We start from the raw sequence: 144,179 nt of genomic DNA, 5'->3' as shown, positions 1-144,179 counted from the left end.
ACAAAATAGAATCTCAGGCACTCCCAAATAATCAATGCAAAGTTCCTTATTGTAAAATCTTACAATGTCCTTTATTTGTGTACAATATTCTGAAGTCTTGACGTTTTTTAGCCAATATGTGTTTCATCGTATGGTGTAAGTACACCAGCAGACTTCATCAGGGATAAAATGATGGTTACGTAGGCTTTAAGTAACCCCATATTAAGTAGATGTAAACTGTCACCCATGTCACACTGACAATATCACCAAAAGTGTGTGAAATCAAAAAAACTGATTAGAATAAGGTCCAAAAACTTGTGTATACAGTAGTGAAGGAAAAACAATAAATTCAAATCTGTGTTTGTTAATGAGATGGCAATAGGCAAGAGATGTTTTTTGTTAAAAAAAAGTATACTAGAGCTACTATTTACTGTGACCACGAAGAGTTTCGATTCAATAGATATCTGTACCAATGTAAGAAAAGTAACCCTATGTTTTTTAAATCTTTTTTAAATCTATCTAGAATCAGTCCTGAAGAAGGTAGACATAAAGAATACCGAAACGCCGCGTCGACTTGTGATTCTTAGTTTTAATTTGTTTTTATGAAATGTATAATCATGTCTTCTAAAAGTTTGTATACTGTATTATGATTAACTTTGTTTTGAAATGCAATAAATGTATAACAGAGGTTTACGAAACTCATGGTGTGGGAAACATCTTTTTAAAAAAAATGTAAATCACTTTAAATTGTTTTATTTGTGTCATTCTCGTAGAGTCTTATGCTTATGTTTGAATTAAATATATAGTTTTAAATATGCCGTTCACTAAAGACTTGGGAACTGTAGATATACAGGAATGTTAACACATAGATTCTGCCCCCCCAGTCAAAGTACGCTTTTAGAGATTGGATTTCAAATCTTGTAACTTTACCTTTCCCGCCGAAATAACGGCATGCTGGTACTTGAGTAAAATACTCAACTTGTGTGTTTCTTGGTGTGGGGACGCTCTTGTCCTTTTTCAGATTAACCATCAACAAAGCCTCCAAAGTACAGTTAAAGGTTAAAAAAAGTAAGGGAAAGTAGAAAACAAAAGAAAGATATTGGCTACCACCGTGTCGGAAGTGAGCTAATACTGTATGGGCTCACCTAGTATCATATCAGCAGTGAATACATTTGACTCCAAAGTCTCTAGGATACGAAAGTCGGACTCTGAAAATATATAATTAATCCGAATAGCTCACCGTACTGTTAATTCTTACTACATTCACCCAAGTTCAATATGTTAGCCACAATTTTAGTGACAAACCCATTATGTATTGGGTGTAACTGCAGTGACAAAAAAGTTTTCCTTTCTGTGTTTTTTAGTGTAAAAATGTAATCAATCACAGCAAATATACAGTGAACCAAAGGAAATCTTATTTCAAAACTAAAGCAACACGTAAATAAATACAATTAATTTATTTTCATTTATAGCAGCAACATTAGATATAATTCTTGACACATTTCTTGATATAATTAAAAAACATATGGTAAACACAAATCAATACAGAATAAAAATCCAACACATGAGTTCTTTACTCCAATAGAACAGTTTTTACAATAATTCATCCCAAAATGCAAGCTATTAAACCTGCTGTATCACATATGAAAACGTATTCCTTTGTGCTTTGAAAAAACTATACCTTAAAAACAGGTGATTTTGTCCCTATGTCCTTGGGTGTATCTGCTCCTGTCCCACATGTACCACATTTCAACGAAAACCCAAGTGTGGCTTATTTCTCTTAAGTACAGGACTTATGTGAAAGGAGCAATACAAAATTATTTAAGACCTGTGTATGCATCGGCGTGCTACGATGCCACCCTCTTAGTGCGGAATTGTAACCGCGATAGCTAGTCAACATCATGCTATTTTCTACAAATACAGGTAACTTTTCTGATTGACATAAGTCAAGTATGCGCTACTATGCAGCAGTCACCGTAGGAGCATTCCTATTAGAATATCGAACTCCGACACATAGTGTGAGTATCATATACTAACCAAAGTAAATCTCCATCCTAATGTTATTTTTAGAAAATATAGCAGCAAACATCAAATTTCAGGTAGACATGCAGTAATTGCAACAGGACTCCTAACGAGAACCACAGCTTAGTTCATTGTACCGGGCAAGCTTAACATGTGTTACCATTTGAGAGTGCTCCAATGACACAGCATGCAACACCACGAGTCCCATATCGGTGTTCCAACGCCACCAATGCATCTCTTGTTTAGCATCCTCTGGCAGATAAATCATGTTGCTGTTTGAGAGAACCTTGCATAGATAAGCTGTTTTCAATCACTGAAGTACCCCGTAAGGGAGAGAACAAGGGAAAATTGCCTGAATTGAAGCTGAGAAATGTCCTACAATCCTTGCTACTTGCTGGACGGATGAGGGACCTCTCACCAGGACCTTGTGCAGTTCCTTCCTTATGGTATGGTTCTTTGAAATGGGTAGTGAAAGAGTTGCCCTTACTGAGTTGACCTCAGCTGCAAAATGTTACGGTCTGCATCGGACTCATCTGTGACTTCCGAAAATTGATCAGAAAACCCAGTAGGAGTTCAATTGTTATATCCAGTTGGTGAGAAAGAAAGGTTCAATCATGTGACATCAGCAGTATATTGTCCAAATAGACAAATATTAAAAATCCCTTGACCCTCAATAATTCTGCAACACAGTTCGTGATCTTGGTGAAACACCAAGTGGCAGAAGACAGGCTGAATGGCAGAGCTGTTAAGTCAGATGTTCATCTATGACATTGAAATTGTAGGATTCTGCAAAGGGGCTCCAAAAAAGGTATGGTCAAGTAGGAATCCTTCAGTTCAAGCCACACCATCCAGTCGCTCTGCTGCAAGATATCTCTGAAGAAGCAAATTCCCTCTACCTTGAAATATCAGTACTTTAACCAGGAATTGAACTACTTTAGGTTTATGACTACTCTGGTTTTAGAAGCATGTTGTCCAAAGGGATTTGTTAAGTCTTGTTCGGAGTCCGTGATAATTCCAATCTTTAAAAAAGGGGATCGAGAAAATCCGGCTTGTTACCGACCCATTTCCTTTTTAGATTCCCTGGTGAAAATAGCAGGAAGGATTGTCCTTAATAGGCTTCAAACATGGGCTGAAGATAATAATATTTTAAGTCTGGTTCAATATGGTTTTAGACAGGGGCTGGGGAAAAACAAGCAGGTTTTAAATCTCTGTATTTTAATGGGCAAGTATACTCAAGCTAAGGCTGGGAAATTTTACGCGGCATTTGTCGATCTTACTGCCTCATTCGATTGTGTCATTTATAGTAGATTGTGGAAAATCCTCGAGGACTTAAAAATTGATCCGGTATTGGTGCAATTTCTGAGACAATTATATGCGGGGGCCACTGCTAAGATGAGGTACGGATTAAAGGGCGAATGTACGGCCCCATTCCACGTGGAGAAGGGTGTGAGACAAGGCTGCGTCCTGGCGCCGTTCCTTTTCACCCTGTATACTAATGCCCTCGAAGAGGAATTGGTGAACCAGGGCGAAAGATCCACCACAGATTAACAACAAGCTGATAGTTTCCCTTCTCTATGCGGATGACGCAGTATTAATGGCTAGAACTCAGCTGGGCTTACAGAGAGCCCTTGCCGTATATGTTAGTTTCATGGATAATCAGGGCCTAAAACTCAATGTAAAAAAAACTTTTGTAATGTCTTGCAGGAAGGGGGTAACATTAAATGTAGAAGTATATCAGTAGGGAACTGCAGGATAGATTCAACTAAAAAGTTTTCTTACTTGGGGGTCCTATTTGAGGATACTGGATCCTGGGGACCCGCGGTTAAGAGTAGGAGTCTCCTTTTTAGGAGGTCTACTGCCCCAGTGGTTAATTTTTCCAAAACAATGGGCAAAAGGCCACCGGGGATTCTTCTTAAAATGTATTGAGCCAAATGCTTGAGTATTGCAACGTATGGGGTTGGAGTATTGGATTTTTATGATGTTTCCCCAATTCAGTTAGTAGAAAATGCTTTCTTAAGGTTTATTTTAGCAGTACCACAGAGCACCTCAGTTTTTAATTGTCACAGCGAATTGGGGATTCCCTATATTTCAGATGTTATTAAAATGCAACCTACCTTACTGTGGCATCGAGTCTGGACCTCTATCAGTACATGGTTGAAGAGAGATATTATCAAGGACTCCATGAAATTGGATCATGCAAATAAGATTTCCTGGCTGAATTATGTTAAAACATTTTTTATGGATTTGGGCAGACCCGATTTTTATATTTCTCCAGAAACCTTGAGTTCTATCTCAAGGAAGGAGTTTAAATTATTATGCATAACACATTTAGAGTCCTTAAGAGCTATGTTAGAACTGAATAAATGTACGGTGATCCAGCATCAATTGACTATGGTCACCCAACGTATTCAAACTTATCTGAATGGTGCAAGGGAGGGTACGATAGATTTGTCCTCACAAGGTTTAGGTTCGACAGTTTTCATCGTCTGGTTACTTTTCCAGTCGTAAATAATTGGTCCAGAGATCTTTGTCATTGCCCATGCAACAACATATCATTTCAATCAACAATCAATGTGATTTTATTTTGTAAATTCTATTTAAATGAAATAGCAAGATGGACCCTGCCATTTTTGAAGCAGGGGGCTGGAGGCAATGTCGTCCAGCATTCTTATATTTACAACTATTGGAAAATGTTTATTGCGTAGGTATTATGACTGGATTTTTTTAAAGTATAGTGAGGAAAAGAAAAGCATTACTAGATAGAACTTACACTGAAAAGTGCTCTGTCGGTTTAGTGGAATTTGTATAGTGAATTTTACTTTTATTGTTTGAATTGTTTTTATTGTCTGCTTTTATGATTTTAAAAGATGTCTAAAATCGAATGAAGTATTCTGACTGACTACCATGTGATCCTTCTCCTTTTTAGTCTATGACAAGTAAATTGCGGAGAAAAACATTTGAATATGGTGTAGTCTCTTGAATGGCCCGTTTCAGAAGTAGCTGGGAAGCATCTTGAAAATGTGTGTGTTTCTGAGTAGGAGAAAACGGTATCAGTCTTTGACGTCAATATTGCTGTGGAGAATCAAAACAATTGCAGGTGAAATCCTTGCACTGTCTGCTGGCCCCAAGCATCTTTTGTCAGACCATACCAGTACTACATAAACCATTTCACAAGTCTCCCCAAAGATTCTTGAAAAAGTGAAAGAATTCTCACTTAAACATCCTTGGTTTAAGTCTCCTTTGCTGGTCTCTTTGTAGGTCCCTCTTGAGAAACAGCCTCAGCTGCTCCTGCCTCAGGAAGGGAAGAAACTGCCAAAACAACTCAGGTCATCCCAGCTATTTCTCTTCTTGTTGCTTGTGCCTCACGCGGGAACCTGATGAAGGAAATGGATGGCTGAACTTCCTCTACTCCATCCAGCCCTCTCATAAAGGCTTTCGCGGGACCCTGATGAAGGAAATGGCTGGCTGAACTTCCTCTACTGCATCCAGCCCTCAAATAAAGGCTTTTGTGGTAGGCCTTCTTAATTGAAAACTGTGCCTTATCTAATGCCGTGAAAGTGCTTACAAATGTTCCTAATTCTTTCCTGAAGGGGTCCGCAAAGAGGGACTGTGAGAAGTTGGCCTGATATATGATGTCTCCAATTCTGGAACCACCTTGTATCAGTCCAAATATCCCCTTATGGTGTCTGGTTGTAAGTCAACCTTATAGACAAGTTATCTTAAGGGTAGCATAGACTAAGCAGCCTTAAAGGCTTAACTCAAGAGGTCGTGTTAAGCGAGCTGTTTTACCAATCACAATCCTGTAATATCAAATGAAAGGACACCACACAAGTATATATTATAAAAATATATGCATTTATTACTCACAACAATCCCCAGTACTCTTAAAGGGGCACAAGCGTTAAATCAAAAGCACAGTATAACATACAAAGTTGCACAATTTATGGATGAGGGCGAGGGGCCACTCAGACCATATACTAAACAAGTGGTATAAGAGATACCAATCGAACAGTGGTTAGGCCTAGGGCCTAGGGAATCGCTGGGAGCAGTCGGGACAAGCAATGCTGAAGTCGGGAAAAGCCCGCGGGATTCGGGTGCAGCGCTGAAAGCGCACGCATGCACCAATGTTAGTCAATGGTGCGTAAAAGTTACACAAATAGAGTTTAAGGACACTTCCGCTGAACCTAGAGGGACAAAACTTAAGACACAGACCCTAGAGGTGTGTACCAGTGTGGGAACACCGGCGTTGCAATGTTACCTCACCCACAGGAAGCGGGTGCACAGGGTCGAAGTAGTGTCGGGTTTCGTCACGCTGGTTCTTGGTGCTTGAAGCTGAAGAGGCTGCAGGCGCTGGGAAGGAGAAGTGTCCGGTGGGATCCAAGAGTGGATCGAAGTCAAAAAGTACCTGAAAGCAGAGGGGACAGAGTCTGGGTCACTCAGCAGTGACCAGGGTGGAACCAGGACGGAACCAGGCAATGTCGGGCGCAATCAGGTGGTTGTCGAGGAGCTTCTCTCCGCTGTCACGTGGGCTCTGGGGCATCTGCGATGTCCAGGAGCAGGTCACGATCTGTCCCACGTAGGCTCTCGCCGTCGGCGCTGTCGGCTTCAAGATTGGAGCAAACAACACTTGGCAAAAGCAATCCACGCGAAACCGGGAGATTGCTTCTCACTCGGACCAGGAGGGTCAGAGTGGGGGCTCCTTTTCAGGGGAGCTGGTGCAAATCTGGAGCAACCAGAATCGCAAGTCGTTTTTCAAGTTTCGTGGCACAGGGGCCACAAGCCGGCTGGCAAGTGACCGGGCCAACGCGTTGAGACAAAAGAAGCAGAAGGGCCCCACGTAGCACTCACTCGTCAAGTGTGGAGGGCTGAACTTCGGTGCAAGAGTGGCTCAGGGTTGGGGCTTCTCAAACCCCGGTGTACAGCTTCGAGGGTCACTCGTGGGCTGCACGGTCAGCGTCTCGTGGTCTTTCCAAGATGGCGTGCACCCTTGCTTCCGGTCGCCTCCACGGGTCTCAGCTCTGCAGGGACTGTGGATCGGGCTGTTAGAAGGCAGGCAAGCTTGATCTCGTCGATCTCTGTCGCTCGAGTTCCAGCGGGAACTGCAACAAAGCAGACGTCGAGGGCTGGATGGTGCCTGTTTGCACAGGGTGGTCACTCCTTGACCACAAGGGAGATTCTTCAGTCTTCTACATTGAGTAGGATGTCGAAGGGTCCAGAGTTTCGTTTCTTATGTTTCATCAGGAAACAGCTTAGGGATTTGTTCCCGACGGCTGCAGACAGGCTCAGCTCATGCTAGAGCTCCATCTCACATTAAACCACGCACTCTGCCTCCAGGATTGATGAGGCCTTCCAGAGGAGTGGCTCACAGGTTTATATGTGTCCAGATATAGGTTTAGATATAGGTATACTATATCTAAGCAAGGGGTGATTACACCACCTTACCCCAGCTGAGTGATCAGCCAGTTGTGTCAATTTAAGAACCAGCCAGGGGTGGCAAACGATATGCTGCAGTCCCTGGTAGGCCTTGGTGGCACCTATGCCCTGGGCACCTATAGTGCATGGTACAGGGGCTGACAAGGAGTCCATTTCCAATTGTGGTATGTACCTAGGGTACATGGAATCCATTTTACAGAGAGAGCAGATAGCCTGGGGCCCTGATTAGCAGGGAACCAGGCCAACTAAGTCAAAAGCCAGCTAAACACAAGGCAAACAATCTCGGGTAACCATAGTCAGGTAGCCACCTTCCTACATAACCCCCCCCCAAACGAAAGGAGATAAGGCTATCCTTGGCCAGGTAAGCCTATATTGCCTGAGTGGCCATATAAGGAAGTACCTGCACTAGCATGGGTTCCCCCTGTCTCATGGTCCACTAAGCAGTCCCTCACCCTGGGGGTATTAGAGGGTCTCCATCATAGGGAATCACTACCTTGGGTCTGTTTATGCAAAGTTAAAGGCTGGTTTGGATATGGAGTATTGAAGTGAGGCTCCACTAATTCAGGGCTCAGCTTCCTCCAATTATCTTCCACCATGTGTGCCTCTCTTTCTTTAACTGAGTTGCACTGTGCTCTCAGGGTCAACCTCTGGCTACCTAAAGATGGAGGCTGGGTCCCTCTGTTTGGCTTGCTGGAGGGACAGTTCAGGTTTGGGCCCTTTGGGTCCCAGGTTTGGCTGTGCCCAACAGAATCCATCTGTGGGAGGTCCCTAACTACTTTTAAGGGGGCTCCCTCAGGAGTTTTTAAAGTTTTTACCTTACTAGGGCTACTAGTTTTGGTGCCCCTAATCTGTTGATGGGGGTGCTTTATTTGACAGGGGGCCCTCTGGGTCTCACTGTCCTTCTTGTCCTCTGCAGTCCTGGGCTGACTAAGGCAAGGTAGAGAGGGGCAGGTTACCTGCTACAGACTGGGTCCCACCTGAGAAGGGTCCACTGACATCAGAGGCTCTGTAAGGTTAGGCCTAACCACCTCTGGGGCAGTTCCTTCATCAGGGGTAAGATCAGTTCCCTGAGGAGGCTGATCCTGTCCTAATGTCTGGTGAGGGGAAGATTTCTCTTCCTCCTCCATGCTCTCAGTTTGTGTGGAGTTATCCATCATGTCAGGCTTCACAACACACATATCAGTTTGAGTTTGGGCTGTGGCCATCACAGCCCCACCAACCTTTTCAGGAGGGGACTCAGTTTGGGTTTCTGCTGTTATCACAACAGCTTTGCTATTCTGTTCAGGAAGAGCTTCTGCTGAAGATGGGGCAGAGAGTTGCTCAGCCCTACCAACCTTTTCAGGAAGGACATCTTGAATTGGGGCTGTAGGCATTACAGCCCCACTAACCTTTCCATTGGAATTTACCATTCTAGAATGGGTTCCCTGTTCAACCTCAGCCCAGGCTGAGATTTCCAAATCATTACCAAGTAGACAGTCCACAGGCAAGTTTGATGACACTGCCACTCTCTTTGGGCCAGTGTCACCTCCCCAGCTGAGACTTACTACTGCCATGGGATGATTTGTTTGGATTCCATCAATGTTTGTTACCTGGTATGTGGCACCTGGTAAAAGTTGCTTAGAGGGGACTATGCAGTCAGCCACCATGGTGATGCTAGCTCCTGTGTCTCTAAAAGCTTCAACTTTCAAACCATTGATGATGGGTTCTTGTCTATATTTGCTCAAAGTATTTGGGCAGTCAGAGAAGTTGGCAAACCGCCATTTAGCCAACCCTCCAGAGCCTTAGTAGCACAATCTACAAAATCAGTCCAGTCCTGTGTCTGTGTCTTCTGGGTGTCTCTAAACCTTAACCTGTATTGTTCAGTGGTTAAGCCAAACCCATCTACCAGAACACTCTTCAGGACTTTGTAATTGTTTGCATCCTCATGTCTAACAGTGAGGAGCTTATCTCTCCCTTTCTCTGAAAAGGAGTACCATAAGATTGCTGCCCACTGTTCCTCAGGAACCTGCTGTACCATGCAGGCTCTCTCAAGAGCAGTTATCCACTTGTGGATGTCATCCCCTTCCTTGTAGGGGGGCACAATCTTTGTCAGGTTTCTACTATCATAGGACCTGGGTTTCTCTTTAGGAATATTGCTGCCACCAGTGGCATCTAAGCCACACATTTTCTGTTCTCTTGCCAAGGCAAGTCTAGCTTGAGCCAGGGCTACCTCCTCCCTCTCTATCTGGAGTTTGACAGCCCTCCTTCTTGCCTTGTAGTGTAGTTCCTATTATCCCAATAGGCTCTGCGCATTGGAATAATACCTTCAATAGTATAGACCTAGGGCCGAGGTTAACTAGGTCTTCTACTGACGATATTAGACTTAAAGTTTTGGGTTTGCCAGCTAGCTCAGAGTTCACTAGAAACTTTCTCGAATAGGCAAGGAGGAGTTTAACCTCCCTGGATAGACAAGAAGGGATTTAGTTTCTGACAACCATAGAACATGACAACTTTGCTCTCCCCTAATCAAGAGTGTATCTCTAGAGTCGTGTGAAAACAAAAGACAACTTATTTTACTCAGTCAGTTCAGTGCATTCTTAGTTTCACCAGATTGTAGAGAAAAGGAAGAGACGGGCGTGTTCAATAAAAGATGTTATTTATTGATCAGTCTCTTTTCTCGTACAAGAGAAATGAATCGATATGATTGCAATACTTATGGTTAAGTAAAGTGCATACAGTAAAAGCAGAATTATAAAATAATACTGTAAAAGCATTGATATGGTTTCTAAGCCATAAGATATTTAAAATGGATAAAATAGATACATACATATATACATTTGACTAATCGTACTCAACTGGTGCTTCTAACCACGCCTACCCCGGTGTACCTGACCTAAGCCTAATACGTGGGCGGGAGTAGATAAGTAGCAGTTTAAGTTAAGTTTGTTTTGCCAAGTGACTGACTCAAGAATTCTCTGCAAGGGGTTATTCAGTTCTGTACCTGAGATCTAGAATGGTTGAGGGCTGGTATCTCTCGTCTTTGGTCTTGATATTCCAGCTGCCTGCAAGGGCTGCTTGGAAGCGCCGGAGCTGGATTTCTCGGCAGGAGAAAGGCAGCGTCTCCTTCTCAGCGCGTCAGGAAGGCGGGGCAGCGCCAGTGGGCTTCGCTCTGTGCTGGGCTCGTCGGCAAGTCTCGCTGCTCCGATCTCGTCACCACCGCGTGTGTTTGCTTAAGGCAATGTCGGTAATATTTATACCTGTAAGGTGCCGAGATTGACGTAAGGATGGACATATATACGTCAATAAGGATGTCATACGAACTGGTCGTTAGCACATTCTTTTACTGAAGTTCTCGGTGAAATCAAAACAATGGCTGTCGGGATTTTCCCAGGTTGTCATAGGTTTGATTTGTTTTGAGAACTCCGTATGCCTTATCAGGGGCTGGAGGAATAGTGCTTGCCTAATTAGATGGCATGCGTTATGACCTAATCAGATAACACGTTTCTGTGCCGTGGTGTGGCTTAATCAGATAACGGTTTTTGCACCGTGGGATGGCTGCTAGTCAATTATTAACCAAACCAGGGTCAGGAATAGGGGGATCGATACAGACCCTATAGGAATACATCACAGCCTCATGCTCTTTTTTCTGAGAGGGAGTCATTCCTCTCTGAGATTCTCTTGAGGCACTAGAAATATGAGAGTCCCCTGCTGGAGATCTCACTCTTCTGTTGCCTGGGAGAATGTTATAGGATCTGGGGAGGTGCTGGCCCTCTCCATTCCCAAGTAGGTTTAAGTTGGCCTGGCTAAGCCTGGCAACTATAACCTGGTTACCCCTCTGATCCTGATCCTCTAGGTCCTCTACATCTGAGTCCCCCTCCTCCTCTACTTCTTCATCTGGAGTGGTATCAGTTACAGGGGGGTTCACTCCATCTCCTGACTCTAAGGGAACTGCATTCACCTTTTCTAAGTCATCCTGTTCTAGAATGGCTATCAGGGAAGGACTGGTGGGACTTCTGCCCCTTTTTAACCCTCTTGATATGCACAAGGCAACCAAGTCTTTGTGGGTTAGTTTGTCATAACTGGGAGTTGCCTGGGTAAGGTCAACTGTCACAGGAGCAGAGCCTGAGGCCTTTCCTGTGTCAGACATGACTCTAGTGTGGTGTAAGTGATGCACCTACCTACACTAAGGGGGTCATTAGGATGGCGGACGGAAGTGCCTCCGCAGCACCGGAGTATGCGGAACATGCCTATTCTCCGTCCGCCCGTCGCGGACACTCCGTCCGCCAGATCAGGATAGCAAATAGAGGTCAAAATCCGTCCGCTGCGGTAGATGACGGTCCGCCGCACAACCTCACCCAACCACGCAGCGGACGTAACCAATCCAGATACGCCGCCGTACGGACTGAGGTCTACGCCCGTCCACCAAATCAAGATAGCGGAAAATACACATAAAAGCGCCGCGGAAAAACAACCTGCCTGAACACAGCGGATTCACCACAGCGACCATACCCACCACGAGCCGCTCGCCGACATGGACCCTGCACTACACGCATACCCGATACTCTACGCGATCCACCACGTCCTAGTCTTGGCCCACCATCGAGGACGACGCAGGTAGGCTACAAACATTTCGCTGCCTGGTGAGGAGTACCTGCAAGGGACGTGACGTAGAGAGGGGGGAGTGACATGTAGCGGAAACGACTGATACGTGTGGAGGGCACCACCTGCAAGGCTCGTCACCCAGGTAGGGGGGAGTGGCATGTAGCGGAAACGACTGATTCTTGTGGAGGGCACCACCTGCAAGGGTCGTCACCCAGGTAGGGGGGAGTCACATGTACCGGAAACCACTGAGTCGTGTGGACCGCAGCACCTGCAAGAGTCGTGACCTAGGTAGGGGGGAGAGACATTTATCCGAACACACTGCCTTGAAGGAAAAACAAATACACACCAGCATCACACACGCAAGAATGACTCCGACAACCCACGACACATGAATGACAACTTTATTTACACATAATCGGGGTAACATCACAGTGTAGGCTCGAGCATGGGCAGTGTGGACACCAGAGCAGGTACATCAGAGGCAGTACATCACAGGGCATACAGCAGCATGAGAAAATCAACAGGGCAGTGTGGACACCAGAGCAGGTCCATCAGAGGCAGCACATGAGAGGGGCTAAGTGCACCAACAGTCCTTGGCAAGGCACAGGGCCATCAGAGGCAGCACATGAGAGGGGCTAAGTGCACCAACAGTCCTTGGCAAGGCACAGGGCCATCAGAGGCAGCACATGAGAGGGGCTAAGTGCACCAACAGTCCTTGGCAAGGCACAGGGCCATCAGAGGCAGCACATGAGAGGGGCTAAGTGCACCAACAGTCCTTGGCAAGGCACAGGGCCATCAGAGGCAGCACATGAGAGGGGCTAAGTGCACCAACAGTCCTTGGCAAGGCACAGGGCCATCAGAGGCAGCACATGAGAGGGGCTAAGTGCACCAACAGTCCTTGGCAAGGCACAGGTCCATCAGAGGCAGTACATCACAGGGCATACAGCAGTATGAGAACACCAACAGGGCAGTGTGGACACCAGAGCAGGTACATCAGAGGCAGTACATCACAGGGCATACAGCAGTATGAGAACACCAACAGGGCAGTGTGGACACCAGAGCAGGTACATCAGAGGCAGTACATCACAGGGCATACAGCAGTATGAGAACAGCAACAGGGCAGTGTGGACACCAGAGCAGGTACATCAGAGGCAGTACATCACAGGGCATACAGCAGTATGAGAACAGCAACAGGGCAGTGTGGACACCAGAGCAGGTACATCACAGGGCATACAGCAGTATGAGAACAGCAACAGGGCAGTGTGGACACCAGAGCAGGTATATCAGAGGCAGTACATCACAGGGCATACAGCAGCATGAGAACACCAACAGGGCAGTGTGGACACCGGAGCAGGTACATCACAGGGCATACAGCAGTATCTGAGGCACCACAAGTACGAATCACCAACAACCCGTAACAAGGTCCACAGCAGTGGAAGACTGTGTACAATGGACAATTCACACACCATGTCCAATTACATGTGAGTGAAGACAACAGCACCTTACATCACACTATCAGGTGGATTGCGTGAAGTTCCCGGATCGGACAGACTGGCAGCACCAGAAACCGTAGTGTGACACACAGCCACAGATGTAGTGACTGACACGTGAGCCACAGACCCAGACAGACTGCCAGCACCTGAAACAGGAGTGTGAGACACATCCACAGCCCGAGTGACCGACACATGGGCCACAGACCCAGACAGACTGCCAGCACCTGAAACAGGAGTGTGAGACACATCCACAGCCCGAGTGACCGACACATGGGCCACAGACCCAGACACACTGCCAGCACCTGAAACAGGAGTGTGAGACACAGCCACAGCCCGAGTGACCGACACATGCGCCACAGACCCAGACACACTGCCAGCACCTGAAACAGGAGTGTGAGACACAGCCACAGCCCGAGTGACCGACACATGCGCCACAGACCCAGACACACTGCCAGCACCTGAAACAGGAGTGTGAGACACAGCCACAGCCCGAGTGACCGACACATGCGCCACACACCCAGACACACTGCCAGCACCTGATACAGGATGAGGCACAACTGATACAGTGCCACTACATGATGCATGACAGCAAACAACAGACACAGTGCCACTACCTGACACATGCGAGTCAACTGCAGCGGCGCCACTGGGACCACTGAAATGATGAGCCACAGGGCTGTATGGGCCAGGAGGCAGGGTGGCTCTGGGAGCGGGGGATAGTTGCAATTGGCCGACATCGGGTTGGGCATGTGTCAATGGTGTGTGTTTCCGTTTCTTGGTGACATGTGACTGCACCCTGGACAGGACAGGACTGGCAAGTGGGCCTGACTGGGTAGAAATATCACCCACCATGGGAGGTGCATCTGCTGGCGGGGAAATGCTCTCTGGGGACGTGCTTGAGCCAGCTTGTCGTTTGCTGTGTGGCTGCCTTCTGGCCTCTGCAACATGTGGCATGGGGGATGCTACTACAGGGTCAACCTCCATCCGCTCCTGACGGGCCCTGATGGGAGTGGAGGTAAGGGGTGACTCCACTGCGGAGACATCTGTATTCCGTTTCCCAGAAAACAGCAACCGCAGTGCATCAAGGGGTGATGTATGCCTGTCCTTGACAGCACCACTGTCCATGGGAGATGCCTTTGCCCTTGGATGTCCTATTTCCGTAGGAGGAATGATGTCTGTGGATCTTCCCTGTTCCCTGGATGGTGCCCTGTCCCAGGCAGCAGACTTGTCTTTGGTGTACACATCCCCAGGACACACCTTCTCCCTGTGTGTGTCCCTGCCCCTGGGAGTGTCCGTGCTCTTCTTAGGTGCGTATGTCTTGTGACTGTCCTTGTCTCTGCCCTTGGGAGTGTCTCCTTCCTTCCTAGTCTCCCTGCCCTTGGGAGTGTCTCCTTCCTTCCTAGTCTCCCTGCCCTTGAGAGTGGCTCCTTCCTTCCCAGTCTCCCTGCCCTTGGGAGTGGCTCCTTCCTTCCTAGTCTCCCTGCCCTTGGGAGTGGCTCCTTCCTTCCTAGTCTCCCTGCCCTTGGGAGTGGCTCCTTCCTTCCTAGTCTCCCTGCCCTTGGGAGTGGCTCCTTCCTTCCCAGTCTCCCTGCCCTTGGGAGTGGCTCCTTCCTTCCTAGTCTCCCTGCCCCTGGGAGTGTCCCTGCTCTCATGAGGTGCCTTCCTCTTCTCACTGTCCATGTCCAAGGTAGTGTCAATGGAACTGGGAGTAAGGTTTGCCTTGGGAGTACCTTGTGTGTGGGATGCCTGTGCAGCATGTGTAGCCATTGAACCCAAACCCTCTATTGGATCACATGTCTGTACTCCACTGTCTCTGTGAACAGATTTAGCTGACCTAGGGGATGGTGTCTGAGCCCTCCGAGACTTGACGTGCTGGCTGACGCTGCTTCTAGTGCAATGACCTGTGTTCGAGTCCTGGTCAGACAATTGACTCCCCCCTGAGACATCCAGTGTTGTAGATGGTGGAACAGAAGTTGCACCCAGTCCCTGCGACTGTACAATGGCAGACGACACACTGTTCCCCAATGACTGCACTGTCCTGTGTAGAGCAGCCAGATCGCCATGCATACCTTCCATGAAAGCTACCACCTGCCCCAACTTCCTATCGTGGTCTTGGAAAGCATTAATCATATTGGTCTGCCCCACACACAGCTGTCGCAGCAGATCAACAGCCTCAGCACAAAGAGCATTTTGGCTCACGGAGGCCGGGGCAGCGGTTCCGGCACCGAACGCTACTCTGCTCCCCCTACTCCTGCGTGCACGAACAGTACATGGTGCAGTTGGCGGCAGGGTGGGCCCTGTGTGCTGTGTCCCGACCAAAGGTGTTGATTGCCCACTCCCAGTCTGTGACAACAGTGCTGACTCACCAACACTGCCCGACGTCTGATCCGGATGCATTGGCTTCAAACATCTCCTCGGTCTGTGGCTGAGTGTCCTCTGCCAAAGCTGAATTCACAGAAAAGAGGTGTAAGTCACGGCCACACTCACGTACAGTACTGGTACGGAATCCCTATTGCCATTGCTGACGATGTACTTCGATCCCCCAACCTGCACACGGGCCACCCCTACCAGTCATCCTCACACGAAATAAGTGGCGTTGTCCGTGCGACATGTACAGCATGCGGACAGGGCATGAGCAACTACATCTGCACACCAGTCTTGCCATGGGGTGACGGAGCACTACAGCATGTGCATCAACACTCAACTGCTTAGCGAGTGCCGTCTCAACATGCCGCACCGGAAAGTGACTTTTAACTGCGCCAATGTCACCAACATGGCATTGCAACGAGACGCACGATTCACGGAAGTCACTAATGTGTCTGGCCAACATAACATGCATTGCACTCACAAGCAACATTCACTGACAGTATGCTTACCGCCACGTTGCTGGTCATCCACACGCAACCGCTCGGACAGGGCAGGATGCGTCACAGCTATGATACGGTGCATGAGAGGGGTCATTGAGCGTCGGGCCAGTCGTGCCGTTCTTGGAATCATCCCTAGTGTCACTTCCGCTACCTTCCTGCTCAGCCTGGAAATGTCGTCCCAGCGTTTGTGGCAGTGTGTATGTCGTCTATTGGACACCCCCACTGCTCGTACATCACGTGCAATGCTCCTCCACACGTCCTTGCGAAGGTGCAGCTTGACCTACCATGATGGGAGACAAAAGGGTGCAAGTTAGTGGACAGTTGGCCAGTCACACAGATTGGGGCAACACGTTACTCTCAGCAGCCATGCACATTGCGAATCATGTGTTGGTCCCACATCACACCGCCAAGATCCCAGAGCCCAGGTGTCATGGTACACCTCATGCACACCAACTTGTCCCCCACTGCACTTACCACCTGTCCGGGTGCGCCGTACAGGCGTCCGTAGTTGCGGAGCACACCGTCCACGAGGACATCCAGCTCCGCGGCGGTGAAGGGACGAGACCGGATCTCTTTGACTCTCGATATGGCAAGGTCACGGAGTAGGGCACTAGAGCGGCAGTCGGTGGTCAGCTCCGCAGCAGCAGCTGGAGGTGATGCTAACAGGCAGCAGTCGGTGGTCAGCTCTGCAGCAGCAGTTGGAGGTGATGGTCACAGGCAGCAGTCGGTGGTCATCGTGGAATGTGTGGTATTGCACATGACACATTTATAGGGCCCTGTGGCCATGTCAGTGGCATACGGCGACAGCCATTGGTCAGCCCTAGAAGCGTGTTTGGAAATGGGCCAATGACTGGCCCTAGTGTTGCGCTGCACAGCATACGGTACATTCTATTGGGCACACGCCGCCCTTGTTCGCACCTCCCATTTCTGCACGTGCACAGACCGTCACGCTCACACACCGGCAAGTGCATGTGCAAGGTTCCGGGACGGATGGTCGATTTGCAACAATGTTGTATCACTGGCGCCAACATGGCGGGGCACGTGTTCGGCGGGGGACGTGCAGGCCAACACATCCATTAGCTGATGTCAATGCACATGGCAGGTCATGCCCCCCCTTACAGTGACATTGCATCATCCAGCCTTCACCGGCCGGCCGGCCGGCCCTGCCCTGCCCAGGACCGCCGTGCCGGCCATGCCAACCACCGCCGTTGCACGGCCCTTCCACTACCGGCGTTCCCTGGCGGGCCGTGCAACGGCGGTGGTTGGCATGGCCGGCACGGCGGTCCTGGGCAGGGCCTGGCACGGCGGTAGTGGAAGGGCCGTGCAACGGCGGTGGTTGGCATGGCCGGCACGGCGGTCCTGGGCAGGGCCTGGCACGGCGGTAGTGGAAGGGCGTGCAACGGCGGTGGTTGGCATGGCCGGCACGGCGGTCCTGGGCAGGGCCTGGCACGGCGGTAGTGGAAGGGCCGTGCAACGGCGGTGGTTGGCATGGCCGGCACGGCGATCCTGGGCAGGGCAGGGCCGGCCGGCCGGTGAAGGCTGGATGATGCAATGTCACTGTAAGGGGGGATGACCTGCCATGTGCATTGACATCAGCTAATGGATGTGTTGGCCTGCACGTCCCCCGCCGAACACGTGCCCCGCCATGTTGGCGCCAGTGATACAACATTATTGCAAATCGACCATCCGTCCCGGAACCTTGCACATGCACTTGCCGGTGTGTGAGCGTGACGGTCTGTGCACGTGCAGACAATGTGAATGTCGAAGGCGGGCCGCGTATGCCCAGACGTAAACAGCGGAAGCAGTGCACCGCCATGGCGGGGTCAATGTTTGAATCTTCGCTGATGATGCACCTTGTACCATTGTCTGCAGCTGCCTGCTGACGGTTGTGTGCGTGATTGCATGGCTACACATGTCATGCTCTATCCCATGTGTGTCCATACCATGGCCATCGGTGAGCCACAAGTGTCCATCACGTCTGCATGTCCACATCGGGTAGTACCCTACACAAGTTTGTCGTACCTCACATCTACACAGTAGATCCCGTATGTATGGGCACCTGTGAATCAGTTGTCAGTGAGTGGTATGTGTCAGATGATGACTATGGTGGGGGTTCTGTTGTGTACTGTACATGTGTGTTGCCTATTGTGTCCCCATGCATGTGATATCCGTATGGCCACCATTATTGGTGTTGCCATTGGTGCATCATGAAATGGGGGGGGGGTGTTTATTTTAGTATGTGTGCATGTACTTGCATGTGTGCATGTGATGTTGGGCCTACACATGTGGGTCATGTCACATGTCTGGTTGGCAGTAATGTTGAGGTGAGACACTGTGCATTGCACATGTTGCTAAACATCATGTTGCTAGTGGATGCACATTGTTGCTACGTCAATCCATGTTGTCCTGACAATCAGAGAAGTCACACATATGACAATCATACACTGGATACTACATGTTGGTAGAGGGCGTTGACATGTGAGTGAGTTGCACACACATGCGTTGTATGTGAATTGACTTCCATTCCATCTACTCCCACACAGGAGGGCTCCAAATGTCTATCGCCCATACACTGTGCTGGAGGATATGGTGGACGAGGAGGTGATCCGGAAATTCAGGCTGGATCGCCGTCGATTGTTGGACCTTGTGACCCTATTGTCTCCTCACCTGCTGCCGCGAAGAACCTATCCAGGTTCCATGACACCCACGCAAAAGGTGATGTCGGCACTCCATTTCTTTGCAACAGGCACATTCCAGTACACAGTTGGACATGCCGGGGGAATGTCACAGGCCATGTTCAGCACGGTACTCCGGGATGTACTGACAGCCATGATGCTGTACAAGCATGACTATATACATTTCCCTCAGGCGGCGGAGTTGGCAGCGGTCAAAGCTGACTTCTATGCACTGGGTCGTATACCACACGTTGTGGGTTCCATTGATGGCACGCATATCGCTATCATTGCACCACGGGCACGTGAGCAGGTGTATAGGAATCGGAAACACTTCCATTCCCTCAACGTGCAGGTGGTGTGCCAGGCCGACAACATCATCTCACATGTGTGTGCAAGATTCCCTGGCTCTGCACATGACGCCCACATCATGCGGAGCAGCATTGTCCCCCAACTGATGGCTAATCTGCGTCCGGCACAAGCGTGGCTTGTTGGTGAGTATGCTGTGGTGACAGGAGTGATATCTGTGTGGCATGGTGTGCCCCACAATGCAGGTTGTGATGTTTCTCTCTCTCTCTCTTCCACCAACACAGGCGACTCGGCTTACCCAAACAGGCCTTGGCCGCTCAGTCCCATACGCAATCCCACTACAGCTGGAGAAATGAGATACAATGATGCCCATGGTAGGACACGTCGAGTGGTAGAACGAACATTTGGCCTGCTCAAGTCTAGGTTTCGGTGCCTGGATAAGACTGGAGGGGCCCTGCCTTACTCACCAGGCAAAGTATGCAAGATCGTGATAGCGTGCTGCATGCTCCACAGCCTGGCTGTGCGCAATAACATTGAACTGCTCTTGGACCCTGATGAACTGCAAGTTCCTCGCCCTCCCGACCCACCCATGTCAACTGATGAGGATAGTGGTGAGGAGGAAGGTGTGGACCAGAGGCGCCAGATCATTGATCGCTACTTCCCTTGATTGTGAGTGTGCTCCTCTTGTGCTGCTTGGGTATGCCCTGTGAATGTGTGCTGGTGTTGTGGCATTGTGGTGTGCTTCATCTCTGTGTTCTGCAATGTGATGCATGCATGTGTGTGTGTGTTAATTTTTGGTCAATGCACGTCTCCATGATGTGTGTCGTCTCATCCATTACTGTTGTGATGCGTGTGGGTTGTTCAATGTTGCACTGCAGTGTGTTCTGATGAGTGTGATCATGTTTCCTGACGTGTCTTTGCGGTTTCTATTTTCCCTAGGTCACTCCCGCAGCGCCATGATTCTGTACCAGTTGGATACCTGTACCTAGTAACATCTGTTTCTGATGCATTCATGTGAATAAACATGGAGGCAACACATGATTGAGTGAGTAAGTGGCATTTATTTACAAATTGTGCATGGGTGTAGGTGCATATTTACAAATGAGTGAAGGGGTGGGGGAGTGAGAGTAGAAGGTTATGGCAGATGAAATGTCCGTGCTGACACCACATAGGGTGGTGTCTGCCTAGTGCAGCAGGCCTGTGGCAGGTGGGACCGGATAGTTGGCAGGGTGAATGGCATGCTCAGGTACTGTTATAGTCATTTTCGGTTCCTCTTGGAGCGTGTGCCAGCTGCTTCCACACTGCTCTCGCCCACTTCCAGCCTCGGACGGCCCCTCCGTCTTTGTGACGGTACGGAGTCAGCTGGGTGCGCTGGCGCATCAGGTACCACATCCGCCGCAGGTGGCGGTGGCGGTGGCGGTGGTGGTGGCGGTGGCGGTGGCGTTGTTTGTGGAGTTGTGGGGAGGGTGGTGTTGGCGGATGTACATGGCATCCGCATGTTGGTTGTCATGGTAACAATGTCCACTAGTTGGCCAAGCCGCCTCTCAATGGCCCCCAACATAGCAGTGTTGTCAACAAAGTCCTGGTGGGCCCGGTCTGCCTGTGCCTGACCACGTTGATAGCTTTCCTCCACCCTGGCCAGTGCTTCCAATGACTGTTGCACAGCATTGTGTGTGTTGGTGTCCTCATGTCGTCTTTGGCCTATGCTCCTGCCTGCCGGATCTGGCCTTGCATCTCTGCCTTGCCTCACACTCTCCCTGCATGGCTGGGATGGCGCTGGCACGGCGTTGGCCGGTGGGTTGGGCAGGGTGGCAGGGGCAGAAGTGGTGGTAGTAGTGGTGGTGGTGGAGGTGGTGCTGGTGGTGGCTGTGCAGGTCACAGTGGCCGGTGTTGTGACAATGGCAGAGGCCGTAGTCGTTGGTGCAGGTGTGACCTGGGAGCCAGATGGCCCTGGCTGCCTGCTTGTGCCGGGATCATCCTCTGCCCCGGAGGTGGCTGCCCAATCGTCCCCTGAGACTTCTGTGTGTGGCGAGTCTGGAGGGCGGGTGTTGGTTCCAGCTGTCAGATTAGGATGACCTGCAAAACGATAATGTGAGGATGAGTAATGTGGACTTGACAGGTTGTTTTCATTTTGTTGCCGATTCTGTCTGCACTGGTACTCACCCCACCCACCACCACCACCGCCATCCCTATGGACATGGGGGCCTGTTGGGAGTTGTAGTTCCGTCCCCTCACACCCACCACCACCACCGCCATCCCTATGGACATGGGGGCCTGTTGGGAGTTGTAGTTCCGTCCCCTCACACCCACCACCCACCACCACCACCGCCATCCCTATGGACATGGGGGCCTGTTGGGAGTTGTAGTTCCGTCCCCTCACACCCACCACCCACCACCACCACCGCCATCCCTATGGACATGGGGGCCTGTTGGGAGTTGTAGTTCCGTTCCCTCACACCCACCACCCACCACCACCACCGCCATCCCTATGGACATGGGGGCCTGTTGGGAGTTGTAGTTCCGTCCCCTCACACCCACCACCCACCACCACCACCGCCATCCCTATGGACATGGGGGCCTGTTGGGAGTTGTAGTTCCGTCCCCTCACACCCACCACCCACCACCACCACCGCCATCCCTATGAACATGGGGGCCTGTTGGAGTGATTTCGACGTTGGTGAGTATGTGGACTGCATGCATGGGTTGGGGTCTGGGAGATGTGTCTTCACAGTTGTGTGAGGCACACCATGTAGTTGTGCTCGTGGTGCTTGGTTTGTACTTACCAGCCTCTTCTCCCTCAGCAAGTCCATCAAGGGTCTCAGGGTGTTTGATGGTCATCACCTTGTCCTCCCACTCGGTGTAGGGTAAGGGCTCCGGGGGGGTTCCACCGCCTGTGTGATTTGCCCGGAGATAGTTCTTGGCTCAAATGGATTTCACTCGGGTCTTGAGATCATGCCACCGCCTCTGTATATCCTGCTTCGTCCTCGGGACGCTCCCGGAGGCATTCACCCTGGTGACTATCTGGTCCCACATGCTGTTTTTCCTGGCTATGCTGGTCTGCTGCACTAGGGCCCCGAATAAGTGGGGTTCGACACGGATTATCTCATCTACCATAACCTTTAACTCGGTGTCAGTGAATTTTGGTTTTTTTTTTGGTGCCATGGTGTGTGGTGCTCGGGGTGTGGGTTTGCGTGAATGGGGAGGTGCAGGTGTGTGGTGTGTAGGAATGGTGTGGTGGGTCTTTGTGTGGTGGGTGTGTTTGGGTGTGGGTTATGTGAATGATATATGTCTTTGCTGTCAGTTAAGTCGTGTATCCTGCTAGCAGCTATGCAGTGATGCAGAGGATTTGTGGAGTGGGTGGGAGTTATTTTATGGTGTGTGTCTTGGCCGTGTCTGAATGGTTATTGGCAGTCAGGTGCTAGGTGGGTGTGTTGCCAGGTGTGCATTGTGTGGTGCTTGGGGGTGGATCATTGTGTGTTGTGATTGGTTTGGATGTTTTCGGTGGGTGGTCGTTCATTTTCGTGTGTTTGGTGATAACTTCCGTCGCAATGTATGGCATTGGTTTGACAGTAGGGATGTTGTTTGTGTTGGCGTTCCGCTGTGGAGCACGGATTCTCGGTGCATTGGTACCGCTGCGGACGTGGATGGCGGTGACTACCGGGGTACTTGCGGAGTTATCCTAATTGCGGACACGGACACTGCGCAGGTATCGCGGGGGAAGTGGATGTATTCGCGGTCATGTGCGTACGCGGCGGTCGGTGTTCTTTCTGTTCCGTCCGCCTGCCGCGGACTCAGGTGTACTCCGACCGCCGCGGACGGGGATTGGTGTGCTCCGTACGCCGCGATCGGCGTTTTTAGCATATTTTATCCTAATTGCTGTTGCGGATTTTCCGCGGACAGGTCCGGAGTATCTTGCCACCTTCCGCGGCGGACGGTACACGTTTCCGTCCGCGATCCTAATCGACCCCTAAGTGTTTCCCTACTGTACCTTGCTAGTGAGTTGTAGTCAGGGTGTGCTAATCCCTTTAATCTACAACTACTAAGTTCAGTAGAACTTAAATATGCTAAGCTTTTGATTTATATGTACCTAAGGTACTTGATGTGATCTTTCAATTTGATAAAAAGATTGCAATGGTAAAACAAACAGCAAGCTCACCAATATGAGAAGTTGGCCTGATATATGATGTCTCCAATTCTGGAACCACCTTGTATCAGTCCAAATATCCCCTTATGGTGTCTGGTTGTAAGTCAACCTTATAGACAAGTTATCTTAAGGGTAGCATAGACTAAGCAGCCTTAAAGGCTTAACTCAAGAGGTCGTGTTAAGCGAGCTGTTTTACCAATCACAATCCTGTAATATCAAATGAAAGGACACCACACAAGTATATATTATAAAAATATATGTATTTATTACTCACAATAATCCCCAGTACTCTTTATGAATAAAGGGGCACAAGCGTTAAATCAAAAGCACAGTATAACATACAAAGTTGCACAATTTATGGATGAGGGCGAGGGGCCACTCAGACCATATACTAAACAAGTGGTATAAGAGATACCAATCGAACAGTGGTTAGGCCTAGGGCCTAGGGAATCGCTGGGAGCAGTCGGGACAAGCAATGCTGAAGTCGGGAAAAGCCAGCGGGATTCGGGTGCAGCGCTGAAAGCGCACGCATGCACCAATGTTAGTCAATGGTGCGTAAAAGTTACACAAATAGAGTTTAAGGACACTTCCGCTGAACCTAGAGGGACAAAACTTAAGACACAGACCCTAGAGGTGTGTACCAGTGTGGGAACACCGGCGTTGCAATGTTACCTCACCCACAGGAAGCGGGTGCACAGGGTCGAAGTAGTGTCGGGTTTCGTCACGCTGGTTCTTGGTGCTTGAAGCTGAAGAGGCTGCAGGCACTGGGAAGGAGAAGTGTCCGGTGGGATCCAAGAGTGGATCGAAGTCGAAAAGTACCTGAAAGCAGAGGGGACAGAGTCTGGGTCACTCAGCAGTGACCAGGGTGGAACCAGGACGGAACCAGGTGATGTTGGGCGCAATCAGGTGGTTGTTGAGGAGCTTCTCTCCGCTGTCACGTGGGCTCTGGGGCATCTGCGACGTCCAGGAGCAGGTCACAATCTGTCCCACGTAGGCTCTCGCCGTCGGCGCTGTCGGCTTCAAGATTGGAGCAAACAACACTTGGCAAAAGCAATCCACACGAAACCGGGAGATTGCTTCTCACTCGGACCAGGAGGGTCAGAGTGGGGGCTCCTTTTCAGGGGAGCTGGTGCAAATCTGGAGCAACCAGAATCGCAAGTCGTTTTTCAAGTTTCGTCGGCACAGGGACCACAAGCCGGCTGGCAAGTGACCGGGCCAACGCGTTGAGCCAAAAGAAGCAGAAGGGCCCCACGTAGCACTCGTCGAGTGTGGAGGGCTGAACTTCGGTGCAAGAGTGGCTCAGGGTTGGGGCTTCTCAAACCCCGGTGTACAGCTTCGAGGGTCACTCGTGGGCTGCACGGTCAGCGTCTCGTGGTCTTTCCAAGATGGCGTGCCCCACGCTTCCGGTCGCCTCCAGGGGTCTCAGCTCTGCAGGGACTGTGGATCGGGCTGTTAGAAGGCAGGCAAGCTTAATCTCGTTGATCTCTGTTGCTCGAGTTCCGGCGGGAACTGCAACAAAGCAGACGTCGAGGGCTGGATGGTGCCTGTTTGCACAGGGTGGTCACTCCTTGACCACAAGGGAGCTTCTTCAGTCTTCTACGTTGAGTAGGATGTCGAAGGGTCCAGAGTTTCGTTTCTTATGTTTCATCAGGATAATCTGAAGTGCATTGGCACTGCTCCCACTCTTATTCGAATCTGGGGGGCTGGGTTACCTGCTAGGTCCCCTCCTATGGGTGGGACCCAGGAAGGGGGTGGATACACCCCTTTCCTTTGATCCAGGCCGCGCTGGGACTGGGGCTGGTGTGCCCCAGAACCGGTTTGACCGGATTATGCAAGGGGCAGCCTTGTGCTCCCCATGCAGTGTCTGGTTTCTTTCAAATCTCCCTGCTACAATCCACTATCTCCTGTCTGGGGGGGTGTGACACCTCCCTGCGACAGGAAACCCTTTGTCCAGGCCCCTTTGGCTGAGTTTCGGTCAGCTTCAGGGGGTCAGACTTGTGTCTGTGGCAGAAGCATCCATTTTGTGGATCTGAGGCCCTTTTAGAAATTAACCGCATTTAAGTAAAGTAACATGTCTTACCCCTCTAGAGGGGTGGAATGCTATCCCCGTCGCCAGAACTGGCGAGGGGATAGTATTCCAAATCGTATGACACCTTACACGACATGTTTTGATAAAGCCAAACCAAAGTTGCTATATAACCGCGAGGATTATAATGCACTTAAGAGTATATGGTATGGCTTTATCCTGAAACAGCTTAGGGATTTGTTCCCGACGGCTGCAGACAGGCTCAGCTCATGCTAGAGCTCCATCTCACATTAAACCACACACTCTGCCTCCAGGATTGATGAGGCCTTCCAGAGGAGTGGCTCACAGGTTTATATGTGTCCAGATATAGGTTTAGATATAGGTATACTATATCTAAGCAAGGGTTGATTACACCACCTTACCCCAGCTGAGTGATCAGCCAGTTGTGTCAATTTAAGAACCAGCCAGGGGTGGCAAAAGATATGCTGCAGTCCCTGGTAGGCCTTGGTGGCACCTATGCCCTGGTGTTATGGTCCGATTCGCGCCTCACTGAGAAGCTGCCGGGGCATGAAACTACATTGCCCAGAATGCTTAGCTGCAGGAGGCGGGGTATTTAGGCAACCACTTCCTTGGCCCGGTGTCGGATATCTTGAATCTAGACCCGGATGTATCTTGTTCGACCTGGTTTCTGCGTAAGTGTTTGGCCAGTCCGTTGTCCGTGTTGCACATTGTTGTACCCTGGAGGAGTTGCAGAGGCTCTCGGAGCGCTACAGAGCAGGCGGTGAGGTAACCGCTACTCCGTGGAGCTATTGACTTTGCTTGCAGTCAGGCGCATCATTCCCGTTCCCTCTGTTGGCGAGCCTCTTTCTTCGGCTCTTGCGGAGGGGTATTATTGCTTAACGGTGCGCGAGGGGAGTCTTCCGTTTCCGTTGGCGAGCCTTATTTCTTCGGCTCATGCGGAAACGGAGTTGTCACCTCACGATTCCCTTACCATTTCCGTTGGCAAGCCTTCTTTCCACGGCTATTGCGGAAGTGGTTCCTTGTTTGTTATTCGTCCGTCTTCACTGAACCAAACCCTCTGTTGGCGAGCCTTCTTTCCTCGGCTATTGCAGAGGGTTTGCATCGTATGTGTCCATAGGGGAATTAGTCTTGGTGAGGTCAACCAGGCGCCGCAATCATCCTTTCGGAGGTTTTTGGCAAGAGTCTCCAGACAAAAAGGTACTCGTTTTCTTGTCTTTCTTTGGGTGACGTAACCCCCATCTTTAAGTTTGACTTCTGTTAAGGCACTGTTCCTAGAACCCCACTTTTGTGACTTGAAGGGAAAGGAAGAAGGGTAGGTGTGTTACGAGTCTCGACTTACTTATGATAGATGGTAGGGTCCCATGCACATGTGTACTTACCTTTTGAATCATATTGTGTGTTTCAGAGGGGAAGATTCCGTTAGGATACCAAGGCCAGCTATCAGTAGAAGAGAGGTATCTCCTGAGTATAGCAGCCATTCCTTCTATTATCAAGGTAGGGAGAGTATAAATCGACCTTATCTGATAGAGCAGATTATACGTACAAAAACATTTCCAACCTCTTATTCTTTGTCTTCCAGCTCTCCCTCCCCGCTGTCCCCTTCCTTCCCTTCCCGTTTATTCCCTCAGCCTTCATCTGATCCTTCCTTAGCCCAAGGCTGTTATAGCAAGCTGGGTTTGGATAGATCTGAAGGGGGCCTTTATATCTACACGCTGATCCTGAGGAAGAAGAAGTTAACAGAATATCCGACCCACGGTTACACGTCCTCCCGTTCAGTGTGTAGATATGGCCTCTCTTGATGATGTGTTGGCTGCGTTGATAACAGTACAGGCGGAGCTGCTATCCTATAGACAGGAAACCACTGAGTTACGCAATCGGTTAGACACCATACAGAGAAATCCCTTTAATGCGGGGGCTTCTGGTTCTAACCCTCCCAGTCCAGTGGTAATCGAAATACCGGCCAGTGTCCCACTTGCCAACCCAGAACGGTTTAAGGGGGATGCCGGTACAGTACAAGTGTTTCTGACACAAGTTATGATGCATTTCACGTGCAAGCCGCACTCTTATCCCACGAATCAGTCCAAGGTAGCGTTTGTGATATCATACCTAGTGGGGGATGCGGCTCAATGGGCGGTTCCTCTGATTCAACGGGATGATCCCTTGATACATGACTGGGAGGCTTTCAGGGAAGAGTTCGTCAAGGTGTTTGATAGACGGGCTGACACCTATACGGCAGACAAGGAGTTATTGGAACTCCGACAGGGAAATCAGGACATTTTGACATACCTGAATTCCTTTCGGAGGTTGGTTACGGAGACCAAGTGGCCCGAGGCAAAGAAGGCATCTCTGTTTCATCAGGGGCTAACCGAGGAAATGAAAGATGTTATTGCTCAAATTGATCCCCAGCCTGCGTCCTGTGAAGATTTAATAAATCTGGTGTTACGCTTGGATCACAGACTCAAGAATAGAAAGGGGGATTCCAAGGCCAAGTCCAGAACCATACCAGTATCTGGCCCTACTAGAGCATCGGACAGCCCTCTCGCTCCCAACGTAGAACCGATGGAGATAGGTGCAGTACGTGCCGCTCTTACACCCGTTGAAAAAGAACAGAGACGCAAACAGGGTCTTTGCCTGTATTGCGGGAAAAAAGGGCATTTCGTTAGGGAATGTCCTGTAAAACCCAAGTTCTCCAAGTTCCGTTTTGGCAAAGGGGTATCCGCTGCATTGGAAAAACCGGCGGAAAACTGACGGACTCTAGGGTGAATGAAGGGGTTCCTTGGAGTCGCGTTTGTATCCCTTCCATGGTTAACAACGTAGTGGGGGCACATCATTTGTTCATTAACATCATACTGTTGATCAGCATGGTAGAAGTCCCTACTTGTGCTATGGTAGACTCCGGGGCCACTGGCATATTCATGGATAAGGCGGAGGCGGAGAGGATTGGGATTTCTCTTATTGCTGCCGAGAGTTGTGATGCGGTATATGCAGTCGACGGTAGAAAATTGGACTTAGGTCCCGTTTGTTATCGAACAGCTGAAACGGAAATGAGATATGGGAGGCATTGTGAAAAGGTCACTTTCGGCATCATAAAAGCCCCCCAGTATGGTATAATCATAGGCTTACCCTGGTTAAAGAGGCATAACCCTGAGATCGATTGGGGTAAAGACACTGTATGCATGAATTCGGATTTTTGTAGGGAACACTGTTTTAGTGATACTCAGAGTCCCTCTTTTTCCCTTGCTAATGGTAATTGTGTGGCCACTGCGGCTGAAAAAGAGGTGGTATTACCAGAAGTCTATAGCGAGTATCATGAGGTATTTGACGAGGTGCTGGCGGAAGAACTACCCCCCCATAGACAGTACGATTGTCAGATCGATCTAGTGCCTGGGGCGGTGGTGCCATCAGGACGCCTGTACGCCTTGACCGAACCCGAAAACATCCATCTAAGACAATACCTGGACAAACTGTTGGAATTGGGGTTCATACGTCCTTCCAAATCACCTGCTGCATCTCCTCTTTTCTTCATTCCAAAAGCGAACGGGGAATTGAGGGCGTGTGTGGATTTTAGGGCCCTCAATAAGATAACAGTCAAGAATCGATACCCGCTGCCCCTGATTAATGTGTTGTTGGAACAAGTACAGAAAGCAAAGATATTCACTAAATTGGACCTAAAAGGGGCGTACCATTTAGTGAGGATGAGGTCGGGAGATGAATGGAAGACGGCATTTAAGACCAGGTATGGGCTATTCGAATACCTGGTCATGCCGTTTGGGCTATGTAACGCCCCTGCGGCGTTCCAGTTTTTTCTCAACGATGTGCTGCGGGAGATTCTCGACCGGTACGTCATAGTATACATAGATGACATTCTTATCTATTCGGAAACAGAGGCAATGCATGAAATACACGTTAAAGCTGTCTTGACAATTCTGCGTCAACATAGATTGTATTGCAAACTGTCCAAATGCGACTTTCACGTGTCTACCGTAGAGTTTCTGGGGGTTATGCTGAGCCCTCAGGGTCAAGAAATGTCTGAGAGGAAGGTACAGGCGGTGCGTGATTGGCCAGTGCCGAGGAACATTATGGATGTCCAGTGCTTCTTGGGCTTCGCTAACTTTTACCGCCGCTTCATAGACAGGTTCTCTGGAGTGGTGGCACCCCTTACCAGGTTATTGCGCAAGGATCAAGGATTCGTGTGGGATGAGGAAGCTCAAGAGGCCTTCGTAAAATTGAAACAAGCGTTCGTGTCCGCACCAGTGTTAATGCACCCTGACCCTTTATTGCCGTTTATCGTTGAGGCAGACGCTTCCGAGGTGGCAATAGGGGCTGTTCTGTCCCAACGGAACGAACAGACAAGGCTCTTGCATCCTGTGGCATACATGTCCCGGAAACTTAATGGGGCGGAACGTAACTACTGTATTGCTGAGAAATAGCTTTTTGCTATCAAGATCGCCTTCACCGAATGGCGTCACTTTCTGATGGGTGCCAAACATAAAGTGACGGTCTATTCCGACCACAAGAACTTGCAATTTATGTCTGCTGCACGACATTTGTCCCCGAGGCAACTTCGGTGGATGCTATTCTTTTCAGAATTTAACTTTACCATCACCTTTCGTCCAGGAGTGGATAATCGAAAGGCGGATGCACTCACATGCCAGTCATCCTCGAAAACCCCCATAAAAGGAATAGACACCTCCATTGTGAATCCTTCTAGAGTGATAGGGGCCATCCAACCTGATGCCTTTCTGCAGGGGATACGCCGGGGCTTCGAGTCGGAGCACTGGAAGAGATGGTTGCAGGTACATCCGGAATGGCAAGTAAGGGACGGATTCCCTGTCAAACAAGGACGGCTGTTGATCCCTACAGAACCACTACGAAAACAGATGTATTCGTGGTGTCATACCTCACCTAGTGCTGGACACATGGGGGTGGAGAAAACAGTCGAACTGATCACTCGCAAATGTTGGTGGCCGTCTGTAGGGGCAGATGTAAAAAGATGGATTTCGTTATGTACCGTTTGTGCCACCGTAAAGGCAGATCATAGGCGTCCCGCTGGTCTTCTTTGTCTCATGCCTACCCCCTCAGTGCCGTGGGAACGCATCTCTTTAGATTTTGTGGTGGGTTTGCCCAGAGATCAGGGATGTACAGCAGTGTTAGTGGTCATTGACTTCCTGACTAAGATGGGCCACTTCATCCGCCTGCCCTCAGGTCCCCTCATGAGGTCAGCTGGCGCAGTTGCTGATGGTTCATATAGTGCGTTTGCACGGTTTGCCTGCAGTCATAGTCTCGGACCGTGGCTCTCAATTCACCGCCAGGTTTTGGAAGTCTTGGTGTTCCTCACTGCATATCGAGACAGCTCTGTCCACAAGCTTCCACCCACAAACTGATGGACAGACCGAGCGGCTCAACCAAACTTTGAAGCAGTATTTGCGGTGCTTTGTATCCCAAGGGAAAGACAACTGGGTGGAATTTCTGTGGTTGGCTGAGGTGGCATACAACAACGCCACGCATTCGGCCATCAAGGTATCCCCTTTTTACTGCACGTACGGCCGTCATCCGAGGTTTCTACCTTTCTTGCAGCCGGTTAGGGAAGATTTGGTACCTGAGGCAGCTAGGAGGATTGCAAAATTAAAGAACATACTGGTGAGAGTCAGGGATGATCTGAAAGCGACCAAGGTGGCGTATAAAGCCTCGGCGGATAAACTACGTCGTCCAGGCCCGCTGTACCAGGTGGGGGACAGAGTATGGCTGTCGACCAGAAATTTCCGATTCAAGAGATACAGCGTGTTCAATCCTAGATACATTGGACCTTTTCCTATAGTGCAATGCATTAGTTCGGTGGCTATGAAACTGAAACTGCCTCAACATCTCCGAATTCATCCTGTGTTCCACGTGTCTTTGCTGAAGCCTGCAGCTGTTGTCGTACGTTGGCTGCCTCCGCCATTGGCTGTTCCAGATGGGGTGGAGTACGAAGTGAGTGGTATCCTGGACTCAAGGTGGCGTGGAAGGGGTTTGAGTTATCTGGTGGCTTGGAAAGGATACGGGCCCGAGGAGAACTCTTGGGAGCCGGCATCCGGAGTGCATGCTCCCCGTCTGTTGAGCGACTTTCATAAGCTGCATCCATTGCGTCCTGGTCCAGTTCGGCGCTCTAGGTGAAGGGGGATGCACTGTTATGGTCCGATTCGCGCCTCACTGAGAAGCTGCCGGGGCATGAAACTACATTGCCCAGAATGCTTAGCGGCAGGAGGCGGGGTATTTAGGCAACCACTTCCTTGGCCCGGTGTCGGATATCCTGAATCTAGACCCGGATGTATCTTGTTCGACCTGGTTTCTGCGTAAGTGTTTGGCCAGTCCGTTGTCCGTGTTCCACATTGTTGTACCCTGGAGGAGTTGCAGAGGCTCTCGGAGCGCTACAGAGCAGGCGGTGAGGTAACCGCTACTCCGTGGAGCTATTGACTTTGCTTGCAGTCAGGCGCATCATTCCCGTTCCCTCCGTTGGCGAGCCTCTTTCTTCGGCTCTTGCGGAGGGGTATTATTGCTTAACGGTGCGCGAGGGGAGTCTTCCGTTTCCGTTGGCGAGCCTTATTTCTTCGGCTCATGCGGAAACGGAGTTGTCACCTCACGATTCCCTTACCATTTCTGTTGGCGAGCCTTCTTTCCACGGCTATTGCGGAAGTGGTTCCTTGTTTGTTATTCGTCCGTCTTCACTGAACCAAACCCTCTGTTGGTGAGCCTTCTTTCCTCGGCTATTGCAGAGGGTTTGCATCGTCTGTGTCCATAGGGGAATTAGTCTTGGTGAGGTCAACCAGGCGCCCGCAATCATCCTTGCTGAGGTTTTTGGCAAGAGTCTCCAGACAAAAAGGTACTCGTTTTCTTGTCTTTCTTTGGGTGACGTAACCCCCATCTTTAAGTTTGACTTCTGTTAAGGCACTGTTCCTAGAACCCCACTTTTGTGACTTGAAGGGAAAGGAAGAAGGGTAGGTGTGTTACGAGTCTCGACTTACTTATGATAGATGGTAGGGTCCCATGCACATGTGTACTTACCTTTTGAATCATATTGTGTGTTTCAGAGGGGAAGATTCCGTTAGGATACCAAGGCCAGCTATCACTAGAAGAGAGGTATCTCCTGAGTATAGCAGCCATTCCTTCTATTATCAAGGTAGGGAGAGTATAAATCGACCTTATCTGATAGAGCAGATTATACGTACAAAAACGTTTCCAACCTCTTATTCTTTGTCTTCCAGCTCTCCCTCCCCGCTGTCCCCTTCCTTCCCTTCCCGTTTATTCCCTCAGCCCTCATCTGATCCTTCCTTAGCCCAAGGCTGTTATAGCAAGCTGGGTTTGGATAGATCTGAAGGGGGCCTTTATATCTACACGCTGATCCTGAGGAAGAAGAAGTTAACACCTGGGCACCTATAGTGCATGGTACAGGGGCTGACAAGGAGTCCATTTCCAATTGTGGTATGTACCTAGGGTACATGGAATCCATTTTACAGAGAGAGCAGATAGCCTGGGGCCCTGATTAGCAGGGAACCAGACCAACTAAGTCAAAAACCAGCTAAACACAAGTCAAAAAATCTGGGGTAACCATAGTCAGGTAGCCACCTTCCTACAGGGACCCCTCTGCAACAGGTCCACCCTCTGAGGGCATAACATCACCAAGTTTGGGATCAACCCTGCATTGCCAAGCAGGCATATAACCCACTGCACGTCAGTGTTTATTGCCAGATCTTCGTCTTTTACTACGATTGCTAAATCCAAGATTTCAAGGGCTTTGTGGAGCCGGGATTGAACATGTAGGATCGCTGTAGGGCAAGAGGCCCAATCTGCTCACCTGCGATGGACCAATTCTTCCAGGGCAGTATTTCCAAGAGGGCATGCTTGGCCGCCTGTTCGGAGGGCTCACCCCGTCATCTGACCCTTCTTCCAAAGGTTGTTTATATTGCCTTGCCACTAATGGGAGCATCGTAAGGCTGTCTGCCAGAATCAACGTCAGATCCCAAACAGTCAAAGTCCTGGGAATTTATTTCCCGTTCATCTGAATAATCGTCAGCTTGGGGCTCAAACTGGGACCCTTCATTCTTCCAGGAGCTGATTTCCTCTTGGTGTAATTCTCTTGACAATCAGCGAATAAAGCATGCAACTTCCACATGCAGTGAATGCTTGGAATTCTTTGAGGCCTTGGAATGACCAGAGGCCCATGCGCCTTCATTATCGACCTCACCCACAGGGGACACTGAACCCAGATCTTCCTGCTTAAGTATAATTAGTGGGAGAGAACGAATAGCCCTTAAATGATCCCTAATAAATGTGGCTTTAAAATGGTAGAGATAAGTTTGTGGCCTGAAGCTTGAAATGAAACATCAGTAGCTTCAGAAAAGTGATTTTTCACAAAATAAATGTGCTACTCCTCTACAATCCCACTTTGTAAAATGCTTTTACCTGCTCTGGTACATATGTTTGCACTCGCTCGCACCAATGGTCCTTAGGATAAATAATATCACTCCCAGTGTGAGGCGACCCCTAAAACATCTTGAGCGCAGGCACACAGAAGTTCTTATCTTCGGAGGCAAGCAGGAGATCTGGTCGATGGAGTGGTGGCCTTCTGCTCTTGGAGCCTGCCCCACGCCCTCTCAGTCTGCCCGCAACCTGGGTGTAATTTTTGACACCATGCTCTCCTTCGACAAACAAGTCAGCAGGACGGTTTCAACCTGTTGTGGGATCCTAAGATGCTTGAGAAAGATCGTACACTACCTTTCCTCTGAGGCTCGAAAACAGGTCACGGTGGCCCTCATATCCTCTAGGTTAGACTACTGCAATGCACTATATTTAGGAATTAACAAAAGACTGGTCCAACGCCTTCAAATAGTGCAGAATGCAGCAGCCAGGTTTGTTGTCGACGCCCCTAGGCTATCATCAGGTTCCTCTATTAGGAAAAATCTGCATTGGCTCCCCATGCAGGCCAGGATAAAGTTTAAGGTCCTATGTCTCACCCATGGCGCTGTGCATGGGTCCGGTGCTGAAGACATTAGATCCCTTGTGTCCCTCTATGCTCCCGGTAGGGCACTGCGCTCGGCCAATAAAAACCTTCTTTCTGTTCCTCGAGTCTCCAAAGCCAGATGGGGCGGGAGGGCTTTTTTCTCCCTCGCCCCGAAAATGTGGACCACACTTCCCTCTTTCAAACAGCCATACCATCTCTATGCGCCTTGATGCCCATGGGCTAAGTTGCGCTATATAAATCGTCCCTCACTCACTCACTGTGACGGGGCAGGTAATACGCCCCCGGGACAATCAGAGAACACGAACTGGTGGACACATGCCCCCCTGTTACCCACTTCTGTCCCTTCTCTGCAGCAGCCCGATTGGCCCGAAGAGGAAGAAGACGGACACCGGTGGGGCACCGAGGAACACGGACTGTATCCCTTTAAGGGGGAGGAGCCCCAAACCCACGTGACGTCCCGATCCCCGTCAAGGAGAGGAGGAACCCAGGAAGCGACGGACGGCGTTTCCGAGGAGGAGCGAGAGAGGCGTGTGACCAGAGCGAGGAGGACAAGCGAAGACGCGGAGAAACTGGAGACAGCAGAAACCGACGAGAAAGAACCGGAGAAGCCAGGAGGCCACCGACATCACGATCCGCCCTGCCACGCTCCCACGGGAGGGGCGTGGCTCCAACAGGTACGAGGCAAAGTAGCGGGCTGGGTGGGACGGCGTGCCCGACCTGTTGAGAAAATCTGTATATAGTGTAAAGAGCCGTGTATATAGATCCCTGATACCCCTCCCTCCTCACGAGCACTGTTTATGCACTACGATTGAGGGCGACTGGCACTTATACACTTGGTTTCTTTCTCCTCACTCCCGGCCCTGTATCTGTCCCTGTGAAACCAGTCCCTAACCCGATCCTATTCTCTGCTTCCTTTCCGGTTGCGGTGCCGGGAGGGAATGTGTCCACCCAACCAACGGAATCCTGGAGCCATTAAGGAAGCCCCTAACAGACCCGGCAGCGCAGCTCGTGAGCGGATAACAAGCAGGAAGTAAAGATCCTATATAAAAATAAAGCCCTCTTTACGATCTTTATTGAAAGTCTCTGACTCAGTCACTTCAGCGCCGCCATCCCGGTACAAGTGGTGTCAGAAGTGGGATCCATACCACCTCAGCCCATCTGTGAGAGTGAGATGGACGCCCTCATACAGCACATGATCAAAGGACAGGAAAAGCTAGAATGGGCAGTAGAACGCCAACTATCCTCAGAACAGGCTGACCGGGACCTGTTTAAGAATACTTTCACTGCTCATCTCGAAAGCATGAAGAATGTGCCGCCTCCCACTGTAGTGACTCAGATAGACGGTAGGAGCCATACTCCCCACCCCACGGAGATAGCGCTCCAAAAGTATATTACCGGCGAGGATCCTGACGCTTTCATGCTAAACTTCGAAAGGGATGCCAGGGCTCTGGGCTGGCCGGAAGAGAAGTGGCCCTTCTTTCTAGCACCCCTCCTAACAGGAGAGGCACAATCGGCCTACCAGGCTGCGAACCCCTTGGGGAACACCCCCTATACAGTGATAAAAGAAGTCATACTGGATCACCTGGGACTGGATCAAGAGGCCTACCGAGTCCGTTTCAGGAAGGAAAGGGGGACCCCAGGAGAAAACCCTAAAACCCTCTTTTTCCGCTTAAAGATGGCTGCAGATAAGTGGCTGAGACCTGAGACCTGTACAAAGGAGGAAATACTCAATAAAGTCTATTTGGAACAATTTATGGAAGCCCTCCCATATGCCTCTCAGAGATGGCTTCGACAACATGCTGGACTTGATATTGAACAGGCCATTGAAATGGCTGTTCACTATGCTCGCGCCCAACCCAAGTCCACTGGTTGGGAACCGGACAAACCTACCAAACACCTACTGGCCCCAAAAACGGACAAGAAACCCAAGTTTGTGCTGGAACCGAAGAGACCTAACCCAGCGGGAATGGTATCCCCCCTCTCAAGAGGTCCTCAATGTTTCAACTGTGGTGAGTGGGGCCACATTGCCCGACTGTGCCCCCGAAGACGACCCCCTGAAGAGCCGATGGAAGTGGGCTACCTTCCTAGGACTGTGTTGTATACCGCCGAACTGGGGACCTCATTTTACGTGAGTATGAGGATGAATGGCCAAACAGTAAGATCCCTCCTAGACTCAGGGTGTAGGCAGTCTGTGGTACAAGAAAGGTTTGTGCGGCCCTGTCAGTATCTCCAGGACACCATTGTTTACATCCGATGTGTCCATGGGGACGTGAAACCCTATCCCGTAGCCTTGATTACTTTGACCCATAGAGATAAGGGCTCCTGTAGCGTTAGACTTGGAGTAGTGGATTCCCTCCCCCGAAGACATGATACTAGGGGTGGACAACCCAGAGTTCCTCTCTCTCTTTCGGAAGACCCTGAACCAGTCCGCACAAAAAGGGGGTGGTCCGTTCCCCGCGCTCCTAACCCCAGAACCATGGGTCCTTGACCGCAGCTTTAAGTTTGCCCAGGGGGAGGACAGAACCCTGTATAATGCCTGGGAAAGCGCTCATTCCTCTCAGGGAACAGCACAACCCGTTTTTCCCAGGTTCATCATCAAAAAGGACCTACTGTATCGCATATCCCAGGAGGGGAGCGAGCCACAGTTACTAGTGCCCTTGTCTTTTCGTGAACAAGTGTTGTTCTTTGCTCACGCACATCTCACTGCAGACCATGCAGGGAAAGAAAAGACTACGGAAAGCATACTACGGCATTTCTTTTGACCCGGAATATATAAAGATGTCCGGAACTTATTGTGCCAAATGTGAAATATGTCAGAGAAGGAATACCCCCCGGCCTCCCGCAGCCCCTCTACATCCCCTACCTATCATTGGGGTACCGTTTGAAAGGGTCGGCATGGACCTAATCGGACCGCTGCCGCGAACAACCAAAGGACACCTCTACGCTCTCGTTATTGTGAACTATGCCACTCGATTTATTGAGGCTTTCCCGCTAAGGACCCCCAATACTTCCAACATCGCAGAGAAGTTCGCAGAGCTGTTTGCGCGAGTAGGGTTCCCCAAAGAGGTGTTAACCGACCAAGGCACCCCGTTTACATCCCGATTGATGCGGGAGGTGTGCAAGACCTTGGATATACGCCACATAAAAACATCGGTGTACCATCCCCAGACGGACGGTCTGGTCGAACGTTACAACCAGACACTCAAGACCACGCTGAAGAAAATGTTGACGTCTGAAGGACCGGACTGGGACCGGTTGTTGCCGCTGGCACTATATGTGCTCCGAGCGCAAAAACAGAGCAGCCTCCGATGCTCAGCGTTTGAACTGTTGTACGGTCGCCTTCCCCGCTCCTTGTTGGAAATAACAAAGGACTCGTGGGAGGCCGAGGAGGAACAGGAGCAGAGATCCATGCTGGAGTATACGCTACAACTGAAGTCCAAACTCAGCAAACTCAGAAACCTCGCTTATACTAACCTGGAACGCAAACAACTCCAGCAGAAAAGGAATTATGACAAAGGAAAGAAGCTGAGACGCCTTCATGTGGGGAACTGGGCATTGGTCCTATTACCGTCCATCGCCAGCAAAAACAAAACCGAATGGCAAGGACCCTATCGGATAATCGAATCTATAGGAAACACTACCTACAGATTACAGCTCTCCCCAGCCAAGACTCAGTGTTACCACATAAACCTCCTGAAGGAGTGGCTGGGACCAGCCCCCAGAGGAACCCATCTGGCCATTCCTACCGTGTCCACCGACAACTCTACCTTGGCCCACCTCGTAGTGAACGGGGAATTGTCAAACACGAAAGAAACTGAACTACGGACCATACTCCAACCCTTTTCGGATATCTTCTCGGACCTACCAGGGAAGACCGACCTAGTGGAACATCGGATTGAAACACCCCCGGGAAAAATCATAAAGCAAAGGCCATATAGAATTCCCGCCGCCAGACGGGAAGTAGTGAGGAAAGAAGTCAGGGATATGTTATCCCTAGAAGTGATCAGGCCCGCGAAGAGCGAATGGTCCTCCCCGATCGTGATGATTCCCAAACCGGACGGGTCAAAGCGTTTTTGCATGGACTTCCGGGCACTAAACGCTATCTCCACATTCGACGATTATCCGATTCCCAGAGTCGATGAGCTGATAGAAAAGATAGGAGACGCAGTATACATAACGACCCAGGACCTCACGAAGGGGTATTGGCAGGTACCCCTCCGTGAGGGAGACCGGAAGAAAACAGCCTTTGTGACCGATGAAGGACTGTATGAGTTTACTGTGTTGCCCTTCGGTCTCCACGGGGCCCCGGCCACGTTCCAGCACCTTATGAACACCGTACTACAGCCATTTCCTGAATTTAGTTCGGCCTACTTGGACGACATTGTAATCTACAGTCGCACATGGAATGAACATCTGGGCCACCTACAGGTCATCCTCACAGCTCTACAACGGGCCGGACTACATATCAATTCAAAAAAATCACGTGCAGCATTTACCAGTGTCAACTACTTAGGATACGTCCTGGGAGAGGGTACCATCGCCCCCCAAAGCGAGAAGATAAAAGCCATTGAGAGGATCCCGTTTCCCCCTACTAAAAGAGACCTGTGAGCCTTCTTAGGATTGATCGGCTACTATCGGCGTTTCATTCCCAGATTTGCTGAGGTAGCCGCTCCACTGACAGACCTCCTACAAAAAGACCGAAAGCCTAGGGAACTGTCACTCCCCTCGCAGGAAGCCACACAAGCGTTTGGACACCTGAAGCGGGCTATGACTACGGCCCCTGTCCTAGTCTCGCCGGACTTCAATAAATCCTTTGTCTTAGCCACAGATGCGTCCAACGTGGTGTGGTAAATAAATAAATAATACCTCTCTTTTTGAATGCATAAATGAATAACAGATAGCTCAATAAATAAGAGTCAAGATTCGAGGTAGTAGGAGTTTTGCAGGTTTAATACAGCATAAAGGACAGGAACAGGACAACCTGCACAGGAATAGGATGGCAAGCCCTGGCAGCGCTGCCGGGGTCAGGATCGGAATCGGCGGAAGGAAGGAAGGAAGGAAGGATAACTTTTTAATAACAGTACATGAGCATATATACATAACGCAAACACATAGCATTACATCGCAATAGGCGTGGCAGTGGGTGGAGCAATAGGCGTGACGCGTAGCAGTCGCGAAAGATAAGGGTGAAAAGAGGTGTAACAGGGCGTATACATAGACATGTGATGCAAACGTAACAGAATATGTCATGAATGGGGTGGAAACCATGGAGGGGGCTACCTAAGGAGCCGGGACCTCTAACCTGATGGTGCGCGCAAACTGGCAATGACGTGTTACTAGGAGAAGCTGGGGGCTATGAACTCTGTGCTAGGAGCAGAGACTGAAGTCTGGAGAGTCAGGGCGACATGTACCTAAGCAGTATCTAGTATCTGATGTTTAGAGAACATGTTGATATAAACTAGAAGTCAGGAGGGGAAAAGCTAACAGACTCTAAGACTGGAGCATGCATTATTCTACATGTAGTGCGTGATGAAGAATATTAAATGATCATTAAATGCAGTATTTCTCTTACATGGAGACGTAAAAGCTAGACTATGACGGTAACTATTGATGCGATTCAGTAGCTTAGGAATGCAGAGAAGGAGGGCTGTACTGATAACTCGAATCATAACATACTCTTGGCAGACTCAGAGGCAGAGCCAGGCTGAACCGGGCACTGCGAGGCAGGAAGTAAGTGAAGGGTCGAGGATACAGGCGGGGGCTGTATCGCTCCTCAGCGAGGCTTCAGGGGACAGGAGCTGAATCTGGTGTCCAGGCCCTTTTGAGGCCTAGAAACGGAGATTTTACAATGGAATAACGTGCACACTGAGAAACGTGGCAACGTAGCTTTACATAGGCCTGATATTCGTAGTATTCACGAGAACTGGAAACTGACATACTAAAGGTGGACACAACTATAATTGCGTCTTTAATCGAACATGGGGAATAACATATGCATATTAATCATGCACAGATAACATATGATGGATGACACGTAGGGACACAGAACATAGCAAAATTTACTTTTCCACATTCCCTCCTTGTCACTACGTTTCCATCAGGAAACATCAATATTCATGATACCATCTATCATTTCATACAGTATCATTTGCTCGTCTCGAATTTTCTTGGAACGGGTTTTAGAACGGGGCTTGGGACTAGGAATACAAGAGGTAGCACAAATGCCGCAAATCGCAGGGCCACATTGTATACAGAGGCAGCAGCTAAATATGATCGCTACTGCAATACCTAGAAAGGACAAGACTTTCCATCCCGAGGCGGAAATTATATTCCAGAACCAACCGGACCATGTCCAGGTGCCTGGATTTTGGTGTAACAGATGGGCAATTTTATGAAGTCTGGTTATAGCTGAATAAACAGACGGCGCGTTATTTGGAATGAAAATGCAGCAACTAGATCCGATGACTCTACAGGCCCCGCCCCTATCGGCCAATATGACGTCAAGGACGAGACGATTCTGGAGCACGACAATTCTCATAAAGGATTGTTCTTCGGTTAAATTACTTAGAGCAGAAGTAGTCTCAATTACTACTGCTTCAAGGGTTCTGGTTAACCTACGTATCAGTTTACTATTCACAACTGTACCTAAATAAGGGAAGACACCTTTATTGATATCTATATATTGTTCTAGAGCAGTTTCAGTATAATCGACAATCGGGAGGTTTCTCTTGTGTCTTGTATGTACTAGGTGGGAATTCCTATGGTAGTCGGGTGGGGCTAGAAAAACAGGTGGCAGTAGGAAGGCAATGTAACAGGTTCCCTCCCAATCGAGGGGCAGACGAACATATGCGGTCTGACCACAAATAAAATAAGAATGACGTGAAGCTTTGAAAATAGATTTCCCACTGTCACTATACTTGACAATAGTAGTACAATCACTATGTCCTACGTGTGTAGAACCATTATTTCGGACACATAATTCGCCTTTGACTGGTAGTACTGAAATTGCAGGTAAGTCTGGAGTAGTATCAGACTGAACATTCAGAACCATGAAATTCGAAGAATAATTACCTAAATTATACACTTCATTTTCTAGATCTAACCCGGTTCTGTGGGGGAGACCTTGCTTGTCTGGAAAACACGTACTGTTAAGAAAAGACATATCTGTTGAGGATGACGTTAACGTGGACCATGCTCCACACGAACCATTATGTGAAAAAGGATAAGGAAAGAGTGGCAGAACTCCCTTCGGTGTCTGAAAAGGGGGGAGTCGACCACACACCCAACAATTAGTGGCATTGCTGGTCTGGTGTGAATAATGTAACATGCGGATGAAAGAATTATTTCGCATAGCGAGGCGGTAAGAGAGTTCATGAGGAGGCAGATCACTAAACGTGTGTTCTACTGTAACATTAGCAGACTTATTTACATGAGAAACTGGAAAATACAGGTAAAATGCATAACTGGTGCAGGAAATCATAATGCTGAGAAATAATATGAAACATAGAAAAACGATACATCGGATTGAGTTTTGACTAACTCTCTCACTATGGGGGTCTATTTTATACATGTCAGAAACAGTCTAACCGTTTCACCTAGGGGAGGACTTAGACAATCAAACTGGCTGACTTATTTTACTAGACCGGAGTTTCAACTTATACTCCTGCTGTGGAGTTTTCTCTAACGGGGAGGGTGCAGTATCATTGTTCTTTGCGGGACAGTCCTTAAGAATAGTACTTTGGTAATCCTTCAAATCCTGGGAAATGTTCTTTGAGACCGGTTTCAGTCCATAAAACTTCTTTATATGTGAAAGATGCACCCAGCCTTTGCGTCCCTCCAACTTCACGGCTGTACGTGTGGCGAGGAGGACCTGTCGGGGCTCCTTCCAGCGAGGCTCTAGCGGACTTGAGCGGTCAAAATTTCGCACCAGGACCATGGATCCTGGAACGATTTCATGCGGTGCCACCTCGGTATTGTCTGGAAATGCGGCGGCAACCTGTGAACGACAAGAGTTGAGGGCAGACATCAAGGAAGCTAGGTAATCTGTCAGCATATTACTTGAAACATCGGTAATACTTCGGGGTCTGGGTGTACCCCACATGTTAGGGGGGCGGCCGAAAACGACCTCATACGGGGACAGACCTGATCTGGAATGTGCGACCATGCGCATATAGAACAAAGCGACTGGCAGAGCTACTAGCCAGTCCACACCTTTCTCTTTACATACTTTGGCGATGCGAATTTTCAGGGTCTGGTTATGTCTCTCTACGAGACCTGCTGCTTCAGGGTGGCGTACACAATGGAACTTCCACTGGTACCCTAACAAAAGGGAAACATGCTTCATTAACTCTGAGGAGAATGGCTGGCCGTTATCAGAATATACGACCCTAGGGAGTCCATAACGGGGGAAGAACTCACGAACCAACTGCTTGGCAGTGGTCGCGGCTGTGTAATCTGGGACTGGATATGCTTCTGTCCACCTGGACAAAGCGCATACAACTACAAGGACATACTTGAAACCTCGACATCGCTCCATCTGAATATAATCCATCTGGAGGACTTCAAAAGGGTGGTCAGGAGGTTGGAATCCACCTTGTTCCACCGGGACACTTTTACCTGGATTAAACTGACAACATATCATACAGGTACGGACTTTCTGCTTGGCTGCAGCTCGTAAATGCTTGTTGAACCAAATGTTCTGGATACTGTCTAACATAGCTTTTTCTCCTAAATGTGCTGGACTATGTGCGGTATTGATAATGACTTGAACCATAGAGTCGGGGAGAAACCAAGTGGCTTTTCCTTTCGTTAACCATCCTTGATCTGTCTGGACCCCTCCTTGTTCGGACCATTTCTTGATTTCTTCGGGAGTAGCATGTAACTGGATATCTATGACATCTTGAGTAGGGTCCTTAACTGTCATACATGTAGTCGGATCTGGAGTGTGTGTCATGTTAACTGGAATGTCTGGAGTCTGTGCTGTAAGCTTGGCTGTGCGATCTGCTAGATCGTTACCCTGGGAAATAATGTCAGTAACTTTCGTGTGTGCCTTGCATTTCATGATAGCAATGGATGTCGGTAAATGTATTGCATCTAACAGAGCTTGAATAAGGAGACCATGCTGAATCTTGGTTCCATGAGAAGTCATGAAACCTCTCTCCTGCCAGAGCACTCCAAAGTCGTGTACGACTCCAAATGCGTAGCGTGAATCTGTGTAAACATTAACTTTCCGGTTCTTAGCGTGTATGCAGGCTTGTGTCAGAGCAACTAGCTCTGCTGCTTGAGCGGACAGGGTGTCAATACGGTGTGTCTTAATAACTTCGGTGTCGGTAGTCACTGCATACGCGGCGACTAGTTCTCCTGTACTTGTTCTCATACATGAACCATCCACATAAAGTGTCAGGTCGAGATCTGGTAATGGAATATCTGTCAGATCTTGTCTTGGCTTTGTCGTAATATTAACTACTTCCACACAGTCGTGTGTGTCCGGACTTAAAGTAACTGATGGTAACAGTGTAGCAGGGTTCAGGATGTTGCAGCGTCTGATTTCTATGTGTGGCTGGAACAGTGTCAATTCATAACCTGTTAAACGTGCAATTGTCAAGTGCTGAGTCTGTGTTCGGTTTAAAAGAACTTCCACGGAGTGTGGAACTTGTACTGTCAGGGAGTGTCCTAATACTATGGAATCACTTTGTCTGATAGCTAGTGCTGTGGCTGCAACTGACTTGAGGCACGCAGGGAGAGCCTGGGCTACAGGATCTAATGTGCTCGAAAAATAAGCACAAGGCTTGTATTGTCCTGCTTGATCTTGTGTGAGAACAGATAATGCTGTACCTTCGCGTTCTGTGACGAAAAGTGTAAAAGGCTTACTGTAGCTTGGTGTGGCTAGAACTGGAGCTTGACATAGGGCTTTCTTTAACTCATTGAAACTGAGTGTATGTTCAGATGTCCAAGGGAGGACAGTCGATACGGCTGCCTCCTGTGTCGTTAACTGTATCAGTGGCTTGGCTAGAAATGCATACTGAGGAATCCATTGTCGGCAGTAAGAAGTGAGGCCGATAAAAGCACGTACCTCCTTCTGGGTCTTGGGCTGAGGAAGACTCGCTATTAACTGGATACGGTCTGGTGTCAACTGCCTACCCCTCTTGGACAGTAAGTGTCCTAAGTATACCACTTGCTGGACACAGAATTGAAGCTTCGAAGGGGACACCTTGTGCCCCATCTCGGCTAGGAAATACAGAACTGTGAGGGATGCTCGCTCGCAAGCACGTTCAGAACGGGCTGTGACCAGTAGATCATCGACATACTGGAGCAGGGCAGTGTCAGTTGGCATGTGAATGTTGTCTAGTTGTCTCTTCAGTGCTTGACTGTAAATACTAGGACTTTCTGTGAAACCTTGAGGAGCTCGTGTGAACATATAGCTCCTTCCATTTAAACAAAATCCGAAAAGGAACTGGCTGTCTGGATGAATGGGGACACTAAAAAATGCATTCTTGAGGTCTATGACTGTAAAAAATGAGGCTTCTGAATCAATGGCTGTCAATAGGGAAGAGATATCTGGGACAACTGGGTACTGGGGAATAATACATTTATTAAGCTCTCGTAGGTCAATCACTAATCGATATACTGGGGGTGCATTTGGATCAGTACGTTTCATGACTGGAATGATCGGAGAATTGCATACATTGGAGTCAGTTTCTACAACCACTCCTTGAGCGATGAGCTCGTCAATAATTTTGGATAAGGCTGCTACAGCCTCCGGTGGCAATCTATACTGTCTGATTCGTGGTAACACTACACCTGGCTTGAGAGTCACACGATGGGGTGTGATTTGCATATAACCAACATCAGTTGGACCTTGCGCCCATAGATGCTGCGGAACATTGGACAATCTGGGATCAAAATCTCGTAATACATAGTGACCCTTAAAGTCACGCAGGAACAATCGTATTCCCTCTGGGGAACAGCATATAACTGCACCTAACTCTTTCAGTGTTTTAATACCTAATAGATTCTCTGGACATGACTTAGTAAGTAACAGATCAGTAGTACGGGACAATGGACCTACTTCTAGAGTAACTGGCTTTGATATTTCATTTACAATGGGTTTTCCTGAAAATCCAAGGGAAACATTTCTTGAGCCTGAGAGCGGAGCCCCTGGAACTTCGGCGTGGCTAATTGTGGTCCTACTTGCCCCTGTATCAATCAAAAACTTTCTGTCTTTCCCTAATACTTGACTGTGAACATAGGGACCTTCTTGATCTACAGGTATCTCGATGAGAGGCAAGCCTACCTCCCTCTCTAGGCTGTTTCATGAATATGGCTGATACTCTGGATACTCAGACTGTGCATACTGGTACATCTGCTGTGTAACGTGCTGTGTTGCAGCGATGGGCTGCGGTGCTGTAACTGTCTGTGGTGCATTCTGTGGCTGAGGAGTCTGTGAAACTTGTTCTTGTCTAGGCGGACGTGGTCTTTCTTTAGTCTTACCAGTAGCTATGTTGTGTTTCAGAACTGCACACTCGTTTATAAAATGACCTGGCTGTTTACAATAATTGCAGTTCCCTTTAACGGGAGCTGCAGGATGACTGGCTTGATTCGGACCCCTCTTCTGACTGTCTTGAGGAACAGATTGTGCAACTAGTACTTTCATTTTCGTGTCTTTCATACGTTTTCTCTCGTGTTCTTGCTCTTCTCTGATTCTATTCTGGTGGTATTGGAGCATCTGTAACATCTGGGACGGGGTATTAGCTTGCCAGGTACTTTCGACTTTCAAAACTCGATTCTTAATTTGTGGACTTGAATTCTCGACTAATTTAGTAACAAAGAGGTGAGGGTATGACTCACTACTTGTCTTGAGGCCACTGTTGATGCTAAAACATTTCTCAAATCTAGAATAAAAATCACTAATGTCTTCGTCTTGTTTCTGTTTACAGGCTGAGATTGCATCCCAGTCTTCCTTTTTCGTTGTTAACAATCTGGGTAAAACTTGAATCAATAATTCAGGTAATTCTTTACATTTCGCTCCAAGACCGGTACCTGGTACTCGTGCCTTATCTTCAGCTTCTAGAACTGCCCAATCGATCTTTTTCTCTCCCACCTCCCATTCTTTTTCCTTGAGCTTTTCATACACCCCTGCGGGCAGCAGAACCTTTAACATTTTAATTATATCTGGATACGTGTATTCCCCCATACGGAGCATGTCTTTTAATTCTCGATGGAACCCTGCTGGATCTTTATCGTGACAGGGGATTAATTTTTTCATCTCTAAGAGTTCCATCTTTGTGATCGGGGTGTAAACAAACACTCGTTCTAGTTCGCCACCCGTTCCTCTAACTGGGTGGACTTCTCGTAACGGATTCTGTCTTTCCATGTAAAATGGTTTACTTTCTGGGGGTGAGACATGAACAAAATGCGGGTTCAAAAACGTTCTATATTTGTGACGCTGTTCTAGAATGACACTAATTAAATCGGTACCTAAACCTTTCCATCTATACTGGAGTAACTCGTTCAGGATATCATGTAACGGGCCTGGATCAGAGTGCTGACCCTCATACGATGTAATGAGGTGCTGAATCATATACATACCCGCCAGTCGTTGTTCGGCTGGGGGCATTTTCAGAAACATTTGTGCCACTATTTCGTCTGGAAAAGTGGTAGAATCAGTAGTCCATCGGACTGCTGATCGGGCTAGTTCTTGTTCATGCATAGTACTTAACTCACTGTAACCGATTCGTGATTTCAGAATGTGATCGGTAGCTTGAAACACTTGTTCTAGAGAACCTTGTTCTGGTGCTGGATGATGGAAAGTTGACTTGTGTTCTAGGCGTAAATGGCGATCTGGAAATCTAGATTTTCCTACATACGCTATTCTGGCGGAATTCTCGTCGTCTACCTCTTCAGTATCAGAGTTACTTTCTTTCTCGCTTACTTGTGCTGCTTTACGCTGTTCGTGTAACTTTATTATTTCTTTACGGATTTTCTTGTACATACTTTCCATAGCACTGATGGTCCTGTGCTTACCCTCGGCTATATTATCACTCCACTTTGTCAGGGTTCTCATTTCGGCTTGATCTTTGGACGGGTAATCTTGTTCTCTTATTAAACAATTAATCAAAAACTTTAGTATCATGAGCTGGATCTCGGCTTTCCTTTGAGACATGACTTCGCCAATGCTTTCTGGATCATCCCCTGTACGGATGAAACGATATATTCTGTCTAGATCTTCTTTCATATTCGGTAGGGTGACTAGATACTCGGCCACCTTTCTTACACGTAATGAATATAAAACCATATTATCCTCGCCTGGGACTGGATCATAGCCGCATTCATTAAGGGCTTTTCTTATTTCTGCTACAGACTGATGTCTGGGCGTACGCTGTGACGCTTGTGCATGTAATTCGGCTGACGTTAAACGCTTATGTGGCGGCGGGGTCTGAGGAGGACCTCCTCCTGCGGCCCCTAAACTAGAATCGTCGACTGATCCTCTTCGTACTAGTGTGGCAGGAAATTGAAATGGGGGCTGAACTGGTGTGGCGGGCTGGACCGGGGGGACCGTAACAGGTACTGCAAGGGGTACCCTGGTGTCTGGAGAAACGGGGAGTGCCTGATTTACAGGGACTGGCGGAGCGCGAACAGGATTTGCATATTCCGGGACTGTGTCGTCCAAATAGGACGAAATGAAAATATCAGCTGCGGTCTGTTTGTGACGTAGCTTGGTCGGAACTAATGGTGGCGGAAAGTTACTGGATGCCTCCGGGGTCGCTTTTGGCAGGCCCTCGGCAAGAAGAGGATACATACCCTTAATAAGAGCATGCCTCTGTCTGTCTGACTGTTCGGTTTTAACTCGTTCACCAATCTCGATTAATTCCCTTTCTTGGGCTCGTTCCAAGGATTCTCTACTTAATTCTGACTTTCTGATTTCTTTTTCGGTTCTTTTATGAGATTCTTTGCGCCATAACTCGATGGCATCTTTCTGTGACTGTCTGGCTTTCTTTTTCCATAATGCTTCTTCTACTCTCATGATGCACTCGGCATCCCATGTGCCTGACACAGGCCATCTATACTTTTCCTCTAACTGTTTGGTATACTCGACCCATAAATCTAGATACAATATGGCGCTTATGCCATGCTTCTGATACATAAAATGACCTGGACTGTCCCTAGGCGGGACAGGAACTGCTGCTTCTAGCAGACCTTTTCTAGTTCTCAACTGACGCAGTTTTGAAAAGAGCGGCATGACTGAACTATAATCTGGACACAATACGATACACAATAAACACGATAACTACTTCACACTCATTCCACGACATCAAGATACATGAAGAACATTCAGAATAACAGTTCGAACAGAATACTACCTGGAATACGGAAAACAGAATACATGAATTTTCTCGAGAACAGAACTGACTAGAACAGAAACTAGATGCACTGCTGAAACAGTACGAAACTTACCGGTCTCATACAGAGACACGTCAGGACCCGTATCCACCGGAGTGGACACTTCGTTTGTGGGCTTGTGTACCACCAACCCACGGACCAGAGTCAATTAAATTGACCCTGTCTAGATACTACCCCAGTAATGGTACTCACCGGGCAGCAAGAACGGAAGGCCTCAGACTGGACGGGACTGCTTGGACGTCGGACGGACGAACTTCGGACTTCTGTTACGGGTGGGCCTCCGGATACCTCGGACCTTGGACTCTCGGCTTGGGCTCTGGTCGGGACTCGCCGCGTTCCTCCACCGTCTCGTCTGGATGCTGGACCGCCTCCTCCGTCTCCTCCGTGGGCCTGAGGGATACTTGAAGCAGAAATATCTGCTGGTGCGCAGAAGAGTTCCGTCACGACTGCAGAGGGTCAGGGGGTCGGCGTGGCTTCACCGACGCGTGGGGAAAGGGCAAGTCCCTATTCGGGCGCCATTATGTGGTAAATAAATAAATAATACCTCTCTTTTTGAATGCATAAATGAATAACAGATAGCTCAATAAATAAGAGTCAAGATTCGAGGTAGTAGGAGTTTTGCAGGTTTAATACAGCATAAAGGACAGGAACAGGACAACCTGCACAGGAATAGGATGGCAAGCCCTGGCAGCGCTGCCGGGGTCAGGATCGGAATCGGCGGAAGGAAGGAAGGAAGGAAGGATAACTTTTTAATAACAGTACATGAGCATATATACATAACGCAAACACATAGCATTACATCGCAATAGGCGTGGCAGTGGGTGGAGCAATAGGCGTGACGCGTAGCAGTCGCGAAAGATAAGGGTGAAAAGAGGTGTAACAGGGCGTATACATAGACATGTGATGCAAACGTAACAGAATATGTCATGAATGGGGTGGAAACCATGGAGGGGGCTACCTAAGGAGCCGGGACCTCTAACCTGATGGTGCGCGCAAACTGGCAATGACGTGTTACTAGGAGAAGCTGGGGGCTATGAACTCTGTGCTAGGAGCAGAGACTGAAGTCTGGAGAGTCAGGGCGACATGTACCTAAGCAGTATCTAGTATCTGATGTTTAGAGAACATGTTGATATAAACTAGAAGTCAGGAGGGGAAAAGCTAACAGACTCTAAGACTGGAGCATGCATTATTCTACATGTAGTGCGTGATGAAGAATATTAAATGATCATTAAATGCAGTATTTCTCTTACATGGAGACGTAAAAGCTAGACTATGACGGTAACTATTGATGCGATTCAGTAGCTTAGGAATGCAGAGAAGGAGGGCTGTACTGATAACTCGAATCATAACATACTCTTGGCAGACTCAGAGGCAGAGCCAGGCTGAACCGGGCACTGCGAGGCAGGAAGTAAGTGAAGGGTCGAGGATACAGGCGGGGGCTGTATCGCTCCTCAGCGAGGCTTCAGGGGACAGGAGCTGAATCTGGTGTCCAGGCCCTTTTGAGGACTAGAAACGGAGATTTTACAATGGAATAACGTGCACACTGAGAAACGTGGCAACGTAGCTTTACATAGGCCTGATATTCGTAGTATTCACGAGAACTGGAAACTGACATACTAAAGGTGGACACAACTATAATTGCGTCTTTAATCGAACATGGGGAATAACATATGCATATTAATCATGCACAGATAACATATGATGGATGACACGTAGGGACACAGAACATAGCAAAATTTACTTTTCCACAGTGGGAATAGGGGCGGTGCTCTCCCAAGTAGGGGTAGACGGGTTGCAACATCCAGTCTTGTATGTAAGCCGGAAACTATATCCCCGTGAGTGCAGGTATTCCACCATTGAGCGGGAATGTCTAGCTGTGAAATGGGCGATAGATAAGCTACAGTACTACTTGGAGGGCCGGCTGTTCATCCTACATACAGACCACGCCCCGTTACAATGGATGAGCCGAAACCGAGCCCACAATCCCAGGGTACTCCGTTAGTTCCTGTCCCTTCAGCCCTACTCCTTCACAGTGACTCACAAAAAGGGGTCAGAGAACGGGAATGCAGACTGTTTGTCCAGAGTCTTCCCTCTCCCCGAACGGGAGAATCCAGGGGGGATGGTATGTGACGGGGCAGGTAAAACGCCCCCGGGACAATCAGAGAACACGAACTGGTGGACACATGCCCCCCTGTTACCCACTTCTGTCCCTTCTCTGCAGCAGCCCGATTGGCCCGAAGAGGAAGAAGACGGACACCGGTGGGGCACCGAGGAACACGGACTGTATCCCTTTAAGGGGGAGGAGCCCCAAACCCACATGACGTCCCGATCCCCGTCAAGGAGAGGAGGAACCCAGGAAGCGACGGACGGCGTTTCCGAGGAGGAGCGAGAGTGGTGTGTGACCGGTACGAGGAGGACGAGCGAAGACGCGGAGAAACTGGAGACAGCAGAAACCGACGAGGAAGAACCGGAGAAGCCAGGAGGCCACCGACATCATGATCCGCCCTGCCACGCTCCCACGGGAGGGGCGTGGCTCCAACAGGTACGGGGCAAAGTAGCGGGCTGGGTGGGACGGCGTGCCCGACCTGTTGAGAAAATCTGTATATAGTGTAAAGAGCCGTGTATATAGATCCCTGATACCCCTCCCTCCTCACGAGCACTGTTTACGCACTACGACTGAGGGCGACTGGCACTTATACACTTGGTTTCTTTCTCCTCACTCCCGGCCCTGTATCTGTCCCTGTGAAACCAGTCTCTAACCCAATCCTATTCTCTGCTTCCTTTCCGGTTGCGGTGCCTGGAGGGAGAGTGTCCACCCGACCGACGGAATCCTGGAGCCATTAAGGAAGCCCCTAACAGACCCGGCAGCGTTTGCTCGTGAGCTGATAACAAGCAGGAAGCGAAGATCCTATATAAAAATAAAGCCCTCTTTACGATCTTTATTGAAAGTCTCTGACTCAGTCACTTCAGCGCCAGCCTCCTCGGTACACTCACTCACCCCTTTTTATTAGGATTACTTTCAAAAACCTTTGGGGAAGGATGGGGTAGACCCACTTATTCCAGGCTGTGGATGTGCAGACTGAAAAGGCTTGGAAGTGTCCCGGGCCACTGGCTCTTTCTAGCTGCAGGGCTATTAAAAGAATTGTATAAGCCTTCTTGGGGCAGCCTTTGGTGCAGCAACCAGTAGATCGAGCTATTCAAAAAGTAACACCTCTCGTCCCATGTGGTGTCAAAAAATTGAGCTTTGCCGCATCTTGACAGGATGCATAATATGTGAACGGGCAAGAAGTCTGACAGCGTCAAGAGTGAGCTGCTGCCCTTCATGCCAACTGCGCCTCAACAACTTAGTAAAGGCTAAACAGCTCAGTGAGGTGAATTTACTTGAAACACTGTGGAATTGTAAGATCTGACCGTGTGTAAGGAAACCAACAAGGGCTGAGCAAATTAAAGAAAAGAAGGCCTAATCTTTGCCTCTGGTTCTGGCATAGGATTCCAACCCATTCACTTGCAATTGCATTTTGGGTTGCCACCTGGCCGGTTTTCTACCTGCATGACTAGTATTTTAATGTCCCAGCTGGTATAAAAACTAGAAAAATCACCGAAAGCCGGTTCCCCCTCCCCCCTTTGACGGAAAGTACATACTTCAAATAACAAATATAAGAAGACAGCACTGTAGAACATTGTTGGGATTCCTTCTTGTTGTTCTCTTGCGCGCATTGCTGTTCCTTGCATGGAACACAGAATGCGTAGTCTCTGCAGTTGCTGCCGGGGAAGTGGAGTCACTGGAAGTAAATAAAGAAGCTGAAACTACTTACCTGCTGTGGTCTTCTTTACAGTGGCGACGAGGTGTCTAGCCGCCTATCTTCCCCATCGTACGTTGAGGGTCGTGATTCTGATCACACCGATGATTCCCAAGTCTTCTTCCAGCGACCAGCCTTCAAGTCTCCATGAGGCTCCTCATCTCTCCGCTGAACTTCGTGTTTCTTCCGACTTCCTGTGGTTAGGCTACATATTTCTGTTGTCACTTTTGTGGACGAGGAGGGTAGTCACATTTGAAGGGGTGTGACCGTTGGCGCGTGCAATCGGCGCGCGTCGCATTAGTAACGGTCGCGCGCAGCTGCGCGTGTAATCTTCTGTCTTATTATGACAACTGTTGCCCTTGCAACCAGCTTCAGTTCTCCTTTGTGGTGACTACTGGCTCGCATTACCGGCGCGCGTCACCTATTGAAGGGAAACAGTGTGATAGTCTTGACGTCACTGCTACCTAGTGTTTTTTTTTATTCATTAAATGTCCTGTGTATATAAGGAATTGTAAATGACATTGGGAAGATTGAAGCACACGTTTTTGTCATTGAAGCACACGTTTTGACACCTATTGAACAAAGGAAATTTAAGTTGATGAAAAGGAATAAGTGAAGCACGGAATTGTTAATGACTTTGAGAAGACTGAAATCACATGTTTTGGAGCATTTAATGGTGCATGGAAGTTATTACAGTGGCAGATACGTATTTAATATAGGGAAATAACTTAAAAAAATAAATAAAAGTGGTTCCGTGAATTGAGTCAGACATTTTTTTTTTCCTTCTCGTTCTAGTCATTTAATCCTTTTGATAGTATTTGTGGGACAGCAACTCACCCACGCACAGTCAACAAATGGATCACGTAATTGCACCACCTCCCTTTTTACAGTCACCCGGTACTCCTCCTGTTATGTGGAAACAATGGAAGGAGACATTTTAAGCCTACATTGAAGCAATTGATAGAGACGCTTTCACCTTGAAAAAGAAAAAAGCTTTGCTGGTTTATAATTTGGGTGCGGAGGGGAGGAATATCCTAAAAACTTTACCCCTCGAACTCGTGAGAACATGCATTAGTGGTTGTGATGATGGTGATTCCCAAATTGTTGATGACTATGCCTCGCTGGTTAAAACCTTGGACAAGAGATTTAATCCCAAACTAAACATGGTATTGGAACGTCATAAATTCTTGCAACGTGCACAAATTCCTGGTGAATCCATTGATGATTTTGTTGCTGCACTTAGACTATTAGCAGTCACTTGCAATTATAGGGAATTTAAAGATGAAATAATTTGTGACCAGCTAATTAAACGCACATGCAATAAGAAGATCCAAGAAAAACTATTAGCTTCTGAAGATCCTGATTTGGAGACTGCTCTCATTTTGGCGAGAAGCATTGAACATGCTCAGCTTTGCAAGAAAGAGATAAGTGTGTCCAGGTCGTCATCATCCACAGCTTCCAGCGAAATTAAGTTAGTCAGTACCAAAACCACCACCAAACCCATCAAGGCAACCAGTGTGAATGCGTCTCGTACTTCTCCATCTGCTGCTAGTTTGCCCAAAACAAAATGTAAGGGACATGATCTTGCTTGTTATCGTTGCGGGAGAAGATCCCATTTGGGCAATTTTAAATTTTGTTTCACCGTAAATCAAACTTGCTTCAAGTGTGGGAAGAAAGGACACTTGTCACACATGTGTAAGGCTGCAGTACATCATAAGAGACCACCGCAATCTGTTAAAATGATTGAAGAGGACTGTGTTAACTACTGTGAAGATGATGAGTCTTATGAGTTACTAATGTTGTCCTCTTCCTCCATTCAATCTGATGGTGTGGTAGAAATTGCTTCTATTGGTGATGTTTATCGTATGAAATCACCTGCATGTGACATTACTTTGAATGGGAAAGACATAAAGTTTCTTGCTGACTCTGGTTCTGCCATTACCTTCATTAATACCAAAGATTTTGAAAGCTTAGGTGACATTCCTGTTGATCAGTCCAACATCAAGATCTTTGCTTACGGTGGAAAAAGGGTTGAAGTTCTTGGCAAATTCAGGGGCTGTCTGGGATTTAAAGGTGATGTGACACATGGGACTGAATTTATTGTCAGGGATGGTGCAAACTTGTTGGGTTGGCAGGAACAGGGTGAACTCGGAATCATTTTGGATGCAAATCACCCAGATATGGTTCTATCTACACATGAGGCGAAGGAATATTATACTAATTCTCCTGCTACTACTCCTGTGCACTCGGTTACTGCTGAGTCATCACCTAGTAGTGATTGGATTCTTAACTATCCTGAGATTTTTAGTGATAAGTTAGGCAAGCTTAAGGGTTTTCAGCACAGCATCATTCTCAAGGAGGGCATCGTAGCTGTTGCCCACAAGGTGCGCAAAGTACCACTTAGTATGCGGGGTGAGCTTAGACAAGAACTTGACCGGTTGTGTGCGATGGGCGTAATTGAGCCCATTGAAGGGTCTGAAGGTTCAATCACTCTTAGCTCCAGCATCTTAGTGACTTCACTGTGAATGCTGGCCTTCACCTTATCTGACAGTCGGTAGGTCTTAGACTTCACAGGTGGGCTGTCTCCTGTGTCCACATCATGGGTACACAGGTGGGTCCTTCCCGGGATAAGGGAGAACAGCGAGGAATATTGCTCCAGGACTTGGTGGCAGTCCCTCCACTGTTCAGGAGTTAGAGATGGTGAGAGAATCACTCCCTCCACAGACCCATCCTTTTCTTGAGACGAAAATAGATCAGGGAGAGGCTCACTTTCCTCTTCCTCTGCTCCATCAGTCACCATCATCAAGATGACCTCGGGCCTCTCATGGTGGGGTTTGAGGCGGTTGGCATGGAGCACCCGATGGGGCTGCCTGGAGGTCTTAAGGTCCACTAAATAAGTGGCCTTGCCCTTCTTCTCAATCACCTCAAAGGGGCCTGTCCAGTGATCCTGGAGGGCACTAAGCTCCCCAGGCTCCATCACCCACACTTTCTGGCCAGGCTCCAACTCCACAGGGTGAGCATTGTGGTCATACCACTCTTTCATCACTGCCTGGCTGGCTTCCAAGTTGTCAGAAGCTTGCTTCCACAACTTAGCCATTTGGCTCCGGAAGGCCAGCATATAGCTCACCACATCCTGGGGAAGCTTCCTGGGAGTCGTTTCCCATTCGTCTCTCACCAGGCTGAGAGGTCCACGAACAGGGTGCCCATACAGAAGTTCGAAGGGGCTGAAGCCCACTCCTTTCTGTGGCACTTCCCTGTATGAGAACAACAAACAGGGTAGGAGGACGTCCCACTTCCTCCGCAGGCTCTCAGGCAGACTTCTGATCATGCCCTTCAAGGTTTTATTAAACCTTTCCACCAGAACATTGGTCTGGGGGTGGTAAGGAGTGGAGAACCGGTAGGTAACCCCACATTCCTTCCACATAGCCCGCATGTAGGCTGACATGAAGTTGGTCCCTCTGTCAGACACAACCTCCTTGGGGAAACCCACTCGGGTAAAAATCCCCATCAGGGCCCTAGCCACCGCAGGTGCAGTAAGGGTCCTCAAAGGAATTGCCTCTGGGTACCGAGTGGCATGATCCACCAGAACCAGGATAAACCTGTGACCAGCTGAAGTGGGTGGATCCAATGGCCCAACAATGTTGATGCCCACCCTTTCAAAGGGGGTGCTAACGACACCAGGGGAGCTTTTAGCTTAACCCCTGTTTTCCCACTGGCTTGGCAAGACACACACGTCCTACAATAAGTGTCGGACGCCACCCTCATTTGAGGCCAGTAAAAATGGGGGACAAGCCGGGCAAAGGTCTTGTCCTGACCCAGGTGTCCTGCCAAGGGTATCTCGTGAGCCAATTCTAAGAGAAAGGCTTGGTAACGTTGGGGGACTACCAAGGCCCGTGACGAACCGTGCACTGGAGCCTTGGGTTCACTGTAAAGGAGTCCATCCTCCCAGTAAATGTGGAAGTTCCCTACCATGTTACCTGCTGCCTGGGCTTTGGCCTGTCGCCTCAGACCCTCAAGGGTAGGGCACTCCTTCTGGTCCTGTCAAAACTCTTCCCTGGTAGGCCCCCCTCCACGTGCCATTCGGCAGGGATAGGTAGGTTCTCCAGGGAGACAACATCCCCCTCCGTGGTCTCCGGGTCCACTACCACAGGGGGCCTATCCATCTCACGGGGGTGGGGGCCGAGGCAGGTATCTCCTGTCCCCGGATCTTTCCCTTTCTGGCAGCTGGCTGTGCCTTTGTTCCAGGCTCCAGCCCTGGCGAACTCCCACTCCGGGTAGTCGCAGACCGTGTGCTGGCACAGGTGCAGTCAGGTGTACCCAGCAGCTCTGAGTGAGTCCGGTATTCCACCTCTTTCCAAGCATTGTGCTCCATATCATTCCCCAACAGACAATCGACTGGCACGGCAGGGCTTACGGCAACTCGAAGAGGACCTGCGACCCCTTCCCACTCAAAGGGAACTTCGGCCACAGGGTAGTGGCCTATTCTGCCGTCAGCCATCACGGCGGGGTGGAGTACTTTGGGATCACCTGCTCTGGGGACACCAGATGACTCCTTACCATAGTCATACTGGCACCTGTGTCCCTCAAAGCTTCCCCTCTTTGGCCATTGATGGTGACCCACTGCCCATACTTGGTGGTATTTGGGGGCACCTGGATCTTGGGAACCATCTCTCTATCTCCCAGGGACACTAAGGTGACTCCCGCCCACTCCCCTCCCTTATCTAAGGGCAACTCCTCCCCGAGCACTACACTAGCTACTCCCGGGGTTTTTACTACAGTGGGATGGGTGGTCTCTTTGGGCACTTGACATCTCCTTTATAGTGCCCAACTCCACCACATTCATAACAGCGGACAACCCTTGGCTGCTGACTATGGTCAGGATGAGGGTTTTTCTACGGGTTGGCCCTAGGAGTGAATCCTGATCCCCTTCCTTGGGAACTGTTTTGGGGGCCTTTTGAGAACTCCCTCTTTTTGTCTCCCCCCTCTTTCTTCTGGGGAGCGCCCTGACCAGTCCTTTGGGAATCCCCTCCAGTCCCCTTTGAGGACACCCGGGTACTGGCCCAGATGTCCGCCTCCTCAGCAAGCTTCCTGGGACTGGTCAGCTTGCTGTCAACCAGGTGTTGTCGCAGCTCTGAAAAACATTTCTCGAGTAGGTGCTCCTTTAGGATTAGATCATACAACCCCTCGTAGTCCCCCACCTCGCTGCCTTGCACCCAACCCTCTAGGGCCTTCTTGGAATAGTCTAGGAAATCCACCCAGTTCTGTGTAGCCAGTTTGTGGCTGTTCCTGAATTTCTGTCTGTATTTCTCGGGAGTCAGCCCAAACTTCCTGATCAGCGCCACTTTCATGGTGGGGTAGTTAGTCTGCTCCTCCTGCTCTAGGGCTAGAAGTGCATCCCTCCCTACTGGAGGCATGTATTTATACAGGCCACCCCCCCGTGACTTTCTGATATTGCATGGGCTCTTAGCGAGACCTCATAGGCAGCCAACCATTTTGCAATATCGTCCCTTACACTGTAACTGGCGACTACGTCTTTTGGCAAGTAGGGTCTGGGTTCCCTGATGATTTCTTTGGGTACGCTGCCACCAACAGGAGTACTAGGAGTCCCTATTTGCAGGCTCTTGAGGTCTAACTCCCTTAAACTCAATTCATGAGCCAGCCTCTGTTCCTCCCGCTCCTTCTCCAACCTAGCTAACTCCCACTTCAACTGCCTTTCCTCTCTCCGGTCAGCTAATTCGGCTTTGGTCAAGCTCCTTACAGAGACACTACTGCCCTCCCTTGAAAGTGTCCTAGGTCCTCGTAGTAGGTTCCCCCCTACGGTTTGGTACAGTTCATCCATTCCGATGACAGTGTCCCTATCCCCCTCTTCCTCCTCCTTCTTCCCATCTGGGTGAGCTGCCACCCATGCTCTCAAGCTAGTTTGGAGTTCCCCCTTTTTCGCACCACGCTTGAAGAACACCCCCTTGCTCTGGCAAAATTCCCTGAGTTGGGCCACAGTGTAGGTCTCGAACTCCTCCAATTCAAATTCCATTTTGCCAACAGGGTCCCAGACAGTCACTTTGAAAAATTCAAGGAAGAGACGTTAATTAAGGGCTACCTCCACCCACCACCAGAAAAGAATTTGGAAAAACAAAACTTCTAATTAGGGAGTCCGCCAGGAGAAAACTCCAGGTGTAGGTACGTGGTGGACACTAAACTACTGCTAAGTGGACGCAAGCACAAGCTCTTATCCCACCACTGAACACCAATTATGTTGGACCTGGGGTTACCAGTCCACATAGGGTAGCCAGGCACAGAGTAGGAAGGTCTATTCTCAAAGGCAATTTCGTGTTATGCTTGCGTCACATCCCTCACAGTAACCCAGCGCCCATCCACAGAAAAATGACACTACACCAGTTTAGAAAAATACGGATGACTTTTATAAAAGATCTTTGTTATTTTGTTCTGTTAGTCATATTTTGGTTACACACATTAGGCACCTCCCCCATCAATTTCCTGCACCAATAAAGATTCAGCAATACATCGTTCTCTAGACTCAGTGGATTCAACAATTACACTTATTACTTCAAATTGTAGACAGTTTCTTGGTTGTTTAGGGAAGGTTCAATAGGAAAACATTTTACATTAAAACTGGTTAGCGAAATCCTGCATTAGAACAGTTTGGAGACCCCTTTTTAGACTTGTTTAGTTAAATTGCATTAGGAGCTTGCTCAGCAGGTGCCAGAGTCATTCCCTCCTGTTAAGATAACAGCAGGCAGGAATTTCAGTCAGTATCATATATTGGTTTAGATGTCTCGCCATGCACTGGCTCCCTGTTTTACTTTACTGACCAGCGACAGCTCTAGGTCTGGTAGATCTCCGGTTTCAGATTAATTGTCCTGCCAGATCGGGCTCCTCTGGCCAACACAACAGTTTTCATAGGGTTCATATGGGTGACCAACCACTAGGACCTGTGGCGTCCGCTTCCGAATTCAAGTCCCTCACCAGCCCCCAGATCCCTGCTTACTTGTGGCCAAGGCACCTATGTTCCGGTTCAGCCGTCTCCGGCAGCTGAAAAAGATCAGACCTCACCGTCAGCTCTTTCTGTTCAGCGTTGTCTCCCTCGCAGGCCAGGCCGCTCTACGTCATAGCCTGCACTGAGGGGAGGACGCGATCGCTGAGCGGTGCCGCTGGAATCACCTCGTCGTGGCTCCTCACCTGAGCGCTTTCGTCATTTCCTTGTCAGGCTGCGCAACTGGGCCTGCGCGGGGGAACAGTGTCTTCAGTGCGGTGCCGCCCCTTCCCTCAGGCAGGACCTCCTCCGGACCCACTTGCAAGTGGCTGATTCCCGATGCCGCTCCGCCCCCTGTCATTTATGATTAACCCTCTACGGGGCCTGCGCGGGGGAACAGTGTCCCCACAGTTTCTCTCCGCCGTCTGCTCCGCCTTCGCCTCAGAGCGGGCAGCGGCTCCCGGGGCACCTCTCTCACCGGCTCTTCCCTCCCCCTTCCTTAGTTGGGAGCCTCAGCAACCTCCTGCGTTACCGCCAGAATCGAGGCCGCGAGACAGGCGGTCCTCACCACAGCGGCCACAACATCAATAGATATGTCTCTGGGGGGAAGACAACCTCCCGGCAGCGCTTCACGGCACAGGTGAGAGGGGGTAGGTGGCACAAGAGTGGGTTGGTTTTGGGATGGGGAAGGGTGTAAAGTTCCCTCAGTCCTATCCCTACCCTTCTGTAGATTTTTAGAGTTCTTGGGCAGTTTCCTTCCACCGGATAGCGGGGCAGAACTTTCCACTCAGCTCAACCCCCCAGCAGTCTCACAGGTTCACCCCAGCGCCAGGGGTCAGTTCCTCTTGACTCGTGAGGACCCTATGACCAGGGACATCAGGGGCGTAATTAAGCAGGGCCAGGTCTCCGGGTAGGGGGGCATGACTGCAGTAAGGAAGCAACCCTTGAAAAGAAGTCAACCCTCTGAGTGTCCTAACCCCCTAGCGCCACAGCCTGCACTCCAGCTAGCTACCCTGCCACACAAAATGGCCGCCCTGGTTCTGTCCTTATATACCCCTAGGCCCAGGTCACTAGAATGGGCCAGAAGGTTCTAGATCCTTCTCACTAGTCTATGGGCCAGTCCCTGAGGTAAAAATTTGGCAGTTACAAGCCTCCATTTTGTGTCTCTCTACTCTTCCATTTTAAAGGAGCACCTGTGCCTCAGGTTATTGTAGGGATAAGGAGGCACCCAAAACCCTAAAGACAACACCAAAAACTTTAGTGGACACAAAAATAAAAGAAGGTTAGGAGGCAAAAAGGGAAAAAAATAAATAAATAAATAGGAGGGACCTCCCAAAGGACTGACAGGTCTAACAGAATGCAAGGTACACATGGTTGGATCAGTGTGCTAGGGATTTCAAATTGCTGAAAGAAGCTATTGTTCAAGCACATCCACTCAAACTATTCAATATTAATGATCGTTGTATTGTTACCACTGATGCGAGTAATGTGGGTTTAAGGGCTGTTCTCATGCAGAAACGATCTGACAACAGTGAGGAGACCATTGCTTTTGCCTCTAGGACACTTCTAGGAGTGGAGAGTACATATTCCACGATCGAAAAGGAGCCCCTGGCTTTATGGTGGGGTGTACAATATTTTCGTAATTATTTGTGTGGTAATGAATTTGTGCTTAGGATGGACCACAAACCATCAATCAATCAGTGACACTTATAAAGCGCGCTACATACCCGTAGGGTCTCATGGCGCTGGGGGGGGGTGGTACCGGCGTAGAGGGCGTTGCCGTAGTCCAGTCGGCTGGTGACGAGGGCCTTTTGATTGATTGACCTTTTCACCACTAAGGGTGGTGGCAGAGCCACTCCTCGTATTGCCAAATGGCAGTACAGATTGAATGAATTTAATTATCGTTTAGAATATGTGGATGGTGTGAAAAATCAAATGGCTGATTGTCTGTCCAGGTTACCCCTCCCCCATTTGATTCCCGAAGTTGAAGATGAGCATTTGGAAATGGTATGTGCAGTCGGCACAGTGGCAAATGCTGGTGTTGCTTTATCTGAAGCTGATTAGAAGTGTGCCTTCTCCGAGGATGTGGACATTAAGAAAGTGATGGATTTTATGGTTCATGGTTGGCCTAACAGAATGGTTTTAACTCCTGAAATGGTTCCCTTTGAAAGGGTATGTGATGAGTTGTCTTTAGTTGACGGGATTCTGCGCAGAGGTGGTTTACTGGTTGTTCCCATGACCATGCGTAAGAAAGTCCTGGATCTGGCCCATGAAGGACATTTGGGCATCCGTGCTATGAAGCGGAGAGTCAGGGAGGATTTCTGGTGGCCTGGCGTGGATAAGTCAATTGAGCACTTTGTTCGAGAGTGTGGAGCATGCATTCTGAGTGATAAAACCCAGGAAACTTATCCTTCTTCCGTTAGTCCAGTTGTAGTGAAGAACTCACCTTGGTCCAAATTAGCTTTTGATGTTGCTGGTCCGTTTGGCAATTTGGGAAGTTCTCCGAAATATGCTTTAGTATTAATAGATTACATGTCCAAAGGGCCTGAAGTCAGGTTTGTGGAATGGATCAATTCAGCTACAGTCATCAATTTCTTTAAGGATGTTTTTCTTCGGGAAGGATTCCCAGAGCAGTTGGTGACGGATAATGGCACTCAGTTGGTATCTGCGGAGATGCAGGAGTTCCTGAAGGTGCATGGCGTTAAACATATTCTCACCTCCCTTTATGATCCCCGCAGCAATGGTTTGGTTGAGCGCATGAATCGTGTGATTAAAGATCAGTTACAATTGGCTTCAATTAATGACTTACATTGGAAGGTGGTGATTTCTAACATGTTATGGTCCATGAGGACTACTCCTCACCCTAGTACTGGCATGTCTCCCTTCACCTTGTTAAGTGGTAGGGTACCTGGTTCTAAGCTAAATAAAGACTGGATGTCAAGGAAAGATGTGGATCTGGAGAAGTTAGGTAGCGTGGCTGATGTCAGGGCTGCTACTCAAGCTAAGTATGCATCCAGTTGTGTCAGAGTGTCTCCTGTACGTCAAGGAGATAGGGTGAGAATTAAGAAACTTGTTCGTGTGAGCAAGGGATTTTCCGGGTTTTCTGCTCCTGTTAGAGTGAGTGAGGTGAGAGATCAGGTTGTTGTACTGGAGAATGGGAAAATCTGGAACAAGTGTGCAGTTTTGATTGTGCCTGAGTCAATGGCGGAGTTTGTGAGAAGTAAGTTTGGTACGAGTACTCATGGTGCGGTTGTACCTCCAGTGGTTGCGAGCTCAAGGTTTCCGGTACTTACCAGGGATATAGTTCCTCGACAATGTCCTTCTAGAACTAGAGCTCCTCCCACCAAATTTCAGGATTATGTCAGATTTTAGTTGTATTTATTTATTTATTTATTTATTTTCTTTTCTCTCTTCTCTATTCTTTTTACATGCTTGGTTAATCTAATTTTGTTCTTTGTTTATATGAAGGAAGGGGGTGTGTGTTGGGATTCCTTTTTGTTGTTCTCGTGTGCGCATTGCTGTTCCTTGCATGGAACACAGAATGCGTAGCCTCGGCAGTTGCTGCCGGGGAAGTGGAGTCACTGGACGTAAATAAAGAAGCTTAAACTACTTACTTGCTGTGGTCTTCTTTACAAACATACTCTATAGCCACCTTTAATGATCCCTGGCTAAGTAGAGTAAACAAAAACCAGAAAAGTCATGTTACTAATCAATACAGGAAACCTTAAATGAAGTTCTATTTAATTATCATGCCAGGGCCTTTGCTGACTCATAAAATGTGAACAGTTGACCAGTATTTTTCTTTTGAACAGGTGCCAACCCTAGTTGCAATGGACGACAAAAATGTTCTGCAGAATGACAGCAGAAAAACAGTCACGGTAATTGCTAGCATATCATTTTTTGTAAGTATCTTTCGAAGGAGCTACAAGTTCTGCAACAGTGGGTGAACAGCACTACGAAAGGCGGAATAACAGACTACAGCAGGGGACATCACGGTTGGGCACATTAGGGTGCAGTATTCCATAATTGATTAAACGATTTACATCGAAACTCCAAAAAATATTCGCATTGATGTAGGTGAATGACTAGAATATCGAATACCCTTTAATTAAAATTTCCATCAAAAGGATAGCCACGTTGGTATTTGAGAGCTATATTATTTTCTGTAGACGTCCGCAGTAACTTTGATAACATCGGACTGTCCATTAACATTTAAACAAGCATAAGAACGGGACAGTACTCCCCTTATATAAATTGCACTCGGTGTCATACGTTCTGTTTATAATAACGAAGAGCGTATTCTACTTTGGAAACGACTATTTATTTTACTTTTCATTTGTACTGCTAGAGCCCTTGGTTTTGGTTTCTAAGAACGATGACATTTGTTTATGGTCCTTCTTCTATTTCCATGCAGCCGCTGTCACCTACAAGCGGTGCTGAGGCTGTGAGGAAAAGGCTGTCTCTCTCTGTGAGCGTGTGCTTACGAGGTGACGTAGAGCCATCCCCGAGGGGGAGGGAGGACGCTGCGCAGTATTATGGGATGTGCTGCGGGGGAGGAATGGCGCTCGGCGCGTGATTTTGAACAAACAGCAATCCGTGTCTGCTGCGCCTGTCCCTCCGCGCGAGAGGAAGACAGCTGGTGAGCGCTGGCGCGCGACTGTGGCAGGCTGGCTTGTGGCGCGCGGGTTTTCACTGGTGGTGACTTTATGCGACGCACAAACGTGGCTGCTCGTGGGAGGGTGGAGGTGCGAGCAGCGGTGTTGACAGTTGGAGGCGGTCGGTGGGGATCGAGGTCGCCTCTGCTGGAGACAGAGTGGAGCAAAGTGGGGGCAGATCTCCACGATTGACCCTTCCCCTCCTGTCAGTAGCGCCTCCCGCGGGCTGTGAATAATGGGGAAGCGGTATCCGTGTGGAAATCGCAGTCCAGAGTCGCTAGTGGGGCTCTATTTAATACCTTTCACAGCATGCTAGGAGGACCTGTTTCTTAGGATGCCAACATCAGCAGCCTGATGATGCCATCTGTTTCTCTGTACTCCATTGCAGTCCCCTCTGTCCGCTGTTCGACTCCCACTGTACAGTGGTCCAAAGGGCGCTACATGTTTTCGAGTTTGCTTTTGTTTGCGTGACGCCTAATGATGCATGTCTTCATTTCACCAATTGCTTTTGAGATTAACCAGGTAAACAAACGAACACTATTGAAATTAACCAAGTAAACAAACGAACACTATAGTCCTAGTGGAGAATATCGGTTTATTTTGTGCGTTCGACAGACTTTTACAGCACAAAGAGTAACATTCATAAAATTCCCAGAAATTAAGTGTAATAGGTTGGATTTAAGTCACTAACATTACGTGACATTGCATCCTACCCAGACTTCAATGTTGCTGGTTTTTTTTTAGTTCGTTTTGGATCTGTTTCAAGACGCAACAAAATTACAACCCTTTGCCTAAACTTTTATGTATAGGTTGGAGTTGCCCGATGACTGTCCCCACAGAGGCATCGCAACAGGTGGCAGACAAAGGCAATAAACATAGTGGGCTAGTCTTCAAGGGAGGCTAGATAGTTTCCGACTGGTCTGGTCTGTTCTGTCTACCACCCTCCCTAATACGACAGCCTGCACGTATCTAGCACTCTATATTTAATTTGCAAGTCCCGCTTCTCCTCCGCTGTCAAAATGTTGTCCTGTTTGTGTCAGGCTTGTGTTGTAATAATGTAGTCCAGTCCAGGTAGTATCTTTAAGTATATATTCCAGGTAAGATCTTAAGTAGAAGAGAGGCTCACCAGGAGCAAGCCTCCCTGCTGCTCAGCCCAGGAAAATACGCTCTCCTGGGGAATTGCACTTTGAGAGGGCACTGTCCCAAAGTGGCAGGATGGGGACGGCTGTCCCAAAGAAGATAAGGAGGGAGGAAAGTAGAGCAGGGACTGGAACATTAACGGTAGAAACTGGCACCGTTGGGTTGTGGGCAACCGGAGGGGTGGTCACTGGTGGGGCTCTGGGTGCCAGATTCATTAAGTTCCTTTCCAATTTCTTTAATTTCAAAGCACTTACTTCAAGCTTGACAGGTTTCAGTCTAGTAAGGTGGCACACGTAGGTTCTTCCTTCTTTAATCGTCACCAAAGTATGTTGTAAATATATAGGTCCATTCTACGCAGTTCCTTTATGAAGATTTATCCCAAGTAAGATGGTATACATTTGAGTCCCACCAGGAGCAGTCTCCCTGCTGCTCAGCCCTTACTCCAACTGACATCCTCACTCATCCAACATTCCACAGTCACCTCTCACACCAACATTCCATTCCAGAGTCACACTGGCTGAGCAGTGGGTATAACAGCTTGGCAACCTCCACTGACAGCTTCCGGTTCAGGAAGTATTACAACAATTAACTTTGCGCTTTTCAAGAATGCTCTTTTTAGTTCAACCTCTGTTACCGGTTTTGCATTTCCTTTACTAAAGAGTCAACCTTCTTATGTACATGTACAAATGAATCTTGAAATGCTCCGAAAGCAGCTGTTAACTGTCAGCTTCCAACATGCACTACACAAAAACCTATTCTGACTAAGTAAGAGGGGCGAGGGCCACAACAGTTTTTAGGTCTTGACTGTGACAACATAATTGTCAAGCAGATCTAATACGAATATTCATAGAATGGGCTTATGGTCATACACTTCAAACAGTGACACAGATCTCTCTAGCTAATGCATTGACATCCAGAGTTATGTTACCATTATTATTGTTCCTTGAGATTTAGTGAGCATACAATGGTTCCTCTAGCAGGTGCCTTGATCCCATAAGATATTTTGAAATGCAGACTTTGCAATCAATTAAGCAGAACAGATTTACTGTCATGTTTCTCCTTTTTAGCCTGTTTCTTTGTGGTAGAGTTTTTAAAATAAGAATTTTATAAGTTGAGGCCCACATTTTGCATCAGGGTTACTTCAATTTTTGCCAAAACACCAACGCAAAATCTCATTTAGTTAGATTTCCAAATGTGCTCCAATGTCCTCATGATACACCTGCTAAACATGTGTGAGATGTTAAAAATCTGTTGTCACTTCTTGTGATGTAATTTCCAGTGAGGTCATGGGTTGTGAGGTCACTTTCTGTGATACTGCAATGTGAGGTCGCATGCAAGAGGTCAATTACATACTGCCTAACTTGGTCAGTCCCCCCGTATTTTTTTTTGGACTTGTTCTCTGCTAGGAACTTAATTTCTCATCCTCTAATGCAGCGTGGTCCGCTATGGTGGCACCATTCTTGTAGCCTGCAATCGGCAGTTTCGGTGGCTTCCACACATAGTGTAGAGTTTTACTTTGGAATCTGGAGTCTGATTTGGTTTATGCTGTATTATGGTATTGCCACCAGTCACAGATCTGGGTTGAATCCATCATCATTCTTTAGCTCACTTTGCCACCCCAGTTCAGACACAGCTATATGCAAATCAGTCTTGACCCTGTGCCTCACGGGAACAGTCCAACCCGAACTGCCAAGCCATGCTTTCCCTTGACCAGAAACAAGCATCCTGGGACCGGTTTCGGGCTAACAGCCCTCATCAGCCAGGCTAGCTTGAATCCAGTAGCAAAATGAGCAAGGGACCCACATCTGGGCATACCCTGCCAACTTATGGCGAACAAAGCAAACACAAAGAGATGATGGACGGAGTGCTGAAACTTTTCAAACACTCACCCCAGTCAAAGATCTGGGTTGAATCCATCATCATTCTTTAGCTCACTTTGCCCCCTGAAAGCCCGAAACCGGTCCTAGGATGCTTGGTTGCAGTCCAGGGAGGACCTTGCCTGGCAGTTCGGGCTTCCTATTGGGTGCATGGTCAAGACTGATTTGCATATGGCTGGGTCCAAACTGGAATGGCATGGTGAGCAAAAAAACGATGGATTCAGGCCCATATCTCTGTACTGGGGTGAATGTATGACATTGTTCTGCATTCTGTCCATCAATTGTTATTTTTGCATTTGTCACCTCGAGTGAGACGGGCATGATCAGATGTGGGTCCCGTGCTTTCCATGCCACTGGAGTCACGCTATACTGGGTGATGTGGGCAGAAAGCCCAAAACCGGTTCTAGGATGCTTGGTTCCAGTCCAGGGAGAACCTAGCCTGGCAGTTCGGGCTGGACTGTTTCCATTGGGCGCAGGGTCAAGGCTGATTTGCATATGGCTGGGTCCAAACTGAACTGGCATGGTGAGCAAAAAAACTATGGATTTAGGCCCAGATCTCTACTGAGGTGAACGTATGACATTGTTTTGCATTCTGTCCATCAATTGTTCTTTTTGCGATATTCAATATACAGCACATATTGGTTGTGTTGATGTTGCGTGTGCATATATGTTATAAGTTCTGTCCAATGCTAGTGTTTTTGTGATTTATCGCCAGAACCTCCCCAAGCAGTTATTTGGGATCTCATACCTGCTAACTTGAAGAACAATCTCACAGTGTGAGGAGATGGCAGGGCCTTGAAAGGGTGGGCCTCGTGTTGAGAATTTAACCTGCAAGGCTCTTTTGAACTCGCCTCCAAAAAAAAAGCTTGCTGATGTCCTGGGCTATTTTCACACCGCTTAATGGACGTCAGCAGCTAAAAGCCTCAGAAAACAGGCTAGACAACCACTATTTACATGATTTTTCAGCTTGTTTTCCCTGCCACCATGTGATATTGGCTCCTCACAGGGAGACCGTGTGATGGGAGCTGATAGTGTGTGTCACACAGTGGCACCATGTGAGTGGCAGGTATGGAATCTTAACATATAGTCCCACTTGTGTATCAGCTTATTTCTATGTAGTGTTGTCTTCACGCTTCAAACAGAGAACCTGAGAAATTTAGTGGAATGTGCAAGAAAGTTCTATTGATTTGTGAATAGTTTTTTTTAAGCTATAGTGTTGCAGCCCGATGACGTGCCTCCTGTAATTTTGCATGAATTCCCAGTGGATTGTGAAGAATTCCTTGCTATTCACTTTTATAGAGTGCATGTCTACCCTAGGGCATCCCAGCGCTTAAACGCAAACAGATTACGCCCCTCAAGGAGGTTTTTAAGGCATTTTAGTTGTCAAATAGCCATGTCTTTAGAGCTCACCGAAACAGCAGTTCATTGTCTATGAGCCGCATTGTGTAAGGAAGGGAGTGCCATAGCTTGGCCACATTATAGCTGAATGAGCCTGGCCCCATTGTAAAGAATACATGTTATGGGAAGCTAGTGTATCAGTGTGGACGATTAGAAAAAAACTACTACCTTATGCCACTAATGGACTATGGTTTAACTGACATGGCTAATCATTGGGTATATTGGTTAAAGCTTTCCTGTGATCACTGAGCATGCTACTATTCCTTTGGCAGAGGAGTTGTTCCCTGGAAGATGCTGCCAGGACCCTCTTGAGACCGGGGAAGGCCACCTACAAATGTAAATGTTGCCACTAGGGTAATATTAAAGGTGGAATGTACCAAAGGTGATATGTGAAGGATTCAAACAAGTTAGTCAAGCTTGTTTATGAATTTAGTCTCAAAACAAATGTAGAAGGAGTAGGTGTATTTACTGGCTGTTGTTCTGATTATACCTTTTGACAATATTTGAAAGGCTTGAAATTCGGTGGAAATACATTTTTATTACAGTTCTAAAGTTAGCCAGATGGGGTTTCCCCACCACAAAATACAGGAGTGTGGATTTATTTTGCAAGGGCAAAGTTTGGTGAGTATAAGTTTACACTGATATACATATTAAGTGTAATAAGACTAGGAGGGGACATAGTGCCCCACTTTGATTTGGTATAAAATCTAGAAGTGGAACAATTGTCCTAGTTATTCATGCAGGTAAACTGAAGTGAGGTGATATTGCATGTACACGAGGTAACACAATTCCACAGGAAAGTTTGTTTTAATGATCATTGTTAGGTCTTGCTTACTGACATTTTTTTAATTGTCTATTGTCAAAGGCGTGTTCAATACTAATATTTAGCATGTGCTTTGTCGTTGATACCTTTATTTCGGTCAACACAGACCATAAAAGTGCAAATATAATAGGTACATAAAGCAAGGGATATTAAAACAATAAATTACATATACAGTAAAACTTAAGCCGAAAATTGGATTAAACTTGATAGTTATCACACTATACAGTACAGTTAATAGATAAACAGAGATATTATAGAACATTTCTCCGTCTACGCCACATACCTAACACAAGCATTTACAATGCAATGGTTTCGCCTTTTGAAAAGTTTGAGCTATTGGCATTGTAAATGACAACATTTTTATTTATGTGTTAGTTTTGAAAATAAATAAATGGCATTGTCATTTACAATGCCAACAGCTTAATCTCTCGCAAATGGGGCAGGTCCATGACGAAGTTGTTGCTTTTGAGTAACTACACCGATTTTCAAGAAAATGATATAATGTTACACTTAATTACATAAAATAGGGACCCGTCATTTAACGCTTTATTTTTAGCCCAAAATGATTCCAGCGCAGTACACAATTGTCAAAATAGCTGCTGACGCTCTGGTTGTTCTCATTGTTTTTACCCACTCTCGCTATAATGGTGTTGCGAACTGCAGCGTAATAATTATGTGATCTGGCGTAATTTGGGGAATTTCATACCAATTCCTGAAATGACAATGCTGTTGTTAAAATGTCGCCCGGGCCTAGTTGTTACCAATGGTCAAAATTAAGTCCAGCCTTCCCATTACTCGCTCTTTAGGTGTGCCCGGAGATTTCACCAGTCGCCATCTTGTAAATGCTGGTTGACGTGGGGCAGGAGCGCAGAGTGCCGACCCATGTGTCAAGAGTCACAGTGGCCGCACACATGCAGCCTGCAAACGTCGCTGTCTGGAAAAATGGTTGTCATTGAAATGGGTATCCCGCTAACTACGACCTGGCTAGCGCCTAGAGGCATTCAGCTGAACAGGCGCTCGATAAGTAAGTTGGCAGAAGTGCTCCGTGGCGTGCACCCGCAAGCACAGTTTACGAGACTGTTGTTCCAAATGTTTTGTGGCAGGCCGGTTGTGCGGTTTGAGTTACACCCGCATTAGCGTTCCGGGGTTTCCAGGCTCCAGTGTCCGCAGGAGAGGCGGGTACTGGACCTCATAGTTACCTGTTGCTCTTGTCTAACTTTAAATTACTTGAGGGATTCCCCCTGTAAAATAAGAACTTTCTAAATAGTGCTCCAAACCGCTCTCCTGCTGCTTCTAAGCACTGTAAATAGCAGGTGTTCCGGTCACCCCATGTAACAGGCTCAGTTTGCCGACCTCAGAAGGATGAGAGGCAGAGAGGCGTACCTGGGAATGATCCTGTGTCTAGCATGCTATGTAGAAGTTTCTGCGGCGCGGGCATTAACCCATTGAGCTCTCTGCATCTTGAAGAGCTTGAGGCCTGCACAGGACCAGGGCACACGTCCCCTCAGGCCGCATTGGAGGGGTGCGGGCTGGGTTACTTGGCAGCTGCGCAGACTTCGCTCAGCCGCTTGTCACTCTTTAATTAAAAGCTCACTCCCGCTGCTGTCTCCTGTGTGCTGCCAGGGAGGCGCCTGGTTCCCGTCCAGAGCCTTCCTCTCTGCCTGGGTCCTTTCTGCGTCTTCCTCCCCAGCCCCCCACCCATCTTTAATCTCTGTGCACAGGGGTCCGAGTGCAGCTGTGAGCAGAGGCGTCCAAGAACTTCAGCGCTGCCCAAGAGCCATCTTATAGCAACTTCACACCATTGCTAAAAACAAGAAACAGCAATACGAGATATCACGTGGTATACTACTTCAGTGATGCCAGATCGAGGAGTTTAACTTAAGCTCAGTTTCGAATGCATTTTAAGGGGAAAAAAGAAAACAAGTACGGATACTGGTGCAGGGGCTACAGCTGAAAAGAGCGTGAGCCCCTTATACTGGAGACAGGGGTCAAGACCCCACCCCCAGCTACACTACAGGAAAAGCGACTCTACAAAGCGCCTCCTCCTGTTCTGGCAACTCTCCAGTATAGCGCCTGCAGCAGTCCCCTCCCACACATGACAAGCAACAATGACACACATTTAAGTACAGACGGTGACCCACAGGCCCCGCCACACCCGCAGCACAAGAAGTGATGGCCGGAATGCCTCTTGTACCAGCTCTGGGCCGCAGTCGCGCCATATGCAAATCTGCCAGAGCCCACATCGAGGCATACCCCACCCACCTATGCACGCTCACAGCGCTCACACACTCCCCGCGCCTCGGGGCGCGTCCGGCCCCTCACACTCGCTGCTGAGGTCTGCGGCTGCTAGTGTTTGCTTCACAGGGTTCGTGTCCTGGCAGCTCAGCATGCACTGCTTCTACTGCAGTAGGACCAGGTCTGGTGTGCACAAGGTGGAACCCATGTGTTGTGAGGGGCACAGTAAGCAAACAGACAATGGAAAGGAATGAGGGTCACAGTTATCGACCGTGGCTGAGAGTAAGACTTCATTTAGTAATTTCACCCATCATATATTTTGTTTTCATCCCACGACGCATGGTTACTGCTTTCTCTATATGCAGTGTTTGCAATGCGTCCTCCTCAGACACTGAATGTATCTCACCCAGGGGCCCTCGGGCATCGCAGGACATCTGAAGTATCTCCCAAAGAATGTGCCTCACAGATGGTCTTTTCCCCCATACAGCCTCGCCTCATAGCCTTTTCTTTTTTTTTTTGGGGGGGTGGGATGGGGTAATTACACCCCCTAAACAAGTGGGGCCGGTACGTAACTTGTAGGGAAATTAAAAAACTTACCTCCGAGAGTCGGCTCGGAATAGGGAGCTGGTCGGGTCTGCGTCCTCACAGGGAGAGCCGTCCGGCTGGTGTGACGAAGGATGCCAAAGAAAAAAAAAAATCCCGCCCACCGCCGCATGACGTGGGCAAAAAGAGAAAAATTCTACAGAACGCCCACGAATTGCCTCGCACAATGACGGATATATATCTCTGTTCCAATGGCTAGCCTCCATTTATGGAGCTAGCCAATGGAACAGAGAGGCGGGACTTTGTCCATACTGGTAAACAAAAGTTTTCGCCCTGCGCAAACGCTGCTGCGCAGCGGATCGCGAGGCGAAACCTAAAAAACTGTGATACAGCAAAGACGATGGGAGGGTGAGTATCATATCTTAGAACCCTACAGGCTTGGGCACATTGGCTAAAACCTAAGTTCCTACAGAGTGGAATCAACCAACATTTCCTTATTGTCTGGTAGGCTGGGCAAAAAAACAGAACATGGCATACATATTCTTGCTTGTAATTACATGCCGGGCATACAATATTCTCTGCATTAGCCCATTTACATGTAAATGCCCTAAGCGGAAGGCTGCCGATCCTAACCTGCATGTAGAGTTTCCTTGCAAGGGAAGGATAAATTGAGTCCAAAAAAAACTCCATTCTGGGTTCAATTTTTACTTGAAGGAACTCCACCGTCAATCTTCCCAGAGTGGTGCGTCTCTGGAGAGATATTAAGTTCTGGTTCCTAGCATAGCGCAGCAGCTCAGCTTTGGTTATCCCTGGGCAACTATCTACAGGGTTCTCCCACAGCTCAGGTTAACCAGTTTGCCCACAGAGTGCCCTAATGTGTAGAAGCCATGGAATGTTCTTGGTTTTAAAGCGGCCCACACCTCTGTGAATTCTTCTTTGTAGGAAACTAATTCAGGCACGGACCAAAGCCTCTTCCAATACATCAGCGGCCCTGCTGCTGCTGTCTCCTCTATAGGTTCTAACCCCAAATCCATACGCAGGGGAATAAGTGGTGTGCTCGCTGGTAGGCTCAGTAAACTCCTCATAAAGGCATGTTTTACCCTTGCGAGGCTGGTTATACGCTTATGTCCCCATAATTCTGCTCCGTACATAGAAGCCGCTCTGGCCTGGAGTTTATAAATTTCTACGACCGGTGCCACAGGCTTAAAATCCGAAGTTCTATGCACTTTATTGATTCCCCCCACCACTTGGGATAGCCTAAGGGCCTCCTTTGCTGTCTGAGGGCCCCAACCGTAGTTTTCCGTTAAGGTAATACCCAAGTACTCAAAAGTCTTTACTCTTTCCAACTACATACCATTTAAAAGGGGGTTAGGGCGAGTCTGTTTAGGGGGATTGAAGATCATAAACTTGGTCTTATCCAAGTTTATCACTAGCCCGCGCAGTGTGCAGAAAGCTGCGAAGCCGTCCACGGTGCGCTGAATGCCTGTTGATGTTTTGGACAACAACAGAGTGTCGTCTGCGAAAAAAAGCGTGCACCCACCCGGTCACCAGCCATGGGGCATCATTGTCTTTTACTCTCAGCAGATGATCTACTAGCCCATTTATATACAGACAGAATAAGGTTGGGGCCAGGACACACCCCTGGCATACCCCCTTCTTCACAGGGAAACGAGCCGACAGTTCCCCGTGCCTCCCACACCTGACTTGAGCGTAGTTATTCGTGTGGAGTCTATTCAAGATGTCCAACATGTAGGTGGGTAGGCCCATACCTAGCAAAACGCCCCACAACTTTTCCCTCGGTACTAAATCAAATGCGTCCCGCAGGTCCACAAAGATGAGGTAGAGGCTGCCACCCTCCACACACACCGTTTTCCAAAATAGTACCTGCAGCCTAAAAATTTGGTATATTGTGGAAATGCCCGTCCTAAACCCAGCTTGGAATATAGTAAAATCTCATTTTCCTCTATCCACCCCTGGATTCTGTCTAAGATGATCCTGCCCATCAGCTTTTGTGTGGTGTCTATCAAGCTGATGGGCCTATAATTAGACGGGGTTAGCGGACAGCCTTTTTTATGGATAGGGACAATCTCTGCTGCGAGCCAGGTATCTGGCGGGTCATTCCCCTTGAGTATTGCGTTAAATAAAACAGCCAAATATGGTGCCCAGATTTTAGGTTGTGCTCGGAATAAATCCCCAGGAAGCTTATCCAAGCCTGGGGCCTTGTTAGGTAGAAGTTTGGCTATTGCGGTCTCAACCTCCGTAAGCGTAATGTCCAGGGGCCCATCCAAACGATACTCACACAGGGGGGCCACTATCCCCTCGCCCCGCTCAATATCCAAGGGCACCACCAAACGATGCTCAAGGAGCGGGGAAACCTCTTCCACATCTCCCATCACAGGAACCGTCAGCCCCTCCAATCTATGCTCATGGGGGGGTCCAAGGGTAGGGGACAAAGATAACTCTTCAGCAGGGTTAGCATATAGTGCCCCAAAATGGGCTTCCCAAACTACAGGTGCTTTATTCGCTATGGGAGGTGGTCCACCCCCACGCGTCCCGGTACTAACAATGGCCCAGAACGACTTGGAGTCTTTGCTCAGGAGTGCTAATCTTCGTTCATCCCATCTGTTCACCTCCCAGTTTTTCTTTTCCCTGTTGACAATCTGCTTATACCTGAGCCGGCACTGCTTTATACTAATTCTATCCTTATCTTTTATTGCGATTAACAGGTCTTTTTTTGCTTTCCGACAGGATGCGTCATACCAGGGGTGAGTTTGGGCTGGGGTAACCTTCGTTCTTCCACAAGGGTAGAACACGTCCGATAGTTTAGCAATCAACTGCTTGTGGACTTCTACAGTCCTAATCCGAGCCTCTCGGTCAGGAACCTTTTCTCCCACCTCCCCCATTTCTATCAGCTGCGGTAGTGCCAGCTGATATATTCCTGCAAGTTTAGTCGGAGAGTCCTGAAGTTTGGACCACTTGTTTCGCCGCCTATTGTTAGATAGCAGGAAAGGCGGTTGAGCAGAATTAGGCTCAGGGGCCGGGCTAGACAGACCAAAACTCCCGGGTTTCAGTGTCAGAACCAGGGCATTGTGGTCACTATCGCTCCGCGGGTGGACCTTAACATTCAGAACCCTGTCCCAATGTCTGGCTTCAACCATTATGTAATCAATGATGGAGTTTTGCCCTAATCTGTTGAAGGTGGATAAGCCCGGTCTATCTGGTTCCACCCTCCCATTACACGCCCGCAGAGATGCTGTAAGGGATAATGATTTGATTTGGAGAACCAGCGGAGTCCAGGCTCTAACAGGGGCTATCCGCGGCTCAGGGATGCACCAGTACTGATCCTCATCATCTAGTTCACCCTTGTCTGGTCTGGCAAGAGGTATGAACTGGTAGTTAAAATCTCCTCCAACTAATAGGCTATTGCGGGGTCAAGGGAAGGAATAAACTGCCCTAATATATCAATGGTACCAGATTCCTGCCCACCCTGCGTAGGCCTAGAATAAATATTAAGTAGGGCAACCTAAGTGGAGTCAGGGAGTGTTAGAAAAACACATAGAACATCGAGTGAGTTGGTTGGAATATTGACTGCCTTAGCACCCAAGTGTGTGCCCACCCAAATCGACAGGCCACCCGAGGGTCTCCCCCTACCCCGGGCTGTGGCCAGGATATCAAAGGTGGCAAAACCAACCCTCGCGGTCTCTTCCAGCGCCCACGTCTCCTGCATCAGGCAGATGTCATGATTTTCTATAAGGAGGCCCCACTCAGGCATAGATGATTTATTTCTCATCCCTGCCAAATTCCAGGACAGGACTTTAATACTACCATCCTTAGCCCCAGGACTAGTTGGGCCTGAATCTCCCACTGGGCCATATTCACCAGATACTGCCCCACTAGTGCACATCGGCCTCTCAATCACCTGCATTCGTTCTATTGCTTCACCCATTGGCAGCTCGGCAACAGAGACAAATACACCCTCCTGCATCTCGGGCGATAGAGCATCAACATCTACAGCCGGGTAGGTCCTCCCCATACTCTTCCCCACATTAGCCCCAGTAGACTCCCTGCCCCCGCACCCTCTTGTTGAATAATGATAGGGGCAGAGAGGGGATTAGCATCATCATTGTTCCCCATTTTCACTACTTGGGGGCCTAGTTCTCTGGCCACGGGCTGTGGGGGCCATTTGGTCTCCAGGCGTCAATCCACTAAGTCTAGAATACTAAACCTGTTATTCTGGGGGAACAATGAGAGCAAGGGGGTAGTTGGTTGTGGGTCCTTCCAATTATTTGCCCCCACTTGATCTCTGTATGATGGTAGGTTCTGAGCCCCCCATAGTTGCCCACCTCTGTTTTGCTTAGGGCCCCGCTGGGGAGCAGGATAAAAATAGGACAAATGTAGGGGTAGGATTTGTGTTTTGGACCCAACTGGGGCCCCATCGCAGATATAATCCACAGCACAGATGTTCCTGAATTTAATTATTACACAATTTCCTGCAATGGTTTTTGGCCTTACCCCTACCCAATCAACCCGTCTTGCAAACAATATTTCACCAGAGACATGTGGGGGAAGAGGCCTATTAAGGTTAAGCCACTGTATACATTTATTTTTAAGATCAGTATTCGCTTCATTTTTCCCCTTGTGTAGCGCTGGAACCCTGGCAAGCACCACCACATCTGCTAATGAGGCTGGGGGGAGATCAATACGGGGTAGGGCTTTTGCAAGCTTGTCCTCAGCAACATTTCTACTGGCTTGGAGTTGATCATCCACGTGCCCTGTTATCCCCCAGATGCCCTTCTTCCAGATGGTACATTGATGTTATCTGCAATTCTTTCCCTTAATGGTAGAGGAACAGGATTAGTGGGCGGATTATGATTTACCACCAACGGCGGAGCAGCAGCTGTGTTAATACTATTGGGCAGATTACTGGAATTGGCTTCACCGTTTCCAGGTTGCTGCTCCCCATCACGAAGACCATCCCCCCCTATAACTTGCGGGACTGCCCGCACCTGGGCAAGATCAGATCGTGACTCTAGATACAAAAGCTTGTTTTCAATCTGGGCGAGTCTATCATATATGGGAAGACAAGTCCTTGTGAAAATAAGTTCCAATTTCGCCCAAAATGCAGTTCCCAGATCTGCCGGATCAACATCTCTGAAATTCATTAGAGCAGTGGCCATTTGAGTAGGCTGTGGGGTTGTTGCTGGGATATTTGAGGGTCTTGTACTTGGTCCCTCACTCTTGTCATTCCCTTTTTTAATCTTCGCTTCTTTATTTATTAGAGGGGCACCACCACGCTTCCTTTTCACCACTGACTCTGCTACCACCTTAATGGCCTCAAGTTTAGATTTCTGTAGGGATCTCGTTTTTGGTCTCATGTTTGGTGGGCCTGATTCTTCATAATTAGGGTCAAGCGCACTTGTGCTGGCCGGTGCAGTGTTCATGCTTTCTCCTGAGGTTTCCAGGTCTTCACTGCCCTGAGGTTGTAGACTTCCCACCTCACTACTCGCTCTTATTAGGCCAGCACCGGTCCCAGGTTGTTGGTTTGGGGATATTACATGCAATAATGGGCCCAGGGATGAGCATTTATCAAAAGCTGGGTCCAGTGACAATCTTTTTTCAGTCAGTTCAATTTCGCGCGAAAGCACAGATGATGCCCTGGTAATGAAACAATCCAAAGTGCCCACGAGGGAGCCACCAATGTTGGACTTCCTCCCCTTCGCCTCAATATTGGTAGCCATAGCAGAGACTTCGGGGCAAATACCTCTCTAGATAATTGCCACTAAGGTTACCAGTCCGCCGCAATGCAGTATAGTATTCAAGTGCACTGACCTTAGTTCCGCAGATGTTAGAGGGAGGCCCCGTCCCGTCCTCTACCGGGCTTGAACCGGCTAAAACGTCCTGCCCTTGGCCCGGTGCAGGCGTCCCGCGAAACGGGGGACGCGAGCGGTGATGTAGCGGTGATTGTGGGCATGGGGGCGCTCAGGTGCGCCAGATTCCCGGCCTTCTGGTCTCCCCTCCTTGCACAAAGACAAACTGCAATGAAAAAATGGCTTCGAGCGGCGCCCGCGAGCCGTGATGTAGCGTTGATTGTAGGCGTGGCGCGCGAGATTCCTGGCCTTCTGGTCTCCCCTCCTTGCACAAAGACAAACTGCAATGGAAAAACGGCTTCGAGCGGCTTTGGATTAGCCCATTGTTGTTATTTGTTGGCTTTCTTGTCAATCGAATTTGCTTTTATTAGAGACCCTTCATTTCTGTTATTGGAGCATAACGTCTTTGCAGTACACTTGATTAGACGACTAGTATCCTTCCATGGCTTACATCAGGGAACTACATTTAGATCTCACCCAACCATCAGCACAAACTGTCTGGTTCTAAAAGACATATTGTGAATTTACAGTTAGCTAGTTAGCTTTATTGTCACTCTTGTTGCTTGCTTCTTATTCCATGGCTTACCTTTCTCTTTCTGTGTAATTCTCCTGCAGCATGGCCACTTTACAATCATGTTGATTGTCTCACTTGAAGCCTTTAATTTTTGTACATTTAGGAAACTACTTTTCGTTTTCATTCAGCACTCAATGGGGGTGCATGTGTATTCTAGCTTGCACCCTCATGTGCTGCTACCCCTGCACCCATATTCTCCACTCATGCTGTGTTGCTCCCTACTCCTCCCAGTCTTTAAAAGCACAACACCTAGAGTATTTTTGCTGAGGTATGGCTGAAGAGCAGACTTAAAGTTTTTTTTAATTATCTCTTGAATTCCATGTATTGCATGGAAGCACAAGCGTTGACACACAAAAGGCTTTATGGTGCTGTGTGAAGGACCATCTGCTGCCCTCACATAGCTGGTATCTGAGGCAGAAAGTGGACCCTGGAGGACCTTAAATCTGCTCCTTGGGTTACTACCGAAGACCAATTGCCTGAATCCTGTGTAATGTAAGTGAGACATTGGCAAGCATTTTCCTTTACATTCTGACACTTCTTTATTTTTCAGTTCTGCTAGGGGTTTCCAGAGTGCAAATTATGTAAAACATACTGTTAATAAAAACTGAAACATTGAGTTCAATGTACAGTTATGAGATACCATAAGATGTGTGTGCTTTCCATCCACTATTTTGATTTGTTTTAACTTTTTTTTTTTTAAACAATACTTTACAAACCTCGGCAAAGTCAGTAGCTCAGCGCGTGAATTATAAACATGTAACCTACTGGCTTTGCCAGGGGTGGTTCTTTTTATTTGAACACTCCTTGGAGAGGGCATGTGTTTATTTATTTAAGAAGTTTTATATAGCGCTAGCCAGACCGGAAGGTATCGGAGCGCTTTACAACAAGTATAGAGCAGTGCAAAAGACAGCAAATAAAGTACAATCAGCGAGGCGTTCAGGATATGAGTCAGAGTAGAGATGGCCATCCGCATCGAGAAGAGAGTAAAGGCACTTTGAACACTCCTAGCAGTTCCTATCTGTTCGATAGCGAGCGGTCGAGGAAAAGGGTTTTGAGTTGGCTTTTGAATTTCGGGAAATAAGGAATAATTCTGATGTGAGGGGGGATAGAGTTCCATATTTTGGGAGCATTTCCAGCAAAGGATCTGGCCAATGTTTTTTGTTTTCGTGCTTTGAGCGGGATAAGAAGTAGGGTGCTAGAGCTTCTGAGAGCCCTGTTCTGACCTGCTTTTCTGAGTTTGGCTGCCAGATATTCTGGTTTGCCTGTGTGAAGGGCTTTATGGGTGAGGCAGGCTGTTCTAAAGTTCGCCCGCATTTCTATAGGTAGCCACTTATGGTCTTTTAGTGCCGGGGAAATGTGATCAAATTTCTTTATTCCAGTGACCATTCTGGCAGCCGCGTTTAGGGTTGTTTTCAGAGGAGCAAGGTGAGTTTTGGGTATTCCCGAGAGGATTGCATTTCCATAGTCCAGTCGTGACAAAACCAATGCTTGGGTGGCTTGTTTGAGATCTTTGGATGGAATGAAAGGTTTAATTTTGTTTATAAGTTTCAGGTTGAGGAAGGCACTCTTGGCCGAAATCTTGATGTGTTTGGTCAAATCAAGTTTAGAGTCTAGCGTGATGCCTAATGATTTAACGGAGTAAGCCAAGGAGAGGTTTCCATTGAGCGCATCAATTTCTGATGCGCTCATTTGTGGGTTCTCTTCTTTGTTCGAGATAAGAAGTAACTCAGTTTTGTCCGGGTTGAGTTTTAAGTGGTTACTTGACAGCCACCGTTGGACCTCCTTTAGTGTTTCATTAAGTCTATGGATATCTTTAGAAGAGGAAATTTCTAGGTAGAGTTGTGTATCGTCAGCGTAGAGGTGGAAGGGCATGTTGGCTTTCCTGAGTAGGGTGGTGAGGGGTTCCATGTAGATGTTAAAGAGTTGGGGGGAGAGCACTGAGCCTTGGGGTACTCCCCTTATGACTGGGTGGAGGTCAGATTCGGAGCTTCTGATTTTGATTCTTTGTGAGCGATTGTTTAGGAATGAGGATGGGGCTCCTTTCCCCTTCACATTCCTGCCCTTTTGTTTCTTACCACACATTCCAGGCCGTTTGTGAAAGCACAGAATAATGTATATTTTTGTCAAGTTTAACTGAGAGGAAAATGTATCATATTGGTGTCTTTACGCTCCTGTCTTGCATGTGTGGCATGAAAAGCCAGACTTTGTCACTCAAAGGTAACAATTATGGCACTGTGGGAGGCGTTCACAGTCACTGGAAAGATGTCTTGTCTTATGGACGTCTTAAATCTGCATCTTTAGCTGCTGCAGTGCACCACATCGCCACTTAATGTATTCTAACTTGAGATGTGTGGAAAGTAAATGGCAAGCGATTTCCTTCAAATACCAACTCTTTCTCTTACAGCTGTCATGTTCTTTTACTTACCTGAAAGTAGTCCTCTGAATTACTTTAAAGTCGTATTATATGCAGTGTTTTTTTTTATTTAGTTCAGACTTTACTGCATGAATTTCAAAATAAGCAGAGCACTTTATAAAGATTCAATAAATTGAACTCCGTATTCAGTTTTTAGATGTCTGGCTGTTTCTTTTCCTCCAGTATTTTGAGTTGTTTTTGTGTTTTACTTTAAAAAAATTCTTTACAAACAAGCGCTTGTAAAGTTATTAGCTTAGTACTTGCATTATACAAGTGAGGCTTATTGGCATTGCCAATTCTTGATTGCCATTACATTGAAGTATACATACAATGTTGAATCTAAAACCTATTGTTTGATCACCCACAGTTGGTGTAAATATTTGTGACACAATATGAAGCATGCAATCAAGGATAAAGGGTAACTTCTCAGCACAGTTATCTAGGTTGTACATAAGCAGCATGTACCGAGGGAATAATAAGTAGCAGAATCTTTCTGATATTATGTGGAGCCACCATTGGTCTGTCACTAACTACTGTGTTGGGCTCAAGTTAGTTTGCAGTCAGCAAAGCATCCATTCATGTTAATTATTTCTCTGCACATGTTACACGTCATTCTTTCCTTTCACTGCACTCTGTTCTGAGTGAGGGGCACAGTGGAACTTCAGCTCACCCCCAGAGCTTTGCACACCGTACATTCTGACCTATGTTGCATATTTTCCCTATGTTCTTGTTGGCTCAAAACATGATTATACAGTTCACAAACTCATCTCCACCGATACATACAAGGCTGTGCAATGTTACTGTCTCTAGATAAAGATACGTGTCTGGCAGCCTGTATCATATATATATATTTTTTTTCTCTCATTCATTGTGTGCCAGTCAGAGGCCATTACACTTGAAGCGTTACACACACCAGTTCCATTTCCTTATTTGAAAAGGGGACCCATTGTCTTTCATTGCGCATATGGCACACTTTGCTGTCAACATAAATGTGAAGACGTAACCAAATTCATTCTCTTTCTTATTATTTACCTCCAAGTCTGTTATCTCCTCAAAGCTCCACAGTAAAATTCCTCTTATACCACTTGAGATGAAAGCGGAAACTGGTACAGGATATTTCAAAAGGTGAAACCATTCCTAATATCACATCTTCGGAGCCTTTATAAATGTTAGCAGAAGTATTCATGGCAACATGATAGCAGTACCATGGTCACTATTACTTGCTCCTGAGAAAACCCTGTAAATGTCACTTTTTCTCATCAGATGCAGAGTATCTTAATGTGTTATTTCACCCAGGGTAACCTTTACCCCAAGGTGCCTAATTGTACACACAAGGTTCTGGATAAACAAATCCATATTGGCCATGTATTTCTTTGAAACAGAGTAGTCTCTCAAAGGTGTAATTAACTATGAAGATGGGAATAAATGGGATAGCATACTATTCTCCTCCCAAGGAATCTTCCAAGTGCCATCACTGTAAAAGTTAACATTATGCACAGGTTAATAGCCATTTTGCCTATTATTGACTCCCACCTGTTGACCCTTTCTAACTCTTAGTGCTTCTCTAGTTCTTTACACAGATCATATCATGACTGTCACTGTCAAAGAAAATTCTCATTGTAAAAGGTAGTGCACAAAAAACAGTAGAATTTGTACAGTGGAAAGGTGTTTCTATTCTTATAATAATCACTGTTGACTCTTGTGACTGAGGCATTATGTCTATATATATATATATATATATATATATATATATATATATATATATATATATATATATTGCGCTCGAAACTCTTCTCATGTACATAAAAAGAGGCAGCACTCACAACCCAAGAGGTGTCCAGTTTTTTAATCTTCAGGGAACAGAAAAGTATAAACAACAGGAGAGTTAGGGTTCCTTAAGGGTCACTCCTCAACCCCTCAATACTAGACATCAACAACTAAAGAGTGACAATATATGCGGAGCGTACACAAGTGTATAAGGAAAAATTCCAAGCCGCAAAAAGGTGAAGAAAACCAAAGAGAAAACTTTTTCTTTGAAAAGAAGAACCCTCACTCACCACCTAGTGGTGACATGCTTCATCATCGGGTTCCCACTGGGGAGACCGAATGTCCCCCAAGTGTGCTACAATGCCTGTGTTACTGCGGAGCTGTTTTTTTTGTTTTTCATGTGAAAAAGTGTGGTGATTTGTGATAGTGTATGTGATTTAAAAGAAACGGCTTGTACCCAATACAAATTTTAGCAAGGGGCCAAACTGTTTCAGTTAAAAACTGACGGACAATGTAGAGTTTTAGTTTTGAAACTCGTTGTCCTATAATTCAAAAGGTCAACATGTTTCTGCTCTCAGGAGTGTATTTTACTCCGCATTCATCAGGACCAAAAATTGTGACTCCTCTGGTGGTATGCATGCGCTAAGACGCACCCTCCCGTGAGGAAAATGTGTTAAAAATAGTATAACTCACGGACTTTCCGTGGGGGCTCTACCAGATTTCACCCGGGCCCACAATCTGTAAGGAAAAAGAAATAGAGAATGCAAACATAATTTATGAGTCAATAATTCACACAGTTGTAGTTGCCATCCATGTGTGCCCATCATTAACAAGATCTGTGTCGCATTCCGAATATCTTATCATTTCACCCTTATGTGACCGCATGTATCATCACCTTGATTCAGTGGAAATCATGCATGAAAACCCCAGGTCAATATCGGGGTTCGATATTCTTAAAGCTATGCCAAATACAGCGCTAAATCAATTCTAAGGCGCTCTGTTAGTACCCTCCAGAATTCAGAGGTCAGCAAATTAGTTTATCATGAACCATCAACTATTCGTAGTTATATGTGTACATGAAAGCCAGCCGGAAATTATAATCAATCTCAATACTAAATCCGTGCAGGCTTATAGTGCTAATAGAATTACTTGGAAAATGGAAGATAAAAGACCTTAAAAAACTCACCGTAGCTGGTGAATTATAATGCTACATGGGCTAGCGCGGCAGGGGTATTCTACTTGTTGCGCTACATCTTAAAAAAACTGAGTTTCAATTACACAGCCTTATTTCGCCATGTTTACAGCCAAACCAGATTCTCACAAGGACCCATCCCAACTTACTTATGAGGCGACGACTCCCCGCATGGAACCTATCTGTTAGCACTTCCACGGCCCGAAAACACTGAACGCCAGCAGCGAACGGAGTAAATCCTTCCCGCTGCGGTCACGTGTACGGTCACGTGTGCCCGCATCATGTTAGTGATGCGCTCAAACCAAATTTGCATTTAAAGGAAAAGAGACTTTCATTTGATTTGTCCTTTATAAAGTTTGTATTGCCGGTTTAGATATTATAACAAAGTTACCGGATTTGTTCAAGGACTAGACAATATCCCTTCCCATAATATTAATCGCAAATTAAATGACAATTTTGCGATAAAGGAGATCGGTTCTAAAACGAGCCGTTAATACAGGGGCACAAGGCCTAGCTCCACAAAAAAAAAGTTCAGGGACTGAATCGATGCTTTATTGATACCTATGTTGGCAGAACAGTCGGCAAAGGCAAATTGACTCGTCACTGTTCAAAACCGAGTCATATCCTTCCAAACATGACCGCGCATCATACGAACAGCCCAGGAACGATGTAAAAGGTAGTAAGCATGAGATGAAATGAAATTCATCATGTCTGTTTATGTGTATGGTTCCCTTTATAATTGAAGTAAGTGATCTATAAAACCCCTATACTGCCGAGATACAATTCAATTTATATATATGGCAGTCAAAAGTGAAGACCACGTTAAGAAACGAATATCTGCAAAGATGATTGCTAACAAAACAATAAACCAATCAGTGGTGGCACTAGTGTGAAAATGAATGAGTATAATCCTGTGGTGTCTTAACGTCTCATTACCGACCCCCACGGAATGTCATTATTCATGCCTGTGATATGGCTAGACAGGCAGTAAATCCACCTTTGCTCTTTTTCGAAAAAAGGCCATTCTCATTACCATTATCAATTTGTTCAATAATGGTCCAACTGATGTCATTGGGCGCATGTTTTTTATCCAGAAAGTGGGATGTCAAGTTTGTGGTATTGCGTTGGCATCGGATATTACTGCGGTGTTCACAGAAGCGCAATTGTATGCGCCTTTTTGTCATCCCTACATATTTTAAGCCGCAAGGGCAGGTGATTAGATACACGACATTACATGAGTTGCAGTTGGTATGCTGTCGTTGCTGCCACTCTTTGCCAGGTTCGAGATTCAGCACTCTGGTGCTGTTAGTCAGGTGGCACACACTGCAACTCCCACAGGGGAAATGGCCAATCACTGGAGGGAGACCCCAAGCATTCAATACTGTTGTTTCTCTTTCTTTTCGACCGTTCTTAGGGCGAGTGTGAACCAGAGAATCTTTTAGGCTTCTTGCCCTTCGGTAGGAGAAAAGGGGTTTACCCCAATCATGTCTATTGCTTGTTAAGATATTCCAATGTTTATTTATGCATCTGATTACAGTATTTGATACCGCACTATATGTGGTCACACAAGTTAAAGGAGCCTCTGCCTCTTTGTCTTTTTGATAGGTTTCCAGGAGGGCATCCCTATGTTGGTTTTAGCCCTCTTGAAGCTCTTATTTAAGATCTTATTGGGGTAACCTCGTTGTTGTAGTTTTTTAGTCAGCCCCGACGCCTGTTCTGTGAAGTCCGCCAACTCACTACAATTTCTTCTTATGCTGAGATATTGGCCAAAGGGAAGATTTTCCCTTAAAGGGCGCGGATGAAAACTCGCAAAATGAAGGAGATTGTTTTTAGCAGTAGGTTTGTAAAAGGTCTTTGTTCGTAACTGCTCTCCCACTTTAGTGATGGTAACATCCAGAAAAACAATTTTACTTGTTGCATGCTCATGAGTGAATCGTAAGTGAAGGTCACAGGAATTAACCCAGTCATAAAAGGAGAATAAGATGTTCTCTTCGCCCTTCCAAATCATCATGTAACGTTGCCATAGAATGATATTCAATGAAAAAGGGGTTATTGGGTGCCAAAATGAATTGACGCTCGAAATGGTGAACATAGAGCCACGCCACACTAGGGGCAAAAGTACTGCCCATAGAAGTCCCTGTGGCTTGGAGATAAATGTCACCTTCGTATTAAAAAAAAGTTCAGTTTAAGCGCCAAAGTAGCACACTCCACTACAAATGTACGGGAGGTTGAAATAGCCCAGTCAGACTGGTCCAAGGCTTCAGATATCCCTTTTATGGTCTCATCCTGCAGGTATATAAACTTTCTATATCCAGGGTCACCAGAAAGCAAGGATCACCTGGCATGTTGATGGTTCGTAACATTGCCAGTAAACTCTTGGTGTCTTGGATATAAGTGCTTGTTGATTGTATGATTGGTCTCAGGAAAAAGTCACAATATTTTGATAAAGGCTCAAGTAATGAGCCTATCCCCGAGACAATCGGACGTCCTGGCAGAGGGGAGACATTTTTGTGAGACTTCGGCAACGTATAAAAATACGGAATTTTACCCTCTGAAGTCATTAGGAAGTCAGCTTCACATTTTGTGATAAGGCCGTCCCTCTCTGCCGTTGTAACTAGATCACAGATGTTGTTTCTGAGAGCGACTGATTGGTCATCTCTGAGCAGCACATAGTTGTTATTATTACCCAAAAGGCATCTACATTCATGGTCATAGTCCACCGTATTCTGAATGACTGTGCCTCCACCTTTGTCAGCACTCTTGATTACAATTTTGTCATTTCACTGAAGTGATTCTTTAGCTTGGAACTCTATTGCAGACAAATTTTTGTAGGGGACTGGGTCCTCCAATGCTTCCACCTCATGAAAAACAGCCTGTTCAAAGGCAATAATTTCGGTTGGTACCTTATGTGGTGGCGGAGTGAAGGTGGATTTTAATTTAAAACTGGTATCACTTTGTGTGATTTGAGTAGACTCTGAAGTCTGGTGCTCAAAAAAGCTCTTCAATCGCAATTTGCGAAAGAACTCACTCAATTCACAATGTAATTTAAATCGGTCTAGGCGGGGAGTTGGAATAACCCCCAGACCTTTTTCTAGTACTGAACTTTCAGCTGAACTAAGTGTGATGGATGACAAATTAGTCACTAGGCTCTCGCATTGCTTGGGCCTGCTCTCTGGTCCGTTGTCTTACTCCGTGTGTTGTCTCCCACTGTATCTGCCTGGTCCCAATGTACTTGATTGGTACCTTTTTGCCTTCCTCTTCCCCTCCGTACCCTGGTTAAAAAAGGCTGAGGATACATACTTTGATGAAATTGTGGATGTGGGGCAAAACCAGGATTCCACCCCATCATTGGTGCAAAAGGGGGTTGGTAAGTATTATGTTGGAGAGGTACCATTCCCTGTTGTTGTTGGTATGGTTGCCAATTTTGGACATGCTGTTGCTCTACCCCGATTTCTTTTACCAGTACTGCCTGTACTCGACCCACTAGTATTAAAGTCATCAGACACATCTGAATTATAATCAGTTTTATTAGGTGGTATAAAGTCTGGGCTAGAATAGGGATAGGTCTTGGCATAGGACCAGCGCTTCAAATCTTTCTGTAGCTTTTGTGCTTTTTTTTTTTTAAAACAAATTTTATTCGTCTGCACATACAAAGAATGCATAGCTCCGAAACCCCGGAGTCTGGTGCACACAGTATTCAAACAATAAGGACATCGTCAGATGTTTTCATAAAATACGAACATCCCCCCCCCCAAAGTGCGCTGCTGCCGTCTACTAGAGAACAAGGAAAGTCAGTATATGCTATGATCACAAGCCAATCCCATCCGAGCACCACCCGAGCCCACTCAGCAACCCCCATCTGTTAAATTGTCGGGAGGGCATCGCTCTCAGGTGGAGGATCCAAGTCCAGACCCCGGTAATCTGCCCACCTCTTCCAGATCTTGAAGTGCTTACGGGGACACCCTCTGGCCAGAAATATGGGCTGCTCCAGCCCCATGCAAAAATCCATACCGTTCTTCCAGGCGGCCTGGGACGGGGCCCGGGGCGCCTTCCAGGCTTTAGCAATGTCCCGTTTTGCCAATGTCAGTCCCAGCAACAATAGGTGTCGTTTGTACCGATTACCCCCAATCCCCTCCATAACATGTAACAAGGCCAATTTCGGGTACGTAGGAAGCTCCCAGGCCAGCACCTCCGATAAGCACCTGAAAACTCCGGTCCAGAACTTATGCAGTGCCGTGCACCCCCAGGTTGTATGTAGCAGTGTGCCCACCTCCGACTCACATCGTAAACAGTCAGGGGAACCTATCATGCCTGCCCTCCACAAGCGCTCCCTGGTGAAATAAGTGCGGTGCAGGTATTTGAATTGTATTAGTCTCAGGCGTGTGAAGATTGCCGCCCCCCTAGGACTCGCCAGGGCCTCTACCCAGTCTTCCTCCTCCAGCTCCCCCACATCCTCACGGGCCACTGCACTCGAGGAAGAATCGGATTCGCTGCCCGGGGGACCATTAACTCTGTCCATCTGTCCATTGGAACACCTCATCTGGGGAGTCGAAGAACAGCGTGCGGGACTTGTATATAACTCGCAGCCGCGCTGGGTAGAGCAAAGTGTATTGAAGCTTGAGGCCCCGGAGACGGGCCTTGGCAGCCAGGAATGATTGTCTCTGCTGCTGAACCATCTTCGTATAATCCGGAAAGATGAGGATGGTGCGTTGCCGAACATGAGAGGAGCCTTCACTCTCGCCTGCCTTAGAATGACATCCCGGTCCGAATAATTCAAGAATTTGGCTATTAGCGGCCTCGGACGCGAACAAACAGGGAGCTTCTGCATAAGGGCCCGGTGGGCCCGCTCCACAACGAAACAGCGGGAAAGGGTGTCCGCGGGGAGCCAGCCTTCCAACCACTGGGCCAGGAAGCGTTCCACATTGTCCCCCTCGCATCCCTCCGGAAACCCCACGAAGCATAGGTTGTTCCGCCGTGCCTGTCCTTCAGCACCCTCCATCCGCATGACTAGGCCCTTCTGAACTTTCTCCATCGCTGCCACCTTCTTCTTCAATGCAGACACGTCATCTTCCACCTTGGAGATGTGGGACTCCACACCGGTGATCCTCTCCACTGCGTTCCGCAAGTCCTGGCGGAGCAGCGTGACATCAGCACCCACGGCCCCGATTGTAGCGTCCAGCATATCTCTGGACTGCGTAATCGCGGCCAGCAAGGCAGCGTTGTCTGGAGCTTGAGGCTGTGAGCCCGTGGCACTAGCTACTGGGCTCGCTTCGGTAAATTTGTCTAATGTCCCCTGCTTAGAATGACCACCTCCTGCGCGTCATGGCGCCCGGCCCGGGTCACTCCAGAGACTGTCACTGTCCGAGGCTAACAGATCAGCAGGGCCCCAGGTAGGCTGACCGACCCACCTCCACCGCCTATAGGCGAGCCGGACAGGGCTCCGCAGGATGGAAATGCAGGAGAGGAGTCACAGGACGAGGCACTAGATCGCCGCCGCACCAGGGCCGTAGGATGAGCCCCCAGTCACGTCGCCGTGACCCCCGGACTGGGGATCCAAGGATATCGACCCCAATGGCAAAACAGGCGAGCCTCCACCCACGTCCCGCGCGTGCGGCGTCGCAGTCTCCCGCCGGGGCCTGACTCGACCCCCGAGCCACACCACCAGGGAGCAACACCAGGCCACGAACAGTGAGATGGAGGAGGGGGGGTTTAGGGGGGAGGGCCGCACCCCAGTAACACCCCCCTAGCCCCGGGCTCACCACAGGCAGGAAGTCGCCTCCAGGCGCGCCAGCAGCCAGCACCAGCACGACCAGACAACCAAGTCTCAAACCAAGGGGGGGGGGGCGCGCCGGGGAAAACGTCCTGGTCCCGGTCTCCTCGCTCGGCCGCGACGGCACCAAATCCTCGCCTCAAAATGGCACCCGCGGCTCCGGGCCGCTGCAGAAAGGGGCCTCGCCCGCCCCGTCTCGGCACCTCCACTCTCCGGCCGCGGCTCCCAGCACGCCCCCGCCGCCACTCCGGTAAGGGTCCCGTGCGCGCTCAGCTCCACAGGCAAGGAGCGAGCAACCGCCCACCAGTGCCTGCCCCGCGGCCTCACAACAGCCGCCGGCCTCAGCGGGTCCAGCCGGTCCCTGGAGAAATTTAGGCCCCGGCTTCAGCGTCCAGCGGGCACGAGGCCTGTTCGTATGATGCACGGTCATGTTTGGAAGGATATGACTCGGTTTTGAACAGTGACGAGTCAATTTGCCTTTGCCGACTGTTCTGCCAACATAGGTATCAATAAAGCATCGATTCAGTCCCTGAACTTTTTTTCTGTGAAGCTAGGCCTCGTGCCCCTGTATTAACGGCTCGTTTTAGAACCGATCTCCTTTATCGCAAAATTGTCATTTAATTTGCGATTAATATTATGGGAAGGGATATTGTCTAGTCCTTGAACAAATCCGGTAACTTTGTTATAATATCTAAACCGGCAATACAAACTTCATAAAGGACAAATGAAATGAAAGTCTCTTTTCCTTTAAATGCAAATTTGGTTTGAGCGCATCACTAACATGATGCGGGCACACGTGACCGCAGCGGGAAGGATTTACTCCGTTCGCCGCTGGCGTTCAGTGTTTTCGGGCCGCGGAAGTGCTAACAGATAGGTTCCATGCGGGGAGCCGTCGCCTCATAAGTAAGTTGGGACGGGTCCTTTTGAGAATCTGGTTTGGCTGTAAACATGGCGAAATAAGGCTGTGTAATTGAAACTCTGTTTTTTTAAGATGTAGCGCGACGAGAAGAATACCCCTGCCGCGCTAGCCCATGTACCGTTCTAATTCACCAGCTACGGTGAGTTTTTTAAGGTCTTTTATCTTCCATTTTCCAAGTAATTCTATTAGCACCATAAGCCTGCACGGATTTAGTATTGAGATTGATTATAATTTCCGGATGGCTTTCATGTACACATATAACTACGAATAGTTGATGGTTCATGATAAACTAATTTGCTGACCTCTGAATTCTGGAGGGTACTAACAGCGCGCCTTTGAATTGATTTAGCGCTGTATTTGGCAGAGCGTTAAGAATATCGAACCCCGATATTGACCGGGGGTTTTCATGCATGATTTACACTGAATCAAGGTGATGATACATGTGGTCACATAAGGGTGAAATGATAAGATATTTGGAATGCGACACGGATCTTGTTAATGATGGGCACACATGGATGGCAACTACGACTGTGTGAATTATTGACTCGTAAATTATGTTTGCATTCTCATTTCTTTTTCCTTACAGATTGTGGGCCCGGGTGAAATCCGGTAGAGCCCCCACGGAAAGTCCGTGAGTTATACTATTTTTAACACATTTTCCTCACGGGAGGGTGCGTCTTAGCGCACGGATACCACCGGAGGAGTGTCAATTTTTGGTCCTGATGAATGCTGAGTAAAATACACTCCTGAGAGCAGAAACATGTTGACCTTTTGAATCATAGGACAACAAGTTTCAAAACTAAAACTCTACATTGTCCGTCAGTTTTTAACTGACACAGTTTGGCCCCTTATTAAAATTTGTATTAGGTACAAGCCGTTTCTTTTAAATCACGTACACTATCACTAATCACCACACTTTTTCACATGAAAAACAAAAAAAACAGCTCCGCTGTAACACAGGCGTTGTAGCACATTGTGGGGACATTCGGTCTCCCCAGTGGGAACCCGATGATGAAGCATGTCTCCACTAGGTGGTGAGTGAGGGTTCTTCTTTTTAAAGAAAAAGTTTTCTCTTTGGTTTCCTTCACCTTTTTGTGGCTTGGAATTTTTCCTTATACTTTTGTGTGCGCTCCGCCTATATTGTCACTCTTTAGTTGTTGATGTCTGAGGCATTATGTCTACATTGAATGCCTTTCTCTCTTTTGAGATAGTAAAATTGCTTAAATAACCACACCCTTTAATCAGCATAAATACATCACTGCCATTTTTAGGTCGAACCTAAAGCCAGCGCCCATGCACTGCTCTGCTAGACTTGTTGGGGTGGAGTAGGGAATAGAACCCCCCCCCCCACTTTCCCGCCCATATTTGCCATTGGCTTGTCATTGTCCTTCTTAAATGCTGGCTTCTGATTCATAAATAGGCTTGTTAGTCCCTTCTTAGTACTGCCTTATATTAATTTGTAGACTCCGATTGCGACTGGCCCCTTTACTTCGGTTGTTACACGATACCTGTTATTTAGTCTGTTAGTACTTCTTTCTTTATTGAGCTTCTCTCACTGCAGTCAGCACATGGGCGCCTGCTTTCAATACCACGGGCGCCTGGTTTTATCTCAATGCCACACCCTCCCTGTCCCTGATTAATCTCGCTCTCGTGTCTGTTTCTCCCCCCACCAATCATACCCAAAGCCCGCCTCCTCCACAAGACCATCTTTACTTGTCTGTTAAGCTCCCATTTCGTGTTGTTACAAATAGTTCCCTGTTGTACTCTGCGTTTAAGAATTATCCAGCGCTGCAGAGTGGCAGGGGACATGAACGGGCCTGCGCCAATGAAGCGATGCACACTTATGTGCTGCTTACTCCGCTCGGATGTAGGAAGCGAGCCCAGCTGTGGAGCAGCACCTAGGGGCCAGCGGTCCGTGCTCTGGGGGGCATTTCCACACCCGTCGCCTCAGGCTTCATTCCCAGGAGTGTGCGGAGCACCATGAGCAGGTCCTCTGCAGACCCTGCTCAGGCCGAAGGACGCCCCCCAGCTGTTTCCAGCAGCAGTTCACAAGCAGTGCAGGGCCCAAACAGGTCCGCAGTGCAGTGTGCAGCGGCTGCTATTGCGGCTATCCAGTCCCTCTCAGGTGATATCCCTCGCAGCGTGTGGGGCCACCATCATGTGGCTCCACCTCTCCCACCACAATGCCCAGTCTGTTTCATCCAGAGCTTGTGCCACTGAGATGCCCCAAGGCCACAGAGCTGCTCTCACCTTCCCATGTGCTGTGTGCTGGGCCCCCACAGACCGGGACCTCCTGACTCATTGCTCACCAGTCCTTGTCAGAGTCCGAGGTCTTCCTTGGGCTGCACAGGCTGCGTCGCCAGCCCTTGCTTCACCCGTCAAGAGTAGCCAAGCCTTGGAGGTGGCGCCTCCCCGTCCTCAGGCCGCCAGGAATTAATCACACCACGGTCTCTGGCAGCGTAGCTCAGGCAGTCTTGGTCCGAGCATCTGTCCCTTTCCGCAGAATCAATGGCAGCCCCAATGGGGTACAAAGGGCCGATGTACGCCACAAGCCCAGATCCAGCGGGGTCTGGTCACAACACCAGCTCCCGGACGTGGTCCGTGCAGATGGTGCACCTGGCTTTTTTCCTTCACCAGAGTTTTCCAGGCCATGCCCCTGCAGTGATTATCTTTAAATCCATCATGGTGCCACCCTAATCCCCACCCACCTCACCATCACCCTTTACCACCCTTTACCACCACCGACTACAACCTGCCACCACCCTACTAACCAACACAACACTGTTAACCATCATCATTCTGCCAATAAGTCAGCACTCGCCTGTTAAAGGCGAAACCTATTGCCTTTGCCAATGCTTATTTCTGCTGCCTGGCAAATACTTTATACACTATCAGCAAGTTTTGTCCCTTCAAATGTACTCTCAGCCTGTCATATTTACAACCGTAGTTAATTATGTTGCAGCTTAAATTCACTCTAAAATAGAATTTTCGCCTGATTAAGTCATACACAAACTTCACCACCTGAATGCAAATTTAGGTCTTATCATGATTCTATTCTTAACCACATGAGCGCTAGCGAAATTCTGCCCCTGTGCTTGTTTTTTAAAAAACCCATTATTCATGACGAGCTGGGCTCGTCATGAGCGTGCGAGGAGGCTACCTCATGACGAGCCCAGCTCGTCATGAGCGTCGAAGGGGTTAAAAACAAACAAATTCAAATGACAAACAAGTATAGAAAATGATAAATTGAATCTCGTTTTTTTTAAGAGGAACGTTTTGAAAGTATGTAATTAGAATAGAGAAGCATATCCTTGACCTCTAAAGGAAATTTTAACCTGTCAGAATAAAAGCTTACCAAACTGGCTGTTACACATTTTTATCTCATAAATACTTAATTTCTTCCTGGTAGAAAATGTCGGGGGCAAAAAATCTGATTGGCCCACACATTCATATACGAAAATGAAGCAAAGAATTGAGAAACATTAAATTTGTGGCACACCATTTAAACCATTCCAATGTTTCATATGTACAAGCATTGATACATTCATCTATAACGAGAGTCATTCACAGCATCACCAAATGGTATACCTTTCATATCTTTACTGCCTTTTGTTTGCTCCTCTGTTCCGTACATGCATTTATTATTATCAAAGTGTTGCTCTGAACTTTCAACACAAGTTAGTAGTGTTGCTTCATTTAAAAATATTGCATTTACTTCAGGTTTGGCAGAAAAGCATATGCATAAAAGCAAACACTACAAGAGCACAGCTGTAGGCCCCATGAACAAAAGGATGAAAATCTTTAGAATAGTCATGCAAGAAGAACCCCAACACAAGATTTTTGCAACGTGCTTGCCAAGTGGCAAAGAAGCTAAGTTCAAGGTTCACTTGTTCAAGACATTGACTCGAGAGGGCCCTTGTGGGTGAGAGCCAATAATGGATTTGCCAATAGTAAACATTTTAAATCCAGTGGCGGCAGTAGCCAGCAATTCTTAAAATGAGCGTACCTATTTTATTCCATTTAGAGTTGACATACCGAATGTCTTATTTTCTGCGCTTTTTTAGGTCTCGGGCTTAGCATCACACTGCGTAGGCAGTGTGGGCGGAGCCCGAGATTTTATGACTTCAATGTGGGGCTTTATTCCGCCTCTCTCTTCCATTGGCTAGCTCCATAAATGGAGGCTAGCCATTGGAAGAGATGGGTGTCTGTTACTCTTTTCCCCGCCTTGACGCGATTCATGGGCGTTTCTGGCTCTTTTTTTAAGTCCCGCCCCTTTTCTCTCCGTCATACGGAGGTAGGCGTTTACTCATTTTCCCCGATCGTCCAGAGATCGTCCTCGGGTGAGTATTTGTTTTACATGCGATCTATACAGCGAGTGCAAACTTTAAAAAAAACACCTGGTCATTGTTGCTTTGCTCCCGTCTTTCCTTCTGCCCTCCCAGCACCCTCCAACAGAGATTCAGGCTCCGTTCAAACTTCAGAGAGGCAGGCTCCATACAAATTTCGGAGAGCGAGCAGCGAATGTTTAATGTAGATGGCTGCACTTCGGGGCTCAATGTGGTGACTTTTTCCTAATAAAATTGTTCCTTTGCTCCCGTTGTTGCTTCCACCCACCCACCTCCCTCCGGCACAAAGACAGCCTAAGCAGAAACATATTGAAGGTGAGCAGCAGGTGTTTACTGTAGGTGGCACAGTTCAAACTTAAAAAATCACCCGTTAATTGTTGCTTTGTTCCCGTCTTTCCTTCCGCCCTCCCACCACCCTCCAACACAGATGCGGGCTCAGTACAAACTTCGGAGAGGCATGCTCCGTACATACTTAGGAGAGCGAGCACCGGGTGTTTAATGTAGATGGCTGAACTTCGGAGCTCAGTTTGGTGACTTTAAAAATTAAGTTGCGTTTTTTTAATGGCTTTGCTCCTGTATTTGCTTCTGTCCTCCCACCACTCTCCAATTCAAAAGCAGATTTTTCTTTAAATATGGGGACTCTGCTTCTGCCCTCCAACACAAATGCTGCGATTATAAACATCAAGGCAGAGCCGGATGAACTCAAAGGCATAATGCATATCCCGTCTCTTTAAGTAATAGCTTTTTCCTTGTATGCATACTCCGTTTTATTTTTGTTGTTATTTTTACAGAGGCATTGTATTTATTTCTAATAGTATTTGTTTGTGTGTGGCTGTGCTGCCTTAATGTAATCAGTGGCACTCACTTCGCAAACATGCGATGTTCACATATTACAATGTACACTGCCCGCGTTCCGTGATCTCTAGAAAACAAACTGATCAGCTTGGCTGAGCTCTGCAGAGAGTTATAACAGGCATGCAGCGGGTGTTTCAGGGAGGTGGGTGTACTATAGAGCTGAGTGTGCTGACTTAAAAAAAATTGTTGCTCTATTCCCGTCTTTTCTGATGCCCTTCCCCCACCCTCCGACACAGGTGCAGGCTCCACAGAAACGTATTAAAGGTGAGCAGCTGGTGTTAAATTTAGGTGGCTGCACTACGGAGCTGAGTGTGGTGACATTTCTTTTTTTTAAAGGTTGATTTGCTCCCAATAATGCTTTCGCACTTCAGGCACAAAGGTAGGCTAAGCAGAAACATATTAAAGGTGAGCAGCGGGTGTTTAATGTAGGAGCCTGGTGACTATTAAAAAGAATGTTTGCTTTGATCTCGTAGTTGCTTCCGCCCTCACACAAATGCAAGCTCGCAGAAACTTGTGAAAGGCAAGCAGTGGGTGTTTAATAGAGGTGGGTGCATTATGGAGATGAGTAAGGGGACTATGTGTTGGAAGTAATAATGAAGACAGGAATCCAAGTAAGTTGGAAGTACTCTATAACACTATGGCTTTGGTTCTGTCCTTGCTTCCTCCCTCCCACCATCCTCCGACACAAAAGCAGCTTTTTCTTTAAAGAGAGGTCATGCCCGTCACTGCTTCTGCCCACCAACACAAATGCTGCGAGTGCAAACATTAAGGAACGGCCGGATTTAGTCTAAAGCATAAGTCATATTGCGTCGCTTTAAGCAATTGCTTTTTCCTTGTATGCATACTCCATTGTATTTTTGACATTAGTTTTTATTGTATTTGTTTGTGTGTGTGGCTGTGCTGCTTGTTCTGCTATTATGTTGAGCACCTTGGAAGTGGAATTTTTAAAGCAGACACAACACTGATCTTGATGAAGTATTATGCATTTATCAAAAAGCCCTCTCACCGCCAAAACCCGCAGATTCAGAACAGTAACACAAAAATATGTATCAATCTTCAGCTACTAAATAAACTATAGGGTTTGCTCATTTATGTCACAATTGATTCAACAGCCTGTCCCTCCATGCCATTGTTATCTAAAACACACAAATCAGTACGAGGTACACACATAACGCCTCTTGCGTGTCACTCTCTGTAGTTTAAAACGTGTTTAGTCCTTGTCTCAATATCTAACTCCTAACCGGTCTTCTCTCGTCTTTCATCTCTAACATAGTAACCCCCACCCTCGCTTCCACTTCTTCAATGTTTGGTGTTTCAATTGCAGGCTCTCCTTTCATGTGTTTCTCTTTTTCTCATCCAGCCAACTGTGAGGTACAAGTGTGTTTTTAGCAGCAGCAAGGCCAGATCATTTTTTCATATTTATTTTTTGGAAAACAAATTAGTAGATATTCAGCTTTCTTTCCTAAAGCTTCTGAGAGATTTGTTTTGCGGGTCACAATCTATTGTGGGTAGATGTAGTTTTGTCTTTTTCGTGGGTACCAGTAGACGGTTTACATTGGACCGGCATACACGGACAGCTCATATATAAGTGCACACATGCATAAATTGCAGAACAAGTGCCTATGTCCAGTCTGACACCTCTACCCAGTCCTGTTTTTTTTGTACAGCAGCATTTGTTCTACTAGAATTTTCGACTTGCTTTTGTTTTACTGGTTTTCCTGTGCCTTGGCTTCTGAGCACATTAGCATATTAAGCAATATTTTTATTTTCATGTAGCTTATTACCCTTTAGTGTAGTCGGTAAGGTTCTCCTGCGGTAAATAATTTTTTTAATCAGCATGCTTATAACAAGCAAGACTAGCACTCTATATTACTGCCAACTTTGCTTAGCAATAGCAACAGCTAACCATTCACAAACAATGTTTAAATACCAATTGCAAATACAAAAATAAATAATGCAAAGCATTGTCATTTACAATGCCAGTAACTCAAACTTTAATGCTGCGAGACCTATTGCATTGTAAATGCTTGTGTTCAATTGTCTCCGCCCTTTCATGAAAAAGGTGTGCCAAACAGGAACCCACTTCTTGAACTAATTTGTATATTATTGAAAATGCCTTGAGTCTCAGGTGACTTTAAACTCATTAATTTCCGTATCTGTGATGTAGTGCTATCTGTTAGTGCTCACCAAATTAAATCAATTGTTTTCTGCAGCAATATCATACCTTATTAATATGTAAGTGTACCAAATTCATTTTTTCCATACAAAAACGTTCAATGCACTCTTGTAGCGCCTGCATGTAACAACAAGCATTTGCAATGCAATAGGTCTTGCCTTTGGGGCTTTATACGGGCTTATCTAGAGCTTTTGGTTTTGACAATGTCTGTTAGCTAACATTGCTTCTCTTGTTAACAAAAGACAAGGCAAGGCTTAGCTGTTCAGGATAGTGGAGAGACTAGGGTCGTGCCAAGGGGAATTAATTACAAGTAGCCAAGCTCACATTTTTCAACAATCAAGCTTGCATTCCAAAGGTTCTCTCCCTTACTGAATAGCACGCTGGACATATAAACAATCATTGACAAAACCAAGGAGTCCGATAAAGACCTTTTTCGTGGCCCCCTTTTAGAAACTGCCGGTGCTCAGCACCGGTGAGACCAGGCCAACTTAAAGCCCTGGTTTTAGCAACGTTGTACACCAGTGTGGCTGCTGTTCAGAAGTCAGTCATTTCACTTGTTGACTTTATGCTGAACTGTGACCATGTACAGTGCTCGGCTGTCTTTTGGCTTGTGTTGTCTCGTAGAAATACTACATATGTCTCTTAGCACATTTTGACCTAGCACATCTAGCAGTTCCATGCTTTCATCAACCAAAAGGAACAAGACTCAAATTCTTTACTAGCTACATTACAACTGAACTGCAACCTTATTTTGCGGCCACTGCAATAAGTCACCGAACCTATAGAATAGTCTGCCATCATTACATCAAGTGCCAAATTGGCCCCAATAAGCAGAGCAAGACGAGTTCATCCTGTGTTGTCTATGAACAATAACACATCCCGCCCTCAAAACTCCACAATAATAGCATTAACCAATCCGTTTGTTACCAAATACATAACTAAGGACCCAAACATTTCCGCGCAAGATAACTTTTTGTTAAAGGCAGACATTTACACCCAAGTCCTGAAAACAAAAACGTTGATTTTTAGTGTTCAGAAAGTGTTGATAAACTAGTGAAGCGGAAATATAGCCAGTGCTCACCTTCCTATAACAGGCAAACAAAAATCGACAAAAAAAGACAGAGGACGTATAGAAACAACTCATACAAATCGGCAAAAACACTGGCCTTGGTTCCTGTAGGATTGCATTAGTCCTTGGTAATGTGATAGCAAATGAGTTCTACGCCCCCGTCACCCCATACCCCCTCCCAGGCCTCACCCCACTGTTCCCACCAGAAGAGCAGTAATATAGCTATAAAGACACTTCCACAGACAAAGAAGGGAGGGCCTTGGAAATGCAAATTTAAACACCTCCCCCTTCCTTTCAACAGTAAAGGCAAATCTTACTGTGTGCACCCTCACGACAGAAGCCCTGTTAGCAGGTCTGAAAAATGCTTGCATTGAGAATCATGAGTTGTTAACCGCCAAGCAGCAAGCCCTCACAGCTGTCTTAAGGTAACTTCCATGTAGCCAATTGTGCTAAGAAAAGGGTTATTCATGGCCCGAATAAACAAATATGCACAATATTTTGCGTCCCATACTTTGAATACAATTGTTTGTGGCGTTTTTTGCAATGAACGAGTGGGTGAGTTGGACTACACCTCGCCGATTTGCTTTTTTTTTCTCGTTTAATATTAATTTACATTTGCAGAGTTGGAAACCCCCAACAATCTACACGGACAAACCGTGCTACTGGGAAATAAGCAAAAGGGGGGGGGGGGTTACATGGAGAATTTCGTGGTGCCAGGTGCCGGAGTATCGTGTCTGACGAGATTAAACAGAACGCGTAGAGTAGTGTTCCAAAATATACGCACTTCCATTGAGGCCACATTTCAAAATGAAGCTAGAGGAGCAGGATGGGGAGTGGAGGTTGCCGAAAAAGTCTACTTGGGAATGAGGTTAAGGAGCGGTGTTCGGAAGCATTCTTAACATCTTGAGGTAGGGGGCGTTTTTATTATGTTATGCAGGTAGCGAATGGCAAGCAGGAGTGGCTTTTCAGCTCCTTAAAAAGGTCCCAGGCAGGTAAACATGCCGGTATCTATACAGCTTGGAAGTGTAATCATACATGTTTTTATAGTGCACACTGCATAGCATTTGCTTCTAGGCACTAGCGGGAGAAAGAGGATGATGTGCCAAAGAGTGGTGGGATTAGAATGGGGGGGGGGATAAAAGATTAGGGTAGAAAAGCATGCAGTGTCATTAGAGGGACGAAAGTGTTGATGCAGCTTGTGTGGGCGAGGAGAGAGGCGCACGCACGCACCCTTAGGAGAGCAGTCTTCACTTTTCAAGCACTGCACTCGTGCTTGTGGCGCACCGCTGCTCGCTCCTGCAAGGTAGATGCCGCCACAAGCACGAGTGTGTGCTTGAAAATGAGCAGAGAGACGGATAAAGGCCCTCCTATGCAGCGCATGCCCGCTGCGTAGGCGAGACCTAAAAATAAATTAGGCTGATCTCAACATTAATCTCAATTCACTCTTCATCTAATGCTTCAGCAAAACTTTTGTCTGCCTACACCTCCCGTATTCTGATTCATACTTTGTTCTCTCTGCCCTGTTAATTATTCTTGCCCTTCTTGTACAAAACATTTCTGTAATAACATTTCCTGCAGCAGCGGCCCCTGCAGGTAAGAGCGGTGAGGCTGGCTGGGGGGATTTCAAGAGACGACCACAAGGAAAATTAAATAAATAATTTTCCCTCATGGTCGTCTCTCGAAATCCCACCCAGCCGGCCCCACTGCTCCTACCTGCAGCAGCTGATTTACTGTTTTCCAACGGTTGCATCATATACCTTTTCCGTCTTCTCCGTTTCATAGTTCATTACTTTCCTAAACGTTTCTCTTGACTCTCTCCACTATCTCCCTTTCGCTTAATCTTTCCATGCATAAAATGCCTCCCACTGTAGTAACTTTACCTTTTTGCCTTTCTTGTCACATTCTCTGAAACTATCTACTAAATGATCTTTTCTACTTTCCTCAAATGACTGCCATTTTGGCCATTATCTCTGTGGGTCTTTTTCTATTTTTTATTTTATTTTTTTAACGGTTTTATTGAGAAAATAACAAGAGGCTACAGGGCAGCAGAACTTTACAATAAGTTGAGTTCTCTCAGATCAGGCAAATAGCAGTCTTCAGCAATGTGTGCCAGCTACTTGAGCCCATCTCTGTGGGTCCGTGTGTGTGATATAAATGAAATTGTCTAAAAACAGTAATGTGGTAACCTTTTTTTTTTTTTTTACCACATTCCAGGCTGGCGTGTGACGCTTTGATTACAGTACAGTCTCATCAGATTTCTTACCTTGGTTACACCACTTAAACATATAACAAAACATATCACACAGACATGCAATGGTACAACAATTGTTTTACTGCAGTTTCTGGTTTGACTAGATCTAGTTTGCAACCGATAACCATTGTAACATTTAAATTGTCAATCTTTCCAAAATTCTAATAAACCCTAGGGACTTTACATATTCTGACGTGGAGGAACCAACCTCCTGTACTGCATTCGATCCAACCTCCTACACCAGCGTTTCCCAAACTGTGGTCCGCATTCCCAGGGGGTCCGCAGGACTTGAGTGCCTAACACGTAAGAGGTGTGAAAGTACTTAGCACCTGGGCGGCAAGACTGCAATACAATCTGGCCCCCAGGCTCACAGCACGAGAGGTGTGAATGTTGCTGGCATTGGGGCGGCAAGACTGCAATGAAATCTGGCCACTGTGTTTGCAGCCTCACTAAGTATTTTTCTGAGACTCGAGGTTACTGTCCTGGTTCCCTGCCACAAGACAGTAAATTTTAAATTCCCTTCCTGGTTCATTGATATGTTCACTATATTGATCCCATCTTATGTGGCTGACAGGTAGTTTCTCTATTATTCTTCCTGTTGGCATTTTTCAGAATCTAATCTCCTTCCGAGGATTCCTATATTTAGACAATCAGGCCTTGGAAATCACTATTTTTCAATACATACACAAAAAACTGTGGAACGTCCGGCCGCTCATAACCCACAAAGTGCAGTAAAAATAAACGTGTTCTGCCAATATCTGCCTTGTATCTATGCCGCTCTCTTTTTCATCACTTATCCCTGAGTGAAGGGCATTTTAGAATTCCAGTTAATTTATGTATTCATTCGTTAAGGTCAGCTAAACATTTTGGAGAGCGGGCTCTGTATTTATGACATATTTTGTTATTGTTGTTTACTTTTAGTCAATTCTTGCATGGCACAAATAACTCTGGTGTGGTTCTTGAGTAGAGGTCACAGTTGTTTGAGAACATTCACATGTGATTGTAATGTATATTGATGGCTCCTTCGGTCACACTTGTAGTTTGCATAACTTAAGCGGAGCTGTGATCAAGTCGACGAATCACAGCCAGACTTGGCGGGATTCTCCTGAATGGAGGAGCCTGGCGAGATGGGTGAGGAATTATTACAAGAAAGGAAAGCTTGTGAGTGACCAGGAGGGACTCCAAGAATGATGACGGATGAAGGTGGCAGAGTTGGAGTGCGCCTGAGCCAGGAGAATAGCCAGTTACGAGTCACTGCTGGAGGACCAGGAATAAAACAAGAGACAAGATTTATGAGCACTAATTTGAGGTAATGGGGAAGTGAAAGCAAAAGGGAGACAGACAAAAGGGAAAAAAAAATATACAGAAATATACTGATAGACTCATGGAAGTGAGGACTGTACCACTGACCCTACCGGGGAGACCTGGAATTCAAAAATTGTTTGCTTCGACAAAAGAATCAATTACATATCACTGATCACACGAACAAAGTAATATATTTCAGTTTGGGGATTCGTTTGCACACAAAGACCTACTCCCCTGCTGACTTTGAACATGGCCGTCCTGTCATCGGAGGTCAACCTCGAAGCTGGTGAACCGGGTTTGAATCTCAGCATGGAAGCTCAACATCCTGTGATTCTGGGCAAATCACTTAATCCCCCAGTGCCTAACAAAAATGCATGTGTCCATCTGTAACGTAACTGGTGGTCATGTAAAGTGCTCTGATACCTGATATCCTCTGGTCTAGTTCGCGCTATATAGAACTCTTAAAAAAAAAAAACTGTATGAAGGTTCACAGGTCTGAACCTGGAGGAACCAGTCGCTAGGATCTTCGGGGAGCTACGAGTTGCCCCTGTGTAAAAATCCTATTTGTGTATGCCTGAACGGTTGTGGAATATGCTCCCTTATCAGGACCACTTAATAGACACTGTGTAGCCTTTCTTGTTTGTTGTTGGCAGGGGATGGAGGCAGTGGGCACCCTAACAGGAGAAGGTCTCGTCAGGTGCCATGTGAGGCCTCTCTAAAATATGCCTTAACTGCACTGCTCACCCATTGGTGGTAAAATGTTGTTCTACTTCAATTCAAGGAAAAGTCTCTGAGTCTGACAAATTTTTGGCTGCATGTACGAACAGATTACCCTGAATTATCGTACAAGGCACTTAAGGTTTTACTTCCTTTCCCCACCACATATTTATGTGAGAAGGCTTTCTCAAATCTTATGTACCTTAAAAATAAGTACGGAAATCGCTTGCAAAATGTTGAATCTGACCTAAGTATTCAACTTTCTGAAATAAAACCAAACATTGAAAAGTTAGAAGCCGGGATGCAGCACCATCCTTCCCATTAAAATGTTTTGATTTTTGCATATTTTTCAATATAAAATAATAAAAGCTTTAGTAATGCAAGTATTTGTTTGGTGTTTACTTGTTTGTGTATTTTTTGCGAATTACTGTTTTAATTTTTTGAAATTGAAATTGTACAAATTGCTTGGGGGTCCCCGGCTTCCAGTAGTGATTCAGTGGGGGTCCTCAGGAGTCAAAAGTTTGGGAACCACTGTCCTACACTAAGGAAGAGCCAACTTATCTTGAGAATCCAATCCCCTTCCTGGATAAGAATAGGGACTCTAACCATGTTCGACGTAGGGACTCAAACTACATCTAGGATGGGGGATTCTAAACCTCCGTTAAGTTAGTTTGAATCAATGACATCTGGAAGGGGAGCTCAGCTCCTGTTTATGCACTACAAACCCAACCCTGGTGTCTTACCTAGTCCATGCCAACCGCATGTGACTGTGTGGTTGTAATCACCTGGTCCTTTTGGATGCAGCTCAAGGAATCTCGTGTCTCTGTTTTTCTTTTCCTCTGAGACTCTTTTGTCTGAGCTGCAAGAAACTAGTCCAGTTAAGTAGGCACACATTTAAGCCGAATAGAATTCCCCAGGTCTTCAGCTGTGGCACTGTGGTATATAAATAAATAATACCGGGACTATTTTTGACTATATTAACAATAACAGATAGCTCAATAAATAAGAGGCAGGATCCGAGGTATCCGAGTCAAAAGGATTTATTCAGGCAAAAGGGAAGGGACTGGAACGGGACAGCCTGAAATAAAATAGGAAGGAAGGAAGGCAGCTGCAGCATTTCATCGACAGTGCAGCATATATATAGTACAACATTACATTACATTACATACAGTAGGCGTAACTGGTGACAAGCGTAAGATAAGAACACATGGGTGGAAGAAGAAGGCGTGCACAGGGCGTGCACGTAGACATGTGATGAGAATGTCACAGAAGTGTCATGAATGGGCGGAAACATGGAGGGGGCTACCTGAGCAGCTGGGACCTTTAACCTAGTGGTGCGCGCAAACGGGCAATGACGTGTTACCGGAGAGAACTGGGGGCTATGACTTCTGCACTAGAAGAGGAGACTAAAGTCTGCGGTGTCAGGACGACATGTACCTATAGCATATCTGGTATCTGGTGTTTGGAGTACATGTTGATAGAATCTAAAAGTTATCGGGGCAAAGGCTACTTGGCACTAAGGCTGGTGCTTGCATTATTCTACATGTATTGCATGTGCTAGGAATATTCTATGAATATTAATACAGTATTTCTCTTGCATGGAGACAGAGAGACTAGACTATAGCAGGAGATGTTTATGCGGTTCAGTAGCTTAGGAATGCGAAGGAGGAAAGCTGGACTGATAACTAGAAGCATAACATACTCTTGGCAGACAGGCAGGCAGGCCAGGCTGGGCACCGCGCTGCTTGGCAGGAAGTAAGTGAAGGGTCAGGGATGCAGGTGGGGGCTGCATCGCTCCTCGGAGTGGGTTCAGGAGACTGGAGCTTGAATCTGGTGTCCGGGCCCTTTTGAGGCCTAGGAACGGGGACAATGCGGTGAATTAACGTGCACACTGTGAAACGTGGCAACATAGGCCTAATACTTGTTGCTTTCACGAGAACTGGGAACTGACATACTAGAGCTGGACACAACTATAATTGCGTCTTTAATCGATCATAGGGGGATACATGCATATCGATCATGCACATATAACATAGGATGGGGAACACGTAGGCACATATAACATGGCAAAATATAATTTTCCACATTCCCTCCTTGTGCCCTACGTTTCCATCAGGAAACATCAATATTCATGATACCATCTATCATTTCATATAGCATCATTTGCTCGTCTCGAATTCTCTTGGAACGGGACTTAGGACTAGGAATACAAGAGGTAGCACACATGCCGCAAATCGCAGGGCCACATTGTAAACAGAGGCAGCAACTGAATATGATCATTACTGCTATACCTAGGAATGACAATACTTTCCATCCCCAGGCAGATATTATACTCCAGAGCCAACCGGACCATGTCCAGGTGCCTGGATTCTGGTGTAACTGATGGGCAATTTTATGAAGTCTGGTTATAGCTGAATAAACAGACGGCGCGTTATTAGGAATGAAAATGCAGCAACTAGATCCGATGACTCTACAAGCTCCTCCTCTATCTGCCAGTATGACGTCAAGAACGAGACGATTTTGGAGCACAACAAAACGCATAGCAGATTGCTCTTCGGTTAAGTTACCTAGAGCGGAAGTAGTTTCATTCACTACTGCTTCAAGGGTTCTGGTTAGCCTACGTATTAACTTACTATTCTGGACAGGACCTATAAAGAAAAAGAAACCTTTATTGAAATCTTGATATTGTTCTAGGGTAGTTTCAGTTTGATCGACAATTGGGGACTCAGTCTCCCTTTTATGTCTAATGTGTACTAGATGTGTGTTTCTGTGATAATCAGATGGGGCTAGAAAAACTGGTGGCAGTAGGAAGGCAATGTAACATGTTCCACCCCAATCGAGGGGCAGACGAACATATGCGGTCTGACCACAAACAAAATAAGAATGACGTGAGGCTTTGAAAATAGATTTCCCACTGTCACTATACTCGTCCATAGTAGTACAATCACTATGTCCTACATGTGCGGAACCATTTTTTCTGACACATAATTCGCCTTTGACTGGTAGAACTGAAATAGCAGGCAAATCTGGAGTAGTATCGGACTGAACATTCAGAACCATAAAATTCGAGGAATAATTACCTAAATCATATACTTCATTTTCTAGATCTAACCCTGTTCTATGGGAAAGACCTTGCTTGTCTGGGAAACATGATCGATTCAGAGTAATAAAAGTATTATTACGCATAGCAAGACGATAGGATAACTCGTGAGGAGGCAGATCACTAAATGTGTGCTCTACTGTAACATTAAAAAACATATGTACATGTGAAATAGGAAAACATAAATGTAACGCATAACTTATGCATGTAACCATAAGACTCAGGAATAATAAAAAGAACAGAATGATGATACATCTCTTAGAGTTTTGACTAACTCTCTCACTGTGTGGGTCTATCTCATACATGTCAGGAACCTGTCTAACCGTTTCACCCGAGAGGGACTTAGACAATTAAACTGGCTGACTTACTAGACCTCAACTTGGATTTATACTCCTGCTGCGGAGTTTTCTCTAACAGGGGAATTTTAGATTCATTGTCTGGGCAGTCCTTGAAAACGGGGCAGTCCTTGAGAAAAGTCTTAGTTTTAAGTCCATGAAACTTCTTTACGTGGCTCGCGTGTAGCCACCCTTTGCTGTTTTCCACTTTCACCGCAGTCCGGGTGGTGAGAAGAACGAGGCGGGGCTCCTTCCAACGGGGCTCCAGCGGACTTGAACGATCAAAGTTCCTTATAAGTACATAATCACCCGGAACGACCTCGTGTGGTTTCACCTCGGTGTTGTCTGGAAATGCAGCGGCAACCTGTGAACGACAAGATTGTAGTGCAGACATCAAGGAGGCAAGGTAATCTGTCAGCATATTACTGTCAACATCGGTAATGGTACGGGGTCTAGGTGTACCCCACATGTTGGGGGGACGACCAAACACTATCTCGTACGGAGATAGACCTGAACGGGAGTGAGCGACCATTCTCATATAAAAAAGGGCAACTGGCAGTGCTACTATCCAATCTACACCTTTTTCTGCACAAACTTTGGCAATGCGGATTTTCAAAGTCTGGTTACGTCTCTCTACGAGACCGGCTGCTTCAGGATGGCGTACACAATGGAACTTCCACTGGTACCCTAACAGAAGGGATACTTGTTTCATGAGCTCGGATGAGAATGGCTGGCCGTTATCTGAATACACGACCGTAGGTAATCCATAGCGGGGAAAGAACTCACGAACCAACTGCCTGGCAGTGGTCGCAGCTGTGTAATCTGGAACTGGATATGCTTCTGTCCACCTGGACAAAGCGCATACAACTACGAGGACATACTTGAAACCTCGACATCTCTCCATCTGAATATAATCCATCTGGAGGACTTCAAAAGGGTGGTCGGGAGGATGGAAACCCCCTTGTTCCACCGGGACACTTTTACCTGGATTGAACTGACAACATATCATGCAGGTACGTACTTTATGCTTGGCGGCTGCTCGTAAATGCTTGTTGAACCAGAGGTTCTGAATACTGTCTAACATGGCTTTTTCTCCTAAATGTGCTGGACTATGTGCGGTGTTAATAATGACTTGAACCATAGAGTCGGGGAGAAACCATGTGGCTTTTCCCTTCGTCAACCATCCTTGATCTGTCTGGAACCCTCCTTGTTCAGACCATTTCTTGATTTCATCGGGAGTAGCATGTAACTGTATATCTATGACATCTTGTGTAGGGTCCTTAACTGTCATACAAGTAGTCTGTTCTGGAATGTGTGTCAGTATCGTGTTAACTGGAATGTCTGGAGTCTGAGCTGTGAGCTTGGCTGTTCGATCTGCTAGATCGTTACCCTGGGAAATGATATCAGTGGCTTTCGTATGTGCCTTGCACTTCATGATGGCAATAGCTGTCGGTAAATGTATTGCATCTAACAGAGCTTGAATGAGGAGACCATGCTGAATCTTGGTTCCATGAGAAGTCATAAAACCTCTTTCTTGCCAGAGCACTCCAAAGTCGTGTACGACTCCGAATGCATAACGTGAATCTGTGTATATATTTACTTTCAGGTTCTTGGCACGTATGCAGGCTTGGGTCAGAGCGACAAGCTCCGCTGCTTGAGCAGACAGGGTGTCAATACGATGTGTTTCTATAACTTCGGTGTCAGTAGTCACTGCATACGCGGCTACTAGTTCTCCTGTACTTGTTCTCATACATGAACCATCCACATAAAGTGTCAGGTCGGGGTCAGGTAATGCAATGTCTGTCAAGTCTTGTCTTGGCTTTGTCATGGTGTTAACAACTTCCACACAGTCATGTGTGGCAGGATTTGAAGTAACTGACGGTAACAGTGTAGCTGGATTTAAAATGTTGCAGCGTCTGATTTCTATGTGTGGCTGGAACAGTGTCAGTTCATAACCTGTTAAACGTGCAATTGTCAAGTGCTGAGTCTGTGTTCGGTTTAAAAGAACTTCCACGAAGTGTGGAACTTGTACTGTCAGGGAGTGTCCTAACACTATGGAATCACTTTGTCTGATAGCTAGAGCTGTGGCTGCAACTGACTTGAGGCACGCAGGCAAAGCCTGGGCCACTGGATCTAATGTGCTAGAAAAATAAGCACAGGGCTTGTATTGTCCTGCTCGATCTTGTGTGAGAACAGATAATGCAGTACCATCACGTTCGGTAACAAAAAGTGTAAAAGGCTTACTATAGTTCGGTGTTGCTAGAACAGGTGCATTACATAAAGCTTTCTTTAACTCATTGAAAACAAGTGTATGTTCCTGGGTCCAAGGGAGGACAGTCGATACGGCTGCCTCCTGTGTCGTTAACTGTATCAGTAGCTTGGCTAGAAATGCATACTGAGGAATCCATTGTCTGCAGTAAGAAGTGAGGCCGATAAAAGCTCGTACCTCCTTCTGTGTCTTGGGCTGGGGAAGACGTGCTATTAACTGGATACGGTCAGGTGTCAACTGCCTACCCCTCTTGGACAGTAAGTGTCCTAAGTAGACCACTTGCTGGACACAGAATTGCAATTTGGAAGGGGACACCTTGTGCCCCATCTCGGCCAGAAAATACAGGACTGTAAGTGATGCACGTTCGCAGTCACGTTCAGAACGGGCTGTGATCAGTAGATCATCGACATACTGGAGCAGGGCAGTGTCAGCTGGCATGTGAATATTGTCTAGTTGTCTCTTAAGTGCTTGACTGTAAATGCTAGGACTTTCTGTAAAACCTTGAGGTGCTCGTGTGAATTTATAGCTTCTTCCATTTAAACAGAATCCGAAAAGGAACTGGCTGTCTGGATGAATGGGGACACTGAAAAATGCGTTCTTGAGATCGATAACTGTAAAGAACGTAGCTTCAGAATCAATGGCTGTCAATAAAGAAATATCTGGGACTACGGGGTACTGTGGTATAATACATTTATTAAGTTCTTGAAGGTCGATCACTAATCGATAAACTGGAGGTGCATTTGGATCAGTACGTTTCAGGACTGGAATGATAGGAGAATTACATACATTGGAGTCAGTTTCTACAACCACTCATTGAACAATAAGTTCGTCAATGATTTTGGATAAGGCTGCTACAGCCTCAGGTGGCAGTTTGTACTGTCGAATTCGTGGTAATACAACACCTTGCTTTAGAGTCACACGATGGGGTGTGATATGCATACAACCTACATCAGTTGGACCTTGCGCCCATAAATGCTGTGGTACATTCAATAATCTTGGATCAAAATCACGTAATACATAATGACCTTTGAAATCACGCAGAAACAAACGTACCCCTTCTGGGGAGCAGCATATTACTGCTCCTAATTCTTTCAGTGTCTTGATGCCTAACAAGTTTTCTGGACAAGATTTCGTGAGTAACAAATCTGTAGTTCGGGACAATGGACCGACCTCTAGAGTAACTGGTTTCGATATTTCATTAACAATAGGCTTTCCTGAAAAACCAAGGGAAACATTTCTAGAGCCTGAGAGTGGAGCCCCTGGAACCTCGTCATGACTGATGGTAGTCCTACTTGCCCCTGTATCAATCAGAAACTTTCTATCCTTCCCTAATACTTGACTGTGTACATAGGGACCCTCTTGATCTACAGGAATCTCGATGAGAGGCAAGCCTACCTCCCTCTCTAGGCTGTTTCATGAATACGGCTGATAATCTGGATACTCTGACTGTGCATACTGGTACATCTGCTGTGTAACGTGTTGTGTTGCAGCTATAGGCTGCAGTACTGTAACTGTCTGTTGTGCATTCTGTGGTGGCTGGGAAGTCTGTGAAATTTGTTCTTGTCTAGGCGGACGTGGTCTCTCTTTTGTCTTACCAGTAGCTATGTTGTGTTTCAGAACTGCACATTCATTTATAAAATGACCTGGCTGTTTACAGTAATTGCATGTCCCTTTAACGGGAACTGCAGGATGACTGGCTTGATTCGGACCCCTCTTCTGACTGTCTTGCGGAACAGACTGTGCAACTAATACTTTCATTTTTGTGTCTTTCATACGTCTCCTTTCGTGTTCCTGCTCTTCCCTGATTCTGTTCTGGTGGTACTGGAGCATCTGGAGCATCTGTGACGGAGTATTAGCTTGCCAGGTACTTTCGACTTTCAGGACTCGATTTTTAACTTGTGGACTTGAATTCTCGACTAGTTTAGTGACAAAAAGATGAGGGTATGATTCACTACTTCTTTTCAGACCACTATTAATAATAAAACATTTCTCAAATCTAGAATAAAAATCACTGGTATCTTCGTCTTGTTTCTGTTTACAGGCTGAGATGGCATCCCAATCTTCCTTTTTCGTGGCTAGTAATCTTGGCAAAACTTGTATCAATAACTCGGGCAATTCTTTAGCTTTATCCCCAAGACCGGTACCTGGTACTCGTGAATTATCTTCAGCTTCTAGAGCTGTCCAATCTATCTTTTTCTCTCCCACCTCCCATTCTTTTTCTTTGAGTTTTTCATATATGCCCGCAGGCAACAGGACCTTTAACATTTTAATGATATCAGGATACGTGTATTCTCCCATACGGAGCATGTCCTTTAATTCACGGTGAAACCCTGCTGGATCTTTGTCATGACAGGGAATTAACTTTTTCATTTCTAAGAGTTCTATTTTTGTGATAGGGGTGTAAACAAATACTCGTTCTAGACCACCACCCTCTTTCTTGACTGGATGTACTTCTCGTAACGGATTCTGTCTGTCTATGTAGAATGATTTACTTTCTGGGGGTGAGACGTGAACAAAATGCGGATTCAGAAACGTTCGGTATTTGTGGCGCTGTTCTAGAATGACACTAATTAAATCGGTACCTAGACCTTTCCATCTGTATTGGAGTAACTCGTTTAATACATCATGTAGAGGACCTGGATCAGAATGCTGTTCCTCATACAGTGTAATGAGGTGCTGGACCATATACATACCCACCAGTCGCTGCTCGGCTGGGGGCTGTTTCAGAAACGTCTGGGCCACTATTTCATCTGGAAACGTGGTAGAATCACTAGTCCATCGGATTGCTGATCGGGCTAGTTCTTGTTCATGCATGGTACTAAGCTCGCTATAACCTATTCGTGATTTCAGAATGTGATCGGTGGCCTGGAATACTTGCTCTAGAGAACACTGTTCTGGTGCTGGAGGAGGAGAAATTTTCTTGTAATCTAGGCGTGAATGTCGGTCGGAAAGTCTAGTTCTACCTACATACGCTATTCTGTCGGGATTCTCGTTGTCTACCTCTTCAGTAGAAGAGTCATACTCTTTCTCGGTTGCTTGTTTTGCTTCTCGTTTCTCGTGTATAGTTATGATTTCCCTACGAATTTTCTTGTACATACTCTCTATACAACCTTGTGTCTTGTGTTTTCCATCGGCTATATTGTCACTCCACCTAGTCAGGACTTTCAGTTCTTCTTGATCTTTTTCTGGACAATCTTGCTCTCTTATTAAACAGTTAATCAAAAACTTTAAAATCATGAGCTGAGTCTCGACTTTTCTTTGAACCATAGCTTCGTGAATACTTCCTGGATTCACTCCTGTACGGATGAAACGATATATTCTGTCTAGATGTTCTCCCATATCGGGCAGGGTGTCCAAATAACTGGCAACCCGTCTTAAACGTAATGAATATATGACCATGTGATCCTCGCCTGGAACTGGATCATAACGACATTCAGTAAGAGCTCGCATGATATCTAGGTATGTAGACACTTTTGGCGTACGCTGTAACGCTAGTTCATGTAGCGTCAGACGTCTGGGTTGAGGCGGGGTACGAGGAGAACCTCCCCCCGCGGCTCCTAAACTAGAATCGTCGGGAAATACTGTACGGGCTGGTAGTGACTGGCAAAGCGGGTACATGTACTGTGGGCTGGGCCGGGGGTGCTGTAACAGGTACTGTAACATTATCTGGACCCACGGGACCAGCGGCTGGAGGAACAGGAATTACATTATTAACGGGAGCAGGCGGGACAGGATTTGCATATGCCGGTACTGTGTCGTCCAAATAGGACGAAAGAAAAATATCAGCTGCGGTCGGTTTATGACGTAACTTAGTCGGGACCAATGGCGGCGGTAAATTACAGGGTGCTTCCGGGGTTGCTTTTGGCAAGCCCTCGGCAAGAAGAGGATACATACCTTTAATAAGGGCATTTCTCTGTCTGTCTGACTGTTCTGCTCTAACTCGTTCACCTTCTTCAATTAATTCCCTTTCTTGGGCTCTTTCTGAGGATTCCCTACTTAATTCTGTTTTTCTGAATTCTTTTTCGGTTCTTTTATGAGATTCTTTGCTCCATAACTCGATGGCATCTTTCTGGGACTGTCTGGCTTTCTTTTTCCATAATGCTTCTTCTACTCGCATGATGCACTCGGCATCCCATGTACCTGATACGGGCCATCTATATTTCTCTTCTAGTTCCTTAGTATAGTCCGCCCATAAGTCTAGATATATTATGGCATCTAAGCCATGTTTGTGATACATAAAATGTCCTGGACTGTCCCTAGGAGGGACAGGAACTGCTTCTTTGAGTAACCCTTTTCTGGTCTTTAACTGACGTAATTTCGAGAACAGAGGCATTTTCGGAATACACAATACACAATAATCACAGTAATAATATAGCAAACAAATCTCTCATACCACGACATAAAAATACATGAATAACTGTTCGAACAGAAATACTACCTGATACACTGAAAACAGAACACATGAACTTCTCGAGAACTGAACTTACTAGAATTACTGGATGCACTGCTAAAACAGTACAGAACATACCGGTCCCATAAAGAGACACGTCAGGACCCGTATCCACCTAGGTGGATACTTCGTAATGGATCTGTGTACCCAAACCCAACGGACCAGGAACAAACTAATGATCCTGTCTAGATACTTCCCCCGCGACGGTACTCACCGGGAAGCAGAAACTGGAAGGCCTCGGACTGGACTGGACCGCTACGATGTCGGACTACGAACTTCGGAAACTTCGGTTACAGGTGGGCCTCCGGATACCTCGGACCTTGCTCTCTCGGCTTGGGCTCTGGGCGGGACGAACCGCATTCCACACCGCTTCGTCTGGATGTCGGACCGCAGTCTCCGTTTCCTCCGTGGGCCTGAGGGAGACTTGAAGCAGAAATATCTGCCGGTGCGCAGTAGAGTTCCGTCACGGCTGCAGAGGGTCAGGGGGCCTACGTAGCATCGCCAGCGCGTGAGGAAGGGGCTCGTCCCTATTCGGGCGCCATTATGTGGTATATAAATAAATAATACCGGGACTATTTTTGACTATATTAACAATAACAGATAGCTCAATAAATAAGAGGCAGGATCCGATGTATCCGAGTCAAAAGGATTTATTCAGGAAAAAGGGAAGGGACTGGAACGGGACAGCCTGAAATAAAATAGGAAGGAAGGAAGGCAGCTGCAGCATTTCATCGACAGTGCAGCATATATATAGTACAACATTACATTACATTACATACAGTAGGCGTAACTGGTGACAAGCGTAAGATAAGAACACATGGGTGGAAGAAGAAGGCGTGCACAGGGCGTGCACGTAGACATGTGATGAGAACGTCACAGAAGTGTCATGAATGGGCGGAAACATGGAGGGGGCTACCTGAGCAGCTGGGACCTTTAACCTAGTGGTGCGCGCAAACTGGCAATGACGTGTTACCGGAGAGAACTGGGGGCTATGACTTCTGCACTAGAAGAGGAGACTAAAGTCTGCGGTGTCAGGACGACATGTACCTATAGCATATCTGGTATCTGGTGTTTGGAGTACATGTTGATAGAATCTAAAAGTTATCGGGGCAAAGGCTACTTGGCACTAAGGCTGGTGCTTGCATTATTCTACATGTATTGCGTGTGCTAGGAATAGTCTATGAATATTAATACAGTATTTCTCTTGCATGGAGACAGAGAGACTAGACTATAGCAGGAGATGTTTATGCGGTTCAGTAGCTTAGGAATGCGAAGGAGGAAAGCTGGACTGATAACTAGAAGCATAACATACTCTTGGCAGACAGACAGGCAGGCAGGCCAGGCTGGGCACCGCGCTGCTTGGCAGGAAGTAAGTGAAGGGTCAGGGATGCAGGTGGGGGCTGCATCGCTCCTCGGAGTGGGTTCAGGAGACTGGAGCTTGAATCTGGTGTCCGGGCCCTTTTGAGGCCTAGGAACGGGGACAATGCAGTGAATTAACGTGCACACTGTGAAACGTGGCAACATAGGCCTAATACTTGTTGCTTTCACGAGAACTGGGAACTGACATACTAGAGCTGGACACAACTATAATTGCGTCTTTAATCGATCATAGGGGGATACATGCATATCGATCATGCACATATAACATAGGATGGGGAACACGTAGGCACATATAACATGGCAAAATATAATTTTCCACAGCACAAAACTTCCAAACTGGAAACAATCAGAGCATCCCCGTACGGGCCACCATTTGATAAGGTCCAATTTTTCTAAAAGGTAATAAACAGTCAGCACATTGTGGTATACAAACTCAGAGCAAGTTTTTGCCCCTAGCTGCAGCTGGAAACATAGAGCAGGGACCATCTACGAGTGTTTCAGCTCATTGGATTTAAGTCCTGCTTTATACGTCAGATTGTGCATTATGATACATTGAAAAGGCTGAGTAGTTGTCTATATCCATCTGCATGGTCACTCTGCATCAGAAACTAAAAAGCACTAGTTCCATAACTAAAGTCTTGGCAGAACAGCCATCGCCTAAAGCTAATTATTTTTCTTAGTCTCCGAGTCACAAAACCCTCATCATTTATTTCACAGATAAGGCAGCCTTCTAACTTTCTTAATCAGAGACTGGAATCATTTCTCTTGAGTGAGGATAATCCCACGTTCTGCACCTGGCCTACCTTGCGTTACAAGGTCATGCGAAACCCACTCGTCTTCGTTAACAAGCTTCTATTTAAATAAGCATATTACAAAATAGCATTTTTCAAAGGACATAAAAAGGATGATTTTCAGAATGGGTGAAACGAGGGTTCACACGTTTTTATGCGCTGACAAGATTGTGAGTATCGGAGCTTGTGAGGTCATTTGACATTTAACCAAAAAGAATTCATCGATGTCCTCCTCCAAAATATGTATTTCATTGAGTCTTATTTAAAAAATGTTTTACATTTTTTACTCCCTTCTCCCAGCCTGCTCCCATCATTATTATACAATGGGAAAGGTGGAGGTTTAATAATCTATACTACCAATTCACACATACCAGCATCTTGTACCTCACCTGCTCATTGTCTCTCCCATCTAATATCTATAGCTGGAGGCTTTTTTTAGGGTCTTAGTTTGAGATTGGCAGTGGTGGCACATCTGTTAAAAATCAATGGATGTCATGTCTGTCAGTCGTCTTCTAAATTAGAGGCGTGGGTACCATTGTGTTTCCAATGACGGAGTTCTCATTTCTAAAAGACACTTTGGGCGAGCCTTTGCTAGCATTCCGCAGTAGACATGGCATTGAAAATCCCTCCCTTTTTAGGTCCGTTATTTCTACAACTTGTTCTCTAGCAGCAACTCCCTGCTGGCAGTTATTACCTTTCTTAGACCCCTAATGTAACTTCTAGAAATTAATGACATTTTGTTTACTTTTCAGAAAGCTATAGCTTTTCTGGATCACCCGTGGGTTTCACCCTGGTTTCCACCACAAACTTTAAGTAGGTTGAGAGCACACAAAATAGGGATAAAATAGGGATAACTGACTACCTGTTTTAAAAATGCAAAAACGGTCGTTAAAAATAGTTTTTCAAATGTATCTGTGAATGTTCTTGAATGCTGGAAAGATGCTGACTTTAGCACTTATTGATGCCATTTTTATGGAAAGAAACCAGATACCTTCATCCAGAGCACCTTTTTCCTATTTTCCCCAAAAACTCAAAGGTAGCTATATTTTTCCTATTTTCTCGGTTGCTTCCAGGGAAATCCACAAACCCTGGGTACTCTTAAAATCCCCAGGATGTTTGAAAAATAGGACACACACTTAGTGTGAATACCTTAAGTGGAAAAAAGTTATGCAGAGGTCGGTTCGGAAAATACTGTTCCTTTCGCAAAACGTCAGTGTGCAATTTGCGACCACTTGGCTTGAGTATGTTTGAGGACATAGCGTATGGACACTGAATAGGTTAACATTAAATTGTGTCACAGTGGTGTAGAATCTCAATGGCAGCGTTACGATACCCAGCGATTAACCCCTTCGATGCTCATGACTGAACGGTTCCGTCATGAGCGTGGGTTGGCCTGTGCTCATGACGGAACCGTTCCGTCATGAGCCCGTTGGCTCATTAGAACCTTCAGCACATCGCGAAAATTCGCGCCGCGCTGAAGGTGTTAAGCAAAACACCCTCTGAAAGGTGGAAAATGCATTTAATGTATGTCACTGACAGATGAGCGAAACCCTAATTTACTTTGAATGAAAGCAGTTGATCAGACTATTCATTATGCTCAGGATGCCTGCACAGAGCAAACTGTCATTGGCTATCTCTGAGAGCAAATGAGAACAGGATGTATAGAGTTGAGAGGTTTTTGAAATCTCTCCAAATGGCTTTTTATCTGTACCCATTAGAGATGTTCACTGTACCAGCCTTCCATTTTATCGCATACCATAATATTTTTGAGCCACAGCTTAGCTGAAGGAGCTGCTCTCTTGACCTGGCACATGCCCACTCTGCTAACCAATAAAATGACAATACCCTGGAATCTGATAAAAGCTTTATACTAAGACTAGTGAACTTCAAAAAGTCATTCAACGGATATTGGTCTGAGGCAAATGTAATAATTCCTCTAGCATTACGAATACCATATGTCCTATATTTATTAAATGTGAAACAACCCTCTGCAAGGCTTGCACCAAGAACGTATGTCTGTTGTGTTAAAGTAAAGCATATTTAGTCAGTGAGGCAAGTTATAGTAATAATGATATGGTACCAGGATGACACCCAATGATGAAGCGTACCTGTAATAGTGGGTGAGGGTTTTAAAAAGACAATGAGACTAATCCACTTACCATTTCCCCAACATCTGAATTCCTTTTGAGCAGCAGGATACTTGTTGTGCATTCCATGTGATATCTGAGACAGGTGGGCCCAAGCATAGCTTTGAGTGTAATGTTTTTTTTGTGGAAAATCTTTTTATTAACTTTGCTCATATCATCAGACATTACAGAACATTGTTTAAATAGCATGGTGATAGAATGACATTTCACAATATAATATAAGGCTGGCATTAAACACAAGCCGGGCGTTCAATTTGAAAACCCTGTTCCCGACTCACCCCCCCATCTCCCTGTATTTCCGCCAAGGCCCCCAGATCTTTTTCCATTTCTTAGTGCATTCTCTACTCTTATAGATGGTCTCCTCAGCTCTTTGGCACCAATCTAGAGCTCGCAACCACTGATCCCATTGCGGAGGAGCCTGCGCCCCCTCCCAAGCACTGGCTATATTTCTTTTTGCAACACTGGCTGCCAGTACCAGCCAGATCTCAATATTTCTGGACTAGTCAGTAGCCCCCTTTATCATTAATAGTAACCACCTGGGCTCCAGCGGAACCGGAGAGCCCACCACCGCTGCCATCCTATCCCTGACCTTGGTCCAGAAGGGCACTATATCGGGGCACTCCCACAATATATGATAGAAGGAACCGTCACTCCGACATCCCCGCGCGCAGAGGACCGACTGACTTCTACCCCAGGTATACAAGTAAGTGCGAGGGTACTATACTCGATGTAGAATTTTGAGCTGCACTAACCGAAACCAGATGCAAATTGCTATTTCTCGTGGGCTCTGCAGGGCATCCTGCCGGTCGTCATCCTCAAGGGCACCTATGTCGCATGCCCATTTCTCTTGCAACAACACTAAAGGGTCAGGCATATTGTTTATGAGCTTGCGATAAATAGTGGAAGTAAGGTTTCTCAGAGATGGGATCGAGGAGCAGCCTATCTTCCATGAGGGAATACTCTGGAAGGGACGTGCCGCCCTGGATGTGTGAGCGTAGGGCATGCACGAGGCGCAGGTAATGGTAGTGTTGTAAGTCATGCAGATCATACTCTTTTTTTTTTAGATATTCAAACGAGCGGGGCGTCCCCTTTCCATACATCTCCCAAGTATTCGATGCCTATGAGTTTCCAACCCTGAAAGCCATCAAGTCGGGTCACTTCTGCTAATTGCTCACTGAGCCATAGGGGTTTCTGCCCGTCAGGGAGCCCGTCCACCCCAGGAATTTGTTCGCCTCCCTCCAACACTGAACCACCACTCCTGTGTGCGAGGGCCAGTCCACCCGTGTCCTGCGGGCATACAACAATGGCTCTCAGTTACCACCCGGCATCGCCAACCGGTCAACTCTGTAGGCCGGTTCCGACCTGTCCGCGTACACCCAGTCGCTGACCACCTGTAGCTGGGAGGCCCAATAATATAATTGTACGTCTGGTAGGGCCAGCCACCCCCCTCCCATCCTACACACCCCTTGTCAGTTTACGCAGCGCAATCCTAGGGTTGCCACCATCCCAGAGTAGCGTCTGCACAGCCTGTGATATCTGTTTAAAGACCCCGGGTGGAATCGAATACGGTGTGTTTTGCAGGATATATAGGAGTCTAGGCAGTGCTAGCATCTTAAACATTGCGGCTCGTCCCAAGAGGGAGAGAGGCAGCGACCGCCAGTGGCCCACATCAGTTGTCAGGCGTAGCAGTTGGGGTTCCAGATTTTTGGTGTGGAACTCCGCTCTATCCCTGGTGATGTACACCCCCAGATACATGAACCCGTCCACAGCGTTTAATGCAGGACACCTGGTCGGTATCCGCGGAGGAGGACCAGAGAGCGGGTAGATTACTGACTTCGCCCAATTGATTTTATATCCTGAATAGCTACCGAAAAGTTCAAAGAGATGCAGCGCCTGCGCCATCGGCTGGTACGGTCTGGCCATGTATAGCACAATGCCTGCGTATAAGGAGATGTTCTCTTCCCAGTCGTCATTCAGCGCCAGACCCCACAACGACCTGTCCCTCCTGAACCAGTGAGCCCGCGGCTCCAGGGCTAAAGAGAACAGAAGAGGAGACAGGGGGCATCCATGCCTCGTGCCCCGTCGCAGCGAGAAGGCTCTGGACACCGTCCCATTAACTCTCACTCGCGTGAACGGCTGCTCATACAAGAGGCGCACCCAACTGCAAAATGTCGGACCAAAACCTAGGCTTTAGAAAACCATGAATAAGTACGCCCATTCGATACTGTCTAATGCCATTGAGGCATCCAGCGCCATCAAAGCAGCCTGAGTGTCCCCCATGCCTTCCGTCATATATATCATTTTTATCTATTAAAATGTGTTACGTTTAGCAACTCGCGTGCTCCAACTCAGTGGATTTTCTGTGTCTCAATTCTGTAGTTCTCGAAGGATTACCCTGTTTTCATGAACATTTGCAGTCATATGCCTCTGTTGCAAGTGTGTACTGGATTTTTTTTTCTTTTTTTTTTCCAAATGTTTTTATTGTTGCATTCGTACATCAAATACATATGCGGTATCATTACTGCAATAATCATCATTACAAAACTGGTTCCTGGACAGGATGTATAAAACAATGCAATTTTCATTTTTCTTTCTTAGTTGCTGAACACTAAACCCTATAAGAACTACCACCCCCCCTCCCCTCCCAGCACTTACAGGTCAAACAATTCAAAGCAAAGCATCGTTATTGCTACCGTTTGTCAACTTTTCCTATTGTAACAGTGCGTTCAGTGTTGAACCTATTAGTTTCTGCTGCATCCTGTCCTGCAAGTGATCTACAAGGGCAATTCCCATTACAAACATCCTAATATCACACGGTGGATGTGTTGAAGTGTAGGGACATAAGACAGACACTACCATGCGTGATCACTCTATGTATGACGGGGCGCTGGTTTCGAATTCCAGTAATATCGAGTGCCAGTCTAACGAGATGTGCGTTTTCCTGAGTCCCCTGCGCTCTTCCCTTTGTAGTTCTATTCCTTCTGCCTTTCCCCATCTCAGAACCTCCCCATGCCAGGTGGCGATGTCTGGCGGTCTAGCTGACTTCCATTTCATTGCCACCGTTCTTCTCGCCAGCAGCAAAGCCAGATCTATGAATCTCGTGGCAGCACTCCTCTTTTTTTCCGTGTGTCCAAGCCCTAATATTCCATATAACATGGTCTCATACGGCCTGCCCGGGGCCACTGCTGCCAGGTCCTCCTATACCGACGTCCAGTAATATCCAAGTTTAGGACATTCCCAGAACATATGCAAGAGACCTGCGTCATCTGCGTTGCACCTGGGGCAGTTATTCGCTAGTTCCGGGAACATAGCATGTAGCCTGTGTGGAGTTAGGTATGCTCTGTGGACTATCATTAATTGAATGAACTTAAATTTCGGGTTTCGTGCCACTCTTTTGGGGTACTGTAGTACCTTTTTCCATTCAGTGTCCCTGAGTGCTCTGCCCACATCAGTTTCCCAGCGGGTCCGGAGGGGCTGTAATGTCACCGCTCTGTCCACCCGTATCCCGTTTGTCAGCCATTTTGTCAGGTGGTTGCCCGACCCCATGAGATATTGCATTGTGAGCAGCGCATTTGTGACTGGTTCCGTTCCGTCTCTTGCCCAGTGTGCGGAAATGTAATGAGTTAACTGCGCGTGCATGAGGAATAGCTCTCTCGGTGTGTGATGCAATCTGGTGAAGTCTGCATGTGTCAGTAGGCTTCCTTCCGAGAAAAAAATCCCCTACTTGTATCACCCCTGCATCATGCCACGGCTGCAGTTTGCGCTCTGTGAGCATGCCTGACCCCAGTGGGATTCCCAGTAACGGTATCGTGGGTGCGTAATTAGAATTTCTGTTAGTGTATTTCACCGCCACCTTCCATAGTTTAAGGGCCATTCGGAGTAGGGGCGGGGCAGTGTCTGGAATCCTAGCCCGCGGGAGCAGCAAGCTGTGTATAGCACCTCTTGCTCTATCAGTGTCTGACATATTAAGTTCATGAAGGTTACGTCCCACCAGCCAGTAGGCCAGCCATTGGAGTTGGCATGCATATGCCTATGCGTTCATGTCTGGAACTCCCATTCCGCCCTTGTCCGTCGGCAATTGTAGTTTGGCTAGGCTGATGCGTCTCCTGCCCGTGCCCCATACCAACTCCGTAAGCGCCGAGTTTAGGGCCTTAAAGAAGAGGGTTGGTATCAGCAAAGGTATATTGGTGAAATAATATAATAATCTGGGTAGAACCACCATTTTCGAAATCGTGACTCTGCCTGCTACAGAGAGTGGTAATGTAGTCCAGAAGCGAATTTGTGCCTTCAAGGCGGTAAGGGCCTTGCCCAGGTTACCCTCTATCATGTCCTGTGGCCGTCTGGAGATCTGCAGACCTAGATATTTGAACGTCACAGGCTCGACCTTGAAACTATGTGGTGTAAACTGCAAGTGTGAGTCCCCTTGAGTCTCGTGGAAACAGTACCCATAGGATTTATTTTCGTTGATTGTGAGGCCTGATAAGTCTTTGAAATCCTGAAATATTTCTGGAAGTGGGGTCAGTGGGTTCGTTACGTCGTTGAGGAATAACAAAATGTCATCTGCATAGGCGGAGATGACATGCTGGGTGCGCAGACATGACATACCTCTATGAGCTGCCAAAGTGCGTATCTTTACTAACGGGGGTTCTAACGCTATGATGAAGGGTAGGGGTGACAGGGGACAGCCCTGCCTAGTGCCCTTCTTGATGTCAAGCTGCTCCGATATACATGCATTAGTTCTGAAGCACGCCGTGGGACCAAAATAAAGTAATTTAATCCATGCTATGTATGCAGGTGGGATGCCGAACTTATCCAGCACTGAGAACATATAGTCCCACCTCAACGAATCAAAGGCCTGTCTGAGGTCCAGGGAGATACACCCCTCCTTTCCTCCATTATTACCAAGTGACATCATTAGCTGACTCAGTCTACGTAAGTTCAGTGCAGTACTCCTCCCTGGTACAAATCCACACTGGTCCGGGTGTATTATCTCTGCAATATACTGAGATAGTTTGGACGCTAACAGTTTACTCAGGATTTTGTAATCCGTATTTAATAAAGACAGTGAGTGGCCTGTAGTTCTCTGGCAGTAAGGTGTCCCTACCCGGCTTCAGAAGGGATACTATCATCGCTTGCAGCGTCGTTCCCGGCAATGTGTTACTTGCCAGTGCCTCATTATATAATGTATAAAGTCTTGGGGCTAGGACGTCAATGTATCTTAGGTAAAGTCCACATTTGTAAAGCGCACAATCACCCGTAAAGGTCTCTAGGCGCTGGGGGCCGTCGGGAAGATTAAGCGAGCTATTGCCCAGAGTCACATGGTGCTGGGCTGACCTGCCGCCGGAGCCGGGGATCGAACCGTGGTCCCCAGATTCCAGCGTCAGTCGCCCTGGCCGCGGCGCCACACCTCTCCCACTTAGAATTCCGCCGGTAGACCGTCAGACCCAGGGGACTTGTTCCGTGGCAACGCCTTGATGGCCTGTCTGATTTCTGGTATCGTGATGGGTTTCGAGAGTTCAGTTTGTTGTGTAGGTGTTAATTGTGGGAGCTGTATGTCCGAAAGGAAATAGTTTAGTTCCTGTTCGTTAAGGGGGACATGCGGCAAGTGTGTACTGGATAGCGGGACTTTGGGAAATACTCAAACACGGCTGAACGAAAATGTAGAAAACCAAAAACAGTCAGTGAATGGACCCAACCACTACATTTCTACAAAGATGTAATGTTTAGTGGCTTTTGTTTCACTTCTTTGTTTAGATTGTCGCCTATGGCAACTCCCTCATGCATGAAATTTCGCTGGATTTAGGATTCCCTCACAAATTTTTACTCCCTTTGAGGAATTTCGCTTCAGGTTCGACATACTGAAAGCTTGAATTTTGAGTGTTTTTATCTTCACGTTTGGTTCAAATACGTCAAGGGGAGGTAAAGCTATTAAGGATGCCTTAATCTGATTTCCCAAACCTTAAATACAGAGGTACATCGTATTTCTGCAATATATGTGTATTCTTTTACTTATTTACAAATGTATATAGTTTCTAATAATGCACAGATAAACCGCCATGTGTGTTATTTGCATAAAGATTTTTTTCTTCCTGTTTTTCATTGACTACTGAAACCATATCCTAGTTATCGGTGATCACTAAATCAAGGTTGCTTCACAATTGTTAAGGCTCTGTGCATACACTGTTAATTTGCTGATAAAGAGCTAATTTTAGGCCATGCAGACACCGGAGACAGAGTGAGTGCTAGTGTTCTAATGGCTTTTGCAGTTCAATCTAAGTTTTTTACATGCTTAACAGTCCAGTCACAGCTTCCACCAGGAAGTGAAATGCACCTAGCGAGGACTCTGGTTTTACAATTTTGGTGTATATAATTTCAGGTTGTGCCTATGTAGCTTTATGGCTTTCCATTAGTATTTATTAATGCATTGAAAGCTGATAAATGTATGTGGAGCTCACTGGAAAATTAAGGTTGTTTCCAGGGGCAAGATGATCCGTGGAGGTGGTAGAAAAGATTGATAGATGCCACTCCTGTTCGTTGTCAATTGAGTCATTCGCCCAGAAATATGAGCTAACCATGCTGTACAAGACGTCTGAGTGGGGGTTAAGAATTATATTATGACTGTACCCCTGTATTTGCCGAGGAGCTGAATAAGTATTTGCAATTTTATTTTTAAAGACCATATGTTTCAGACTGAGTTGCTTCATGTTACTCTTACTAAACCCAATTCCTGTTGGGGTATTGCTCATTTTATAAATATGGCCATTCAAGATTTCAAGATTTTTATTTTGGGTGATCGGTCTTTTTAAAAACAAAAACCATTACACCAAATAACAGTTTTTAAATAATACTACTACATATATACACATAGAATAGCTTGCTTAATCATACAAAAATAATCAATAAGTTACTTTTATGCATCTAATGTTTAAAATTTCATTTTTAGAGAATCTTTTTTACTCTTTTTGTAATCTCAACCGATTTCCTTTAAATACACGTTTAAAAATTTCACCCCTCTACATGCTAGTGGGATTGAGGTTCCGCTTAGCCAGGTGATTACCGCTTCTCTGCATGAGCGTATATTCAAATTGTTCAGTAGAGATTTTAAAAGTGCTTTCCGTTCTTCTAGTAAGACAGGGCATACACAAAAAATGTGTTGAATGGATTCATCTTTATAACCGCATAGTCTGCAGTCTCGATTTTCCCTTTTATCCTTCCATGCTGGGATTAAGTCTTTTGTTTCCCACATGCCCAGCCGCAACCTCATAAATTGATGTTTTAGAGTACGTGAGAAATATGCTGATAAATATTCCTGGGGCTTCTTTTTCCCATATGAGTTAATGACTGTCCAGGCATGCCGTCTCTGTAGTAGGGTGTTCTCGTCCTTTGAATGAGACAAACATTTTATTGTGATGTTAATTAGTTTGTTGAATTCCTTTTTTCCTATGCTAAGATTCCAAATATCTAAAGCGGAGAGGTCCGTTATCACCTGGTTTAGGTAACTTCCCCAGGAACCTTGCGTTTTCTTTCCTTTTTGACTTTCTATTTCTTTCCAGCATAGATGATCTATAGTTCCACTAGCAGAGGCACGCAACCTCCAGCACAGTTTTATGAAAGCTCCTTTGCTGCGAAATTCCTGATTTAATAAGCCAAACTCTAGCCGCACCTGAGCAGGCGATGCGCTTTGCTGGATATGGAAGACTTTTTTATATACTTTTGTTTGAATTTAGTTTAAAACCGTAATTTCACATCCTTTCATTATTTCAGTGCCATAGGTTACTGTTGGTATTAACTGTGCCTGCATTACTGTTAATAAATTGCCATGTGATGGACAGCTTAATTTCTTTTTTAATACATTGAAGCCATGGATCAGATTTTGAGATTTTGACTTCATTGAAATGAGCTGTGATTTGTAGGTTAATTTTCGTTCTACCATAAATCCGAGATATTTGTATGAAGCCGCTATTTCTACTTTCTTCCGCTGTATATACCATGTGAATTTCTTGTTTTTGGCATCAACTAGCCGTACGACCTTTGTTTTTGTTAAATTCAGTTCTAGCCCTTGTACTGTTAAATATTTGACTATGGCATTCCTTCCTCTTTGGAGACCGATTTGCGTTTGACTTAGAAGTACTAAATCATCAGCGTATTGAAGGCACCTAATTTCCTCATTACCAATCGGGGTATTGCTCATTTTATAAATATGGCCATTCCTTTTATGTACTACTTAGAATCTGCAGACATATGCCAGGTTAAATTGCAACTTTCATAATTTCTGTGCTGTATGTCCATAATGACTTTGTGTGAGGAAGAATTGGTGCATGCCATTACGCCTTGTGTCGGAGAGGCCTGCAGGATTAGGTTTAAATTGTTTTCTTTCTCACCCCCGCAATAGAAAGTAATTGTAGTTATACATTTTTTTATTGCAGTACTTGCCATTACTTGACTATTTTCTACAGTTGGTGGTCCTGGGTTTTAGTTGTCATCAGCCATTGGTGGGTCGACCATTGAAATGGACTCAGAACATTGTTAATGTAATGACATTCTTGATCTGTGATGGTTTCATGTACTTTGTGTGTTTTGGGTTTTCAAGTGTATCGTGCTTGAAAAGAGAGGTTAGGTCTTGTCTTTGGCTGCACCCATCTGCTTGGACAGTGTGTCATTTGAGACTTTGATCCTTGTTTGACCAGTCATCCAACATGTGCTTGTGATTTGAATATTCATGTTGAGGGTAGTTTCAAAATTGGGGTGCTCTAAAAGGGGAGAGGTGGCTATTTCAAACTTGCTTCAACCCTGTGTCTGCAATGTATGACTCAGATGGGTGTATAGAGGTGTGGTCTGTTCTGAAAATCTAAGAGTTGTCAGTCCCTTTGTGATCCATTATATAAACTGGAAAAGTGGAGCATAGTGTGAAGCAGGACACGTAACCAAGACGAAAAGGGTAATTACTGATATACAGGGGCAGGTAGGCAACCTGGATATTGTTGGGTGGATCGGTGAAAAGATATGCCATGGTGTAATTGAAGCTGCATTAGAAAGGAGGTTGGTTGGTGTTTTACTATACTGAGTGGGCAGGAGCAATGGCGCATGTGAGATATGTATGGAATGGTGGCTGAGGTAGTCATGGTGAGATAAACAGTCGGTAGGTGGAATTGGGAGTAGCTGGACAAGGAAGCTTTAGTGACAAAGAAGGAGGTTGTACACTGACTGAGAAGGGGATGGAGAGAGTGGGTGCACAATTGAGATGGCGGTACGGGCTGGATGAGCATTTGAAGAATATGGTACTTCAGTGTGGTGGGAGATTAGACTTGGGCAAACTGAGGCAGAAGGTGGTAAGTGGAAGTGGAGACGGTGGGTTGTGGTACATGTGGGTAAATGCTGGTGGATGAACAGTGGTATCACAGGGTGAGACGACCAGGTGAGAAAAGGGGAAGGATGGTAAAAAAGAGGTGGGTAATTGTAAGGGAAAATTGGAGCGAGAGTGAGTATGTGGTGTTGAGAACTGGGCTGGAGGTAGCGCTGAGGAGTGCTGGGGTAGTAGTGATGAAGGGGAGGGCTAATGTTAGGGTAGAGAAGAGAATCTATAGTGCAGAGATAGCAAATGGCACAGGGCAGTGCTGGGACAGAGATGCAGTTTATGTGGGATGGATTGTAAAGTTCTAGGTAGAGCCTTTGGAGTCTGGTAGAGAGGTTTCTGAGGTGTGGAGTCTGACAGTTGAGTGGCAGTAGAAAGTATGGTTGTGCTAAGGAAGATTTAGGAGGTGGAGAGGGGAGGAACCGAGTGTCAAGAAAGAGACATTTTGCAGAGAAACCTAAGGAGAGCAGTTGGTAGTGTGTGTTGTAAAGTCAGAAGTGTGGTGAAATAAAACAAACCCAAAGTATGGTGGGGATAGGGAGAGGAAATCTGTGTTGATTTATTGTGACAGTCTTTCCTTTCACAAGACCTCCCTAAATTCCTGCAAAAAAGGTTTTGAATGCACTTTCCTTCGTTCAATGAACCACTTGAGGCTGCTAAGTTTTTACGTGGTTTAGAAGTGTACAGAAAATGCAACCCCGTCACCTAACACTCACAATACAGTGTCACAACTACAAAAAAATTCTGCACTCCTGGTGGAAGTTTCTTAATTGTAAGGGACCTTTCCATGGGAAAAGCTGCAGATGCTGACTTTGTAACTCCGAAGTAGAGATTATGAGCAGAGGGCTAGCTCTTTCATCGTGTACGTTCTGCCTGCAAATAGAGATTTTGGGCCCCTATTCCTCTGAGAAGTGAGCAAGGAAGATATATGAGAATAATCCTTTTAGAGATACTCACTGTAGCAAAACCTATCTGGAATAAATCCAAGATTGCACACAGTTTAAAAAAAAAATCTCTTTATTGTATTTCCAAGAATACAAAAAACAATACGTCCTCTCCAACGTGAAGGTGACACCATAGTAAAACAGCAAACAACGTATGATTGTGCAATTTGCTCATGAATCATATAGTCGGGCATCGTACAAGAAACAACTACACCAGTATTTGACCGCAATAGATGAAAGTATACAATAGCATCACTCCATCTCAGTAGTCAGTGTCCTGAGTTTGCGATCTAAGGTATTGGTGTAGAGGTTTCCATATATCTTTGGGTCTGGAGGAGGTTAGGAGTTCTTCCGCATACAATTCCAGGTTCTCCCTGCAGTACACCGAGTCTTTGACCCAGTGATCCACACGAGTGCTTTCCCAGGTTAGTGCCACGCGGCGTTTTGCCATCAACAGTGCAATACGTGCAAACTTACCAATAACAACTTTCAGCTGAGGTATGTAACATAAGAGACATATCTGCGGTGAGCATTGCATGGAGACCCCAATCATGGAGTGAATATGCTGGATAACAGAACTCCAAAATGTAAACACTAGGACGCAGTCCCATACCAAGTGCCAAAAGTCGGCATCCTGTTGACCGCATCACTTACATTTACTAGTGTCACGCAGGCCCAGTCTGTGTAATTTTAGAGGTGTGTGGTAAACTTGGTGGATATATTTGAAGTGAATAAGCCTTAAGTTGCCATTGGGAGTGAGGGAGCCAGTCAGCTTGCATATATGCTCCCATTCAGGTGGTGTAAGTGGGGGTAGAAGTCTGAGCTTAGTGGCAAGATTATGCCCCGGTCCCCAAACCCCCCCCCCCCTCATAGGCCCTTGCAGTGTGTCGCCTGGCAAGATATCTCGTTTCAGTTTCTGCCAATTTGTTATATTTCAGGATGATCTCATGGATATGTGACAGTGTAGTTGTGCAAGGGGTTGCAGCATACTCTTGTTCCAGGCTCAATAATTCCTGTTCAGTTTTTGTAAGTTGCCCTCTAATATCTTTTAAAATACCCGCCGTAGTGCCTATACAAACTCCCCTTATAGCAACCTTGAAGGCCTCCCACAAGGTGGCTGCGCTATCTACGGTGCCCACGTTGGCATCGACATAGTTTATGATTTCTTTCCTGATAGTGTTGGCATATACAGGGTCCAGCAGGGCCTCTGACCTAAACCTCCAGGTAATTGGGCGATAACTGTTAGTGGGAATGGAGCCAACTATAGGGTTATGATTGGACAAAGTACGGGGGATAAATTCTATCTTCGTAACCCAAGCAGTGATCCCTTCACTCAACAACCAATAGTCCAATCTGGACCAGCTGCCATGCGCTGGTGTGACATGCGTGCCCACCCGCGCTTCCAAGTGCTGAAGCCGCCACACATCCATCAACCTAAACTTGAACATCGCGCCTTGTATACCTTTGGCTACTCTGGGGGTCCGCCCACCCTGCTGCCCAGATGTATCCTTTCCTGGATCTAAATGAGTATTGAGGTCCCCAGCCCACAATATCTCCGCCTCTGGCCACTCCCGCAACACATTAAACATTCTGGTGAAAAACTCCAGTTCATCTGCGATAGGACCGTACATATTCACTATGGTCAACAATGTTATACCCAGTGTTCCATGTACCATAGCACACTGGCCCTCGTCATCTACTTATGTTTTGATTGGGGCAAACCGTAGGCCACGTTTGAGCAAGAGGAGTACCCCCCTTGCATAGGAAGAATAAGACGAGGCAAGTTTATAGCCCGCCCATTTAGCAGCAATCCTGACTTCCGTCGTTTTTGTGAGATGCCTCTCCTGCAGGAGAGCAATTTGAATCTCATGCCAGTCTAGATAAGCAAAAACCTGTCTGATTTTCTTAGGAGAATTAAGCCCTCGAACGTTTAATGTTAAACATGCAAACTTGTCACCCACTACCGCCATTTAGAGTGAAAAAAAACACGCTTATCCCCATCTCAACCATAAATGTTCATGTCAAAGCATGTCCATCTGAAATTCAGAGCGAGCACATTGAACAAACCCATCTTCCCAACTGTCTGTCCCCCCATCCCACCCACTTCAGCATACCCAACGTGCTAAAGCCATCTCTTGAAAAAACACAAACCCCAGTTAAATTAAACATAACTCAAGTGTGAAGTGGGGTATACCCAATGGAGAACGCTGTGGCGCTACTCTCTCCCTAGGTGATACAGGAGGTGGCCGACAACAATAACAGTAACCTCCCCCACACCAACCATCGGTGAACAGCATTACATAAGCAGAGTGGCATTTCTTAACCCACCAAGAGAGGAGATATTCCATGTACATCAAGCAGTTGAAGAGCAATCTAACGCTTCATCATAGTATCAGACCGAGGCCAGGTATGAAGTCACTGCAAATATCATGTCAAACAAAGAAAAACACATACATGCATACTGTATAAAGCCAGCCATTCAGACCTGGTCTGATTATGTAAAGGGATTTTAAAATATGGAGAAAAAAAAACATCTTTTGCATCAACATATTTTTAGACTGTGAGAAATTGGTTTGTCAGTTGAGGGGCGTGTGAACCCTACTCAAGCAACAACCACAATCCTTGTCAGGGTGAACCACAAAGAGTGATTAAATTATCCAGTACTTAACCCTCGGGTAGCTTGGCACAAGAGCAGTCAGACTTAACTTAGAGGAAATGTGTAAAGTATTTATGCAGCACTTAACAGTAATAAAGTGGAAATACAAGTCAAGAAAAATCGAAGTAAATTTTAATAAATTATTTGACACCAAAACGACAAAAATCCAATCAGTAGAACCGAAGTTATGAATTTTTAAAGTTTAGAATCAATCTTTTTTTATTGTGTGGTGTCGTAGACGTGAATACATAGCTTAGCTGCCTACATCAGGGTGGCGGCAGAGCGAATGATGAGTAGAGATACACAGCATTCAGGTCTACATCCCGGAGTGCGACCTCGCGATAAGTTCAAGCATTATGCTTAGAACACCCAGCAATGACTACCACTTTTATAAAGGATCAAATAAAACAATTTAAACAACCCCGCCCACCCATACCCCCCTCCACCCTCACTCTGCATCAGTTCCAGCACTAGCCCAATTGACCTCTTCGCAGTCGATTACAACAGTGGCAAATTATCCAGCGTCCCTGTCAGTGGATGATCCGGGCGGCTCTAATGGAATAAGCTGTAAAATTTGCAAATATTTCGGGCAAGTCACTTCTCTCATATCTTTGGTAGGAATCTGCAAGTAAGGGGCCCATAATTCTGCAAACTCGTGAGCGATAGGCGCTCCATGGCCAAAAGCTGCCAAAGCCGATGGATCCAGTCGCGCGGCTCAGTTATTGGCAAGGACCCCCAATGCACTAAAATAACCTGTCTCCCTGCAAGCAGTGCCATTGCGATCTGTCTGCCTCTCACTGACTTCAGCGGGAAGAACTTAGAGTGGGAAAGTCCCAGTAATGTATATTCAGGCGCCCGGGGCAATGCAATCTGAAAGGCTGCATCGATATCATCCATAACCGCCACCCAGAAACGCACCAGCTTCGGGCAGTGAAGTTTTAAAGTTTAAAGTCGAAAATAGCGCGTACAAAATTAAATAGCCATCCTCTGAGTTCTAGTCGGGCAAGACCTAGGCAATGTCGAAAGTTATGACCAACTGCAATGGAGTGCTGGTCGGATGCACAAAGTGGATTTGGTCCAGCCTCCGCTTACCTTTTGGACCTAGAAAAAATTTGGGAAGAAAATGTCTGAGAAGATAAAGTTTTAGTGGAGCAAAGCAGCCGGCAGTTGAGGAGAAGGAATAGTTGTTGGTGTGCCGCTGGATGAAGTCGCAGTGAAGATTCATATGTTCATACTTAGTCTATTTTTGAAAGTTGTAAATCTCCAGTGGGACGAAACTGCAGACTGTATCTGATGAGGGATCCCTGAGGCCTGATACTTCTTCTGTAAGGATCTGCTGAACAGGATTTTGCTTTTTTGGAGAAGAATATAGCAGGAGCTGCTGTGAAGTAAGGCCAGCCGCGTGTGCAAAGATGAGCATGTAGGTCCCGGTCTCCTCTCTATTCTTAGAGCACTTTTTGTGCAAAAATGTTCCAAGTCCCAAGTTTTCAATTTGTGCTATCTGGACATCTCTAACACCACTTCCAGGGGTCCGGGACTGAAGAGGCATCACTTGGTGGGTTTTGACTCACTCTGGCAGGGTCCAGGTGCAGATACAAGGTGGTTGGAGCTTTTTTCAGCCCTGGAGGCTCTGATCAGGAGGCCAGCAAACTAGCCCTTGGAAGTACTCTAGAAGTCCTGGGTTCAAGATAGAAGAGCAGGGCTCAGCAGCAGGGCAGACTATTGGGTGCTCAGCGCAGGGTTCAGTCAGTAGGGCAGTACTTATGGAAGCAGCAGAGCAATTCTTCTGAAGTACACAGCAGGCCACAGCAGCAGACTGTCCTGTTGCAGGTCCGGGAGTAAACTGAAGAGTTGGTCTAAGGTTCCTATTTGTATACCTCCTGCCCCCTTTGAATTAGGAGAAATCTCCTGAGGCTTGTCTTCACAACGTGTCTGGAATTTCCTGCCTCCCTGCCCTGGTTCCAGTTAGTCTGCAGGCACATTAGCCTAGTGTGAAGTTCTTTGTGTGAGAGCAGGGCACAGCAGTCTTTTCAAGTGCATGTTGGGCTGTGCCCAGCTCCCCCCCCCACCCCCCTCCCCAATCCTGCCTGAGACGACCCCTCGAGGTACATACGAGTCCCTCTATTTTGTGGCTGTCTGAGAGGAATACACAAATGCCAATTGCAAACTACACCCAGTCATGTGACCCATGAACAGGCTGCAGGCACCGAATTGTTAAGTCGAGAAAACGCCTGCTTTCTAAAAGTGACCTTGTCAGAATGGTGACTTAAAAACCGACTTCACCATTAAAGAGAATTTTAAATTACAATTCCTAAATCACCAAACATTAACTTGCTACCTGCTCCCTATCAAAAGCGATCACTTATTAAATGTAATAAGGTAACCTCATGTTATCCTATGGGAGAGGTAGGCCTCATAGTGATGAAAAATTAATTTGTGAGTTCTTCACTACCAGGACATATCAAACTTAAAAGTACATGTTGAACTTTTTAATAACAAAGTACACTGCTGTATAGGCGATCTAGGGACTACTTAAGAGGTGGCTTATCTATATATATAAAATTGAATGTATGTCTGTCTGTCTGTTTGTCCTTTATGCATTACTACACCATTCATCCGATCGCCATGAAACTTTGGGAAGTTGTTGAGTACACTCCCGCAAAGGTTTCTGGCATATGCATTACTACACCATTCATCCGATCGCCATGAAACTTTGGGAGTTGTTGATTACATTCCCGCAAAGGTTTCTGGCATAAATTAATTTTAAATATCGGCCCCCCAGGGCCCTCATAATCTTTCGAATACTGATGTACGCACCAGACTGAAAAACAACAAATCGTGTATCCACAAGCACTCGAATAAATAAATAGAATTAAAACACCATTCATCCGATCGCCATGAAACTTTGGGAAGTTGTCGAGTACACTCCCACAAAGGTTTCTGCCAACCTTTTTTTTAAATATCGGCCCCCCAGGGCCCTCATAATCTTTCGAATACTGATGTACGCACCAGACGGAAAAACAAAAAATCGTGTATCCACAAGCACTTGAATAAATAAATAGAATTAAAACGACACTTTGAAATGTTTTCCATATTAAAATGAATAAGTTTCAATAAAAATGACACAATGTAAATTGAATGTTATCATGACGAGTTTCCTTGCATTTCCTTTCTTCGGAGATCGCAGCAACGCACAACCGGTAAGCTAGTTTGTAATAAAAAGAGAGTGTAAGTTATGGCCAGGGGTTTATATTGCCAAGTCATAATGGAAGTTTAAAACTGCCAACAGGCTACAATGGCAGACCTGGGACATGTTTTAGGGGTTACTTAAGTGGGTGGCTCAATAAGTGCTGCAGGGCCACTAGTAGCATTTAATTTACCAGCCCTTGGTATATGGTGTACCACTTTTCTAGGGACTTAAGAGTAAATTAACTGTGCTAATCAGATGTAAGCCAATTTTATCATGTTTTAGCCTAAGGCCACCAAAAACTAATTTTAAAAATCGGAAGAGTGAAGGCGAGACGTTTGAGGGAAGGCCACCCTAAGGCTGACAGGCCTAACACATACTTACAGACTAGTAGTATCCACCACTACACTTTAGGTCTTGCTTAGCAAGAAGCAGAGAAATACCATGCACTCCATTTGGCTATAGAGGTGCCTCAGACGTTTCCAATGATACAGAAAGAAACAAGAGATTTGTTCTATCCTGACCTGTTCTGGTATCAAAAGTCACAAGCATGTTGCACTCCTGAGTGATTGAAAGGGTAGTCACAAAAAAAGCAGTACGATATCTAATCTGGCATGCCTAGAATCCGGTTGAGGTGCTTAATGCGACTGTAGAATGTTTTAGGCATAAATCATTTTAACCCTAAAAATCTAGAAACAGGTCTGAAATATTAACCCTCTAACTTCTCGCCTCTAATGACTGACATATAATTGATAAGCATAGGGAAGAGACTCAAAAGAACAGCTTGGTAAGTTTACTGAGATGTCATCAAAAAGTTGCTTGCTTCGTTAAAACTAGAACTCGGACTAGTGGTCAGAGCTTTATATGCAGAAAGGAATCTGACCTTTCTTGATAAGCCCAAATGAGTCATTTTTTAAGGGGTACACCTGACTCAGTTTAATGTTGTTGGTTAAATTAATAACTTATTCTATTTGTATATTAAGGAGTTGATGTTGCCAGAACTGCTGAATTTGGGACTGGGGAACCAGGTTGGAGTTCAGACGCCTGCTCAACATTCTGCAATTCTGGGAAAATCACTTGACCTGCTCCTTCAGTAAAAACAAAATGATTCTGACCTTGTGTAATGTAATCTGCTGCTCATGAAAAGCACTCCAATGCCCTTAGGCCGAGTTCACGCTCCAAAAACTGCAAACAAATTCATGAGAAATAATGTAAACTAAATACATCTTTCTACAAATTGACTTAACTTGGGCTCCTATGAAAAAAAAAAAACAGGCTGTTCCTCACACTGGTCCTATGCACTCAGAGGAGCTGAGTTCCTGTTTGGCTATACAGTGACTGATTTTTTTTTCTATTCCATTTTGAAGTGTAACCCTTGTGTTTCACTATCACAACATTATTGCTGGAGTCCCTTGGCTCTTGGACTGGAGGAATCCAGCAAGGGTAGCTGTAGGCATTCGGAAGGAGATCTTCAGCCTGATGTTTCGCTTACGGAATTCTGTAGTGTAATGATTAATCCAACCTGCTTAACCCTTTCCACGCTCATGACGAGCTGGGCTCGTCATGAGGTAGCCTCCTCGCACGCTCATGACGAGCCCAGCTCGTCACGTAACATGCGTTTCCGCAAATCTCAGCGTGCGAGCGGAATTCCGCCCGCACGCATGCGGTTAAATATGTTCTGAGGAATGATTCCTGTGACTGAGTTTAGAGACATTTTTTTTTTTTTTTTAAGCGTGACACTGTGGATAAATAATAATGGTTGGGTTACATGTTTGTAAGAAAATAAGATGGGGATGAGAAGTTGTGCACAGGAAATCTAGTTTTTAGTGCGCCTTGCTGGTTTGAGAATAAATATTTAACAACAAGGGGTGGTGATGGACAGAGTTTTTGAATTAAGCAGAATACTCTCACCCAGTCAAGAGATCAGGGCTAGATCCAACACCGTTTTTTAGCTCACTGCACCATCCCAGTTCAGAACCTGGCTATATGCAAATTAGTCTGTTCCTGTCCCAGTGCATGATGGGAACAGGGCAAACCAAACTACCAAGCCAATTCTTACACTGGGAAGGAAACAAGCTTCCGGGGACCGGTTTCTGGCATTTCAGCCGTCGTCGGCCCGGCTTGCTTGAATCCTGATGGTGCAATGAGCAAGGGACTCACATCTGAGTATACCCTTCCACGCTTAGGGTGGACAAAATATTTAACAACAAGGGGTGGTGATGGACAGAGTTTCTGAATTAAGCAGAATACTCTCACCTAGTCAAGAGATCAGGGCTAGATCCAACACCGTTTTTTAGCTCACTGCACCATCCCAGTTCAGAACCTGGCTATATGCAAATTAGTCTGTTCCTGTCCCAGTGCATGATGGGAACAGGGCAAACCAAACTACCAAGCCAATTCTTACACTGGGAAGGAAACAAGCTTCCGGGGACCGGTTTCTGGCATTTCAGCCGTCGTCGGCCCGGCTTGCTTGAATCCTGATGGTGCAATGAGCAAGGGACTCACATCTGAGTATACCCTTCCACGCTTAGGGTGGACAAAATATTTAACAACAAGGGGTGGTGATGGACAGAGTTTCTGAATTAAGCAGAATACTCTCACCCAGTCAAGAGATCAGGGCTAGATCCAACACCGTTTTTTAGCTCACTGCACCATCCCAGTTCAGAACCTGGCTATATGCAAATTAGTCTGTTCCTGTCCCAGTGCATGATGGGAACAGGGTAAACCAAACTACCAAGCCAATTCTTACACTGGGAAGGAAACAAGCTTCCGGGGACCGGTTTCTGGCATTTCAGCCGTCGTCGGCCCGGCTTGCTTGAATCCTGATGGTGCAATGAGCAAGGGACTCACATCTGAGTATACCCTTCCACGCTTAGGGTGGACAAAATATTTAACAACAAGGGGTGGTGATGGACAGAGTTTCTGAATTAAGCAGAATACTCTCACCCAGTCAAGAGATCAGGGCTAGATCCAACACCGTTTTTTAGCTCACTGCACCATCCCAGTTCAGAACCTGGCGATATGCAAATTAGTCTGTTCCTGTCCCAGTGCATGATGGGAACAGGGCAAACCAAACTACCAAGCCAATTCTTACACTGGGAAGGAAACAAGCTTCCGGGGACCGGTTTCTGGCATTTCAGCCGTCGTCGGCCCGGCTTGCTAGAATCCTGATGGTGCAATGAGCAAGGGACTCACATCTGAGTATACTCTTCCACGCTTAGGGTGGACAAAATATTTAACAACAAGGGGTGGTGATGGACAGAGTTTCTGAATTAAGCAGAATACTCTCACCCAGTCAAGAGATCAGGGCTAGATCCAACACCGTTTTTTAGCTCACTGCACCGTCCCAGTTCAGAACCTGGCTATATGCAAATTAGTCTGTTCCTGTCCCAGTGCATGATGGGAACAGGGCAAACCAAACTACCAAGCCAATTCTTACACTGGGAAGGAAACAAGCTTCCGGGGACCGGTTTCTGGCATTTCAGCCGTCGTCGGCCCGGCTTGCTTGAATCCTGATGGTGCAATGAGCAAGGGACTCACATCTGAGTATACCCTTCCACGCTTAGGGTGGACAAAATATTTAACAACAAGGGGTGGTGATGGACAGAGTTTCTGAATTAAGCAGAATACTCTCACCCAGTCAAGAGATCAGGGCTAGATCCAACACCGTTTTTTAGCTCACTGCACCATCCCAGTTCAGAACCTGGCTATATGCAAATTAGTCTGTTCCGGTCCCCGGAAGCTTGTCTCCTTTCTGGTGAAGAATTGGCTTGGTAGTTTGGTCTGCCCTGTTCCCATGATGCACTGGGCCAGGGACAGACTAATTTGCATATAGCCAGGTTCTGAGCTGGGATGGGGCAGTGAGCTAAATAACGGTGATGGATCAAGCCCTGATTTTTGGACTGGGTAAGAGTGGTCTGCTTAATTCAGACACTCTGTTCATCACCACCCCCTTTTCTGAATCGTTTTTGGCCACTATAGGTGTGGCAGGGTATACTCAGACATGAGTCCCTTGCTCACTGCTCCATCAGGATTTAAGCAAGCCGGGCCGACGACGCCTGAAATGGCAGAAACCGGTCCCCGGAAGCTTGTCTCCTTTCTGGTGAAGAATTGGCTTGGTAGTTTGGTCTGCCCTGTTCCCATGATGCACTGGGCCAGGGACAGACTAATTTGCATATAGCCAGGTTCTGAGCTGGGATGGGGCAGTGAGCTAAATAACGGTGATGGATCAAGCCCTGATCTTTGGACTGGGTAAGGGTGGTCTGCTTAATTCAGACACTCTGTTCATCACCACCCCCTTTTCTGAATCGTTTTTGGCCACTATAGGTGTGGCAGGGTATACTCAGACATGAGTCCCTTGCTCACTGCTCCATCAGGATTCAAGCAAGCCGGGCCGACGACGCCTGAAATGGCAGAAACCGGTCCCCGGAAGCTTGTCTCCTTTCTGGTGAAGAATTGGCTTGGTAGTTTGGTCTGCCCTGTTCCCATGATGCACTGGGCCAGGGACAGACTAATTTGCATATAGCCAGGTTCTGAGCTGGGATGGGGCAGTGAGCTAAATAACGGTGATGGATCAAGCCCTGATCTTTGGACTGGGTCAGAGTGGTCTGCTTAATTCAGACACTCTGTTCATCACCACCCCCTTTTCTGAATCGTTTTTGGCCACTATAGGTGTGGCAGGGTATACTCAGACATGAGTCCCTTGCTCACTGCTCCATCAGGATTCAAGCAAGCCGGGCCGACGACGCCTGAAATGGCAGAAACCGGTCCCCGGAAGCTTGTCTCCTTTCTGGTGAAGAATTGGCTTGGTAGTTTGGTCTGCCCTGTTCCCATGATGCACTGGGCCAGGGACAGACTAATTTGCATATAGCCAGGTTCTGAGCTGGGATGGGGCAGTGAGCTAAATAACGGTGATGGATCAAGCCCTGATCTTTGGACTGGGTAAGAGTGGTCTGCTTAATTCAGACACTCTGTTCATCACCACCCCCTTTTCTGAATCGTTTTTGGCCACTATAGGTGTGGCAGGGTATACTCAGACATGAGTCCCTTGCTCACTGCTCCATCAGGATTCAAGCAAGCCGGGCCGACGACGCCTGAAATGGCAGAAACCGGTCCCCGGAAGCTTGTCTCCTTTCTGGTGAAGAATTGGCTTGGTAGTTTGGTCTGCCCTGTTCCCATGATGCACTGGGCCAGGGACAGACTAATTTGCATATAGACAGGTTCTGAGCTGGGATGGGGCAGTGAGCTAAATAACGGTGATGGATCAAGCCCTGATCTTTGGACTGAGTAAGAGTGGTCTGCTTAATTCAGACACTCTGTTCATCACCACCCCCTTTTCTGAATCGGTTTGAGAATAAAAGCAGGGTTCAAAAGGGAAGTCTTGGGAAGTTGTGGGTAAATGATATAATAGTAAGCCCAGCACAATTAAAACCATTGTTGACAAAGGTCTGGTGTTGGTTGATAACTTTTGATTTTGCCAATGTTTATGAATGTTTTTTAAAAACTATACAAATGGAACTAATTTTGTGCATATGTGCACATTGTGCAAGACCAGAATGCCATTATTCACAGTCCCCACCTGTATGCTTTGGCGAATGAAACCAAAATATGACACACTGGCAGACTAGTGGTTAACCAGACCTGGCTGAGACCCTTCATAAGTATGTACATACATGTGTTTGTGTGTATAGATCTATATATTTGATTATGATTTTGTGTTTTTCAGGATATCCCATGAGATGTGGAAAAGATGTTGTCCATTTGATTAATCAAACTGGATAGTATTGAATTTGGGCACTGGCCCAAGATACCATGCTGCTAACCTAAGAGTTCCCAGGATTATACACATACTGATACGAGCAGAAAAATCTTGTTTTTATGAATGAGCTGTAGAACAAATATATTTTTAAAAAACAGCAAAAATGTAAAAAAATATTTTAAAAAAGAATGTATTGGAATGAAATGCCAGTTTATCAACCCAGTCTCTGACTGATGGGAAAAAGATGGGGGTGAAAAGAGAGAATACGGAGGTATTGCTTTCATTTTTATCAATTGCAGTGTCTTTAAATCTGCTTGCGCTAAAAGTGAATGTGAATTGACAAAGGCTGGGATCAGCCGAAACACGTTAGTGTGGAGACGATACAATAAAGGATTTTTGATGAAGTACCTTGCCTGGAGTGCCCACCTTTGTTCTTTTTGCCAAGAGATTTTTGGATTATAAATACACGTTTATATATATATATATAATCTATTTCCACGAGCTATCTAGAGGCTGTGGGTATTTCATCCCCTGGGGCCACATTACAATTAAGAGGAGGGGTCACATGCTCCCTGCGTCCCCAGGTCATTACCAGACCCAGGGAGCCCTATTCCCTGGAGCCGCAAAACATTTATGTATTGTGTGTGTGCCTCAGTGCCCACCCAGAATACTCACAGCAGTATGAACCCATAGGGGTGCCCGGGGCCTTGCCGGCTTCCCTGCCTGCACTGATTGTGGTGCTGCAGGAGCTGGCTGTAGTGGTTTGTTCCCGCCTGACAGTAGTGTTTTTTTTCTGCTCCCGCTGGGAAGTAGCAATCCTGTCTTCCCTGCCTGCAAGGGCGCAGGCAGGGAATTGAGGTTATGCCTGCCCACGCTCTTGCAGTGAACTGCTGTGTCCTGGGGGTAAGGGAACTTCGGACACTGCTGTCATCGGCCCCAGGGAATGGGGTCTCAAGGGTCACTGGTTGGCTCGGGGTGGGGAGCCGCTCATTTCACATTCAGTGCTCCAGCCGGGGAGTGTCCTATAATGCCCTACATAGTTTATTTTTCTCAATATTTTTTGTGATCTTGGTGGTGCTCCTGAAAGGGTTAGGGGCACCACCAAGTATTTTATTTTTATTTGTGAAGGGCTTGAGAAAGTACAGCAGCCCCTGAGCAACATTAAAAAAAATCACTGTCTCGTGGGTCATTGAATCCGTGATGCCAGGATAGCTTACCATATATTTATAACACCACTCTGAGCTGGATCTGTATCCTCTTCAGCTGGAAAGTGGAGACCACCTGTGGTTGGTTCTATGGCTGCATTTTGTTGCCTGAAATCTGTTTAAAGGGGAAAAAAGACTCTGACATGTTAATATATATATTTTTTAAAAGGCTTGATTGAAAATACTTTATTACAATCACTTCATCAAACCATCAATCTTATTGATTGATATCCTTGCTAGATTCCATAACTAAGATCTTTGCACAGCTTATTTTAAACAGAATAGAACATAGATTGAAGAAGCCTTGCTCCTGCTCTCAGTAGAAGTGTGTTTCAGGGCTTGATACAGGAAACCTCATTCTACTACTCTCTCCAATGCACTACCCTGTTTCTCATCCTATACCTCAATATATCCTGTACATCCATTCTCTGATTAATCTCAAGCCTCATTCTACTACTCTTTCCAATGCACTACCCTATTTCTCACCCTATACCTCTCTAAATATTTATTCGCTACCTCCACTCTGTCATTCATCCCAACCCCCATTCTACTACTACGATCCCCAAAATAACACTTTCTAGACTCTTTCCTCTACCCCTCCTTGTATCGTCTCATACCTCTTTTACTATTCAGAGCTCCCAAACAATCCTTTCTAAACCCTTCCCTCTGACTCTCCCCCCCTCCATCTCCCTTTTACTCATCCTAAACCTCCTCCTACTGTGATGAACTAAAAAATAACCCAACTTTCTAAATCCTTCCCTCGTCTATCCCTTTCAATCCAAATAACAGACTAATACGTCCACGACTCAAATGAATTTCAAATTTCACTATACTAATTCCCCACTAATCCTGTTTGTCTTCCAGAGTAACCTGCTACCCACTGAAAAGTGCATCAACACCTCATCAGGGGTAGCAAGCGCTATGTAAATGTAAACCCTTCTCTCTTCTATTCCTCCACTATCCATTTCAATCCAAATAACAGACTAACATGTCCACCGCTCAAATTAATTTCATATTTCCCTATACGAATTCACCAGTAATACTTTTTTTTAAATGTTTTTATTAACCTTTTGTCAAAAAGCTCTCACAGTACATCTGAATGCAATTGGTGACGTTACAACGGTACAAACATGCCATCAGGATGTAAACAGTATTCATATGTTGTGCATATCGGAGGCATGGGTCCGTCGGAGTCTGGCGCATCGTGAGCTTAGGGGGGAACTGGGGGAGAGGAACGGGGGAACGTGTGTGGGAAGAATGAGACTGGTAACCATATAAGAGGAGATGCGGGGGGAAAAAGAATAAACCGGGGAGGAGGGGGGGAGGGGCGGAGACCGAGCCGGGGGAGCAGGATCAGATAGATTGTGCGGGACACATCTGCAAGAGGTTAGGGGGGAGGGGGTGGGGGAAGAGGGGAGACCGGAGACGTGGGGTGGTCGTGTCGTGTACAACCTAATGGGGCGTTTATGTTGTCGGGATTGTAGCGTCACATTGGGAGGTACTAGGGGTATCGCGCTTATGGGCTTGCATAAACTGGTAGGACAGCGCGGCCCATTCTAAGGATATGGGGTGTTTACGCTGACCTTTCGCTTCCTCCTCCCTCAGGGCGTCCTCCTCTGCTGCCGCCCACTTTTGCATCGCACCCACCCATGTCTCAAACGAGGGACCGGTGATCGCTTGCCACTGCATGGCTATGTTCCTTTTTGCTAGGAGCAGGGACAGAGCAGCGTATCGGACCTGTACTTTGTGTGTCTTTGGCCTGCGAAAGATTCCCAAAGCAACTGCTTCCCAGGAGTGTAGCTCTGTGAGACCCGTGAGAGTGCAGATGGAGTCGAGTATGGCTGACCAGTAGGTCTGAAGGGCTGGGCAGCTCCAAAACATGTGTTGGAAGTGGGCATCGGGGAGCGACATCTGGGACATAAGAACAGTGTGTCAAGGTAGAACCGTTGGAGACACGCCGGAGTCTGATATGCCCTGTGTAAGATATAGTACTGTATATTTTTGAACCATGCGTTTCTAGACACTTTATTCGGAAATTCCAGCGCTCTGTCCCATTCCCGGTCGTGCAGTTGCCGCCCAAACTCGTCCTCCCATGTGGCTCTCAGGGTGAGCAGGGGCTTGTGTGTGAGTTCTCTAATTGACTTATACAGCCATGTGACAAGGTGTCGGCCAATGCCCATGGAAAGGATAGTGTGGACTACAGGGTGTGTTGCAGGCTCGCAAGTTGTAAGGTCGCTGTGTGGGCGAAAGCAGTCAATGAGTTGGCGATGTGTCAGAAACTGCCCCGGGGGGAGGTCGTGGTCCTCCATAAGTTGCTCATACGGGCGAAGCTGTCCCTCCGCTAACAGAGCTTCTGCCTCCGTGACCTCAGATTCCGTCCACGCGCGCAACATGGCGCTTGTAAAATAGGTGTCCCCTCGTGGCCACCCCACGACTCGAAGGCGGCGGCACCCAGACCTCCCTGTGTGGTGGGTAGCTGTAGTTTGGTAAGGGCTATTCGATGTCGGCCGTTTCCCCACACGAGTGCTCGAAGAAGCATGTCCAACTCGCAGAAGAAACTTCCGGTCCGGGTGGTACAACCAGTAGGTTGGTGAAGTAATACAATAGTCGGGGGACGATGACCATTTTTGCTAGGGCTACCCGACCGATTGGGGCTAGTGGGAGGTTTTTCCAGAAGCCCACCGAGGAACGAATGCTGGCGAGTACCTTGCAGTGATTGCCCTTGTAGATGTCGGTGGGAGAACGGTAGAGGCGGACACCTAGATAACAGGGAGCGCCCGTGTTCCAAGGTAGGCTCTGCGTGCCAATCCGTATCTCCTGAGGAGCGAGAGAATGATGCCGGGGGTACGCTACGGATTTCTCCCAGTTCACCTGGAGGCCTGATGCCTCCGCAAATTCAGACAGTACTGTCCATATGGGGGTCAGGTCCTCGGTGATATCCCGGATGTACAGCAGGAGGTCATCCGCGTACATGGAG

This window comes from Lissotriton helveticus, chromosome 2_1, assembly GCF_964261635.1.
Source record: "Lissotriton helveticus chromosome 2_1, aLisHel1.1, whole genome shotgun sequence".
NCBI classification, from domain to species: domain Eukaryota; kingdom Metazoa; phylum Chordata; class Amphibia; order Caudata; family Salamandridae; genus Lissotriton; species Lissotriton helveticus.
The sequence above is the reverse complement of the archived record's forward strand: the minus strand, read 5'-3'. Positions refer to the sequence as shown.